Source organism: Lemur catta, chromosome 1 (genome assembly GCF_020740605.2).
Source record: "Lemur catta isolate mLemCat1 chromosome 1, mLemCat1.pri, whole genome shotgun sequence".
Taxonomy (NCBI): domain Eukaryota; kingdom Metazoa; phylum Chordata; class Mammalia; order Primates; family Lemuridae; genus Lemur; species Lemur catta.
Window position 1 is genome coordinate 169,892,031 of NC_059128.1, and position 144,179 is coordinate 170,036,209.

Here is a 144,179-nt window from a genome sequence, read left to right on the forward strand (position 1 = left end):
ACTATCCTGAGGTGCTTTGGACATTTTATTTTTATATCTAGCAGATTCTTTTTTTTGTTAAAATACACACTAAATTTGCCGTCTAATTTACTTATGGACACATATACATCAGATTGTGTCTATATTTTCTAGCCAATTTTTCATTGTTTGAGAGTTTATTATCTAGGGTGCCGGTTGTCCAGGGCTGGAACTTCTCCTTTCTCTGGCTGACAGTTTTGGGCCCTCACCTCTCCAGCACTGGTGACTACGAGCAGACAGGCTGAGCTTAGAAAATACAAATCAGGGAACTCCCTTCTCTGTTAGGTGGACATGTTGGCTAAAACCATTTGGCTTGCTTCTGAATTTCCATCGTCCACACTGGTCTCTCTCATTTCTCTGGAGGACTAATCACCATCTCCTTCTCTCTCTCTCTCTCTCTCTCTCTCTCTCTCTCTCTCCAGTAGGCCTAAAATAAGCATGGACCTATTTTGGAATATTGGAGGTGCTATTGCTGGATGAACCACTGGGATCCTGTCTCTGGCTGGCCAGGCTGCTGTGTGCCAAACTCTCCCAAGATCCCCAGAGCAAGGCCCAGGGCAGGAGGAGATCCTTCCCTCATCTCCCCGATCCTGGCAGCACCAGGCCTGGCAGGTTCTTACAGTGGGGTGAATAAAGAAGGAGGGTGGGAAATATGGGAGAGACACCATTCAAAAAGTGCTCTCTTTTTCTCCCTCCACTGCTGTTAGTGCTTTGAAAACCAGTCTTGAGAGGAATCCAAACCCCCTGAGATGAAAACTCACATCATTCTGCAGGCGCTGGTGGTGGTGATGGGGGTGGAGGGAGGCAGGGAGTTAATATTTTGGATGGGCCAGTGCCTGGCCTGCCCAGGTGTCTTTGGAAACCACCTCTTGTCAAAAGAAAGGAACAAATAAAAAAGGGAGAAAATAGGGGGTGGGGAAGGGAGAAACAGAAACAGAGAAAGGCCTTTTCTGAGCCCATGCCTTTGTGCACCGCATTCAAACTGATTTGTACCCTTTGTAGTCTTAATTATTTGTGAGAGCGGGATAACAGGAGTACCCAGCTCACCCATTATTTCCTGCATAAAAAAAGGCACACAGAAGCCGCTGATCATTTTTGAATTAGCAAACATGATACTAAAAAAAAAAGCATAAAAAAATTCATTAATACCATCAGGGATTAGGAGGCTGATTAAAGTGTAGCTGTTAGCGTATGCAAATGAGCGATAGGCATTTATCGGGCCCTGTGCAAGCTGTCTTGGAGCTGTAAAGCCCACGTATGTTTTCCAGCTGATTAAAATAGTTTTAAGTTCTGCAGAATTTTTTTTTGGTAGGGAATTAAAAAAAAGAGACCATCTCCACTTTCCCTTTTGGCAAAATATTTCTGAAGTACACTCCAACCATTCTACTTGACTGCACTCTCTCCTGCAGCCTCTTCTGAGAGTGAGGTTGCTGCATCGTAGTTACAGTGAGCTGAGCTCTTTTCCACAATTCTTTCTCTGGGAGTTTACCAGAACTCCTATGGCAAGCCAGACAGGTCCCTTAACCCCAAAGTCTCCCTGAAGATGAACCAACCCCTCCCCCACCTACCCCCACACCTCCCCGAGCTGAAGGCAAATGGAAAAGTATTTGCTGTCCAAGCACAGGATATCGAATGTTCCCTTACATGACAGGAGACTGTGCTGCTCCAAGAGCCTCGGCTCTGTGAAGCAAGGAAGGGTGGAGTGGTGAGAATGCGAGGCCTGGGAGACGAGGACAGATCCATACTGACACAGGCACAATGAATGTTGGGTGGTCATGGCTGCCCTTGGTCTTGAAGCAAAGATATTGTGGGAAAAAGGAAGGTGAGAAGGACTTTCTCACTTTGGGTCTAAATTCAAATCCCTTAAAAATACAAGTTTTTAAGACTTTGTATTAGCATAGGAAAGTGTTATTTTTACTTCCAGGGCTTCAGAGGGCCACTGACAAATGGTCTATGGATAATAAAGATAATAATTATTGTTGTTTATTAAGCAATTACTCTATGCTAGGCGCTGTTATAGACTCTTTACATGTTTAATTTTATTTGATCCCCATCACGAATATAGGAGGCAAGACTACTCTTATCCTCAATATGCAACAAAACAAATCCAGAATCTGACCCTTCCTAGCATCTGCACTGCTAACCTGCTGGTTCAAGCCACTATCTTCTTCCATGTGGATCCTGCAGTATTTTCCCTAACTGGCTTCCTGCTTCCATTCTTGCTTCTCCCCTCCGCCTGCTGTTCTGAACAGGTGCTTTTATAATAGAGTCATTTTGTGTCATCCCTCTGGTCAGACCCTCAGTAGCTCCCGTTTTCACTTGGAGTAAAGGCCAAAGCCCTTCCAGTGGCCCCCACGGCTACACAATCTGCCCTATTACTTCTCTCACTTCATCTCCACTCCCTCTCACCACACTCCAGTTGTGCTGGCTTACTTGGGTTTCTTCAAAAGCTCCAGATACATTCCTATCTTGCTTTACTTTTTTTTCCTTCCATAACACTAATTTCTACTAATATGGGTTGTATAGTACTTATTTGTTATGTTCATCATCTGTCACACCGAGCTACCCCTGAGGGCAGGGATCTTTGCCTATTTTGTTTACCAATGTATCTTAGCCATCTGGACTAGGCACTAATTATGAGCGCGACCATTATTTGTTGATAAGAAGCTCCAAAGTAATTTGTAAAAATTCTCATAAATGATTAAAAGTATATAGCAAAAGCCTCAAGAGGCTAGGAACCATGTCTGTCTTGATCATCACTCTATCCTTAGCACTTAGCCCACAGTGGGCAATAAATAAATATTCACTGAGTGAATAAATAAATGGACTAAACTTGGCAACCAATATTTCTGTGCAAAAATATCCATTTCCAGTTCTGGTCACACATTTTAAAATAAACCACCTTAGTCATTTATACTTAAAGGATGATTCTTTTTAGGCCCAATTATTTATTTTTTGTATTAAAACATCTTTTTTTCCAGTGTGACAAAGCCTGCCACTCTGAGAAGTGTTTTCTTTCTTTATACTGAGCTGAAGCCAGAACCACCTGAGCTCCCTTTGTGGTGAGTAATCTCTAAGAGTCAAGGTTACAGGAAAGGCAAAATCAGAAAAAGTTCCAGCCCCATAACTGCCTCACCACTCCCCGTAGGGCCCTGAGCCCCAGGTGCCTGTCTCTGAGTGGGGTGCCTCCCTGGTTTTGCCACCTCCCAAGCCCATCTTCCTGTCCGCTCCGGAGCCTCCATGTGAATGCAGGAGGAGGACTTCTCTGGCTCACTTGCTTGGGTCACTGCCCCTGCTCGCCATGCGAAAGGAGTGAGCTGGCGTCAGGTGGGAATAAACTGGAGTTGTCGAAACATCGAACAAGGGATTGATTTACTGGGCATTAACTCAGTTGCTTAGGAGTAGGTGCTGGGGTAAGGACTAGCAGAGAGAATGGAAGAAACAGAATGATTTTAAGATAGTAGTTGGTCTTAAAAAGTTTAACATGTAGTTAGTGCATTTGGGCAAATGTAGAGGCAATGTGGACCCAAGGACAGGGAGCCCGCCAAGGGTTCAGGAGGTGTCCTTTGAAAGAAGGAGTGGATTAAAGCTTTCTTTGTGGTGTAAACATTGCACAGAGACAGGAAGAAGGGGAGAAAAGGGACAGTGAGTATGACAGTTTGTTGGGGTGGAGCCTGAAGATCAAGTCAGAACGGTAAATGGCAGTCATTTTGTGGAGGCCGTGACTATCAGCGTGAAGTGCTTCAGGCTTGGCTCTGTAGGTCATCGAGACCTGGACAGGGTCGCAGTTAGGGTGCGGGAAGGGAGGCATCTGCCTCAGGTGCGAAATTTAAGGCAGGGGGCCTGATAAACTCAGTAATTAAGAGAAATAATACCTTAATGAGATATTATTATACAAGATAAAATCAACAAAGTACAGCCAGCCTTTCTGTAAATGAAATTTTACCTGAAGAGTTCAAGTTGGGGAATGATGTGCTAAAGGCCCATTTCTGGAGATTGATCTGGCAGTGGAGAGGCTCGTCTAGCTTGAAACCAGATCCTGCCTCTGCCTCAGCAGAAGGCAAGTGGGAGGGCCTGGAGCTGGGGCAGCGAGTGTCCAGGAAGCATCCCCTGCCTGGCCCACCTTGCGATTTTTTTCCCCATGATGATGCCACCTTTCTGGCTTCTGCTTTCTGCTGTCTGCTGTTCTCAGGGACACTGGGACTATCAGAACTGAGTGGAGATGTAAACGATTATCCAAGTCAGAACAAATAAGGGCTGTAAGAGAAGCACCAAGTGGTGTGAAAGGGTTGGCTGATTCCAGCTGGGGGATCTCGAAGGTGGTGGCATCAAAACTGGGCTTTGCAGTGCGATCTGACTTGACCAAACATAAATAGTGGGAATACTGACATGGGTTCAAATCTTAACTCGGCCATTTACTATAATAGCTATGTTCCTTGGGCAGGTTATTTGACTTTTCTGAGCCTCATTTCTCATATCTATAAAATAGGGATAAAAACGTTTTCCTCATAGGGTTGTCATCAGATTTATGTGAGATATTATATGTCAAACCCTAGGGTGATCTTGTTAAAGATTGTTATTGTTAATTACGTTTCACAGTGCAGAGTCACAGCATAGTTCATTCATCACATAAAAGATAGTTCTATGAATGAAGACAGCACTGGCAGCTTTAGTTTTTTGGAATGAAATGTAACCATTGTCTAGTTAGCAGAAGGGATTTGAGTAAATGTCAGAGTGATTTCTAATGTTAGATTTCCCAATTTGACTAAATTAATCAATTATCAGCCATCATATGTTTGTTGTGAATACCTGTTATTTGTAAAAAAGCATTGCGGGGGACCCAGAGAAATATGAGACATGGTCTCTGTCTCCATTGAGCCTAGGATCTGGACCTGATATAATGGGCATCCATTGTTGGCAGCTGGACATCCGTTTATCCTTCTCCTGGTAACAATACTTAGATTTTTCTGTAGAAAACCACCTGCCCCTCATGTTCAGTCCAAGATGGTTTGTATAGTGTTGGTGACAATCCCACTCTAGCTCCTGCGTGGACTTATGGTTCAGCCCCAGCCAATTAGAGCACTGATTTCTCCTGGACACAGACTGGTTCAGGGATGTGCACACGACCCGATCAGAGCAAATGAGACCCAGTGAATTTTGCTGAGCCTGCTGCTTTCCACTTGACTTGAATCCAAGAGGAGGGAAGGCTGAAGTTGTAGTTAACATATTGCCACCACAGAGAAATGTCATTCTGTTCTGAAAAGGGAATCTGATTACAGAAGAGAGAGAGAGAGAGAGAGAGAGGAAGAGAGAGAGAGAGAGAGAGAGAAATGTCCTAGTGACTATTTGAGCCACAGAATGAAAACATATTTGAACTCAGATTTTTAGTTACTGAGCCAACAAATCCCCTTCTTGATTACATTAATTTGGGTTGAGTTTTCTGTTCCTTGTGACACCAAAAGAATCTTAACTGATGCATTTAGTATTAATTCATTAAGAGGCAGATCGCCAAAAACCAAACCAAATCAAACAGCAGCAACAACAAAAACTACCACCACAAAAAACCCAAACTTCAAAACCCTGTTAAATAACAAACAGAAATATGTGGTGGCTGGCTAATGAGCAGTGTGAATACTACACAATAATCGTGAGCAGACAAAATAGAGGTCCCTATTCCAGGAATAGGTGCTTGTAAGGGGCAACTCCTCTCACTCTGTTGTCCTCTGCAGTGCCATGGACCCTTGTAGTAGGCGTGGAGGGCTGTCACGCAGTTTTGGGAGTCAGGTGGTTGGTCACATAAGCTCATGCCAGCTCTCAGATGCCCTTCCTTACTAATGGGAGGGACATTGGTGCAAACCAGCTGGAGTGATGGACAGTCCAAATACAATTTAATGTTAGCTTAAAACTCAGTCTTATAAGGTACTGAAATTTTATGGTAAATTTTGCCCAGCCAGCTTCCACCACATTCTGACTTATTTTCTCTGGATACATCCTCTTCTCAACTCCCAGCAGCATATGTTGTTTGACATCAGCCTTGTGTATAGTTCTCCTGGTGTTCTTTGGCAGACTACGCAGGAAGAGCAAAAGACCTTGCAGAACACATGCTCCACTTCTGTGACTTGTTCCTACCAAGATGACTGCTGGTTTCTATATAACTAATAACTACCTAAATTACTAGTTCATACTGGTGACAAAATATAGCCATTGGGCTGTAAAAAAACTTAAAAATTTATAAGGTATCAATACATCACTTTGAGAAGCCTTATGAAGAACCACCAGTATCTCATCTTCATTTTAAGATCCCTCACATGAGTTTGTGTTAGTTCTCTTCTCTTTTTCAAGTCAAAGATCACAACGATGAGTTTATTTTTAGTTTATTTTATTTTTTGAGACAGAGTGACAAGTGACATTCTGTTGAGCACGCTAGAGTGCTGTGGCATCAGCCTAGCTCACAGCAACCTCAAACTCCTGGGCTCAAGAGATCCTCTTGCCTAAGCCTCTCGAGTAGCTTGGACTATAGGCATGTGACCACACCTGGCTAATTTTTTTTCTATAATATTTTTTAGCAGAGACAGGTCTTGCTTTTGCTCAGGCTGGTCTCGAACTCCTGACCTCAAGCGAACCTCCTACTTGGGCCTGCCAGAGTGCTAGGATTACAGTCATAAGCCACTGTGCCTAGCCCAACAATGGGTTTAATTAATTAATCTCCCCTTCCTGCTTACATGCCTGGATCCCCTGACGGTGTCTATGAGGCACAATTTGGAAAATGAAACACCAGAAACACACATTGCTCTATTATTATTCCTATATACTCTGTCTTTGTTATTTCCACTGATTAGCTGTATTGGGTCAGAACTGCCAAATCTCTTATTCACATTCGTATTTGTCTTCTTTTATAGATTATCTGTGTTATACAAATTGCATGTCTTTTTAGAATAGTATAGGAGGTACAGGGATGAAAGTATTGGTTCAGGGAAGGAAATTGATGGTAAATATCTTTTCTGACAAATAGAGCTCATTGTGAACAGCCAACATGTTGGCTTAGCATCACACCAGAGGGGCACCCTTGAAAATTAAATACATTTTTGTTTATGGTAACCCATTGCTTTTTTTGTCAGTATTCACTCACTGATTGCAGGTGAATTTGAACCTGATTTTGATCCTAAATTTTTTAGAGAAACTATAGTGAATGTTTTTTCAAGATATTTGACATCAGTTCTCTTTCCTGCGCCAGTAATTTCATTTCTGTACCTACTATATGCTTGCTAAAAAGGCATGCAATTTGTATGATGAAGACAATCTCTAAAAGGAGACAAATAAGAATGTGAATAAGAGATTTGGCGGCCTGACCCGACAACCACTAATAAAGCCTGCTTTGCCTGAGGCGGAGGCTGAGGCCCTCACATTCACAGGCCATGACGAATCGGAATGAGAGAACCGACCCTTTGTGTCCAATTCTGTGGCATAGATTAAGACCTAGCCATAAAACCAGCACTGGTTTCTGCTCCTGATGACACCATTATCATTTTTGAACTTATCATTTATTCATTAAAGCAATCCCAGAGCTTATGGGGTTGTTGACAGAACATAAATACAAACATAAAAATAAATCGTACAAGCAAAGTCCTCCAGAGCTGCCTGGGACTTCAAGATCAACTGGTCCAGTCCCCTGTTGCAGTGATATAGTCATAGATTCTTTACCTCTGTCCACATGTCTTCATATCTGAAATCCCATTTAAAATGAAGACCTCCGTGAGAGTTTCAATAGAAGGTCTCATTCTTTCTTCTGACCCAAGAGATAATGTGTCCCACAGCTTGCTGTAACTTTGGAGCCCCTCAGCTGGGGCCTCTCTGTTTCAGAATGTGGGGCACATCTACCCACAGATCTCACACTGTCTGGTCTTCTCAGGCCCAGGCTGAATGTGGTGAGTTCTCCCCAGTTTTCTTCTTATGTTGGCTTTGCTGGCTCTCTGGCCACTGACATCACCTAGCTGGGTATCTTTTCAAAACGTCCATGCTTACCTTTAATTGATATGTAGTACCCAACACAATGATAGCAAATAACCATGTGGAAGAGCAAGATGAAAATCCTTTCATACATACACACATTGCTCCAAGTTATGTGATCTCACACAAGTAACAACTTCTCTGGGCTTCAATTATATTTTATAAAATTAGGGGATGGATTAGGTGATCTCTATGTTCCCTTGCATGGATCTGTCCTGATAGATGAAGACTGAATACTTCCACTTTCAGAACGAATAAAGGAAGCAATTGTTCTCAGATATTCCCTGACAAATTAAAACATTTGAGTAGGATAGAAGAAAATAAAAGGCTAGAAATCTCTTCCCTGACGAAATTTACCTGCGCAGTTTATGAGCCTGATTTTCTCTCTTTTAGGAAGCATTACTTGTAATCTTTGGACATACTTAATTGGTAAAATAAAAGCTCTTGATGAACTGAATAGCATGTTACAAAAAGGTCTAGTTTAAGTATTTTAGAACTGAAAGCTTGATTTTAGTTCCTGTTGCCAATATTATCTTTGATGCAATTCATTTCTCTTTGCCCCTGTTTTGCCACCAGTAAACAGAGATCCCAGGCTACTTTACAGAAAGTTTATAAACTAAATGAGGTACTGGATGTGGGTTCTACCACATCAATTGTATAAAAAGCTTTGTAGTTCACAGTTTTTTACCCTGTGAGGATGTTCTGAACTTGATTACATCCTCTTGACAGTAGCAGTCAAGTCTGGCATTCCCCTCTGACCTCCCCCTCTGTCCACAGTAGGGGTTACTAAGACTAAGAGTGACTGACAGTGTGCCAGGAACCCCTGGGCTAGGTCAAGGCATTCTCCCTTTTCTAATATCAGCCTTAAAACAAACAAACAAACAAAGTTTTCTGGTAGGGAACTTGAGTTTTACCTTGGTCTTTTTTTTTCTTTTTGCTATCAACAATCATAGTGAACAAATTTATCATTCTTCTTATGTTTGAAAGGAGAGAAAAAAGAAGAAACAAGGATGGACAACCTTCAGAGCACCACATATGAAATATAAAGTCCAGAGTACACTTGTTCTTTCATCGAACTGTAAGATGTAGTTTTCTAGCCATTTATATTTTGTGACTATAAAAAGTACAAGGTTTCAGATGAAAAATGAGTGATGAGGCTATGAAAGATGCTTACAACATTATTTTCATTGTTCAAAAAACCCAAAATCAGCCTAAGCTAAAATGTCTTGCTGATGTCCCTAAAATATTCCATCTTTGGACAGAACCATTAACTATTTTTAAAAAGCCAATAATCAATAACTCTTAATTTGTTGCACTGACATTTGTGCAGGTTTCATCTAGAGGAAATTAATTAGAAAGAAAATGGTTTCTCAGCGATTGGTGAGAGGAAGGGAGTCCGTGGCAAGATAAGTCTGACCCTGTGTCGTGGAAATATTTTAATGAGGTTAAGCCTCAGTGCATTTGGATCTGGCTGCTTGTTGAGTGTGCACTGACATTTCTAATAGGCTACTAGAGGCTTCCGAAACGGGCCAATGACTTTGAAGGCCTTTCATGGGTCACTGGTGATCTAGGTGGACAGAGACAGAAACAGGACTGAAGAAATGGCATATATATAGTATGTGAAGCAAACACCTGGGAGAGGGAATTGTGAATGACAATCTCCCCAAGAATGCAGCATCCCTCCTTCCACATTTCCTAGCTGAGATACCTTAGTTTCTGATGCTGTCAACTGAAGTGAGGTCAGATCCCAATTTGCTGGCACCCAGGGGCACTAAGCTTCTATGAGGGGCTCTCTGAACAGCCCTTGTTATGACATTCACAAGGGATAACCAGAAGACTGGGGAAGGGATATTCAATCCAGAGCCCTCGGGGAACCGCACTTGCTTTAATTGCTTCAGAAACCCTTCCTGTCAATGAGACTAATAGGGATAGACAGAGAAAATACTGGCAAGACTTGATCAAATGCATTGAATTTCCCTCTCAGCATATAATTAGGTTAAGAGGAGTGATTCAGAGTAAACCCAAGGTGCCAACTCATCATTAACCAAAGTCTCCAGGGAAGAGCTTAAGGGCCTGGACAACAAGGTTTTCAGCACTGGGGTTGCAGCATCACTTGGAAGGAGATGCTGAACCACCTGGAAGGTCAGTTTAGCTCAGGTTCAGGGCCTGCGGAGGGGCAGTAGAGACCGAACATGGGGGGACCCCTGATCACAACAGGATTGCTCTATTTTGAATCATCAATCAATCAGTTTGGGTCCCCTTTCTCCTCCCTGTTCTACCTCACTTTCCCCCTTGAACAGACTTAGAAGGACACTTTGTATTGAGCAAGGGCTCTCCCAGCAGATTAGAAGGTGACAGCAGCCAAGTAAACAGAAGGAGATAAGAAGACTTTAAAAAACCCCACAAGAGTTGTGGCCCAAAATGGAGAAGAATACATCTCAGATTTATGTAGAGGCTTACAACGTGAGGTCAGCAAAGAAATGGTTTTGGGAATCACCAGGGTGCCTGCTGCCTTTGTGTTCCCGCTTAGGGTGATAACAGCAATAAGAGCAAACACTTATTTTGCAGTCACTATGTGCCAGGTACTGTGCTAAGCATTTTACTTGCACTACTATATTTTAATGCTCATAGCAATCCCACAAAACACTTTATAGAAAAGAGAATGGAGGTACAGAGAGTTTAAGGAATGTACCAAAGGTCACACAGTTGGGAAGTGGATGAAGCCAGTCTGAGTGTGTTTTCCTCCCCAGTTACATCAGCTGGGAGCAGCCCAAGTTGGCCTCACTGCTAGAGAACGTCTCTCTATGGCAGAGTGTTAAAGGGATAAACGATGGCTTCCTAGAGGGGAGGGTATGTAAGATTCAATAAGAAAGTTAGCACACTAAAAGCCCTGACTTAAGCATTATACAATATTTTTATGTAACCCAAATATTCATACTTCCTTAATATTTTGATAAAGAAATTAGAGAAAAGAAAGTTATAAAGAAAAATAGTTCATAAGGATGCGGGGAAATCAATATCAACGACGGTGATACATGACACAGTGGAGAAAGAAGTTCTGCACCATTAGAGCTGCACAAGTGTGAGACTCTTAATAAGGAGGATGAATCTGGACCCTTTAATAACACCTCTCCAGAGGCACATGGAACACCAGGTGGGCATGAGGGTGACAGGAACCTAGATAGTACTCCAGGAAAATGGGGGTTTTGCAAGTTGGGGAAGATGTGAGGACAGTGACATGTGCAACGGGATGTGGTTCAGTTGGAGGTGGGCTGCCTTCTAGGGTCATACACCCTAAATGTGACAAAACAGCCTGCCAGAATCTGAAAATATACATCACCTCCCTATTCTGTTGATTTGCCTGCCTTCATTTCCAAATATTAATTTGTCCCCCACTGTGTGCCAGGAGCTGGGGAGACAAAAGTAAATAAAGTAGCAACTCTGCCTTCAAGAAGCTTAAGGTTGAAAAGATATATAAAACCAAAAATTGCACAAGAAGGAAACTTGTTCTTTTTTTGTTGTTATTGTTGAGACAGAGTTTTGCTCTGTCACCCTGGGTAAAGTGCACTGGTGTCATCATAGCTCACAGCAACCTCAAACTTGTGGGCTCAAGTGATCCTCCAGCCTCAGCCTCCCAAGTAGCTGGGACTACAGGCGCATGCCACTACGCCCGGCTAATTTTTCTATTTTTAGTAGAGATGGGGTCTTGGTCTTGCTCAGGCTGGTCTTGAACTCCTGAGCTCAAGCGATCCTCCGGCCTCGGCCTCCCAGAGTGCTAGGATTACAGGCATGAGCCACCGCGCCCAGCCAGGAAAACTGTTCCTGATGCTGTAAGGGAGGTATATACATGTCACAGTTCAGAGTCAGAGGGGGCAGAAGTCAGCATTATCTGGGGTGGTGTTTGAAGTTCCATGGAAGCAGAGAAGAGGGGAGAACATTTTGGGAAGAAAAAAGAAGAAATAGGGTCCTCAAAAGGATTTGCAGTTCTGAGTAGGAAGTTGAAAGTCTGGAGAGCAGAGAGAGAATTTTCTTTTTCCATGTTGGTCTGTTAAAAGAAAGGAGGCCATGGCCAGTGAAGAGTAGACTGTGGATGATGTTGAAGAGAAGACTTTGCTTTCCCAGCTCACTGAAGAGCTGATGAATAATGGCCAAGGACACATGCTAAGGCTGTGGTTGATTAGTGGCCACAAGCTTGCTATAAAGACTTTCAGCCCGAGTAGAAGAGAGAAACACCTTGACACGCTTAGAAAGCCGGACCAATGAAAAAGCAACATGGCTCAGTGGAAGGAGTGTAGGATGGGGAGTCAGACAGGTTTTTAACTCAGTTTTTTACTATTAATTGGTTATGCAACCTTGGACAATTGATTTCCCTTCTCTAGGCCTTGATTTCACTTCACTTTCTGTAAAATGAAGGAGTTGGACTAGATGATCACTAAGTTTCTTTGCTGTGGTATATCCTAATTTTCTTTTATTTGAATTCTCTATGGAATGGATTGAAAATAACACAGTTTTCATAGGGTCTGGGCAAGAGGACCAGCACACAGAGATTTAACACAGAAGAGTAAAGGCATTCCACCAGGCAGAGTGGAGACCTGTTGCTTGGTCCCACAGGGTTGACAGAACCAGATGGCATGGGAGAAAAGGAAGAGGAAAATCCTTGCAGTTCCTTAAGAAAGCCAAACTGAAGAGGAACTTCCAGGTGCAGTTCTCAGGAAAAAGGGGCAGAGTGCTGCTTTGGTAGCCAGCACTACAAGTTGGCCAGTCAAAGGGAATCTGCAGGGCAAGGCTTGAAATACAGGACCTGAGGCTGGTGAGTGCAGGGTGGGGAGCTTCACCCTTTCTAGAAACTGGATGTCTGTTATCTTCTTGGTTTGATCTGCTATTTAATCTCTGAGAGAGAGAGACACAGCTATGAGAGGACCTGCTCCTCTGAATTCAATTCTGGCCCCAAGGTCTAGGAAAAAATGCTCAAAACAATAGAAAAAAAATTTTTTCTTAAATTTTTTTTTTTTGGGGGGGGTAGAGTAAAAGTTTAAGAAATTATTAGTTCCAATACTGGGGAAAATCAGTACGATAGTCTAAAAAAGAACAACTTTTTCAAATAAGAGTTTACTCTGGTTTGTTTTCTCATTTTGAGCCTCAGTAAAACCCTGCAGATGGGTTGAGTTTATGCATGAGGAAACAAGGCCAAAGTGCGAAAGCCTGGGCCGAGAACCCAGGTCTACTCACCCTCTCTGGGGCATCACCTGCTACACTGCTCACAGTTGGAAGAAGTTGCATGAATAGACACATTTTTATTCAATATAAAACAAGGACATCCTCATTACAGAAATATTTGGAAAATATAGAAAAAGATAAAAAAGAAAATTAAAAACACCCACATTTGAGATAACTAGCATTATTTTTTAGATATTTTCCTTCTAACTTCTCATTTTGAAAAAATTCTAAGCTACAAAAAGTTGGAAGATAGTGAACCCCTGGTAACCCTTCACCCAGATTCGCCATATTAAAATGTTGCAGTGTTGGCCTTACCTGTCTTTGTTATAGTCTTTGAAAGTAATTGCAGACCTGACATTTCACCCCAGAGTATTTTAGCACGTATATCTTAAGAACAAGTTCATATCCCTACAAAGCGACAATAACATTATCACAAATATCAAAAATTTAATATTAATTTAATAATATTATCTATGAGTTAGTCTATATTCAAATTCTCCAGTAGTCCCCCAAACGTCCTTTATAACCTTTTTAATTTGATCCAAGATCTAACTGAGTTTCATGTACTGCATTTGTTGTCATGTCTCTAGTATCCTTTGAACTGAAACAGTTTTCCTACTTTTTTTTTTTTTTTGGTCTTTAATAATGTTGACATTTTTGGAGTGTTCAAGCCAATCCTCTCTCAATAATTTTCAGATTTTGTACTCACTATTAGATTCATGTTAGACATTTTTGGCAAGAATGCTTTGCACATTTTGGAGATTTAATTTTCTATACTAAACCTGTATTGTTTCTCTAATCAGAAAACAGAATAATACATGTTATTGTTTAAAACAGCTTTCAAAAATATTTTAACAATAGCATAGCCTTGGTGCCTGGCACTATGTCTAATATATTGTTCAATGAATTTATAAATGAATTTATGAACTTCCTTAATTGGTGATGAGCCTCTTGTCCTTGTAAGCATTCAAGCAGAGGCTGGATGACCCCTGAAGAAATGAGTCAAAGAGGAGATTTGGCATTGAGAGGAAGTCTTCCCTTTTGGTAGCTTTTCTGGAGAGGTTTTCTCTCATATTTTAAATTAGAACTTGCTATGAACATTATTTTTCTTCTGTGTCTTCCTCTTTTTCTCTCTCTCCCTCTGTCATTGAGTTCCTCCTTTCTCTCTTTCATCATCATTTTCTTAGTTGCAAACTTCTCAGGACTTTACAAGTCATGTTAGCCTGTGACACCAAGAATGCCCCTTCATGCTCTCTTGGAACCAATGGGGAGTTGAACTGTCCCAGGGAAAACTAGGCAATAGACCCAGCCTAATGAAGAGCTGTTTGTTCCAGAAAACTACTTCAGGATGCCCAGGTGGGCTCCTCTCAGCTCAGAGACACGAAGAGTCCCAGAAGTGGTGAGGTGGTATAAGGAAAATACCTATACCTGGTTTCTTCCTATGGTGCTTCTATTACATTTCCTAGTTTTATCAACAAATTCTGGACACTAGGTTGACTTTAATTTCAAAGGGTCATTTTGTAGTTTCTGCCTCTACACGGTGCACAGAAAGAATAGCTTGCATCTGCCTGTGTGGGGCTGTTACATTATTCCACTGGCTTTTTTTTTCCCTGGGCTTGCCTGGGTAATGTTCTTCCCTTACAAATTTCATCTCACTGCACTGTGCATCGAAACGACGCAGTTATGGAGCGCACAGGGAAAAAAATTATAATGCCATTAAAAGTTATCATAAATTTCAGATCAGCATCACTTCTAATCCGATACACAATTTTACTGCCTCTATAAAGTAGGTGATTTGCAGTGGTCTGAGGCGTCTCCTGGAGCATTTTACTTCTTTTTAAATTAAACACACCAACTTTGTGCTGAATTCAGAGTGTGGACATAAAAAAGGGGGTAAAAAGGAGAGGGAAGGGACATCAGATGGGAATTGCAATTGAATCTTTATATATGCCATCTTGGCACTGTGGTACTAAATATAGTGCCAGGTAAATAGATGTGCTGAAATATTCAGAATAAAAAACAAATGTTCCAATAGCAGAAGCAGTGAGCCCTGAGAATGTTTCCACAGTGGGTGTGCTTAAAATAATAAAATACTGTTGTTTAAAACTACTCAATCCTGGAAAACCCTATGTTGTAAAAAAATATAGTGCTGGTATATGTGTGAAGGGGCTATGTGTGTTGAACATATATGTGTATATAAAAACTCCTAGGAAATTAAACAGAATATAAGGGGCTTGATTTTACTGGTTGGAAGGTTACACTGATTATTTCTTTAAAGTACACTAACTCTTCCTGGAAGTTTAGGACATCAGAAGTTGTCATTTACTAAACGGCTACCTAATAATCTGAAATGTAATGTCCTCAGCAAGGGTTGGCCCATTAGCCCACGTGCAGATGTGTATACTCGTATACCTGGAGGTGGTATGAACCTAGCTAGTACAAAAGGGTACTCCATTCTCAAGTTTTCTGGTTGATGGGGTTTAATTGACTTCTGGCATTTCTTTTTCCCCACACTGTACATGCAGTTGATCATTCTTAGCTACCAAAAACATTTATTTAATGCCTACTTTATGCAATACTCTGTGCTAAATACTGAAGATACAAAGAAAATAAAAGTAACCATGGTCTACTTGAAAGGAGCTCACAGTCTAGAGGGGGGAGTTTATAGGACATAAACTCATGGTGACTGTCGAACATGTTCTATGCTATGATGGAGGTAGGCACTCACTTGGGGTGCACAGAATAGAGGAAGTCATATGTCTCTCATGATAAAGTGGCATACCTCATCTTAGATCTCTTTCAAATTGTATCTAAGTTCTCCAGTCCAAATATTATCAGCAAACTTAATTGATTAGTTAACAAACAACATACCAAACAAATATGTATTGCTGGGCACTGTGGTGTGCACCTGTAGTCCAAGCTACTTGGGAGGTTGAGGTAGGAGGGTCACTTGAGCCCTGGAGTTTGAGGCAGGCTGTAGTATGCTATAATCACACCTGTGAATAGCCACTGCACTCTAGCCTGGGCAACATAGTAAGACACCATCTCTAAAAAAAAAATTAGATAAAAAATATGTATTCAACTCTGGCCACTGTGTGTTATTCATTTCCATGCCTGCCCCCAGAGCTTGCACAGTGCCTGGAGCAGGGAAAATTGAGCTGAATATATTTTGAATGAATGAAGCCATTGATACAAAACAAATAATAATATCCAGCATGCAAAGCATTTTACATTGGAAAGGTACTCTTACTTTGATTATGTCATTTAATCCTTTACAATGAGGTAGGCATTATTTTAACTTTACAGATGAGGAACAAAGAAACTCTATGAGGGAAAGTGATTTTCCCCAAAGTGTCTATTGGATTGGACTCCAGGTCATCTCATTGCCCTTGTTCTGCACCAGCTGGAGTTTGTCTGATATGCATGAGTCATGTGTTGGGTCTTTGGGAGGGCTGTGAAAATGTGTTGTATTATTATGGCTGAATCCCAGCCTCTACAGTAGAACTAGTAGACACAGCAGAATTGGTGGTAGTAGAGCTGGTAGACATAGTTACCTGTGAACTGTGGTGAGTAATAATTGCTGCTGTGATGTTGTGATGCTAGCAATTTGGATATGCCAAAGAGAAGCCATAAGGGGCTTCCTTTAAGTGAAAAGGTGAAAGTTTTTGACTTAAAAAGGAAAGAAAAAAAATTGTATACTGAGGTTGCGAAGATCTACAGTAAGAACGAATCTCCTGTTAGTGAAATTGGGAAGAAGGAAAAAGAAATTTGTATTATTTTTGTTGTTGCACCTCAAACTGCAGAAGTTATGGCTACAATACGTGATAACTTTTATTACAGTATATTGTTGTAATTGTTCTATTATATTATTAGTTATTGTTAATCTCTTACTGTGCCTAATTTATAAATTAAACTTTATCATAGGCATGTATGTATAGAAAACGTAGGTACATATAGTGTTTGGTACTATTGTGGATTCAGGCATCCACTGGGGATCTTGGAACATATCCCCCAACCCCAGGGTTAAGGGGGGATGCCTGTACCTGTTAGCACATTATAATCTCTTTCAGTCCTCACTACAACCCTATAAAGTAGGTACCATTATAACAGTATCATCCCTGTGAATTCAAGGCACAGAGGGATTAAGAAATTTGCCTAAGGTTAGGAAGATGAACATGCTAGAGTTAGAATTCTGATCCAGACAGTCTGACTCCAGAGCTTGTTACCTGGAGATAACAAGACATCATTTATTCACCTAGCTTGTGTTGATGGGGCTGGGCGTTCTCAGTATTACTAGAGATAGGGTGCTGTGCCGAAAAATATTTGATGAGGGTGAGACATGACCTAACATAAGGAGTAGTTGCTCTGTTGTATATGAGGAATGAGTGAATGAGATTGTTTCCAGGTATATGATATTTTTAGAGAATGATATATTACTGATCTCAGGAAGGACAATTACACACTTGTATAATAGTTTGTACCTGGAAAACAGGTTATATTTGTTGGCAAAGTGTTGGCAAGTTTGGAGCTCCTGATGTAAAATATAATCTATTGTGAACTCTAAGTACCTATTTATTAACTAATTAATGCATTTAATAAATTAATTTATCAAATGTTAAGTGCCTCCTACTGTACTAGATACTCTGATAGGTGTCCATTTTTCATAGTACCATTGCCTTTAATGAAGTCATACTATCTTACCCAAAACACACAGATATTCAGCCTTTAAGTGAAAATGAATATCAAAGAATTTGGTGATGGCTCTTCCCTTCCATGAATATTGGGTGCTATTTAGTTTTGACATGTAGCTAAGATTCTGCTTAAACACACACTGGAACTTGTTATATTTGAAATAAATGTGAAGTCTTGCATCTTGCCTTCTTAAAGAAGATGAACCTCAAACCTGAGCTTTGAAGACTGAATTTAGCTGGGCTCGGGGAAAGAAGAGCGGCTTCAGCTGTGGGACTGCATCCTGTGTCTGGCACATTCTTAGAGCTCTGGACACATGCACATTTGCCATGTTACTGAGGACGGCTGGGATTCATGACAGCCTGAAGTCACAGGCTTAAATAAAAGTACAGTTGGCAGTGATGGGAGTAGGGACAGAAAAAAAGAAGGTAACATTAACTAGCCATTAACTAATGAACTCATTAATTAAACAATAATTCATTTCACTAGCTGTGTGATTTTGGGCTAACTTGCCAACTCAGCCTCTCTGAGCCTCTATTTTCTTATAGGTAGAATGAGTCTAATAATACCCTAATCACAAATTTGTTCCAGAATATAGATATAGCCTTTTGTTATTCTACATAATTATGAAAAATTTACCAAGTGATCTATTTCAGTTAACAACTTGGTTAAAAATGAGTACTATAGTTATGCAATTGGGATTCTATACCTAAAAAGTTACTGAATAAATGTTTTTTTTCTGCTCCACCTTTTAAAAAAGCAGGACTGTATAGAATAGTCGTTTCTTTGTCAGGGAACTTGCATGATGGCATGGTTACATCTTTAATGCCAGTTTTGATGATCTTGATGTCAGTTTTTTGTTAACTGGGAAAGACCAAGAATCCATTACTCAGTGGGAAATATCAGACCTCTCTCTTTCTACAACTAGCTTTATTGAGGTATAATTGGCATACAATAAACTGCATACATTTAAAGCTCACAATTTGATAAGTTTGATATATGTAGATACACATGAAACCCTCAACACTATAAAAATAAAGAATATGTCCATTACCCCCAACTATTTCTTTCTGCCTCTTTTTAATTTCTCCCTTTCACCCCTCCCCAACTCACCTGCCCCCATCTCCAGTCAGCCACTGACCTGCTTTCTCTCCCTATAGATTAATTTTATTGTCTAGAATTTTAGTTAAATATAATCATATAGTATTTACTCTTTTGTTGTCTTGCTTCTTTCACTTAGCATTATTACTTTGAGATTCATTCACATTGTTGCATGTACCACTAGTTCATGTCTTTTTATTGTGAAGTGGTATTTCATCATATAGGTATATCAGCATGTCTTTATTCATTCATCTGCCAGTGGACATCTACTTCTTAGCTATTACAAATAAAGCTACTATGAATATTTACACACAAGTCTTTGTGTGGATATATGCACTTTATTTATTTGTGTAGATTCATGTTTCCGTCTGGTTCATTTTCCTTCTGTGTAAACGATCTCTTTTTTTTTTGATAGTGCAGGTCTGTTGGTGATTAATTTTTTCAGCTTTTCTTTTTCTCAGAAACTTTTTCCTTCTTTTCCCCTTTCAAATCCACTTTGTTTTATCAAAGATATTTTTGCTGGGTATAGAGTTCTAGATTGATTTATTTTCTTTTAGTACTTTAAAGATTGATCCATTATCTTCTTGCTTTATGCTGTTTCTGAGAAGAAATCTGCTGTCATCCTTATTTTTATTCCTATGTATGTGATGTGCTTTTTTTTCCCTTCTGGCTGGTTTTAAGTCTTCTTCTTTGTCATTAATTTTCAGTAATTTGTTTTATGAGGTGCCTGGGTGTAGTTTTCTTTATGTGTCTTTTGCTTGGATTGAACTTTTTGTATCTGTGGGTTTATAGTTCTTATCAAATCTGAAAATTTTCAGACATTATATATATATCTTCAAACGTTTTTTTCTCCTCTCCCTCCCACCTTCAAGGATTCTAGCTTCACATGTGAATAGGCTCTTGAATTTGTTATTCAGCTTACTAATGCCCTGTCTTTTAAATTATTATCATTTTTTCTTCATATATGCCATTTGGTATAGTTTCTATTGTTATGTCTTTAAGCCTACAAATCTTTTCTTCTGCTGCTAATCCCCCCTCCTTGCTATGTGTATGATCTTAGACATTATAGTTTTGATCTTGTGAAGTCTGATTTGGGTCTTTTCAAAAATCCTCTATTTATTTATTTAAGTTTTTGATGTATGGAATAAAAATTGTTCTAATGTATTTGATTACTAACTCCAGTATGTGTGACTAATATGAGTTGGTATAGATAGATTGATTTTTCTTCTTATTTGGGTTGTATTTTCCTGCATGCATGGTAATTTTTCGTTTTCATGTTTGGTAATTTTTGATTTGATGATCGACATCATGTATTTTATCTTGTTTGGTCCTGGATATATTCTTGACTTTTGTTCTGGGATTCAAGTAAGTTACATGTAAACAGTTTGATTCTTTGGGGTCTTGCTTTTAAGATTTGTTAGGTGGGACTAGAACAATTGACTATGGCTATTTGGGTGTATTTCTAGACTTCTTATTCTGTTCCATTGACTTATATATTTATTCCTTTGCCAATACTGCATTGTTTTGATTTCTGTAGCTTTGTACCAAGTCTTAAAATTGGCTAGTATGAGTCCTCCAAATTCACTATTCTTTTAAAAATTTAATCTGATTTATTTGCCTTTTTATATACATTTTAGATGACCACTGGGATTTTGATCAGAATTGTGTTAAATCTATAGATAATTTTGGGGAAGAATTGACATCTTTATTATTTGAATCTTCCAAGCCATTAATATGGTATGCCTATCCATTTATTTTGGTTTTCTTAGATTCCTGCATTAGTACTGCACTCTTTCTCGTCTTCTCTGGGACGCAGATGACATGAATATTAGACCTTCTGCTATTGTCCCAAAGGTCCTGAAGTTATTTTTATTTTTTAAAATCTTTTTTGTATCTTGTTCTGATTGGATGATTTCTATTGAACTGTCTTCAAGTTTAATGACCCTTTTCTCTGTCATCTTCATTCTGGTATTGAGCCCATCCAGTGACTTTTTATTTTCAGTTATATTATTTTTAAATTCTAAAGCTTCCATTTGTTTTTTTAAAAATATCTTATGTTTCTTTGCTGAGACTTTTTATTTTTCCATTTGTTTCAAGAGTGTCCATGACTGTTTTTTGGAGAACTTTTAAAAAAGACATATAATAGCTGCTCTGAAAACTTTATCAGATGATTCCAACATTTGTGTCATGTTGGTATTGGTGTCTGTGATTGCCTTTTCCTATGTGAGCTAAGATTTTTCTTATTTATCATATGCTGTGTAATTTTGCATTGTATTCTAGATATTTTGAAAATGAGACTCTGAGTCTTATTAAATCCTATGGAGAATGTTGACATATTTGTTTTTGCAGGCAGTTGATCTGCACAGGTTGAGGCTGCTAGTTCCAATTTGCCTTCTGTGGGCTATGGTTCTAATATCTTAAATTTTCAAAGCCTTTAGCGATACTATTTAGATCGGGCCTATGTGTGTGCCACCCAGTGGCAAATCTGGAGTCTGAATGATGGTCTGTCTGTCCAGTTCTCAAATTATTTGGTATGCTGTTTAGGATTAGATTCCAAGCATGCTTAGGGGTGAGCCCAGGAGTTCATAACAACTATATGGGTTTACTTGCCCAAGCTCTTCCCTCTTTGCAATCTTTCTGGTAATTTTTTGTTCTTGGGGGCCCCGCTTTTCAGCCCCCCAACCCAGAAATCTGGAGCTTTAGTTACTCTACCTGCTGCCTACCTCTGCTACTGCTCCTATGTTCAGGACTAAGTGTGTGAAGTGGAGAGATGGAGTGGGGTTGGAGGGGAGGAGAGAGAGAAGGATGGCAAGTTTGCCCTGTCCTCTTAGGAACACAGCACCATTGGTAGGAGAAGAAGATTACCCTCTCAGTTTTGGCTCCTGAGGACTTGTATTGCTGTCTTTGCTGCTGCCAACATGAGCTTGCTTAGAGGCTGTAATGCTGAGCATTGGGAGTTCCTTTTCCTGTTTCTGGAGCCAGAACTACAGCTCATGGAGCTTTCTCTGTACCTGGGTACCCACTTCTCAGGTTTGGACTACACTGAAATCAGGTTGGGGTATGTTAGTAGGAAAAAAAGGTAAAATCACTGCTTCTTCAGTGATACTTTGAATTATGGTCTGCCTGCTACTATTTAGTTCTCAGAGTTTTCCAATAGCTGCTCCATGCATTTTTCCAGGTTTTAAACTGCATTCAGTGGCAGAGCAAGGCAGAGTGTGCTGGCTTCCTCTTACTGCAAACCAGAAACTTTAACTCTATTTTTATGTAAGTTTTTCCTATAATTCTTAAAACACCTATAATTCTACTGTTTATCCCATCTCTGGCTTCAGAGCAAGCGTATTTTCCTTTTTTCTTTTTGTCTCCTCTATATTCCAAGACAGCTGAAGTTCTTCTTCTACATGAATGATTTTAATATTTTTAAAGAAGTTCTTTTTATTGTGTCAAAGGATATTTTAATGCTGTTCATTAATTTTTGGTTTCTTTTTAATAATTTCTCACTTTTCATATCTTCCTTTTTATCTCTCTCTGATTCAATTATACCTCACAGATTTCTATTCCTGTTCTTTAGAGGTCCGATCTTCTAGTATCCAATTAAGAACATTGAATAATTTTCTAGGAATATATTCTAGGTCCTACAGGAAATCATTTTCATAGTCTTCTCTTGCTTTGGAAATTCAGGATGCTATTTTTGTTTCTTTCTTTTCATTTTCTTTCTTCTTGTTCTTTTTTTTTTTTTTTTATAGTTTCTGCCTTAAAGAAGAGCAAATTGTTTTAAATCTAGTGTCTGCCAATAGATCCAATACATAAGTTCCACATGGTCTCTGTCTCTACTCACTCTTCAGTTAAATTCCTTCTTAAATCTTCCTCAGTGGGCAAGTTGATGTAGGTAGCTCCTCAACAAATTCCAAGTGCCCAGGGGGCTTTTCTCCAAGGTAGGGTTGAGAGATTTAGCAAATAAAAATATAAAACACCAAGTTATATTTGAATTTCAGATGTATCAAACATACTTCTATTAAAAAGTTATTAGTTCTTTATGAGAAATTAAAATTTAATTAGATGACCTGTATTTTATTTGGCAACTATAATCCAGAGTGATTGTTGGGCCAGAATTAAATAGCCACCCATTAAATTAAATCATTTCCCATTTCATCTATTTACCTCCCTAACAAGGGAATCAGAGATAGTTCATGAAAAGCCACTGTCCCCAAGATGCATTGCTGCTCATATCTTCCTTTCCTTTTCTTCCCTATAAGAGAGAAAAATATCTGTGGTATTTTCTTCTGAGCAGCCACAGGTGATCCAATTTAGGCTAACATAGAGTGTTAGGCCTCCTTCACATTGATAGCTCTTACATTATTGTGGCCCTGATGCCATTCTTAGAAGATCCTACTTAAAAACTGTAGATTAGGCAAAAATCAGAGCCAAGTTCCTAGAGGAGCATTTGGAAATCATAGTCTCCAGTATGTAGGCTAGACAGTGAATATGTGAAAGACAAAAAAGAAAAAAAAAGACTTTGGTAAATAATAGAAATAGCAAGAAGATAGAGAAGATTTGGATTATTTATCACCTTCAATGAACTTTCCAAACAGTTTTGGGACAGTTGGGGTAGGATGGGGACAAGCTTAGCACAAACAAAACAATTAGCAAACTAAGATGCAGAGCTTGGATAGCTTGGCTATGTGCAGCTTGGATAGCTACAAGAAGAACAGGCTGTGTGGGCTTGGGAGCCAGGGCACAGAGTGTGGCTGGCTTATTTAGGTTTGGAGAAGTCAGAGTTGAACTCTAAAGAATGGAAAATATGATATGTTTGAACTAGTGTTTAAGGCTGTGTCAGCACCTCTGACAGACAAAGGGTTAATAGCCTTAATCTATAAGGAACGCCTACCAATCAATAAGAAAAAGATAAGCCCAGCAATTGAAAAATGGGCAAAGGACATGAATAAATGACAAAAGAAAAAATACAAGTAGATAATAAATGTATGAAAAATGCCTAACCTCATCAGCATTCAGTGATAAACAAATAAAAACAAGATACAATTTTCTGCCTATTCAACTGGGAAATACTTTAAAGTGGTTTAAATGGAAATATCCAGTATTGGTGAGAAGCGGAAGATGGGCACCCTTACACGCTGCTTGTGGGAGGCCAAATTGATTCTATATTTCTGAAGATACATTTGGAAATAGTATGTACCAAAAACTTTAAAATGGTTTTAAACTTCTTGATGGAAACTTATCTTTAGGAAATCATTATAGATGCACACAAGGCTCTATATACAAGGATATTCTTTGCAGTATAATTTACAATACAACAACAATGATAAGAAGGAAACTACCTAAATGTTCTATAGAGCAGAAATGGAATGGGGCACGCAGTGGATGGAATGCTACAGAGCCAGTAGAAGTTATGCCGTCAGAGAACGTTTAACCACACAGGAAAGTGCTAAAGAGTCATTGTGAAGTTATTACAGAAATGTGAGTAAAATCACCACAAAGCAGCATACATAGTATGAATCTAATACTGTGGAAAAAGTAGATAACTATATAGAAATATACTGGAAGGAAATATACTCTGAGACGTTAAGCATAGATAACTTTGGGTAATAGTATTATGAGTGATTTAAATTTTCACGTATATAGTAATATATATTAACCTGCACTAATTTTACATGCTTTCTTCAAAGAACAAGCATTACCTTTACAATCAGCTAGAAAGCAGTAAATGCTATTTAAAAATATGTGTACATATACAAGTTTGGTGAGAATTAACAAATAAAATAATTACTTAACAACTTGCATTGATAAACAGAACTGTTTAACTTAGTATTTGTTTTTTCAACTGGTTGCTAAGGTGTTGTGTACACATGGTTCAATAGGATTTTTGTCTTTGGGAGTTTTGAAGCTGCTGGTTAGAGCCAGGTAAGAAATTACTTATTATGACATGTATATCCTATGAATTCCTTTTCAACCTCCAAGTTCAGGTAGCACCCCGTCTTTGTGAAGGTATTCTTTTCTCCTTTGTGAAGGAGTTCTTTTCTCCACTTTGCTATTCTTTGGTCAGTCTGCTCCATGTAGCTCTGAGCATGTTGTGTCAGGGACCTTGACTAATTCATCTTAAATTCAGTGGCCTAGCTCTATTGATGACATATAGCAGGTGGCCAAACAATGCTGGTTAGATTATGAGTGAATGAATAAATGAATATAGGGAAATGGCTGTCATTAGATAGTGTTTCAGCAAATAAAATGTAGTACCCTTACAGGAATGACAGTGTGAGAATTTTAACTCAGTGTAATTTGTAGTTTAGTTTGACTCAGTGTAATTAAAGGGACACTAGATGTTGGAATGATCCATATTTGAGGTTAAATATAGGCTTTATTACTTCATTGTTGTGTGATGCTGCACAAGTCATTTAACTTATCTGAGCTAATTTTTCTGATCTGTAAGATGGGGCTGATGTTACCTATTTTCTTGGGAGGATTAAAAGTGCTAATGAGTGTACACAGAAGACTTCATACAGTTCCTGGTGCATAATTCCTACTCAATTAATAGTAGTTAATGATGATAATCATCAGAAATGATGTCATAACTGATAAAATAATTTCCTTGGAAAGTACTCAATCAACTGGCTTAATGAATTTCCTCCTTAAAGTGATTGTTTCCTTTTCTTTTTGAATTTACTGTAATGAGTTGGATATACATCCAACTCCAAAAGACATCAAAGACAAGAGAACCATCTCTCACTATCCCCTTCCTCTACTTCTTTCTGCCAGCAAATTCCCCATTTCTAAAATTTTGAGCCTCAAGATCTGACTTTATATATTGACATCACACCCTACTTTACACTAGTTTTGCTTTCAAAGTAGCTCTAAGAATGTGGATGAAGCCGACCCTTTGTCCTATGATTTTTCCTGTTTGGTTTTAGCACAGGAAGCTGCCGGTCAGTGTCTCTTTCCTTACTTGGCTTTACGTTTGGCATATTTAGGAAAGGGGGAAGACCCCCAAACCCCTGTTTGGGAGGTGAAAAATTGGGTCCCATCCTGCAGGAGACCCACCAGCTGTTTCTAAGCAGATACTTGGCTGAGATTTAGAGATCATAATGGTGCACTTTGGTCTCCTGCAGTCTCAGAGAAATGGCATTCTGAGGGTGAGTCCAGCGGGGCCCACTGTAGTTTTTCTCTGAGTCACTTCTTTCCTTTGTTTGAATTTCAAGGTTAAAAAAGTCAGGATTCAAGGATAACTATGAAAGATCAACTGGTAAATGTGTTCACCATAAAAAAGAAAGCCAAATGAATGTTAAAACCTTTTTTTGAAGCAGGACAGAAACCACGCTTTTGATCCTTTATCATGGAACAACAAAAACGTTCTCATGCTCTACATGTGTTCAGAGCATTCCTAGATTCCTCTGTGTGCACGTGGGTGTCCATATGTCTATGCACAGACACACATGGTCAGATTCACACACACTTCCTTTTCTCTAAAAGCTGTATTTTCCCCCCTACATATTTCTTTTTTATTTATTTCTTTTCTTTTTTCTTCTTCTGTTTTTTTGATATTTCAAAGCTGGCAGTTCAGGAAATGGCTGGAACTGCCACATCTCTGTTCTTGCTAAAGAAATCAATGCTAATCCTATTACTGGCAGTTATCACCTATCCCAGAACTCACAGCTAAAAGAAAAAAAACCACACTGAGATGTCAAAGTAAGGAAAAAAGGGCTGGGAAGGAGGGGGGCGCCCTTCATTCACTTTCAAATACTGATTGTTTTTTCTCCCTTTTCTTTTTTGATCATCTTTTTTTTTCTCATGTTAACAGAGAGACCAAACTACAAAACACCTGTGCTCATACATTACTGGTCTGATTTAAAACCACATAAGTCAGAGAATGGGCTAATTTAGATTTATCTTTCTCTAGCATGCTTTGACAAAGCACTGATAATATTTATCACAGCTCTCAGTTTTATTAATAACAATAATAATGACACATACCATTTAATGGTCACTGCAGGTACTGTGCTAGGTGCTTTCTGTAGATCATCTTATGTAATACAACATGGCTGTGAGCTAGGAAGGATCAGCCTTCCCATTTTAGAGCTTTAGAGACTAAAGCATGAGGTTTCTCGTTTGTGCAGAGTCGCATGAGGGGAAGAGGTGGAGTGTGTTTCTGCACCCAGACCGGTGAGTATAGTATGGTACAGTATGGTATGCAGGCTCTTCACATGGTCCTCCTCCACCTCTGGCCTTCCTTGTCAGGGCAGCTTGGGAAGTCACAGGGAAACATTTAAAATTGGGAATTTGCTGTTTCCAAGCTTTCAGGAAGTTTTTCAGAAACTGAAGCCAACTTGATTACCTTTGTGTTCCTCCCTTCTAACGATAAAGGCCATTTTCACATATGCATCTCTCATTCCCGCCTTTGGGATCCAGCGCATCATAAGATGTGCACAGCTATATGTGCCTGGGAATCTTTATAAAATAACATGAAGGACCTAATTTAACTGGATTAACAGACTAGAGTCCTTAAATTGACAACCTACACATGTTCCTAGTCGGAGGCTTAAACTTGAAGTAGCAAAGTTAGAGGCAATTAGAGCAGTGTGGATATCACCTGTGAGCTTATTAGCAATGTAGAATCAAACTCTGCATTTTCACAAGATTATTCAGGTGATTTTTTGCACATTTAAGTTTGAGAAGCACTGGTCTATAATATTCTCTGTGCTGCTGAAGAAAATATCCCTAATGTTAGGACCCTGTCCTTTCCCCTGCACCCTGCACCCAGCACTATATTTGGTATACAATGGGGGTCAAAGTTGTTCAAGGAATGAATGAACGAATGAACCGCTTACTTTGCCAGTTGATGGGGAAGAAGAACTCATGCGAGTTGCCTACATTCAGAAACTGTGATAAAGTTGGTGTAAGAGTACCTAAGGAGGAGGAGCACACACTTCATTCTGTCACCAGGAGTACTTGTAGCTTTTTGCTACCTTGTTCACATCTGGTGTCCTGAGATATTCATTGCTTCACCAGTCCATTAATCAATTCATTTATGTGTATTGAGTTGCCAGGAACTGTACTGAGCATGTGACCATAAGAGAAGGCAGGAATACTTTATGACGTATGGAGAAAGTGGCATTTGCTTCTCTAGGGGAAAGGATGGAGAAGTAACTTGTTTTCTGGATTGTTAAATGTCTCATGCCAATAGAAAGGATTATTCTGGGCTGAGTTCCTGCTCCCCATGGACTATTTTCCCCCAAGATAAGAATGAATAATTATAATAAAAGTTGCCAGGAACTATATTAAATGCTTTACATAAATTATCCAATTCAATCCTCATACACCATATTGCCATTTTACAAATGTGGATACCCAAATCTAGGAAAAGAGTAAATGGCAGAACCAGAATCTGAACACATATTTTTCTCATTCTGGAGCTTATGTTTCTAACCACTGTCTAATTCTGGCATACAAGTTAGTAATATATTTCATATTATTCTTGGTTTCTCCTAAAACAGGGATAAAAATATTAATGTATAACAGGGACAAAAATGATTACTAATCAGTTCTTGCAATCTCCCCTTCTGCCTTTTGCTTCTGAGAAGAAAGGATTTTCTTCTTTGTTGTACAGAATCCAGGTTAAAAAAAAAATAGAGCAAAAAGATCCTTTTAAATTAAAGAAATCAGAGAAGCTAGAGAGAAAGCATAATAAGGAGCTGAAAGAGAGCATAGTTTGAGAGAGAGAAAGAGGGACATAGATTGTAGATATTGGCCAAATGATATTAGTGAGCACATTTAAAGGAATAGGAAAGAAAGAAATATTTGAGGACCAAGGGTGTCCTATGTGGAGGACACTGAGAGAGGCAGTCTGAGAGAGAGAAAACTTTAAAATTATTTTACTTTAATTAAATCACACACTTTCCTTTGACTTTTTTTGAGACACCTAGCAAAAATTAAAATAGTTTATATGATACAAAGAATGAACCACATGGGGCCATGGAATTTATTCAGGTTATGTTCCTAATTATTTATTATGAATTTGCTATTGCTGATTTAGATAGTTTAATATTTAATAAGCATGGACTATAGGTGAGGCTTCTGTGAGCTTTGCTGGTGGTGCTAAAATATTTTATTCTTTTATGTTTTTTTTTTTTTGAGACAGAGTCTCGCTCTGTTGCCCGGCTAGAGTGAGTGCCATGGCGTCAGCCTAGCTCACAGCAACCTCAAACTCCTGGGCTTAAGCAATCCTTTTGCCTCAGCCTCCCGAGTAGCTGGGACTACAGGCATGTGCCACCATGCCTGGCTAATTTTTTCTATATACATATTTTAGTTGGCCAGATAATTTCTTTCTATTTCTAGTAGAGACGGGGTCTCGCTCTTGCTCAGGCTGGTCTCGAACTCCTGAGTTCAAACAATCCACCCGCCTCGGCCTCCCAGAGGGCTAGGATTACAGGCGTGAGCCACCGCGCCCGGCCTCTTTTATGTTTTATTTGTGATCTGTAATTGCTTTAGGGCAAATATTTTAATGTTTAATCTAATTCATTTTATATTACAAAATTTTCTTAAGAGTTTGAGTGTAGAAAACAACAAATGGCCCTGTAGGACATTTAACTTTAGCTTCTTCTGCCCAGCTATACTGATTTTAGATGTCCACCACCTCACCCACAACATGATAGAGTAGAGAGAACTTCGCACAGGGAGTCCAGGGCAGGAGAAAATGAGCTGGAGCCCACAAGGCCAATCATTATCACATTTCCTCACACAATCTGGAATTGCTGCCTTACTCGGTTCCCTTAATTTTTAAAAACCAAATAAGAAGGCATTTATCATACCAGTGTTAAATGCATATGATTGCCTTCATGGGGAAGATCTAATTCTCAGGACGGAGAGGTAGGAAATGCTGTTAAGTGTGACAAGCCCAAAGGCCATGCTGATCACTGTGATGCATTTGATTTAATCCTGGATGTTGGGGGACTTAGGAAGCTCAGCTCAGCTGATGGCCCATGCTCTCCTAACAGCTTATGAAATGCTAATATAGTTAGCAATGTTGGATGATCTCATCTCAGTCCAGAGCGCAGAGAAGACCCAGGCTGTAATATCTTCATCATCCCAACAATCATACCAGCTGAGATTTACATAGTTTCAAAATTACTAGTATGGACCATTCATTTAACTACCATTACCACCACCACCACTACCAAAACCAAAAGAGTAATATTTCTTAAACATTAGCTATTACTCAGTTCCTCATCATCTTTTACTTTCTTTCAATTTCAAAACAGCTTCTATTTTCTTGTCTCCAGTCTTCTGCTGCCTCACCTTTCCACCCTAAGTCTCCCTTTTATACTAGCATCAGAGTGAAAATAGCATGAAAATAAAAAAAATCATACCTGTTGGCTCCTTTGTTTTAAAGCTTCTATGGCTCCCTAATGCCTACACAATAAAAGCCACAATTCTTTGAAAGGAATTAATGGGCCTTTGTACCCTGCCCCCAGCTTCCCTTCCATTCAACAAAAACAACTAACTGTTGGCTGTGCTCTCCTGTAGGTGATGGTTAGTCTTACAAATTCTAAATTGGGGGAGTGACAAGAGTAGACCTGGGGTTTAGGTGGAGCACTCTGATGGCCAGAGTAGAAGGTAGATTGGAGGGGAGAAAGTAGAGATAAGGAGTAGTTGGGGAGAAACTGGTGAAATAGGCCAGTTGAGAGGGATCCAGGGCTCCCTTTTCTATAGCTGGAGTCCTTGGGGTGCTGGGAAACCTACAGATCAATCTGGCTTATGAAATCTGAGAGACTCATATAATTTTTCTTGGCTAGATACCACAGGCACTAAGGCATGGATGTCTCCAACCTGGCTTTGTAAACTTAAGTCTAAACCAGGCTTATACAAGAAAGCAAGACTCCTCCTGGGGTTAGCCCCTTCTCAACACTGTAACAACCCTTGAAATATGGTAGATGGAGTACTGTTATAAGAAATAACAGGGGAAGTTTGTTCTCTAAGGTGACATTCACCTTTCAACTTGGAAGAAGCCTCCTATCTTTTCCTTGTGAGGTATTGGCACCTTATGACACTTCACCCACACAAAGTACCAAATTTTATTAGACATCTTGATTCCAGTGGCAAAACTTGTTTCCTCTACCTTATCAATAGGGCAGGTGAATAACAGTACTATAGAATGCTCTCATTCAACCAGGCGAAGGGAGGAGACAAAATATTTTAAGGCAAAATGTATTAGAGGCTATCACAAGGTGGCTCTGTCTAATAGAGAATGAAGTTGATGAGGACTGAAGCATTTGAGAAAAGAGGAAGGAAGAAATACTAACCAGAGCAATTTGATCCTATACTCCCACTGCTTAGTAGCCTTAATTCCAGTTGGTTTCTAGTTTGGCCAACTGGATTATGCCAATATCATTGTATGAAATTCAGGAAGAAGAATGTCTTGGAAAAATAATGGTTGGTTTTTGGACAAGTTGAACTGAAGTGCCTCTAGGCCAGTGGTTTCAATGTGTGGTCCTCAGACCGACATCATTATCACCTAGGAATGTAATAAAACTTCAAATTCTCAGGCTCCACCCTAAATCTATTCAATCATAAACTGTGGAGGTGGGAACCAGCAATCAGGATTTTAATATGCCCTTCAGGTGATTTTGGTGAATGCTAAAAATTGAGAACCCTACTCTAGGACATTTAAGTGGAGCTGAACATCAGGTAGTGGGTGAAAAGCTTGGTAGTGAGTCCAAAGCTTAGGAGAAGACAGGACTGGGTGTACAGATTTGAGAGTCATCAGTGTGTTGCTGTTGAAGTGAGGTCTGGAGCTTCACTTGGAAGAACAGTGCAGGATGAAAATGGAGGGATTTTCATTCTGCACTGATGAATGATATCTGGTATAGGATGGAAGTTACTATGTCCATCTTTTTAGAGTTCTATACTCCTTTCCTTTTCTTCTTCTTCTTCTTTTTTTTTTTTTGCAATGAGCATATATGATTTTTAAATCAGAATGCCCTTTTCATGAAATGTTTTGAGGCAGCAAAGGAGAGAGAATGCCACAAGGTGAAATCTTGAGGCAGAGGCAGGGTCAAGACAAAAATTTTTTTGAATGGGGCGGATGAAAGCATGTTTAGGCAGAGGCCTTATATACATTATTTAAACTTTTCAACAATCTTATAAAATAGCTATTATTTTTCTCATGATGAAGCTGAGGATCTGAGCAGGTAAGTCGTTTGTCTACCACACATAGGTAGAGCCAGGATTTTGCCTCGGGGTGTCTGATACCAAGCCCTTGTGCCTTCCACAAAGCAAAGCAGTCTACTGCATTATGCTTCTGCTCCCTGAGATAGATAGTTAACCATAATGGTCCCCAGTGAATCACACCTGCTGGCATCTGGACTTTTGTGAAGTCCCCTTCACCTCCCACATTGACTGTGGTCTTGGCTGTGTGAATTGCTTTGGCCAGTGGACATTACCAAATGTGATGCAAGCAGAGGCTTGAAAAAGCCCTTACCCAGTGGAGCTTGCCCTTTTCTCCTGCTGTTTTTGGAACCCATCTCCACGTGAAAAATTCAGGTTAGTCTACTGGAGATACAGGCACAGCAGACAAGCAGCACTGTCTGCCAGACATGACAGTGAGGCCATCTCAGACCACCCTGAGTCAATTGCCTGATGACAGCAGCCACCTGAGTGACTCCAGGTGAGGCCAGCATAGCTGCTCAGCAGAGCCAAAACTGGGACCCACAGCAATGTGAGCAAATAAATAGTTGTTTTACCCACTAGATTTTTGGGGTGTTTTGTTACACAGCAATAGATACCTGATATAGGACAATTACTGTGGGGTGGGTGGGTGAAAGGAAAGTATACCTCAATAAGACTTGTGGTCTTTTGTTTCTTGGATACTCTTCCAGTAGGAAACCAATTTACCTGTGGCTCTCAAAATTACCAATCACACATTCCCAAGGGTTCCTCAAAATTTCTCAAGATTCTTACTCAGCCTCCTAAGCTTTTCTAAATACAGATGAACATGGGTAGTTCAGTCATGACTCTTCTGTATCTACTTTTTCTTACAAAGGAAAGACCTACACAATTACAAAATATGCCCAGTAGATTCTGGTTATGATTACCATATTTTATTAAATTAAGAAGAGTAAAATTAAGTATTGTCTGTGGGCAGACTTGAAATTCTGATAAATTCTTCCAATACAATACCTAAATTTTTTCCATTAAATATAATAAAAAGCCCTTCAAATGCACATTTGAGATTAAAATAAAGTAAAAGAAAATTCCATAGGCCAAAAATTAAAAAGAAAAAAATATGAAGAGATAGGCATTATATGGGAGCAACTCTTTGGGTCTATGCAGGGTGGAGAATCACAGCTGAGAAGTTGCAAAGGCGTAGGGCCCTCAAAATGCCACCTGGTTGGCCAAACTTTTCATATTAAAGTGAGACAACCAGGAAGCTTGTTAATTTTGACCTAAGCCCTAGGTAGGAAAAAGTCTCCCTTAAGCATTCGTAACTATCAGTGAACAAGTAATTGTTGTCTGAAGCCACTACATTTTTGGGATGGGTTTGGGGTTCAAATTTGTACTTCTTGCATGGTTCAGGAAATCTCAAATTGGTAAATTAGCTTGAAGTGTTTCTGGATTGGCACATTATTATTCTAAAATTTCAATGATACACAGAATTATAACTGTGAAAGCATCATGCAAATATATAAACACACATAATTTTCTTATCCCAGGAAATTTGGAATACAGAATTTAGATTTAATTTAATTTTTTTGAATCTGTTATTCAATTTGCTGCGTGATCCTTAGCAAGGCATTAGTCCTCTTCAGGCCTTTGCTTCTTCATCAGGTAAAGCAGGGGACATTTTTAGACTTAGCTTCCCATGGTTCTATGATTCTATGGAATTGTTAGTTCATGAATGTTTGAAATAGTACTGCAAGGTCTAGGGAATAGAAAATTAAGATCTTATCTAGGTCACTGTTTCTGATTAGCAAAGCCATTAGTGCTGGCTCATTTTCACTATCCTGAGGCTCTACCAAACTGAAACAGTTGGTAAGAAAGGGCTCTTCTCTTTCTTATCTGATGTCTCTTGGTATCTGGGCTACACAGGTCTGTGTACCACAAGGTCCCTGCAGACTGGCTATGCAGAAAGCTCTCCTAGCCTTTGATGACCAGGAACCCCTAAGGTGTCTTAGGAAGCTACATCTCCATGTACTTTTCTTCCGGGTAAGCTCCATATGACACCAGCTGGACACAGATTTGGGCAGGCAGGTTGTTTCCCTGGGTATTGAAGTGAGAGGGCAAGCGTGGTGTAGTGGAAAGGACTTTTTGTTCTTCTCCTTCTCCTTTTTGTTTTTAAATAAAGAATAGAAATTTATTTTCTCACAGTTCTGGAGGCTAGGAAGGACTTTTGTTCTTAATGAAGAGGCTGTCCAGGTACCATCAAGTTGTCTCTAACCTTTAAATGATGGACAGCATTGTGGGTAATATCTAATATCTCTGATTTTTGGTGGAATCCTTACTTCTCAGGTCTAAATGAGGGTCCATCCTTGTTTCCAGGGCAGAAAAAGTGATCCAGGTCCAAGATAATCAGCGCATAATGTTGCCCTGGACTCAGTGATTTCTAGAGGGGGCCAAGCATGTGATCTAGGTCTAAACCACTAAGTGCATTGATTTCCCTGACCAGAGCAGTTGGTTTAAGGATGGGCATATGACCCAATCAGAGGCTTAATCTCTGTATAGTATGTAGCATGTTATAATATTATGAGACTTCTGAGAATGCCAGGGCACAGATAAGTGTTCTACTTACAATGAATTGAGAGAGCATGGATAGAATAGCTGTGGCTACTTTGCATCACTGGGGAAGAACTGATTTGGGATCTGGGCCAACAGAGAGCTGAACTGGGAGGCAGAAATCAAGTCCTGATAATATCCTTTGAGCTCCTATCCAGCCACACATGTACTTTTAGTTAATGAGCTAATAAATTCCCCATTGTTAGTTTGTGTTTTCCAGTTGGTTTGGACTGTTGTGCTCCTTGCAAAGTAGACAGTCCTAAATGGTAGCAGAACCTTCCTCCTCCTGTGACTCCACTCCCCAATTCCTGCCTTTTCCTCATCCATGGTCCCATGGTTTCTCAATTGCTAAAAGTAGCTCTGGGGCCCAGGGGAGCTTTGTTAATTTATTTTCAACAGAGCAATTTCTGTGCCTGGTGCACAGTCACAGAAGTAAAGTAGCATGTCACACAACTCAAAATTAGGTACCACTCTAATTTACAACTCCTGGCCAAAGGTTCTTTTCATTACAGAACTTAATTTCATGACAATGCAAGTTGAGTGCAGACTAGGGGCAGAAGATAACCTAGTGTCCCTCAAACCAGCAAGGTAACTGTTTTAGAAAGAAAGAAAAGCTGAAAACCATTACTGAAGATGGACTAAGATCCACAAATGTGATTTCATTTAATCTCCCAGATCACTTTGCTTTTATCTGCATTTTGCAAATGAAGCCCTGAGGGGTTAACTACTTTGTGCAAAGTAATAGAGCCTACACTAATTCAGATATGCTAGAGTCTTAAACTACTTGCTTTCTTATAGTGCCACCATCTATAAGTGAGATAAAAGGGAACTAGATTAGGCTGATGATGGTTCTGAGAGGGGTGATGGGAGGAGAAACATAAAAACTATTTCAAAGAAATGAAAGCATTTTTCCAAATTTTGAAGTCAATTTTGTAATCTTCCATGGTTTGAGTGCCAGCACTCCAGGCTTTGGAATGTGAAATGCTGGCATTTCCATCTTGGCTACCTCTTATAACAGTGACACTCTGGGGGAAATTATCTAACCCTCTAAGTCTCAGTTTTCCTGTCTATCAATTGTCTACCTCTCTATCTCAGGATTTGAGATAATGCTTTTAAAGCCCCAAATACTATGGACATAATATAGTAGGTATTTACCATGTGAATATATCTACCTATCTATCTAGTTATATATTTTTAATATGTAACTCAGAAAATGATTAATGCTTAAATATGATCCTTTTGAATGTATTTCAAATGTTTCTCTGTATTGCTCTGAACTGCCTCAAGTTATCAGCCCTGTTGTGGTGGAGCTACTTATCTTTGCAGAATCAGAGAAAGTACCTTCAAAGTGCTAACATGGGAAGGGTCAGAGATAGCAAGTGAGGAATTTCAAAGATAATCCTATTCTTCCCTTTCCTATGCCAGACTGTTTTCAGCTGATTCAGAGTAATTTATACCTCGCTTCAGTTAAAGTATGTGGCATCATTTAGATACTGCAAACATAACACCAATTTTACTGCAACCTAATTATAAAATGACAAGGGATAAATCTAGAAGATACATATAGTATACAATGAGCAAGTGTGCTTCACTTATATAAGAACCACTCATAAAGAAACATTATGGTGAAAGAGAGGAATAGCTGAAGTTGTAACTCATGCAGATTTATGTATAAATTATACTGAGGACTCCTAGGATATCTGTGACTTAATCAGTTGCCATTAACATATTGTAGGGTAAATGTAGATCTATAATTATTGCGTGCTGCTAAAACCACCTTTATTTTCATTTAAAATTCTGGTTAAATGATCTGTGGTATATCTTGGGAGACCTCTTAAACCTTTTGAATTGAGGAGATATATATATATATACACACACACACACACACACACACACACACACACACAAGAAATACTGACTCAGGTAAATAAATAAAAGTGCAATATTCTGAAACTGTTAATGGAACTTGAACAAATCCACAAAATAGCCACAGCTTAAAATCAAGGGACCATAATTATATAAAACATTAAATAAAGAAGCAAAAGATCACAATGAAACAGAACTCCTATACTTTAAAAGGTTTATTTTGAAATAACCCCAAATTCCAAACCTGAAACACACAAAATCATGATTGTCAGCCAACGTTTATTGAGTACTACAGTAGGTATGTTGAACTTTGAATAATTGAATTGCACATTTAAAAAATAATCTGTCTTTTATGACAGAAATCAGGCAGTTTCCGGCATAATTTGACAGCAATGTACTGCCTTCTGCCTTTCCCTGTCAGCATGGTGTGAGACAATGCAATTAAAATCTAGTAGTGATTTGTTTTGACTGGTGAGATTTTCTCTTTTCTTTCTTATGTAGAATACACATTTATTCACACATTAAGTTTTGTTATTAATGAAATATAATGTGTATTTTAAGTAATTTTTTATTATTAGTGACAATGGAGATGCACTTTGAAGATAGGACACTGACTTTAGAAGTCCAGTAACACCTAACATTCTGCCTGCTCTTCCTTCTTGTTCTCTGAAGCTACTCTAATGTTTCTCTTCCCTGAAGATAGCAACCAAGCTGTCCCAGACTAACAATGCCCCCTCATGGCAGCAGCCTAGCCCTGTGGGCTTTGCTTCCCACCTCTTCCTGTTTCTTCTCTATGGCCAGCTGTGGTTAACTGTGGACAGTTTAGCCTCAGGCAATTTCTTTCCCGCACGTACTAACATACTTTCTATAATCATGAACCATACTCCTGCATCCCAGCTCCAGCCATGCATACACATTTCATCCATTTCTTTTCCAATTATTGCACAGTAATGTAAATATCAAGACTTTTCTCTCTTACCTAGTCTGTTTCTTTTCATAGTTGGTTCAGAATCATCCCAAAGAGAAACTTCTATCCAAGAAAAGAAAGTATTAATACACTTAGATACAAAAATATGAATATTTAAGCTTTCAAAATTAACCCACATTTACCTTTAGAATCTTCACATCTATCTTTATATCCTCCTTTTATAAAATGCACTTCTCTCTGTGTCAGAATTCGAGGTAAGTCCTTAATTATCTTTGAGCTATGTTTTTTACAACAAATACACAGCTCTGTACACTACTAGAATTGAAAAATATTGCTAAATATTATTGTATGTTTGCTCATAGGGTAAACAATGGGTAAATAATGGTAAAAAAAATCACAGATTATATATTTTTTCCATTAGAGAGAAACACATTTATCAATTACTGCAACTTAGTTACTGGTAAACACTGGGAACAAAACATCTTGAAGGTGAGAGCTATTCATTGTGATTCATGGGAAGGCTTTCTTTTAAATAATTCAGTATAAAGCAACCATATAGTTTTTTCATCTTCAGGCAAAATTTTCTCCCCTCTACCTCACTATTCAGTCCATTCTCTCAGAAGTATAATCTGAATGGATGATACATTTACAATGTACATACATATGTGTTTGTATATTTATATATGTGTGTATGCATGCACACACATATCTTGCTTTCATTGTTATCTCCCACATACCCACTTCCTTATCATTGCCCACCAGACATGTAACTATTCTTAGTTTCTTGTGTTTTATTCTGGAATTTTAATAATAAATAATCAAAGAATGATACACACTCTCACTTCTCTTATTAAAAATAAAAGGTAGCATATAATATACACTGTTCTACCCTTGATTTTTTCATTTAAAATATATAAACTAGAAACCTTTCATAATTACCTCAACATTTTATAGAATGCTTCCTCTTTCTTTTTGAGAATTACATAGCATTCCATTGAATGCCATATATATGTATATATTTTTTTCTTTTATTTCAGCGTATGACAGGGGCACAAATGTTTAGTTTACATATATTGCTTTTGTCTCACCTGAGTCAGAGCTTCAAGTGTGTCCATCCCCAGTCAGTGCGCACCACACCCATTAGGTGTGAATATACCCATTCCCTTCTCCCCACTCCCACCTGCCTGACACCCGATGAATGTTATTACTATATGTGCACTTAAGTGTTGATCAGTTACTACCAGTTTGATGGTGAGTACATGTGGTGCTTGTTTTTCCATTCTTGTGATACTTCACTTAGTAGAATGGGCCCCAGCTCCATCCAGGATAATACAAAAGATGTTAGATCACCATTGTTTTTTGTGGTTAAGCATAGACATGAGTGGATTAATAAAATGTGGAATATGTATACCATGAATGTCATATTTATTTAACCAGTTCCTTATTGATGAGTATGTATGCAGTATTGCAATCTTTTGCTATTACAAAAAAAGTTCCAGAGGACAACCTAGTACATTCATATTTGTGTACAAGTTAGAAATCTTGTACACAAATCTCCAGAAGTAGAATTGCTGGATCAAAGGGTCTATGCATTTGTAAGTTTCATAGATTTTGCCAAAATGCCTTTTATAAGTGTTATTCTGATTTATATTTTTGCCAGTCATGTGTAAGATTGTTTGATCCACAGCCTTCCCCATAGAATGTGTTATTACTTTTTGAATTTTGCCAATCTGATAAATGGAACATGATATCTCAGTGTAGTTTTCATTTGTACAATTCTTATGAGTAGAACTAAGCATCTTTTCACCTGGTTAGGATCACCTGAATTCCTTTTTTGGGATATGGCTATTCTTATTCTTTGCCCATTTCTGTATTAATGGTTTTTTTCTCATTGATTTCTAGGAGTACTTTATGCATTAGTAGCTTAGCTCTTTTATGTACTACAAATATTTTTGTAACATATTTTTCCCACTTCTCATTGTCTTTTTGTTTTATGATTTTTTCTATGGAGAAGTTTCTTTTATTTTAATGGAGTAGATTTTTATCCACCCCTGCCCCTTTTTAAATGGTTTCTGGATTTTAAGGCTTAATTAGGAAGTCATACTCACTCCAAAGGTAATGGAGAAATTCTCCTGTATTTTCTTCTAGAACCTTTTTGTTTCATTATTTACATTTAAATAATTGATACATTGAGCATTTATCCTGGTATACATTCTGAGGTACAGATAAAACTTAATTTTTCTCTAGACACCTACCCAGTTTGCCAAATATCATCTATTGAATAGTCCATCTTTTCCTCCACTGAGATGCCACCTTTATCACATACTAAATTTCCATGTATACTTGGGTCTGTAGTGTCTCTTCCGTTTCATTGGTTAGTCTGTTTATGCATGCACCATAGTATTAATTATTGAGGCTTTATTATACGTTTTAATGTCTGTTAAGGTTAATATACCTTCCATTGCTTGTTTTATTCAGAATTTTCCTGGCTAATCTTGATTTCTTTTCCATATGAATTTTAGGATCAACTGGCCTAGTTTAAAGAAATTGGCATATTTATTGAGATGACATTAAAATTGTAAACCAAATTAGAGAGAATTAATGTCTTTATGATGCTGAGCATTCCCATACATGAATATGTTATATCTTTCATTTGTTCAAGTCCTCTTTTGTATCCTTCATAATTCTTTCAAGTTTTCTTCATATAGCTCTTGCACATTTCTATTTGTTTATTGCTAGATATTTATAAAAAATTGTAGAATCTAAAATAGTAATATGTTTAACTTCTTTCCAAATTTTATAATTCTCTCCTATACAATTTCATTGACCTCCAATACAACATTAATTGTACAATTGTACCTCCAGTGTAATACTAAATAAAGGTGTTAGTACAGGGCATCCCTGGCATTTCTGAATGTAAAGGGATAACTTTAGTGCAGTGGTTCTCAACATTGATTACACATTAGTATCACCTCAGAGCTTTTAAAAGTCTCCATCTCTAGACTGACTAATCAGAATTGCTGGAGGCAGGACCCAAGTATCAGTATAGTTTAAAGCTTTCCAAGTGATTCCATGTGCAATCAAGATTATGAAGTAATTCTTTGATGTTTTTCTTCTTTAAGCATTGTGTTTACTTTTGAGCTGAAATAGATACATTTTATTAAGAAACTAGCATAATAATTATATTGTCCATATATTTAAATTTTATTGAGATTTTTTAAATAAAAGTAGTTCCTAATTAGGTCAAGTATGAGAATTATATGATTTTTCTCCATGGAGCTGTTAATATAATTAATTATATTATAATTATATTACTACTATATTAATATAATGAATTACACGAATGGACTTCCTAATATTGAACTATCCTTACATTTCTTAAATAAAACTCACTTGGTATCAAAGTACTATTATTTTAATTTCATAGGTGATGTTGACATGCTATTTATGTTGTGTGTGGGAAATCATTGACAGGTTTGGCATCAATGTTATACTCTCATTATAAAAAGAATTTGGAACTTATCCTATGATTTAAAATAGACAGAACTGGTGTTGGAATGGATTTCTTCTTTAAAGTTTGGCTGAATTCCCCTGTGCAGCCCCTGGGCCTGCTGCCCTCCTTTCTATGTGTGTTGGGGGTGAAGGTCGGGGTATGGGGGGGTAGCTCTTTGACAGCTTTTTCTTTTTCTTTTCTAGAGGTCAGTTGGTTTAGTTTTTCTCTCCCTCATTTAGCACATTTTGGTAAAGTACATTTTCCTAAAAGTTAGCTATTTAATCCAGCCAGATTTTCTAATTAATTTTCAAAGAGTTAAATATTCTTTAAGATTCTTTTAATTTCCCTTGTTTTGCTATCTGTTTCCATTTTATAAATTCTTATTCCTCCAACTATACTTTTTATCTTAATTAGGTCAGCTAGTAATTCAAAAAATAGTTTTCTTCTAAAATCAGCTTTTGTATTTATTAGTACTGCTTTCTTTTTATTGCTTTGAAACTCATTAATTTCTTCTTTTATCTTTACTTCTTTTTTCTTTTGGTTTATTTGTTATTCTTTTTTTCTAATAGTTTGAATGAGATTCTAAGTCCATTTATTTTTCATCCTTTTTATTAATGTATTAAAGGCTATCAGTTTTCCTCTGAGACTGTTACTGCTTTACCAAAGGTTCTGAAATACAATGTTTTCATTATCATCGTTTTCCAAAAATTCTCCAGTTTGTGTTTGTGTTTCTTTTTTAACCCAAGAGTTGAGTAACAAAGAGTTTAAAATTTTTCGGATAGAAATTACTTTCTGTTTTCAAATTTTATTTTTTAATTTCTAGTTTGTTGTATAGTGATCAGAAGATGTTTTCTATCCTTTTCCTACTTTTTGGAGACTATGAGATTTTCTTTGTGGCTTAATATATATTCACATATATGAGTATGCTCCATGGACATTTGAAAATAAGGTGTAGTCTACTTTCAAGGTGCAGAATTTACTATAGATTAATTATGTCTACCTTATTGATTATGTTAATTGGTCTTTGATATTTTTCCTTAATTTTTATCTTCCTAATATGTCATGAACTGAGAGAGCTGAATTGAAATCTTCAATTACTAGCATATTTCTGAATATTGCTGCCAAGGTATTAAATAAATGTTTTATCTTAATGGTGAATTGCATCCTTGGGCATTAGAAAGTGCTTTTCTTTTTGACAGTTTAATGTTTTGCAGCTTGAATTCTACCTAGTCTGACATTAAGCTCAAGTCCTATGTTCTTTTTTTGTTTGCATTTTCCTAGTAAACCTTTACCCATTCTTTTGTTTTCAACTGTCTTAAATCACTTGGTTTTAGGAGTACCTCCTTTACACAGCCTAGAGTTAAGTTTTTGTGATCCAATCCAAAGATGTTTTTAAAAATAAATGAGTACATTTCATTTATATTAATTGGTATGATAGATGTTTTTGGTGTTACTTCTGTCATTTTGTTATTTATATAGAAAAATAAAGTTGTTCACTAGGTAATTTCTTTGCTTTACTCTCTCTCTACCTGTGTGTGTTTAGTTTTTCTAGTATATAGAAAAGTTGCGGTTTTATTCTAATGGTTACCTTCATAATTATAACTTTATATAATATCCTTTATCCCTAATTCAGTGCTTCTCAAAGTAGTCCACATCATGCACACCTAGAGGATGGTGTTGTTTGTATGGCATGCTTGCGTTAATGGCTGAGACATCTGGAGATGACTGGCCTGGGGTGGGGCTTTTTCCACAGCCTCCAGCTCTCCAGCTGCGCTGGGGTCTAAGGATGTCACATTCTCAGCACACCTGGGCTTTTCATGCACCTGTTGACAAGCTCTACTGTTTCTTGATATTGAAAGGATAAAATTAACTTTTTCCTTTTCCTTCTTTTTCCCCTCTGTGTTTTCCTAATCTTCTTTGTATAGCTACATGTGCTTATTTTCTATTACTGATTTGTCAGCTCTAAATAATGCCCTTTGACTCCTAGTCATTACAGATCCAGCAATCAAGATGTTTACCTCCCACCTGCTCCGCCTGTTTCCTCCCATTGTGTTTTTGTATCTTTTCTACTTTATTAGGACGTAGGTGTTCTGTGACCCGAATTCCCGTATTTGTTATAATCTTTGTTTTGGTTTTGTTATTTGTATGTTGAATTTGTTTTTCTCATCTCCTGCTTCTATCATTTTATCTCTAATTTTTAAAACTCTTTATTTCCATGTAATTTGGTTTCTTATTCCTTTCTTCTATATCCCTTAGGGCTTTGCTACTTCAAAGTGTCATCCAACTATGAACACCAGCTGGGAGCTTGTTAGAAATGCAGAATCTCAGGCCCCACCCCAGACCTACAGGATTAGAATTTGTGTTTTAACAAGACCCCCAGCTGAGTCATGCGCATTTAAAGTGTGAGAAACATTGTCTTACAGTGTTTTCTGCAGAATCTAATCCATGGGGTCCGTGATCATTTTGTTTTCGACTTCTACTTGTTTAGGTGCGGGGCTCTGCCAGCTTACCTTTCACATCCTCCTGTTGTCTCACCATCTTCTCCCTATTTCTTACATGTCTTCCTGTAGTGTTCCTTCACAGTGGCTATTTATTTATTTATAAGTCATGGTGAAATTCTTGATGACAGTGGTGGATTAAAGATGGCTGCAAATTCTTTGACTATTCTTTCAATAAGAGGTGGTACCTGTGTCTTCTTGCCTTGAATCGGAGTGACCTCTGTGACTGCTTTGACAAATAGTATATATCAGAAGTGAAGCTGTGCTAGTTTCAGTACCCAGGCCTCTAGAAACTGGCAGCTTCTACTTCCTTTCTTTGAAGCCTTGAGCTACCATGTAGGAAGGCTGACTATCCTGAGAACACCATGCTGGAGAGGATACATGGAGAGGCTTTGAGACTATATAGAGTGGAAAAGTAGCTCAGCTGAGCCCAGGATTCTAGACATCACTGACAAGTTACCAGGCATGAGAGTGAAGACTTCTTGGACCTCCAGACCAACCAAACGACCACCTGAAAACTACTGAGTGACCTCTGTTGAAACCATGGGGAGGAGACGAATCACCCGGCTCAGTCCTGCCTGAATTCCTGACCCATAAAAATATGAGATATAATAAATGGTTGTTGTTTTAAGCCATTAAGTTTTAGGTACTTTGTTACAAAGCAATGAAAAACTGGGATATTCACAATTTTCCTTGTTCTAGGGAACATTTTTTCTTATAAGGATTCTTTGTGCATTGTTAAGTTTTGATTCCTTTTTCCACATTTCTTCTTCTGTTATCTTTCTCTTAATGCTATATCAATTCCCATTTTCATTGTTCACCAATGAAAGAGTTGGATTTTTCCAGACCAGCCAAGTTCCAGGAGTAGAGGATTAGCAGTAGAGGATGTGCAGGGTGGGGAGGGGCCAGAGTTGATTTCTAGGTTTCATAATCCATGAAAGGCTCTTCTCTACTGCCACAGAGAGAAGCTGCTTCCTGGGAATACGGCTGGTATGATTCCTTGTACATCACTGAAGCAAATTGGACTGAGGCTCACTGTGGCCTCTGCCGTACTCACTCTACTTTCTGCACTTGTTTTGTTTTGTTTTACCAAACAAACGATGTAGGTATTAATTTTTAGGGTAAGCTCCTCTTCTTTAGGAAATGTACCTTTGCTGAAAGTTTCTAAGCTCTACTTCCCCTAAGCCTTCTTGACACTCTCCTTGCTTCTTCTTTTCTCTTACTTTAAAGAGAACTTTGTTTTGGGCCACAATTAAACATATTTTTGAGGCTGCAGATTGTATCTATGTCTTTTACATGCCTGAATGTGGAGTTTTCAGGCTTTGTTGTGATTGTTATTATTTCCTTTTGGTTTTGTATGAGTTTCAGAAGAAATGGAAGAAATGCTTAGCTACATAGTCACATTCATGCCAGAAATGAAATATTTCTCTCTTGACTTCAAAAACATTGCTTTAATGTACTGCTTAAATTTCCTTATGTGGACACAACTTGGTCATTCTGATAATAAGCAACTTGTGCATGTGTATGTGTGTTTGAACTCACCTAGCTATAAAGGGAGTTGAAAGAAGGGTAGGAAGTTAAACTGAGTTTGTAAACCTCTCACAGGTCAATCAGGCTTTGGCCAGATGGTAGATTTCCAGACTTGTTTATCAGATATGGTAATACGCAGTAAACATGAAATGAAACAATAGTAAAAAAGCCCCCAGAGAATAATAACTAAGTGATTTTGTATTTGGAAGACTTCCAGCCACAAAGGAAGCAGTTCTAATAATTAAGAAGTGTGGCTTCTCTAATCTTACAGCATTTGCTTTTCTCCCTTTCCTACTTTGTATCTTTTCCTTTCTCACCTTGGCCTTCCTTTTACTGCCTTGATAAATCCTTAATTCTCCCTTGGAATGTTTTAGAGTTTTTTTTTTTCTCTTCTACATTTTCTATGCAGTATAAAACCTGGGCAGAGGAGGGTTTTTTTTTTTTTTTTTTTTAAAGATCATTCTTTTTTCATCTTTCTAAACATTTTTCTTACCTGATTCTCTCTCACTTTTCAATTTATGATTTTTTCTTCAGTATTTCTTATTTGTTCATTATATCCCCTTATATTCCCCATCTTTACTTCTCTCTCAAATCTCTTTTTCATTTATTCTTTTTCCGTTAAATTTCATTATGCTCTTTCCAGTTGCATTGTTATCCAATTTTTCTTGTCAGATTTCTCTTCCATGAACTGCATTTATTAGGAATCATATTAGTCTGCTCAGGCTATATAACAAAATACCACAGATCAGGTGGCTTAACAGAAATTTATGTCTCATAGTTCTGGATGCTGGGAAGTCCAAGATCAAGGTATTAGTTGATGTGGTATCTGGTGAGGGCTCTTTCTGGCTTGCAGATGGCTGTCTTCTTTCTGTGTCCTCACATGGCTTAGAGAAAGAGAGAGAGCTCTGGTGTCTCTTATTATTAGAGCACTGGTCCTATTGGCTTAGGGCCGCCACCCTTATCATCTCATCATAGGCCCTTTGGAGGTTAGGGCTTCAACATGTTAATTTATTGGCTAAGAGGATGGGGCGGTGGGGAACAATTAGTCCACAGCAGGCATGTATGTGTCTGTTGATATAAACTCATTTGGCAAGGGGGGAGGTGCTATTTTCCAGTATATCATTGTACAATTTTCCTCATCATTATACAATACTATGGTGCTTTATATAAATATAATACAAATTATTTTTTAATTGTGATAAAAAATATAACATAAAATGTACCATCTTAACCATTTCGAAATGTATTTGTTCAGTACTGTTAAGATAGATCCATTATTTTCTTTATTTAGCTTGCATTTAAAGTTTTATGTTGGTAACAATAATACTTGTTTACTTTTTGTCAGAGTATTGAGTAGTTTACGTGGATTATCTCATTTAATACAATAATTTTATAAGTTAGGAACTATTATTTTTCATCCCTTTTTAAGCAGTGGAGACAAGAATTTCAGCTAATTAACTATTCCAAGGTAACACAGCTAATAAATAGCAAGGCTGGCAATCAATGTATTTAAACTGAATACAAATTAACTGTGGAGTTCATTTCCTTAAACACTCTTTTGCACCATATTTTTATTCTGTTTGACGAAATCTTTTAAGCTCATATTATACATTTCCTGCCACAGACTTGGAATTGACCATTTCTTTAAGGATACTTAGTTCCTTTTAATGGAAAATGACTTTTAGAAATTATAATGTAGGTACTAATGGTGTTCACTGCTACTGAGTCAATCACTATTTTGAGGCATTTTTAATGCTATGAGTTAGAAAATATGTATTACTTTTAATTTTTTAAAGCATTTTATTTAAAATACACATATAGTCACACACATTTATACTCAAAACCAAGTCACTACTTAGCCTAGTGAAATGCTAATAGGTAAAATCTGCTTTTTTTAAACTTCTTTTTTTATTCCGGAATATTATGGGGCTACAAACATTTAGGTTACATATATTGCCTTTGCACTGCCAGAATCAGAGCTATAAGCATGCCCATCTCCCAGACAGTGTGCACCGCACCGACTAGGTGTGAATTTACCCATCCCCTCCTCCCGACTCCCACCTGCCTGACACCCAATGAATGTTCCTTCCATATGTGCACATAAGTGTTGATCAATTAGTACCAATTTGATAGTGAGTACATGTGGTGATGTTTTTCCATTCTTGTGATACTTCACTTAGAAGAATGGGCTCCAGCTCTTTCCAGGATAATACAAGAGGTGTTAGTTCACCATTGTTTTTTGTGGCTGAGTAGTACCACATTTTATTAACCCACTCATGTATTGATGGGCACTTGGGTTGATTCCACATCTTTGCAATTGTGAATTGTGCTGCTATAAACATTCTAGTGGAGATGTCTTTATTATAGAATAACTTTTTTTTCCCTTTGTGTAGATACCCAGTAGTGGGATTACTGGATCAAATGGTAGTTCTAGTTTTTGTTCTTTGAGGTATCTCCACACTACTTTCCATAGAGGTTGTACTAGTTTGCAGTCCCACCAGCAGTGTATGAGTGTTTCTATCTCTCTGCATCCACACCAGCATTTGTTGTTTTGGGACTTTTTAATAAAAGCTATTCTGACTGGAGTTAGGTGATATCTCATTGTAGTTTTGATTTGCATTTCCCTGATGATTGGAGAGGTAGAGCATTTTTTCACATTTTTTTGGCCAGTAGTCTATCTTCTTTTGAAAAGTTTCTGTTCATGTCCTTTGCCCACTTTTTAATGGGGTTGTTTGATTTTTTCTTGTTGATTTTCCTGAGTTCTATATAGATTTTAGTTTTTAGCCCTTTATTGGATGTGTAGCATGCAAATATTTTCTCCCATTCTGTAGTTGTCTGTTTGCTCTTGTGATAATTTCTTTGGCTGTGCAAGAAGCTTTTTAATTTGATGAGGTCCCATTTATTTATTTTTGTTGTTGCTGTGATTGCCTTTGGGGTCTTCATAACTTCTTTGCCTATGCCAATGTCTACAAGAGTTTTTTCAACATTTTCTTCTAGAATTCTTATAGTTTCATGCCTTAGGTTGAAGTCTGTTATCCATTATGAGTTGATTTTTGTAAGAGGTGAGAGGTGAGGATCCTGTTTCAGTCTTCTACATGTGGCTATCCAATTTTCCCAGCACCATTTATTGAATAAGAATTATTTTCCCCCGTGTATGCTCTTGTCAACATTGTCAAAATTAGATGGCTATATGAAGATGGTTTTATGTCTGGATTCTCAGTCCTGTTCTATGGGTCTATGTCTCTGTTCTTGTGCCAGAAACATGCTGTTTTGGTTACCATAGTCTTGTAGTATAGCTTGAAGTCTGGTAAATTGATGCTTCCCAATTTGTTCTTTTTGCTTAAGGTTGCTTTTGCTAGATGGGGTCTTCTCTGGTTCCATATGAAGCATAGAATTATTTAATTCTTTAAAATAAATGTGGTCTTGCTATGTTTCCCAGGCTGATCTTGAACTTCTGGTCTCAAGCAATCCTCACGCCTCAGTCTCCAGAGTAGCTAGGACTGCAGGTGTTCACCACCATGCCTGGCTGGTATCACTTATAAAGATAAAATACACTATGAGTTCATATTAATAGTTCCTATTCAAAGTCAGAACTTTCAGGCCTGCAGAATTTTACTTCAGTGATCTTACATTTGCATTTCCTTCAAATAATACTGAAAGCCCCACTTCTTAGCAATACTAGTATAATCACTCACTTGATTTTTTCTCATGCTATACAACTGTCTTTTATTGATAATATTAGCATTACTACCAACAGTATGTTTACCAAACAGTGTATATATTTTTTCCAGGTGTTTCTATTTTTCTGTTCTTAGGCTATATCCCTGTAGGGATTTACAAATTACTATGCATTAATGTTGTTTGGAATAACTCCTTTCTGAGTCATTATACTAAGAACCTTTGATTCTTGGGGATTGCTTTATTTATAAAATATGTATTTTTAATTTCAAAATATTAGAGGGGTACAAATGTTTTTGTTATATGGATACATTGTATAATGCTTAAGTCAGGACTTTTACTGTGCTCATTGTAACTGACAGGCAAATTTTCATTCCTCACCCCCTCCCAACCTTCCCCCTTATTGTTTTCCAATGTTCTTTACATCCCTTTGTGTCCATGTATGCCCATTGTATAGCTCCTAGTTATTAGAGAGTAAATGTAGTTTTTGTTTTTCCGTTCCTGATATACTTCATTTAGAATAATGGTCTTGAGTTCCACCCAAGTTGCTGTAAAAGACATTATTTCATTCCTTGTTATGGCTTAGTAGTTTCCATGGTATACATATACCACATTTTGTTAATCTACTCATGAATTAATGGGCACTTAGGTTGATTCCACATTTTTGGGACTGTGAATTATGCTGCAATAAACATTCAAGTCCAGGGTCTTTTGGATAAAATGACTACTTTTCCTTTGGGTAGGTTCCCAATAGAGGGATTGCTGGGTCAATTGGTAAGTCTACATTTATTACTTTGAGGAATCTCCATAATGTTTTCTGTAGAGGTTATACTAATTTGCAGTCCCACCAACAGTGTATAAGCATTCCTTTCTCTCTGCATCCACACCAGAATCTATTGTTTTTTAACTTTTTTTTAGTGACCATTCTGACAGGGGTAAGGTAGTAACTCCTTGTGGTTTTAATTTGCATTTCCCTAACGATTAGAGACGTTGAGAATTTTTTCATATGCTTGTTGGCGATTTGTCTATCTTCTTTTGAAAAAATTCTGCTCATGTTTTTTGCCCACTTTTTAATGTGGTTGTTTGGTTTTTTCTTGCTGAATTGTTTGACCTCTTTGTAGGTTCTGGATGTTAGTTCTTTGTCGGATGTATAGTTTGCAAATATTTTCTCCCATTCTGTAGGTTGTCTATTTATTCCGCTGATTATTTCCTTTGCTGTGCAGAAGCTTTTTAATTTAATTAAGTCACATTTATTTATTTTTGTTGTTTCTATATCTGCCTTTGAGGTCTTAGTCATAAATACTTTGCCTAGGCCTATGTCTAGAAGAATTTTTCCTGTTTTCTTCTAGAATTTTTATGGTTTATCCCAAAGATTTTGGATCTTTGTGTCATGTTTATCATTCAGTTTGAAACATCTTTTGATTTCCATCTTAATTTCATCATTGACTCAAGAATCATTCAGCAGCAGATTGTTTAATTTTCATAATTTTATGCAGATTTGAGAGTTCCACTTGGAGTTGATTTCTAGTTTTATTTTACTGTGATCTGAGAAGATACTTGGAATGATTTTGATTTTTCTGAATTTGATGAGACTTGTTTTGTGGGCTAACATATGATTCATCTTGGAAAATGTCCCAAGTGCTGATGAGAAGAATGTATATTCTGCAGTTTTTCAGTACAATGTTCTGTAGGTATCTGTTAGGTCCATTTGTTCTGGAGTCCTGTTTAAGTCCAGTGTTTCTTTCTTGATCTTCTGCCTCAATGATCTGTCTAATTCTGCCAGTAAAGTGTTGAAGTCCCTAGCAATTATGGTGCTTCTGTGTACTTCTTTGCTTAGATCTGATAGTATTGTATATATGAATCTGGGAGCTCTTGTGTTACATGCATATATATTTAGGAATATTATATCTTCTTGCTGAATTGCTCCCTTTATCATTATATAATGACCATATTTGTCTCTCTCTCTCTCTTTTTTTTTACCATTATTGATTTAAAGCCTATTTTATCTGATATGAAAATAGCTATTCCTGCTTGCTTTTGGTTCCCATTCATGTGGAATTTTTTTCCATCCCTTTACCTCGAGTTTATGAATATCCTTGTGAATTAGATGAGACAGCAGATACTTGGGGTGTGTGCATTTTTCATACATTCAGCCAGTCTATATCTTTTCAAAGCTGCATTATGACCCTTATGTTCAATGTTTATATTGATATGTGAGATATTGTTTTGTTCATCATGGTGAATGATACTTAGTTGCTTTATTTTATTCCTTGTGTTACTGTTTTATAGGAGTTGTAAACTTTAAATTTTGGGTATTTTTATATTGGTGGGTATTGCTTATTCTTTTATATGTATAGAACACTTTCAAGTATTTTCTGTAGAGCAGGTCTAGTGGTGACAAATTCCCTTAGTGTTTGTTTATCTGGGAAAGAATTTATTTCTCTATTTATGAAACTTAGTTTTGCAGGATACAAAATTCTTGGCTGGTAGGTTTTTTTTTTTTTTAGACTAAAAATGGGACCCCAATCTCTTCTAGCTTGAAAGGTATCTGCTGCAAGGTCTGCTGTTAGTCTGATGGGTTTTCCTTTGTAAGTAAGTTGTTGCTTTCATTTTGCAGTTTGTAGGATTTTCTCTTTCACTTTGTCTTTGCTCAGGGTGATAACTATATGTCTTGGTGATGTCCTATTTGCTATGAATCTTCCAGGTGTTTGATGACCATCTTGTATCTGGATATCTAAACCTCTAGCAATACCAGGGAAGTTTTACTCTATTATTCTCTCAAATATGTTTTCCATGCTTATTGCTTTTTCTTCTTCTTCCTCAGGGGTACCTATAATTTTTTTTTAATTTTATAAATGTTTTTATTTTCTTGCTTTTTAAAATTTCAGCATACTATGGGCGTACAAATGTTTAGGTTATGTATATTGCCTCTGCCCCTCCCTCCCCTGAGTCAGAGCTTCAAGCGTGTCCATCCCCCAGATGGTACGCATTGCACTCATTATGTATATATATATACCCATCCCCTCCTCCCCTCTCCCATCTGCCTGACACCTGATTAATGTTATTCCTATATGTGCACTTAGGTGTTGATCAGTGAAACCAATTTGATGGTGGGTATATGTGGTACTTATTTTTCCATTCTTGGGATACCTAACTTTGAAGGATGGGCTCAAGCTCTATCCAGGATAATAAAAGAGGTGCTATATCACCATTGTTTCTTATAACTGAGTAGTACTCCATGAAGTGCCTATAATTTTTATATTCACTTTGCATAGTCCCATATTTCTCACAGTATTTGTTCATTCTTCTTCATTCTTTTTTCTGCATATTTTACTGAGTAGGTTGTTATGAAATCCTTGTCTTCAAACTTTGAAATTCTTTTTTCTGCTTGGTGTAGTCTGTATTTTGAAATTCCCTATATGACTCTCATTTATTTAATTTCTGTTATCTCTTTTCTAATGTTATCTATTTCTTTAGTGAATTTTTCATTCATGTCCTGAATTATTTTTTTGGTTTTTTTGAGATGGTTTTCTACCATCTCCTCAATTCTGTTCATCTTACTTGCCATCCGTAATCTGAATTCCATATCTGTCATTTCAACAATTTCCTTTTGGTTGGAGTTCATTACTAGAGAGCTATTGTGATCCTTTGAGGGTATTGAGATAGCCTGTTTTATCATGCTGCTGGAGTTTTTATTCTGGTGCCTTCTCATCTGGGGCCACTTTTCTCAGCTCAAAACAGATAGCAGACATAAACATTCAAGTGCAGATGTCTTTATTACAGAATTCTTTTTTTTCCTTTGGGTAGATGCCTAGTAGTGGGATTGCTGGATCAAATGGTATTTCTATTTTTAGCTCTTTGAGATATCTCCAAATCATTTTCCACAAGGGTTGTACTAATTTGCAGTCCCTGCAAAGATGTGGAAAGAACCCAAGTGCCCATCAATACATGAGTGGATTAATAAAATGTGATATATGTGTACCATGGAATACTACTCAACTACAAAAAACAATGGTGATCTAGCACCTCTTTTATTATCCTGGATAGAGCTTGAGCCCATCCTTCAAAGTTAGGTATCACAAGAATGGAAAAATAAGCAGCACGTGTACTTGCCATTAAATTGGTACTAACTGATCAACACTAAGGTGCTCACATGATAGTAATATTCCTTGGATGCTGGTCAGGTGGGGGTGGTGGGAGTGGGTAAACTCACAACTAATGGAGATGGAGTGTACTGTATAGGGGAAGGGCATGCTGCTAGACTTGGCTTGGGTGAGGCAAAGGCATTACATGTAACCAAAATATTTATACCCCCAAAAGATTCTGAAATGAAAACAAAACAAAACAAAACAAAAAAACAGCAGTATGGCACACCTGGTTTCCTCTACTAGGACCTCTGTTGCTCGGTGAAGATAGGGATACTTTCCTTCATGGTGTGCTTGGGTCCTACTCCAGAAGCTTGACCAGGCAGGAGAGGAGCAGATGCACTGTGAGCCTTTAAAACCGCTGCTCTGCTATGTCTCCTCTGTTACCCTGTGGTTGTCATTGGGCCACTGTGGCCATCTCCTGGTCTAGGTGCACACAGGAGGTAGAGCTGGCCAGCAGGATGGAGTAAGCACATGGAATGGAGAGGTCTGCTGGGCATAGTGCACACACCTGCAAGCCTGAGTAGTTGAGGTGTCAGGTGCATGAGCAGGGTGAGGTCTGCACAGGGTATGGGGCAGGGCATAGCAAGCGTGTAGAGCATAGCAGCCCTTCAAGCCCATGGGGCATGGGGTGGAGTGGCTCCTGGTGTGGAGTGGGCCAGCAGGTCACAGCTGTCACACAGGGCAGAGTGAGACCCCAGAAGGAGTGGAACCACAGGGCAGGGTGCCTATGATGGAGCTGGTTTACAGCGTGGCTGTGGGGTGCGGCATGTGGGTGGGGCAGGGCATACCCAGGGCATGGTGCCCAGGGCATCTGTACAGAATCGTGTGGGTCTGTGGCATGCAGACCACTCAGATCCAAAGGCTGTGGCTGTGTTGGCTTTCATCCTGCTTGGGCTTTTTCAGGCAGTGGCCACAGTGGCAGTGTTCCAATTGCTCTAGCAGTGGGGAGTGGGCACTGAGGGCTGCAGGCACATGCTTTGCCTAGGTCCAGCAGAAATTGCAGTTGAGCAGATCACCCAGACCATAGCAGTGGGTGCAGTGTGTACTGGGCCCATGGTCTGTTGCTCTGCCTAGGACCCCTGGTGGCAGCAGTAGGGGTACATGTCACCTGCCCACAGGGCACGTGAAAGCACTGGGATTCCCTGCTACCTGCCGTCTGTCAGGGGCAAGAGGGAGGCTCCAGTCACAGATCTGACCCCTGGGCAAAAGTAACGTTCCAGGATTGGGATGTTACAGTGGCGCCAGCTGCAGTGCTCATGGCTCACAAGCCAGCCATCCCTTGTCTCTGCAGCAGCATAAATGCACAGTCTCCAGTTAGGTTTCTGAATCAGTCCAGAGGCCTGCTGCCAGGGAGGGACGCTTTCACCCCTCTGGTGGCAGTATCCTCAGGGGAAGTGTGGAGCCTGGGATTTTCTCCTCTGTTCCTTTCCCACATGCGGGCGCCTTCCCTAATTACCTCCAGTCCTGCCGAACATCTTGTCTTCTATCTTCCTCCCACCCGCTCTCCTACAGTGGGTAAGGAGCCCAAAAGTACATTCTGCAGAATTCATAAAGGTGTTCAACTATGCTTTGCCTTTCTGTTCCTCTCCAGAATCTTTTGTTTCTTTCTTTTATTAGCAGTTTTGATGTTACCGCATTAGGCTAGACCTCCTTTCTTGGTTTTTATTGTGGGTGAATACATTTGTTGTTGTTTGCTGGTCTTTACTATTTTTTAATTCATTTTGTTTGCCCTATTAATCTCAACTCTGGCCTTTTAACCTCATTAGTCTGTATTTTGACACACAGCTCCCTGGTGTTTTACGTGACCCTTTATAGTTCAATGCGAATCTGCTCCGGCCCGTCCAGCATTTGCTGCCGGTTCCCTCCCCTGCATCCAGGTGTCCTGTCACCACCCTCTCTTTCTGCACAGACCGAGCCCTCCCCTGCAGCCGTGGCCACTGTCTGTTCTGCTGCTCCCCATGACCAGCCCTCACAGGCGCTTTGCGCTCCAATGAAGGGGCCACTTGTGCAGTCGGGTAGGAAGAGATCGATTTTTCCATCGTGATTTATACTCTCCAATAATTGAGCTATCATCAGTGACACTGCTGAGCCCGCAAAAGAAAGCAGCACCTCTAGTTACAGGAGAGTTCAGTCCTTGGGAGCATCTGAAAATGGTGACAGGGACATTTGGATATCAAAATGAAATGCCACCATCATCAGGGGTCTCTGGGCAGTATAAGTCAATTTAAAAGAAAGAAATATTCTATATTCAGAGAAAATCCTGCTAATAAGAACTGAGTTTTTTAAGAGGTCATAGGTGAAGCCAAAGAGGTAACTTTGAACCTTGGTATTATACCCATATTCTTTGTGCTTCTTTCTATAGGCAGAGCTTGGTAGGCAGGAAAGATGATATTGTCTCCTCTCCTATGTCTTATTGCATCCAAAAGTACAGATAAATGTCACCAACGATTACAACATGATATAGCATGAATAGTTAGGAGGATTGGACTTAGCAATCAGAGAGACTTGGGTCTGAATCTTGGCATTGCTGTTTACTCAGCCTTTTTGAGCTTTAGTTTCTTCATAATAATATCTATCTTACAGAGTTGTGGTGAGGATTAAAGGTGAAAGTCAATGTACAGAAACACTTGATAGGTGGCCTATAGTATTAACCTCCATGGCTGGCTGGCTTCTCTTTAGACCATGCTGACAAAACTCACATTGGCATGAACTTGGATTTGTATTTATATACTCTTTGCTTTTTGTTTGATTTCATTAACCAGAGAGGAAGCCATGCAAGTTAAATTGTTGGAAAGGTGTGATGGCTGAACCTTATAAATATTGAAAATAGAAATTTAAACAAAAGTTGCAAGAATGCAGTCTTCTGTGTAAATAGTGAATCATGGGGGTAGAGCACCTTCATATTTTAAAAGGGTTTCTAGGTCATAGGCTCTCTATTTACTGTCTTACCTTAGGCTGACCCCATTTGATGACAGCAGTAAGAATCAATAATTTATTTCTTTTTTATTTCAGCATATCATGGGGCTACAAATGATTAGGTTACATATATTGCCTTTGCCCAATCCAAGTCAGAGCTTCAAGTGTGTCCATTCCCCAGACAGGCACACTGCACCCATTAGGTGTGAATATACCCATCCCTTCCTACCCCCTCCCACTTGCCTGACATCCAATGAATGTTACTAATACATATGCCCAGAAGTGTTGATCAGTTAATACCAATTTGATGGTGAGTACATGTGGTGCTCGTTTTTCCATTCTTGTGATACTTCACTTAGTAGAATGGGCTCCAGCTCTATCCAGGATGATACAAGAGGTGCTAAATCACCATTGTTTTCTGTGGTTGAGTAGAACTCCATGGCATACATATACCACATTTTATTAATCCACTCATGTATTGATGGGCACTTGGGTTGTTTCCACATCTTGGCAATTGTGAATTGTGCTGCTGTAAACATTCGAGTACAGATGTGTTTTATAGAGAAAGTCTTTATCCCCAGAATAGTAGAAAACAGAGGAGGAAGGAGTAAATTTCTGGATTAGAGTTTTTGAGATTGGGGACCTTCAGCCAAGAGACATCTTCCTGGGTAGAGGAATATGTAAAAGGCTAAATAGAAGGCACATGAAACTTTGAGTTCCCTTTTCCCTTGCTCATAAAACTCACCAGCTCAGAACCTTGGGAATCTCATCATCTTTTCCTTGCTTCCTGCAATCAGAGTCTGAATGTAGCTGAGAATGGAAATGTTGGAATTTAGATCATGCCTTAGAGTAAGACAGGCCTGGACTGGAGCCTGGTAAATGGTCAGTGCTCTGTAAATTGTGTGTATTATTACTTTTACTCTCAATTCAGCTTTTGTACTCCATCACATTGATCCCTAATCTTCCCTTGAATGTTCTGTGTCGAGGAGCCTTTAAGTGATTAGTTTTGGATTCTTAGCTTTTATATTCCACATTTTGAATTCTGTCCATGTAGCCAACTTACCCATGTTAATTGCAGTGTTCTCAATTCAGAAGACATTTCTCAGAGCCTATTCCAAAGCATTCAAAGAGGAATGATAGGTCATTCTGGAATGGGCTCCATTCTACTTCCCAAATTTATTTTTTCTTTTCAACCTGTTCCAGAATCCATCACTTTAAAGATCCTCATTTTACTAGCAGGGTTTTATGCAACAATTTTACTCCCTCCAACATATTCCCTAATTTGGCCAGGAAACCTTATAGGAAGGGTCAAGGGACCCTGAGACCTGGTTTGGAAAATATACAGATTTGTGCTATTTTCTTCTTTTCCTATCTGTTGATAAGAACTTTGCTACCTTACAGCTAGTGACTCTGTTAGGATTTTTGCCAGGTTTTGGGTTGTTTCATTTTGGCATGTTCCGTGGCCTCAGAAGTTTCCTTTTCCCCACCTCTACTGACCATGTTTTGCTCTTAGTAGGCACACTTCTTTCCTGGCCATATCTCAGGTCATCCTTACTTTGGGGTAAGATGTCATTATAAGCCCAAGAATAAGTTTAAAAATGATGATAATCGTAATAGGTAAGATTTACTGAGCACTCATCATGTACTAGACACTATTGGGACCACTTTGTATATAATGAATGCATCTAAGTCTCACAACTGCCCTATAAAATAGGTACAATTATTATCTCCATTTTATATAATAGATGGGGAAACTGCTGCAAGAGAGGTTCAGTTCCTTGTCCAGGGCAGCACAATGGTAGCGAGTAGACAGCAGGTAGCTTGGCTGCAGGTGTGCCTGAACGTTCGGGAGCTGACTGTGGAGAATTTTCGTCTGCAGGCATCCCTAGACTCTGAACACTGACATCTAAGATCCTGGCTTAGATGGTCCCGCATAAGGCACACTTGTCATCAGCAAGAGCACAACGTAAGAACATTTCCTACGATATTTACAAAATGCTGGAATAATGTGTCGTTTCTGCGAATCCCTATAGAAGCAAGTCTGCCAGACAACCTTTATGATATTCTTTTTGTACTCAGAAAAAAATAAAATTATGAAGTAATTAAAAAATGCTAAAGTAAGGTCACCTCCCTCCTCTTAGCAGAGTGCTGAGGAAGGCATTTTTAGAGCTTGTTTTCCAAACAAAGGGAGTTGAGCTGAAGAAGTCACTTTCATTTGAAAATCAGGTGAAAGTCAACATTGATGCTTACAAAATTTAAAAACAACAATTCTCGAGGAGGGTATCTTCCCAGGCAAACTAATTCATAGGGTCAAAACCAAATTAGGTAAAATTCAGTCCAACAACAGGTAATTATGAAAAGAGTAAATTTAGGAACTATCCAGTAAGTAGGAGTTAAGACGTCTACAATTATTTTTTGGTTTATTCTATAACTGACTTGTGTAGACACAGACTGTATGTGGAAAAGGGACCATAATTTGAAACATGCTGCTGCCAACCAAACAATGACATGAACAATAAACAAAGGAAACCTTTCCAAAGGCTTTCTTCATTTACATTCTGAGATTACTGGCCTCATCTCTGCTGAAATAGCCTTGCGCTACCCAGCCATCCAAAAGCATAATCAGGTGCTACCGGGAGCTTTTGCTCCAGCAAACTGCACGGAGAATATTTGAATGCTGCCAAGACTATAGGTGCCTGTTTCAAGTTGTCATAGAATATGCTATAACGTGTCATAAATAAGGGAGGTATATTTATAAATCTGACATTAAAAATGTGTTCCTAAAATATCTCGTGTGTTCCCTGGCCATGTCAGCACAGAAATAATGTTTAGTATTTGTTTATTTTACTGGACCACCCCATGAACCTAGGGGAAACATGTTAGAAAAAAAATTATAGCTACGCCAACTATTCTGGGAGATACACGAGCCCTCCATGTTTATCAGGTTGAGGGCACTGTATTTTGATGTCAATAAGCAATTTTTCCAGCCCGGTCTCCTGCCCGACCCTTTTAATCCATCAATATATTATTAGAGATAAAGTTGGTGGATGCCTGCTGCAGTTAGAAGATAAATGACATCTCTGAAGTCAGGCATTAAAGACTAGATTAAGGCCTTGTGACACCGTTTTCAGTGCTCATCTGTGCACTTCTGTTCAACCTATCACACTGAGTGACAAGAAAGAAAAATAATGAACTGGGCCAGGGGAAGAAGAAGGAAAAAAAAAGGCAGAAAAAGAGAGAGATTTTTTTCCCCTAACACACAAACTACATCAGTTCACACTCGGGATTAGACTGCATTTAAAGAAAGGAAAAAAGAAAAGAAAATGGGGAACTGGGAAGGACAGGGAAGGGGCTGTTTTATAAAGATGAAAATAGGCAGGCAAAAGGGACATTAAAGCCAAGAAGTCCATTTCTGCCTGGCCCATGTCGCTTTCAGTACCTCACTTGCCTCCCGCCTCTCCCACACAGATGTCTCCCCATTGGCTTCCAGTTGCTCTGGGACCTGCTCCATCCCTGACCTGGGAGTGCGACGTAAATCTTGGTAAGAGGCAGCACTCAGTTCTAAATCTTGGTAAATCATGTTCTTCCATGCTCACCAAAGGATTTCCTTCACACTGCTATCATTGGTCTGGTCGGGGCTATTAAAGATTTTTGTAACTCTGTCTACGAATAGTGATTTGAATATGGCTCCTGAGTTGACAAATACAGATGTTGGATTTTCTCTCACTGTGTGGAAAACAGCAGCCACAAATGAGCTGCATGGTGGAAGTGAAAGGAAAGAGAGATGCAGGCCAGGAGAGAGGGGATTAAGCAGTAGAGAGCACCCAGGTTTGTGGGCAGGGGGCTGGGGGTTCTGTAAGGCCAATGACATCCAAGTTCTCTTTCTCAATCATTTAAGTAGGAATCAAACCACTTTCCCTCCACATATGTTATGCCATGTTTGTGAGGACACCTTTTTTTTGTAGACCTCTTTTGCTCCCAGCACTTCAACAGCCCTCATTAGAATCCAAGTCCATGAGACATTTTTGTGTACCATAGGAGTTCCTCCATCAACATGGGTTACCTGATTGATGACTCCCAAACACCTACGTCTGGCCCAACCTCTTTCCCAAGTTCCTGTTGAATGTATCATATAAATTCTGTCATCATAAACATCCATCATCTCTGAGCCAACATCTGGCTTTATGGCAAGCATCTCCTGCTGTTCATGTTGTCATCGGTGGTCAATAGGTTCAGTCTGTTTCTAAGTCCTGGCCTTTTTTCCCTTTCCCTCTTGCATACCCCTTGTTCCTTCCTCACCCCTTTCTTCAGCCCCAGCTCCAGGCCTCATTGTCCCAGGCTTTATCTACCGATTCTTTCTCTGTCCCTCAAATCCACCATGCCAGCTGCCACAAGACTGATATTCCCCAAACTCTTCTTTGATTGTGACATTCCTTGTTCAGAGCCACCTACATCTATAAAACAAAGTTCAAGTTCTTTATTATATCATTAAGATCCTGCAGATTCTGATCCAACTGCTTTTCCAGTCTCATCTTTTTCTCTTCCTCAACTAAAACCTCGGCTTCAGCACAGTAGACCACATGCTTCAGACCCGGTTATCATTTACTCATCTCTGTTTGTTTGCTATTATTCTTCCTTATTTTGAAATTTGCTTCCTGGACACCCTCACCTGTCCAAACCCCATACTTTCTCTGGCTCACTCTTCTTCTCTTCCATGTGGCTGTCTTTGTCTTCCCTCAGCTACAGGATTTCTGCCTCCTCTGAGATATTGTGCCTCACGCTGGCAGAATGGTTTTGGTTTTAAGTGGCAGGATCTAGCTTGGCTCAGAAAGTCAACTGATTAGAAGACTTGGTGATCACAGAAAAGGCAGGGGCCACTGGATCTCAAGGAATCCAACCAGAGGATTGCCATATGCTTAGAACTCTCTTTGTTTTGCCTCTGCTTCTTTGTAAATGTTGAGTTCATTCTCTCTGGCTGCCTCAGTCTATTTGGGTTGCTATTACAAAATATCATAAATGAGGTAGCTTATAAAAATAGAAATTTATTACTCACAATTCTCAAGCTTTGTAAGTTTAAGATCAAGGTACCGGCAGCTTTGGTGTCTGGTGAGGGCCTGCTTCCTAATTCATAGGTGGCACCTTCTCACTGTGCCCTCACATGGTGAAAGGGGCAAGGCAGCTCTCTGGGGCCTCTTTTACAGGGGTGCGAATCCCAACTATAAGGCTTCCACCTTCATGACTTACCTCCCATAAGGCCCCACCTCCTTATACTATTGCCTTGGGGGTTAGGATTTTAACATACAAATTTTGGGGGAATACAGACATTCAGACCATAGCAGCAGCTGATGGCAGGATTCTTCCACATCAAAGGTTGGGTTGCGAGGTGGTTAAACAATGCTGATGGCTCTAGTCTCATATTTTCCCTACCAGAGACAAATTGATACTTGGGCCCTCTGACTCCAAATGGAAATGTCCTGAGTAAGATATCTGATCAATCCAGTGGTTATCAGATGTCTATCCCTGAGCCAAAAAAGTGAGGCTTGGCAGGGGCGGGGGCGGGGGGAGGAGGTACGAGGATTGGAAAGTCTGAGCACATGCCCTTTAATTTGGCCAGGGCGGTTGTGGTAGATTGCAAAAGTGGCCACGATGTTTCATTCCTGCCTGTGATTTTGTAGCTCCTTCCATCAGGAGGTGGAGTCTATTTTCCCACCCTTGGAATGTAGGGCGGACCTAGTCCTTGCTTTGGTGTCAAAAGAATGCAGCAGAAGTAACAGTTCCACGCCTAGCCCTTAAGAGATTGTGCATACTTCCACTCCTTCGGAGACCTGCCACCACCATATGAACACGTCTGGGCTAGCCTGTATGGTAATGAGAGACACGTGGCTCACTCATCCTTGTCATCCCAATTGACAACAAACCAATCATAAGAAGAGCTGCTTAGTGAGTCATCAGTGCCATCAGTATACCCAGCTGAGACTAGAAGAACCATCTAGATAAGCCCAGACAAAAATGTCAACCCACAACTATATAAATGGTTGTTGCTTTAAGCCACCAAGTTTTGGGCATTTTGTTATATAACAAAATTGATACAAAGATGGAATCTGTATGACAGCTGCTCCCCTTGGAACCACAGAGTTTAGGGTAGAATATTTCCCTGAAGCAGGAAGGCAGTGTTTTGGGCAGACAAAACCATGAATGGCAGATACAACCACTTCCAGGCCCTTAACATGAGACTACTGCATCCTTTTTTCTTTCCAACTAGACAGTGGACTCCTGAGGGCACTGCCTGATCTGGTTCATCTCCCCCAGTGATTAGCAGAGGCTCTCACATACATCAGATACTCAGTGAATCTCAGTTAAATGAGTAACTCGATGGGATGTTATTCTACCATAATTCTAGTTTATGAGTGCATTAGACTTAAGGGTTTTATCACTGATTTACTGCTAAACCTTGAAACCTTAAGGATATTCCTGAAAAAAAAAATCTTCCTTATGCTACATAAAAATGCAGATCTGGTGCCCTATCCCAGCAATAGTTCTGATAAAATTCAGAACTAAACCACTTCATAGAAAGGAAATACTTCTAGTAGTACTCACAGAGCAGCTTTTATCCATTCTTCCTGCAAAAACAGTCTGTTCTTTGTTCATCAAAGATGAAACATTCACAGCTGCCATTTGTTTTGTATCCAATATGAGTCAGGTACTGTGCTTGTTATTACATAAATATTATCTCATTTAATTTAATTGTCAAAATAGTCCCACAAAGTAATTATCATTTTTATTTTACAGAAGAGGAAATTGAGACTCAGGGAAGTTAAATATAATTGATCAAGTTCACACAGGTAGTAAATGTCTAAGCCATGATTTGAATACAGATCTTTTTGTATTTGAATAGTGCTGCTGAGGGTGGGGGGTACTTCCAAGTTGAGACCAAATCTCTCTCTATTGGTCTGGTTCTAACTCTTGGAACTATATCATCACTGATTTCTTCATCCTAGATGTTTCTCCTCTTTTTTTTTGCCTTTTCAGATACATCTCAGAGATAACTATTTAGCTTACCACAGCCTCTAAAGCACAGGGACAGTTGTTTGTCTGTTTAGGATCATGCCCAGCCATGGCTTGGCTATGAACTGTAAGAAATAGTTACCATTACTAAAATGCTTTGGGAGTAACCTATAAAAATATTTAAACATGTACATAGCTTCAACTAGCCACCTTTCATTATGTTGTGAACACAAGCTCTGCAAGTTCAGGAGGTGATCATAAGGTACAACCTCTGCCTTCCTGGACCATACAGTCTGGTGGAAAAGACAGTCTTGTACCTAATGACCTATCAATGGGGGGAGGGGTGTACATTAAATGCTAGGGGCAAAAGGACACACACAGGAGGGTCACAGTGGAGGGGGAGACAACTTCCATTGGCAGGAATCAGGGAGAGTTTACAGAAGAGATAGGCACTTGAGCTGAGTCTTGGAGGACAGATGGGAATTAGAAAGGCAGAGCAGGTGTGGCATTCTAGCTTAGTGCCCTTGTTCAAAAATGCTTCGTAGGTCCCCAAGAGAGAGAAAGAACATACCATTGTCTTCATCTTCATTACTGGCCAGCAATGTATGAGGAGGGTCACCATGATGGAATAAGGGAGTATTACAGGCTCAAGGTATGGAAAATGAGATCCTCTGAAATGTTGGGAATCTCTAGGTCTCCGTGGCAGTAGCTAGTTTAGATTGGCATTTTCTGTGAGGATGCATGTCCACTTAGACTATTTCAATGTATTACCTTGGTTATAAGGAAGATTTTTTCAATTCTGAAAGTATTGAAGTATGAGACCTACAGCGGGAAACATGGAGTTACATGAGGTGAAACCCACAAAGTAATAAAGGAAACAGATTTCAATAGACACAAGAAACTGATTTAAAATGTTCTTTAGAGAAAGTACTGGCGGAAAGTACACATATCTATCAGTATATGTGTAAACAAACCAACCAGATAACTAACATACTAACAAAAGACAAGCGAGTAGTGAGAAGCAGCGAAAAAAATGGATTCAGCATATGTGCAATCTCCAGTTGGGTAAGCAGGACAAGGAGTAGGGAAGAGAAATTAAATTAAAACCACTGTGAGTGCTACTGTTCCCAGCTCCCACCACAGGTGGTGTCATCAGTTAATCACAGCTCTGTTGCAGCTCTGAATGGCAAGGAAAGTGGAAGTGCATATGTGCTTCCAGAAATTGGTGAGGTATTGTCTATTTGCAGGCTATGTATCTGTGATTTAGGTAGGATCTGTAAAATACAGATGTTCCCTAAAATATCTGGCCACCAATTTTACAAAAATTAAAAATGGTCATGGATTTTCCAATCGATGAATGAAAAAAAAATGAGGAAAAGCAAGAGAATGTTTAATACATTTATAATTTAACATATATTATTCTATATTATTAGAGAGTCATAAATAATTTTAAGGCTGGACAATCTTGAGTTCCTTGTGTCTAATTTTCTAAATTATAGTCTTAGGTCCTCAGATAGACAATCTTGAAACCCAGAGACTGTGTGTTACTCATTTTCAACCTTAAGCAGGCATAGAATATAGATGCTTAGTCAGCGTTTGTAGAATGATTGAATAAATAGATTCTGTGGAATTTGTAAATGACACTGGGGGTATGGTCAAATATGCTGTTTCCAATTGTGAGTATGGCTAAAATAATTTTTATGAAGAAGTGGAATATAGGAAAAGATGCCAGAAATTGCACAAGATATAAAAATTTTATGTCCCTTTCCTACTAGGAGGAAAACTACAAAGAAGGTAATTGGAGCCTTGGTGGCAACATTTGAACTTTGCACCCCCAAATCAAGATTTGACCCTTTGGGGTTCCTCAAGGATTCTCTTTTCTTGTATCATCTCAAATAAAGTAGGAGAAATCCTTGGGTTTCTGGGATAAACTCTCAGGACTGAGGCTTTGTCAGACCTCACACGCCATGGGGCTGTGAGTTGGCTTCGGGGGGAGCTCATTCATCAGTGCTTCTTCTCTTTGCCTGGCCTGAAACAGTGGCTCCTTGACTTGTGGGGACACATCTGAACTGGGGATGCCCCTTGCTTTCTATATTCTGAGGAAGGGCCTCAATATTTCTGTGAAAAGAGAGGAGTAGAGGGATGAGAAGAGGGGCCTAGAATGAAGGTTTTAGTAACTCTTGAGCTGCAAGTACAGGCCTGTGGATGACCACTAATCTCTGATGTATTGAACCAAGAATAATTTACTGAAGAGCTCAAGGTAGCTAGGGTGGGTCTTGGTGTGGGAGCAAGAGAAGTCAAAGTTAAAATTTTGTACCAGCTGTGATCACATCAAACAAACCCAAATTCTGTAAATCACCCTCCACATAATACTATGTGCCATTGCCACCATGGACCTCTGAGAATGTGCTGATGTGTGTTTCATTGTCCCACCATAGAGGCATACTTTGGTTCAGTATGTCTAAACCAAAAGAGAACATTAACCTACTCCCTTCCACCAGCTGGAAATCTGGAGAAGCAGTTTTGCTCCCTAAAAGTCTCCAGATGGTGCTTGTCCAATAAATGGGAGCTGTAACCTATGTGGAACCCCAGCCTATAACCTAAATGGAACCCCAACCCATCCATTATGACATTCAAAGTTCTTCAGTGTTTCTTGCCAGATTTTTAACTATTTTGTCTCATATGTTCATGTCCCAGATATTTCCTGATTCTCTTATTCTGGAAGAAGTGAATCCTCAGCTGACCATGAAGTCTGCAGACTTTCCATAAACTGCACTTGTCACTGATCACTGCCCTTATCCTAGATAATCCAAGTCATCAGAATTTAAGCAATGGAGATGCTGGAATTAGGGCAGGACCATGCTTAGCAGGGCAGAAATACGGTCCCTCAACATAAGCCATTTCCTGGATAGAGATCACTTTAACAACTGGGACCAAGATTCCAGCAATAGAACAGCCTCTGCAAGTCAATAAAGGAGACACTCCTGCAGAAGGGGACTGGGAGCAAACCTAACCAATCCTTTCACAGGCAAAGACCTTTCTAGAAGTAGTGTGTTTGGTTTAGCCCCTTCCCTCTACCAGTTCCCAGATGCAGGTGAAATTGGAAACCTCTTCTGCACAATGGGCATAATGCCAACTGCTTTGCAAGTTTGTTGTGAGGATTAGAGAAAGTAATGTATTTTCATGCCTTGGAAAAATAGATTATGGACAAATACCACTTCCCTTTCCTTTGTCCGTTTTCCTTCCCCAAATGGAACCCAATTCAATCAACAATTATTTACTGAGTCTCCAATAGAATAAAAATTTCTGGAATTTAGGGTATGTAGAATAATTATCCCTACTGTGAAGTAAGAATAAAGGAACTTAGATGGTTTGTTCTTGGGAGCTCAGACTTTGTAAAATCAGAAACAGGATTAGGCTTCTGCAGGGAAGACAAAGCCAGAAGCAGCCACTCCATTTCCCTGGGCCAAGGAGAGGCAGCCAGGCCCACTGCACTGTCCGAGGCAGGGCACTCTCTTTTTCCTCTCTTCCTGCATCTCTTGGGGGCCCCTCGAACTAGTCATTCTGTGTTATGCATCTCAGGTTTTTTTTTTTTTTTCGACCTGCATGATTGAGAACTGAATCATGTTCACTTCATGGGCAGGAGTACAAAATAATTTTCACAAAGATCTATAAAAACAACTAAAGTGTGTCTAAAAGCCACACTATTTGTTTTCACAGCCCTACAGTGCAGCTGTGCCCGTGTGTGCCCTCCGCATGGTTTCCGATCATCTGTGAGCTTGACCTCTCTCGTCCGGCCATGGTGAGTTACATCAAACATGCCTGCAGATTCGCTGGCTGACATAGTCTCCTTCTCCTTCCAGCGCCTTCATCATCACTGTCTCCTTTTGAAGATTCTTTTTTTCAACTCTCTCTTTTTCAAAAGATTACTTTGTCACAATTATTCAGGAAAGGGTTTTGCGCCTGTAGGAAATATTAATAGACTATTATGAGGTCCTACAACTAATTTTTCCACACATATCATCTGTCTTTGCATGGTTATTAAACTTCAACAATATTTCATGCAATGCCTCCCTGCTAAATTAATTTGGTTCCTTCTTTTCTGGCTTCTTCTTTTCTGTCCACAAGCTTTAAAATTAAATTGAATCTTCATAATTATAGCTTTTTGTTGTTCTCCTTCATATCTTTTTCTTTTTTTTCAATTTCTCTATCAAAGGAGCAATAAAGACATAAAGAAGCAAAATTATAATTCTAAAAGACTCAAATGGTCTGGAGTTTGATGGGTTTGAGGCTGGGTATCTTTTAAGTAGGAGGAGAGAGGGTAGAGAGATTCAGACCTGGAATGTAGATAAATTGGCTCTGATTTATCCTGGGGCATTGAAAACAAATGAGAATTGTTCTCTCAATCCTGAAACTTTCATGGTTGCTGTTAGTGTTCTTATTTGTGTCAAGTGATACTCTCATTTTTAAAAAAGTAAATATTCTCTGTCTCTACACACACACACACACACACACACACACACACACACACACACACACACAAGCACACATGCACACACGTATTTTCTTTTGTGGTTAAATTTTCCCAGAGTCTTATGTAGTTATTAAACCTCTCTTAAAATCCTTCTCTCATGCACAAAGGAATCTTTACTCCTATTTTACATATTTTAAAACTGGAGAATGAAGGGCTGAATAACATTAATGCTTGAGGTTGGCCCAGCCAGGACACCAGCCAAGGGGCTAGTGGGAATTGGAGCCAGGAAGGGGGCTCTGATGGGAGGCCCTGGGAGTCAGAGGGAAGGGCCAGTTAAAGTCCCCTGGGGAAAGCAGAGGCTTAGACACAAACACTGGGGAGTATGGGTAGAAGGAACCCTTCCACCCCCTTCCACTCCTTCCACCTTGCTTCTGCCTCTTGGCTCACTGTTTCACTAGCTCCACTGTAAGAGAGAAGAAATTGCAACCCTGGCATTCAGACAGTTCTCTGCGATTGGACCCTGTTTCCTAGTTGGCAGGACAACTATGCTTCAAAGGCGGGTGCCCATGCCCAGCCTTTCCTCAGAGGGAAGCAGGGCACAGCCTCCTTGGGCAAGCCAGCCATCCTCATGAGTCTACTCCTCAGTCTAAACTGGTGGTTGGGTAGGGGGTCCAGAACCTGTCCTGGGGCTTGGTGTCCCTTCCCGTCCATTTCTCCAGGCAAAAATCTACTTTCTTCAACTGAGCTTCACAAGGGAGACCTGTATTTAGTAGTGCTGGTTCTGGGTTAGCTATTACTAAGGAGGTGGTTACTCCAAGCTCATCAAATTGTGTACATTAAACATACGCAAGTTTTTTTTTTGTATGTCAATTATACTTTAATACAACTGTTAAAAAAATAAGGAGGTGCTACGATTCCTATTCTGTCACTGTTCCCTTGGGAACCCTGAGCAAGGGTAGAAAGGCAGTGCAGGATGATTTCAATGTTCCTAGGACTCTGGCTGTCATGTCATCATATGGCCAACATCTTAGCTGTAATCCATAAGAGAGAGACCACATATAAACACGGAGTCAGACAATATTCAGAGTTGGACAGAGATAAGATTAATGGGAGGCCAGATTCAGGACAGGGATGAGGGTCCTGGACCATTGCTTTGAACATGAGTAGCTGTTTACATTTCATTGGAATAGATTGTGGGCTTTATGGTGTGTGTTGAGTCAGGCTGGGTTAAGGTACAGAAATACTTTTCCATAAAAAAAGGAATTATTAAGCAAATAATAGTGTAATCAAATATCAGGTAAATGTTTAACTTACTTAAGAAAATAAATTGAAATAAGGATTAACAAAATGCTTTCCAACATACTTGCAAACCAAGAATTACTATCCTGTTCAGAAAGGAAGGAGAACATGGGGATGACCTAGTCTGTTCCTCACACATGATGAAAAAACGGAAGCCCGGAGGAGCTGGCTGGAATTAAGACCCAGGTCTTGTCAAACCCAAGTCATATTCTACAATGGTTTCCTAGCAAATCACTCTTCTTCCTTAGCTTATTTAGTTCACATTTAAACAATAACATATTCCTTTCTAAACTTGAGGAATTCAGAATTTTTACTAATTCAGCTTTTGTGATTCTGGATTGGTAAAATACTAATTAATGCAAACTCTTAATACAATATTACACTCTAAGGGGTGTGGCCAAAAAGGTGAGAAACTAGGGTTTCAAAAAGTTCATTCTGAATAATAATTTCAACATCAGGTTTCTTTTGTAATACTTTACTTTTGAGAGAACCCAACAAAACTTGTAATTATCTAATTTACTTATTTGTTACACCTGTAAATTAGACACAGAAATAATTGCCCCCGTTTTTTTAAATGCAGAAGGAGTGGCCCAACCCTGGGGTCCATCTGGCCACACTCTGCACTGTGAGGCCAGGGCTCTAGGCACGTGTCTGATTGAGGAGTAACAGGTCCAGTGTAGTGCTGGGGTAGGAGGGGCCATCGGTTACTGACAGATTTGTTAACCTTCCCTGAACTCAAATCAGACAGGTTTGAAAACTCAATCAATTTAATTGGATGGACATGAATCAGATACCTCCTCTGAATTAAGCAGGGGGTTCATCTGGGAAGAGGACCCAGACCCTGTCCCCAAGGAGCTCCCTTTCTCCCCACACTCACACCAGGCCCTAAGCAAGGCAGACTGTGAGCAATGGTACGGTAGGATTAAGTCAAAATATACTAACCACTCTTTATTGAGCAATTGTTATGTATCAGGCTTTTTTCTAAGTCTTCTGAGTGGACCATTTTGCTTAACAAAGAGATGGAGCAGTGTGGGGGATGAGAACTGAGATAGCACACATTCATAAGTCCTTTGGTTCCTTCATTCATTCTGTGCACATTCCCAGACCAGCGACTCTTTTCTGAGCCCTGTACTAAGCACTGGAGACATACAAGTGAATAAGGCAAGGCCAACATTCCATAGAAAAATGTGCTGTGAATTGTAAAATGCAATACAAGGGTATATGCTTTGGGGTATGTGATTCTGTTGGGAGGCTTGGGGAGGAGGGTCTTTATTGAAGAACTGCTGTGGCAATACTAGTTCCCACTTTCACAGCGGTGAAGGGGATGGATGGGCGGCAGAGAGGTCGAGGGCTCTGAGCTGGTGAAGCACCACATGTGAGAGTCTCGGCCGGGCTACCTGCCTAGGGCTGCCCAGAGGTGCAGCGGGGAACCCGGAGACTGAGAGAACAGAAGGAGTGGTTGTGGGGAAGGAGAAAGTTCAAAATCCTCAAATGGCTGTGAGCAACACACATTCCCTCTGCCTCCCCCGTCTTCCACCAGTTCAGACTTTCATCATCTCTCTCCCCTTCCTCCCTTTGACAGCCACCCTCTTCTCTGCCACCAGCTTAAACTGTCTGAAACTCAACTTCAATCGTACTAATAATAGCTAATACTTACAAATCTCTTCCTCTGTGTACTTTTCTAAGCTCTGGGTAGATGTATAAACTAATTTAATCTGTATAACCCTGAGAGGTAGGTACCATTATTATCCGCATATTACAAATTCAATCACTAAGTCCCAGAGATGAGACCTGTCTCAGGTCACAGAGAAGCACAGGTGAGAGGACTGAAGCCCAGGCAGTCAGCTATGGAGCCTGCACTCTCAGTGGCCAGGCCAGGCCCCGGCTCCCTATCCATTCCCAGGTAAACCTAGACCTTTGCTTGTGATCTGGTTGCAACCCCAAGTCTTTCCTCCCATTTCCCACAATGTTCAGTCACCCGACTTGCCAGGCAAACAGAATTACTTAGCAACCTTTAATGTATCCCTTGGCTTCCTGCCTCTTTGCCTTTGCTTCTTTTTCCTCCACGTGGAATGTCCCTTCCTTTACAACTCCAAATCTACCCACATTCAATGGCCAGCTGAAATGCCACATACTCTATAAAGGCTTCCTTGATTCCCGAGTTGAAAAGATGCTCTTCCTCCTCTAAACTCTCATGTTAATGTTAAATTACAATGTTTCTTGACCTTCATATATTACAAAAACTTGTGGTACCTTATAACAGACCTCAGGTAGACATGCTTTATTTCCATTTGACTGGTAAGCTTCGTGCAGCCCTCTCCCCTGTACCGTACTCTCCCTCCTGTTGAAGCTGCCTTGGAGGGCCCCCATATAAGTTCTTCCCCTGACTAACACTCTGGCCAGTGCCTGTGACACACTGAACACTTGTGGCTAAAAAACAGAGTGGCCAGATGTCCTGGCTTGCCAAGGACTGTGCTGTTTTATATCTATGGCTTGGGTGCCATTATCAACAGTGTGGAAGATAAATCTTGATTACCCTGCTAGCACGTCACTCTCCAGGCAGGGCAGTGTGGCATTGTGATTAAGAGAGAGGGCTGTGGGGTCAGACTCCCTGGATCAGAAACCCAGCTCTGCCAACTGCTGGCTGTGTGACCCTAAGCAAGTACGCCTGGGAATGCTGATCTGTACAGTGGGTGTAACAGCTGCTCCTGATGCCGGCCCCCAACACACACACACACACACACACACACACACACACACACACGCACACGTAGGTGATTGGGGGATCAAATGAGTCAATCATACAAACACTTGCCTGGGGTGCAATGATGGTGCTCACCAAGAGGAGGCCCATGCGTTGGGGCATCCACTTGTTCACCTGTGCTCTTACCACGTGTTAATTGTCTTTGTTCATAAACCTGTTTTATGACAGTTGTGCTTAATAATGTAACCATGAAATTGAATTACGTAGTACATAAACTGATGATGGGACGAGAGGAATTGTTGCTTCTTTGATCATTAAACTGAATGCCTTGGATTTGATAAAGGTGAGTCACTAAAAAATAGCTGTTGAATTACATGTAGGTAAAATCACTATAAAAGATTGAGAAAAATCATTAACATCTAGAAAGTTTCTGCACTTACATTGCTTCAAAAGTGACATTAGTTCTTGCTGTACCTAATAGAAGCTGAAACTCGAAATTGGGTGATGCATGTCCGTGGATGTGGTTTGTACAAGAAAGGGAAGACAGGACTGTTAGTGCTTGCACATCAAAAGAAAAGATCTTGGCTGAACAACTAAATAATGGTGCATAAATGTACATTTGTGTGCTTTAGTCAAAATAAAACACAGAAGATATATTTATGTAACTTCTTTTTTCAAGCTTCACAGCTTTAGAGGACTTTTCAGTAACTACTGTCTCCTGTGTGGAAAGTGTGAGATAGGAGGATGTCTCTGAACACTTTCTGAATTAATGAGTGAACAAGTGCATGGGGTTGGAGGGTGGCTGTAGAAAATGTTGTTGGCTCTGCTCATTTTCTCTTGACCCTCACCTCTGCGTGTCAAGCCTGCTTACAGGAATGCCTCACACTCTCCATCCGAGAGCTTGTATTTCTAGCTGCAGGAATCACTCTGCTCACGCGCAGGCAGGTCAGGAGGGAACGTGGCAGAGTTAATTGCACAGAATCAGCTCCTCCAACGACAGCTGGGGACTTGGTAAATAAATAGCTCGGCTTCCTCACCACACTGTTGAGACAACTCTGAGGCATGGTTTACAGGTTCCCAGAGTTCCCCAGTTGCCCACGTGGTAACTTACAGCCTCTGCCGGCTGCCTCCCCTTCCATGCCTCACTTCCTCACTCCCATAGCGATGTTTCCTAGGATCAGTCCCAAATAAACTACCTGCTCTTGAATACTTGTCCCAGGGTCTTCTCCTAGGGGAACCCAAACTAAGACATAGACCCAAACCTCAGGGCTTAGGACAGTGCCTTTCACGTAGATATACAATAGAAGATGTAAAAATGTGATCAAACCAAAGAGCACAAATTTACTCAGAATAAGTTTTAAAAAATCACCTGATTTGATGATCAAGGTTGAAACAAAATATTCGGGTTTTGAAGTCAACAAAATGTTACCATTTTGGTGGTTACCAGACCAGTTACCAATCACCAGAATAGTTGCATTTTTTTTCAAAATTCTCATCCAGATGTTTTCCCATGTACCTGCAGTCTTTGAGAAATTTCAACCATGAGAATTAAGCAGTCAGTAAGGTCTGCTTAATTTCTGGTTCTCTTTTGTTCTGTCCAAAGTGGGGCTATTCTCTAGGGAGTTCTACATGGGTCTGCTTCAGCCTCAAGTTGGTTGAGAAGCAGTTCTGTGGCGAGGACCCTGCAATGGCTTCCAGGCTCCCAGTGACGGACCATGTGTCTATGGGCCAAACGGCCCTCTCTGAGCCTTAATAGCCTCCTCTGATAAAAGAGCCTAAGCCCTCAGTGTTTATAGAAATGTTTGAGAACCTCTCACTTGCTAATGCCCCGCTCACTCCCACCCTGCACTGAGCACAGGGCTTAGCCTGTGTATTGCAGGACCAACTTTTGGCCCCAGGCACCATGCCAGACCTGATGAGGTCTGCAGATTCATGTGAGCAGCAGCAGCTGCCTGGGACGTTATCCAACGCTTCATCAAATCTCAACAACTGTCCTGGGATGGCTGTGCTGGCTGGGATTGCCCACTGCAGCCGGCAGAAGCCCACACACACCTGTGGTTAATACCCCAAAGCAGCAGTTCCGGCTGATGAAGAGCGGGCAACATCCGGGCTGGGCATGGAAAGGTGAACAAACATTGCCAGTGCCCTGCCAATCGCCAGTCCCTTCGTTCTGTTTTTTTTTTTTTCTTGGGCAAATTTGGCTTCCTGAAATTAATTATTCAACAGGAGGTGACAGCCGGTGTATAGCAGCACTGTTGGAACAGAGAATAAAGAGGCACATTGGACACAGCAGCTGCACCTCCCAGACCCTGAAATTTAAGATCTTTATAAATGATCTGTTAAAACTATAGTGACGATAAGCTTATGAATCATGATCTATATTAATCAGGGCTGCTGATATGGAAAGATTAATTGAAACGTGCAGTTCTACACAAATGATAAAGTGGTAACAATTTAATATCAGACAAGAAGAGTGAAGAAATTACACTCCAAGCTTCATGCATCATTACTATGGATATTAATATTTTACCCAGCGCAACAGCATCAGGAATCATAATGAAAATCCATAAGTGGTGCACAGACATGATTAAATACAACAGTCTTTAGGAGCTGTTTGGTGGCGGCAGTTGGGCCATATTTCACTCGGCGGCTGGTGATTCCAGTGATAGAGTCTAGACGAGGGTGATTAAAAATTGTTCCTCCTAAAGCCTGTTAACCTTTTACTACTAAAATGAATTTCTTTGATTTTTAAATTGTTGTTCTCTTTGCTCTTTTCAAAACCAAACTTGATCCCAAATCTTGACAGGATGCTGGGTCCTCAGTGTAGTGACAGTCAAAGCAAAATTTCTCAGCTACAATCCCCTGTTCCAAGATGAGGCATTGGCCACGCCATGCAGAATTATCTGTCTTGAACCAGAGCTGGCTGGAAAGAATGAATGACAAACCTTCAGGGGCCCCTAGGAAGTTCCCAAAGATCAGAAATTGATAGGGCTGACTTCCTCACTCAACTTTATCAGAGTGGAGAAGAAAAATGACTTATTCTGAGATCCTAGTCTCACTGGTTTAATTCATTCATTTATTCAATTACCATTCAACCAACAAGCAAACAAGCATGTACCCACACCTGGGAAATGCAAAAATCTGCCCCAATGAACATGTGTTCCACACTGAGGAGATGAAAACCCAAATCAGTGTGACAGCTTCAAAACTGGAGCCAGGGACAGTCAAGAAAAGAAAGCTTCTTTGCCAGACGGTTTCTTCCACCATGTGAAATCTTAAATCCCATAAGTCAAGAGGCTCTCCTGACCCCTTTTTATCTTCAGCTAAAACAGGGAGATGAGTGTATATTTTCAGTAGTGAAATTCATCACCGTATCAGGCAGTAATAAGAAATGCAGCCTATTCCCTTGAGGACATTGTATCCATTTCTTCATGGTTCTGGTTTCTTAGGTCTTCAGAGTAGTGACTCTCAAATTTTCATGTATACAAATATCAACTAGAGGATGGAGGGGCTTGTTAAAATACAGTTTTTAAGAGGCCTCTATGTAGATTTCCGGACATATTTTTTCTGAAGAGCTCCCTCCTTTCTGAAACTCTGTCCTGCAACCTCTAGCCAATGCAACTTCCCTGAACTCCTGTTTGTCTTCTTAACTCAGTGAGATCACGTGCATGGCTGGGATCTCTTTGCTGCTTTGTGGTCTGCAATGTGGTTTCAGGCAGAAAGATGAGTGATTATAGAGCTCACCTTATTTGTTTTCCCTTTTACGTGAATCATGGTTTCATACTGATTGTTTTCCAATGTCTGAAAACATCTATTTTGTCCAGTTTTTTAGTGGCTTACAGTGGAAGGGTAAATATGGTCACTGTTAATTCCTTAAGGCTGGAAGTAGAAGTTGCTACCATCACTTTTTACCTGAAATACTGCAATGATGTCCCAATTTCCACCCCTTCCAACTTTTGTATCTTGTGTTCCACCACTCTCCTCTTCATTCACAAGGCCCAGCCACACCCAGTGTTCTTCTGTGCCTTAAATGTGCCAAGCGTCATTCAAATATGGGGCCTTCTGTGTGGGATACTTTTCTCATTCAGGTTGTAGCTCAGATGTCACCTCCTCTGAGATGTCTACCCTGACTGCATAGCTAAAGTCAATATCCAAAACACAATTTACTATAGCAGACTATTTTATTTCCTCATTGACTTCGTCACTCCCTGATGTATTTGCTTATACATTTACTATTTATTATTTCTCACTAGAATGAAAGTTCCATGAGACAGGAACTATTTATGCCTTGTTTACCATGTGTCGCTGGGCCTAGAACCATGTGATAGATGCTCAAAAAGAATACTTAATGAGTGATGAATGAATGAATTAGTAAATATGGGAAAGCATATAAAAAAAGAAAAATACAAGATAAATGTTGTGATGGAGTTTGATGGAGGACCTATCGCAAGGAAAGAGAAGTCTTGCTCTGGTGAGGAAAGAAATTAACCTTATAATTTCTGGACTCTGGTTTAGTCAGATATTGGAGATTTCCATAGCCCTGTAATGATATGGTTAAAAGCATGACTCTTGAAGCTTGGAATATTTAGGTTTGGTTCTTGGATCTATTATTTAGTAACTGTATAATCTTTATGGGCCTCACTTTCCTCTTCTGTAAAAAATAACCCATTGACTTGTGAGATGATGTGTATAGAACATATGGTTCAGGGGCTGGCTCTGTAGAATATGTGGTGTAGCACCAGACACAGGTTTTAAAATGATTATGTTTAGTAGATTAAAGGAGATAAAAAGCAACATTGAGTTTTTTTTTTTCCACAGAGAACTGGTAACCATAAAAAGCAGCACCAAATAAAAATTATAGAACTGAAAAAATGTAACAATCAAATTAAAGAACTCAATGAATAGGTTTACTATAAGATTACACATATCTAAAAGATAATCAGTACATAGGAGGATAGATCAGGAGAACAACAGCCCAAACAAAACACAGAGGGATAAAAATATAGGATACACAGGAGAGATAGACAATACAGGGAAAGGTTCTAACATATGGATAATTGAAGTCTAAGAAGGAGAGGATCAAGAGATTAGGTCAGAAGAAAGCAATGGAGGACAGCTTGCCAGAAACTGGTGAGAGACTTTGAGTCATAGACTTAAAATGGTTTGCAAACCCTGAACCAACAAAGACAAATCCATACCTAGGCACATAGTAAAATTGTTTAAAACCAAAATCAGATAAAAATACACAAACTATCAGGGGGAAAAAAAGAAATTATTTTCAAAGGAACAAAAATTAGATTGACAGCGAACTACTTCGAAAGCACAAGACAGTGAAATAGTATCAAAGTGTGAAAGAAAATAGATACCAACCTAGAATCCGACATCTAGCCAAAATATCTTTCAAGAATGAAAGGAATTTTATCAAAAAGACAGGCAATAATGAATGCTGGTGAGGATGTGGAGAAAGGAGAACACTTGTACACTGTTGGTGGGAATATAAATTAGTACAACCACTATGAAGAATAATATGGAAGTTCCTCAAAAAAAAAAAAAACCCTAAAAATAGAATACCATATGATCCAGCAATCCCACTGCTAGGTATATATCCAAAAGAAAGGAAATCAATATATCGAAAAGATATCTACACTCCCACATTTATTGCAGCACTATTCACAATAGTCAAGATTTGGAATCAACCTCAGGGTCCATCGATGGATGAATGGATAAAGAAATTGTGGTATATATACACAATGCAATATTATATAGCCATAAAAAGAAGGAAATCCTGCCATTTCCAACAACGTGGATGGAACTGGAGAACATCATATTAAGTGAAATAAGCCAAGCACAGAAAGACAAATTTTGCATGTTCTTACTCTTATGTGGGAGCTAAATATTAAAAACAATTGAGCTCATGGAGACAGAGATTAGAATGATGGTTACCAGAGGATGGGAAGGGTAGCAGGGGGCAGATAAAGGGGAGATGGTTAATGAGTATAAAAATGTAGTTAGATAGATAGAATGAACAATGTTTCATAGCATAAAAAAGTGATTTTATTCAACAGTAAGTTAGGATATACTTTAAAATATCTAAAAGAGTGGAATTGAAATGTTCCTAACACAAAGAAATGATACATACTGGAGGTAGTGGATACCCCAATTATCCTGATTTGATTAATTCACATTGTATGCCTGTATTGAAACATCCCATGTACTCTATAAATATAATTAATTATTAGGTACCCATAATAATTAAAAATAAAAAATGAAAAAAAAAAAGAAAGAAAGGAAGACATTTTCAAACAAACAAAATGTGAGAATTTGTACCAAGAGGGCCAGCAGTAAAGGTACTCCTCAGACAGAAAGAAAATTATCCTAGATGGATATAAAGGAATAACAAATTACAGTAAAAATGATTTAGTAAATAGAAATGAACACTGACTACATAAAACAATTATAATGTGTTATTAGGTTTAAAATATATAGAACATTAAAATGAGTGATAACAGTTGTATATATATCAGAGAGGGTATGTAAATGTAGCTAAAGAGTTCTGATGACCTTGTATTACTTGGGTAATTAAACACTTATAACTTAAGGATGCATGTGATAATTTCTAGTGGTACCATTATAATAGTAAAGCAGTGTATAATTTCCGAGATAATAGAGGAGAAAAATGGAATCATAAAAAACACTCAGAAGCTATTTTTTAAAGGCAGAAAAGGAGAGGAAAAGCAAATAGAAGAGATATGGTATTTAACCCAAACATATCAGTGATTACATTAAAGTCAAATAGACTAAATGCTTTAATTAAAAATTTTTCAGACTGAATAAAAAAATAAAACTCATCTATATTCCATTTATAAAAAATACATGTGAAACACAAGAGTAAAGAAAGTTGAAGGTAAAAGAAAAGAAAACACTAACCAGAAAAATACTGACATATTAATATTTGTATTAATATAAGGCAAAGTAGATAGACCTTAAGACAGAAATCATTACTTGAGATAAATAAGAGCATTTTATAATAAAATGTTTAACTCATAATGAATTAATAATTCTAAATTTTTATTCACTTAATAATATGGAAACCAAATGTAATGCAAAAATTTACAAAGCTATGAGAATTAGATAACTCCATGATCACAATCAGTAATTATGACATATCTATGAATAACTGATTTTTAAAAACAGACCAAAAAGTCAGTAAAGTTATAGGAAATGTCATCACACATGGACACTCTACCCACCATCCATGGGATAGATGTTCTTTAAAGCACCTATGGAATATTTATAAAAATTGACTATACCCTGAGCCTTAAAACAAACCTCAATAAATATCAAAGGATTGAAATCATATAGAATCTGTTTGCTGACCACAGTGAAAGGAAAATTAATAACAAAAATTTAACAAGATAATCCATGATTGTTTCAAAGAAATCCACTTTCTCTAGGTGGAAATGAGAAATATATTTGTAAATAATCCATGGGTAAAATGAAATCACAATGAAAATTATATGGTGACATTAAAAAATAAGAAAGTTCTCAAATCAACAACTTAAACTTTCACCCTACAACACTGGAAAAAGAAAAGCAGAGTAAACCCAAAGCAAGTAGAAAGAAGGAAATAATAAGGATTAGAGCCGAAATTAATGAAATAAATTTTTGTGACTTTGGGTTAGGCAATGCTTTCTTAGGTATGACAACAAAAGCACAAGTTATCAAGGAAAAATAGATGAATTGGACTTCATAAAAATTAAAAACATTTGTGCTTCAAAGGATACTGTTAATTTCTTTCTATTTTTAGTAGAGACAGGGTCTCGCTCTTGCTCAGGCTGGTCTTGAACTCCTGAGCTCAAACGATCCGCCCCTGCCTTGGCCTCCCAGAGTGCTAGGATTATAGGCCTGAGCCACCGCGCCCGGCCTTCAAAGGATACTGTTAAGTAAATGAAAAGATAATCCACAAAATTGCAGAAAATATTTGCAAATCATGTATCTGATGAGTCTAGTATTCAGAATATATAAAAAGTATTACATCTCAATAATCAAAAGGTGAATCACTCAATTATTAAAAATAGGAAAAGTATTTGAACTGTTTTCCAAACAAGATAGACAAATGGCTAATAAGTACGTGAAAAACTCTCCACATCATTAGCCATCAGGGAGGGAATTGCTAATTTCACTTCATACCCACCAGGATGGCTACAGTAGAAAAGATAGTTCATGACAAGTGTTAGAGAATTGGAAGCTTCATCCACTGCTGGTGGGAATATAAAATGGAGCAGCTACTTTGGGAAACAGTCTGGCAGTTCTTCAAATGATTAAACATGAAGTTACCATATGATCTGGCTATTTTACCACTAAGTATATACCCAAAAGAAATGAAAATGTATGTCCACACAAAAACTTATGATGAATGCTCATAGTGGCATTATTAATAATAGCCCCCAAGTAGAAAGAACCCAAATGTCAATCAACTGATGAATGGATGAGTAAAATGTGATATATCCATACTATGAAATATTATTTAGCAGTGAAAAGAAATTAAGTATTAGTGAGTCTTGAAAACATTAAGCTAAGTGAAAGAAGCAAGTCACAAAGGACCACATATTATATGATTCTATTTATATGAAATGTCCAGAATGGGCAAAGCTACAGATACAGAAAGTAAGCTGGTACTTTCCTAGGGCTAGGTAGGATTGGGAGATGAGGGTGGTGGTGATAGCTACAGTGAGTGGGGTTCCTTTCTGAAATAATAAATATTCTCTAAAACTGTGCCGATGGATGCACAACTCAACAAATATACTAAAAGTCATTAAATTAGACACTTTAAATGGGTGAATTGTATTGCATGTGAGTTATCTATGTTCCATTAGGTGAGTTGTGGTAGTTTGTACTTTTTGAAGCATTGGTCCATATCATCTACATCGTCAAATTCATGGGTGCAGAGCTATTTATAGTATTCTGTTTTTGCCCTTTGATGTCTGTGGAGTTTCCTATTTCATTGCTGATGTTAGTAGTTTGTGTCATCTCTCTTTTTTTGAATTTTGTCAGTCTTGCTAAGGTTTAAAAATTTAATTGATCTTTTCAAAGATCCAGCTTTTTGTTGCATTTATTTTTTATTGCTTTTCTGCTTTCAGTTTTATTGATTTCTACTCTTATATTTATTGTTTCCTCCCTTCTGCTTGCTTTATGTATATTTGCTCTTCTTTTTTAGTTCCTTGAGGTGGGAGCTTTGATTATTTATTTGAGACTTTTCCTGATTTCTAATGTATATATTTAGTGCTAAAAATTTTCCTTTAGCTGTATCCTACAACTATTGCTAATGTTGTATTTCATTTTCATTCAATTCAAAGTAATTTTTTGTATTTTTTGAGGCTTATGCTTTGATTTGTGAATTATATGTCTTATTTAAGTTTCCAAGTATTTGGAGATATTCCTGTTATCTTCCTGTTTTTGATTTTCAGTTTGATTCCATTGTGGTCAGGGAATATCCTCTTTATGATTCTAATTTTTAAAAATTTGTTGATGTTTGTATTATGGCCCAGGATATGGTCTATCTTAATTTGTATTTTTTAGGCACTTGAAAATAATGTATATTCTGCTCTTGTTGGGTCTCGTTGACATTTATTTTTTCTGTAAATTTAAATTAGATTCTGTTGGTCGATGGTGTTATTGAGGTCTTCTATATTCTTATTGATTTTCTGTGTAGATTTTTTATTCAATTGCTGAGAGTTTTTGACTTCTCCAAATATAATTGTGGATTTATCTATTTCTCTTTTCATTTTTATCAGATTTTGCTTCACATATTTTGGCTCTACTATTTAATGCATACAGATTTAGAATTGCTATGTCTTCTTGGTAGATGACTCTTTTATCCTTATACATTGTCCCTTTCTATGTCTGGTAATTTTATTTGCTCTGAAGTCTACTTTATCTGATATGACTTTAGCCTCTCTTGCTTTTCCTTAATGTTTTCATCATATATATTTTTATATATCATAATATTTGAAGTTAGTTTCTTTTAGACAGCATATTGCTGCATCATGTTTCTTACTCCACTCTGGCAAACTCTGTCTTTTCATTTTAATGCAATGGTATTTAAACCATTTACATTTAATGTAATTATTGATAAGTTAGGGCTTAAGTCTGCTGTTTTACTTTTTGTTTTGTGTCTGTTCTCTTCATTTTTTGTTTCTCTATTTTCTTTTTCCTGCTCTCCATGGGTTATTTGAACATTTAAAAAATTGTATGTTGATTAATTAGAAATATTCTTAAATGTATCTCTTTGTAGAGCTTTTTTTTGTGTGTTTTTTCTGTACTATATCTATCTTTCTATCTCTTATTACAGTCTCCTGATGTAGTCATTTTACCAGTTCAAGTAATATATAATAATGTGACCTCACTTTACATCCTATTACTCTTCCCTATTTATAATATAATTGTCTTAAATATTTCCTCTATATACATTTAGAACTACATCGATGTTACAATTTTTTTTCAACCCTTATACATAATTTAGAAAACTCAAGAGAAGAAGGAAAGCCTATCGTATTTACTCATAGTTTTGTTTACTGTGTTCTTTCCTCCTTTCTGATGTTCCTAGGTTTCCTACTTCATCATTTCCTTTCTGTTTAGAGAGCTTCGTTTATTCATTCTTTTGGTGAAACCTCAAAGAGAGCTTGTTGGTGACAAACTGTCTTAGTTTTCCTTCCCCTGAGAATATCTTTTTTTTTCCCCTTCTTTCCTGAAGGATATTTTCACTGCATATAGAATTCTGAGTTGATAGTTATTTTCTTTCAGCACTTGAAAAATATTTTACCACTTCCTTCTGGCTTCCATTTTTTTTCGTACTTACATAATCTTTTTTGTTTTCTAATTGTTACACTTGGTGATTCTTTTTATTTCAGAACATTACAGGGATACAAACATTTTGGTTACACGAATTGCTTTTGTACAGTTTGAGTCAAAGTTATAAGTGTGCCCATCACCCAGATAGTGTGCATTATATCTGTTAAGTGGGAATTTACCTATAACTTTCTCCCCCCTTTCACTTGCTTGATTTCCATTGAGTTTAACTACCATATGTGCACATGAGTGTCGATCAATTAGCTCCAATTTAATAGTGAGTGCATGTGTTGCTTGTTTTTCCAGTTGAGATACTTCACTTAGAAGAATGGTCTCCAGTTCCATCCAGGTTGTTACAAATGTTTACCATTTTTTATGGCTGAGTAGTACTCCATGGTATACATATACCATGTTTTATTAATCCACTCATGAATTGATGGGTGCTTGGGATGATTCCACATTTTTGCAATTGTGGATTGTGTTGCTGCATTGGAATGAAGAAGTCTCTTAGATAAAATGAATTTTTTTCCTTTGAGTAGATACTCAGCAGTGGGATTGCTGGATCAAATGGTAGGTCTACTTTTAGTTCTTTAAGGTATCTCCAAACTACTTTCCAGAGAGGTTGTGCTAGTTTGCAATCCCACCAACAGTGTGTACGGGTTCCTTCCTCTCTGCATCCATACCAGCATGTGTTGTTTTTGGACTTTTTAATAGAAGTCATTCTTACTGGAGTTAGGTAATATCTCATTGTGGTTTTGATTTGCATTTCCCTGATGATTAGAGATTTTGAGCATTTTTTCATATGTTTATTGGCCATTAGTCTATCTTCTTTTGAAAAGCTTCTATCCATGTCTTTTGCCCACTTTTTAATGGGATCATTTGAGTTTTTCTTGCTGATTTGCTTGAGTTCTTTGTAGATTCTGATTATTAGCCCTTTATCAGATGTATAGCAAGCAAATATTTTCTTCCATTCTGTAGGTTGTCTGTTTGCTCTATTGATTGTTTCTTTGGCTGTGCAGGAACATTTTAGTTTAATCAGGTCCCAATTATTTATTTTTCTTGGTGCTGTGATTGCCTTTGGGGTCTTCTTCATAAATTCTTTGCCTAAACAGATATATAAAAAGAGTTTTTCTAACATTTTCCTCTAGAATTCTTATATTTTGATGCCTTAGGTTTAAGTCTGTTATCCACTGTGAACTGATTTTTGTGAAAGGTGAGAGGTGTGGATCCTGTTTCAGTCTTCTACATGTGGCTATCCAATTTTCCCAGCACCACTTATTAATAGGGATTCTTTTCCCTGGTGTATATTTTTATCTGCTTTGTCAAAGGTCAGATGGCAATATGAGGATGGTTTTATATCTGGGTTCTCTGTTCTGATCAATTGGTTTATGTCTCTGTTCTTGTGGCAGTACCATGCTGTTTTGGTTACTAATGTGCTGTGTTGTGATTTGTTCTTTTTGCTTAAGGTTGCTTTGGCTATTCATGGTGTTTTCTGGTTCCGTATGAAGCATAGAATTATTTTTTCTAAATCTGTGAAAAATGACATTGGTATTTTAATGGGGATTGCATTGAATGTGTAACTTTGGGTAGTATATACATTTTAACAACATTGATTCTGCCGATCCATGAGCATAATATGTTTTTCTATTTGTTTACATTCTCTGTGATTTTCTTCCTTAGTGTTTCATAGTTCTCCCTGTAGAGGTCTTTCACATCCTTTGTTAGATATACTCCTAGATATTTTATTTTCTTTCTTGCTATTGTGACAGGTATTGAGTCTTTGATTTAATTCTCAGCTTGACTGCTGCTGGCATATAGAGAGCTCCCACTACAGCAATGCCTACTGGAATTGTAGGAATGAGGCCACTGCAGAGAGCCTCCACTAAGACAATGCTTAGTGGAGCCTCAGGACTGGGGCCACCCCACAAGACCCCAGAACTATAGGGCTATCAGCATGCAAGTCATTAATCAGGAAGATTAATCCCTGACCACACCCAGGAGAGGAGTGCTGGTCCTGAGTTGCCTATGGGGTGTTCTAGCAGGTTTGATGAACCTGTTAGATCACCTCTGACCTGCTGTCTTCACCTCTACCCAACAATGTGTAGTGAGTTAGATCCCTCAGCTTAATCTCTGAGATGGTGGGTGGTTCTTGTGAGTACGAATCAGCTGTTCCTTGTTTGCTTAGGTTGGAAGGTGCTATGCTTAGCTATGGGGTTGTTCCCCCTGTCATTGATTGAAGTTTACATGGAAGAACCAGCTGCTGAGATGTTCTTTTGTGCCCATGGTAAGCTCTGGTCTCCCAGGTGGGGCACTCAAATGCCCAATTTTAGTAGGGACCTTGTAGATCTCAGGGTGTTGCTTGATCTCTACTCCCCTAGAGGTGGGGGGAGCAGCAAGACAGATTGTGGTTGGATTGCAAGATGTTGAGAGGCTTTGTAAAGCCTTGGCAGGGCTCAGAGTTTGCATATCTGGCCTCTAGGGGAGCTGCTGGCATGAAGTTCAGGGTAATCTCTCCAACACCAGGAAGGCTGTTGCCAAGAGAGGGGCCTAATTATTTGAGTGCTAAGGCCCCAGGCCAGGCTCTTTCTGCCCTTGTCTGCTAGTGCAGTTTCTGACAGAGTTGGGTGTACACTCACCTTATTCACTCTGGAACTCCACAGCACTCTCCCATCAGATCAGTCTGTGTGAGTTCCCTCACCACCTGAGACCAGCTCTCAGACTACCCCTCAGTCCGTGATCTGACCCAGTAGTGTGTGTCTCCATGGGAAACTGGTGGGTAGAGGGATCCCCAGTTGTGCACCCCTGTTCCACCACAATACCCCAAAAGAGGAAACGTAGGCCTCCGTATCTGCAGGGGCCTCAACCACGGGCATGTTCCCACTTGGGGGAGGCGGCCACTTGCGAGTTTCTTGGCTCAAGCTGCACTCCCTATTGTAATGAGTAGGAGGAGGGTCCACTGCTTCTGTTCAGCCAGCATGCCTGAGGCACTTGATTGTTGCAGGAACCAGGGGCTAGGCTAATTCACTCTGCGTGCTGCACCCCTATCCAATATGGTGGTTCTCCAGCAGGGGTGGGGGATGGGCACACTCACAAATCCCAGTTCCTCAGCGCCCCTCCATACTCTCCTGCAGCTTCCTGGCCACCCACATCTGGGGTCAAGACCTCTCCCCTGCATCTCCCTGTGCTGCTCTCATGTCTGGGGGGCACCAGGTCCAGCCCGCCTGTCTGAGCCACCAGCGCATGATTCCATGAAACTCCGGCTGGTAGGAAGCTTAGAAATTGTGGGGGCCCCACTCTTAGTGGGGGGCTCAACAGGGAATGTGCATCCACCACAGAGAAGCAGCCATTTGTGAGCTTCTCAATTCAGAGTACTCTCATGGTTCCCATGGGGGTTGGGGCCACGGTTACCTGCCGGCCCAAGCTAAAATTACTTTCTCTGATGCCATGATTGGAGGAGGTGCAGAGGAAGAAGTGTCTAGGTATAAGAAGGCTGGCACTACAGTCTCTTGCACTCTCCTATGGGGTGTCCCTATTGAACACCCGAACTCCTGGGGCTCACTGGTTCACCCCGCTATTCCTATTTAGCCACCATGCCTGGACTCATGGAAGGTGGAAGCTCCACCAATTGCTTTGTGTCCCGCTGCTCACTGAAGGTACCTATGTCTGGGAGGGGAAACCCCCCTTACCCTTTCACTGGGCTCCAAGCCTCTCTGCGTTTGGTCGGTGCTGCTGCCTTCTCCTCTCTATCTTCTTCTTTGTTAGCTTTGCAGTTTTTCTTGGTGGGGTCCCCAGACGTCTCTGTTGTCTCTCCCTGTTACCCACACCTGAGCTGCACGTGCTCTCTACTCTCCTCAGTCCAATATTCTACCTTCCAGCCAGGATGATCCCACAAGTGATGTCTCTAGTCTGTCACCTTGGCTGACACCCTTCCATGGTTTCTGATGAGAAATATGTAGTCATTATAGTTGTTTCCCCCCATAGGTAAACTGTCTTTTTGGATTCTCTCAAAAGTTTGTCTCTCAGTTTTAGAATTTTGATTATGATGTGTCTTAATGTGGACTTTTTTAGTTTATCCTGTTTAGGATTCATTCACCTTCTTGAATCTCTAGGTGTATGTCTTTTTGCCATATTTGAGAAGTTTTCAGTCATTATTTCTTCAAGTACTTTTTTACCCTGGCCCTCTTTCTCCTTTCTTTATGGGACTCCAATGACAGAAATGTTGAAACTTTTGTTATGATTTTACAGGTTTCTGAGGCTATATTCTAAGTGAGATTTATGAGAATGCTGTTTCTATAAACTCCAAATAAAGCTGCTATGCAAAATGGTCAATTGTGAGCAAGTAAAGTTCATTCCAGGAATGTAAGTGTAGGTTTTATTTATGACATTATTAATGAAGATTATTACATTAATAAATTAAGGAAGAAAAACCATATAATCCTCCTAGTAAATACCAAAACAAACATTTGATAAAATTCACCACATCTTTCTTATTAAAAAGAAAATTGAAGACAAAAATCAGTGTAACCCTCATAAAAAGCTGGGAACAGTAATAGATAAAGACTTTGTAATTTGAAGATGTGTATTTAACAGAAATCTATTCCAAAGGTCAATGGCAAATCTTTAAAAGCATTATCTTTAAGAGAAAGACAAGAGAAGGCAAGACTATTACTGAAAGCTTTCCACATTATTCTGGAGGTATTAGATAATGCAACAGAAAAATGGGTACAATTATTGGAAAGGAAGAGATAAAATGTTATTATTTGGAAATAGAATGACTACCTAAAAGATCCAAGAGAAAACAATATAAAAATCATTAGAACTATTAAAATAATGCAGCAAGTCATCTGAATACAAAACCAACATATAGAATCTAGCAGCTTTATCATAGATTAACAAAAACCACATAGAAAATGCAGTGCCAAAGTGGCATTCATAACAGCAACAAAATGCTTAAAAACAGATCTAATGAGAAATGTATAAGATCCATACAAAAGAGAGTAAAACTTTATTGAAAAACCATAAAGGAAAAGCTAAATAAAGACATACTAAGATTTGAAAGACTCAAAATTGTAAGAATGACAACTCTCCAGAAAATTTATTTGTAAATGCAAATAAATGTCAATCAAAAGCCCAAAATATTCTTTCATAAAACTTGAAAGGATGATTGTGAAGTTTACCTAGCAGAGAAAGTGCACATGAAAATCCAATATAAGAGATTTAAGAGGGAGAACCAGATATTAACATGTTTTATAATGTCATAACAATTTAAACACTCTAGTTGGCATTAAAATAGATAAGTTGATAAAAGTTAATAAGAGAATCCAGCAACAAACCAAGGAATATTGTAGTTAATTGCCTTTTCTACCACTTCTAAGAGCCTTGGATTGAACTTGACCCGCCTTGTGAGCAGCAAGAAAGAGGGAGAGTAATTCAAGCAGAATGCAATTGCCACAATCCTTGGCCTGTGCACACAGCCTCTGGGAGAGAATGAGTTCTGTAGTCTTCCTTGAAGAAATTTTGGTAGAGAACAGATGACACAATATGTGAATTTGAAAATCCTGACCATGTCAGAGGGAAAATGACAGGTATGTGCAGTATCCCAAACTTTCAAATACCACCAAAGTCCATCTACTTGTAAATTCTTTGTTTACCATCCAATCCAAATGTCTTTAGTACATTCCCCAAGGTAAAGGTGACTAAATTACATGGAAATTTGTCCTTCATTAGTGTTTATTTGATTTTCCAGTGGCTCTCTTAGTATGTTTTGTGCTGCTATAACAGAATACCACAGATTGGGTGATTTATAATAAAGAGAAATTTATTGGCTTACCTTTCTGGAGGCTGGAAAGTCCAAGATCAAGGAGCCAGCATCTCGGTGAAAGGGCAAAGACAGGCAGAGAGAGGGAGAGGCAGAGAGAAAGAGAGGAAGAGGGAAAGAGGGAGGGAGTTAGGGAGAGAAAGACAGAGAGAGAGAAAGAGGCCAGACGCAACCTTTTATAATGAACCGACTCCTGCAATAATGAATATACTTCTGCACTAACAATCTTAATCCATTTATGAGGAGAGAGCCCTCTTGGTCTAATCACTTCTTAAAGGTCTCACCTCTTAATACTGTTGCATTGGGGATAAGTTTCCAACACATGCTTTTTTAGGGACACATTCAAACCATAGCATTCTGACCCTGGCCCCCCCAACTCACATCCTTCTCACAAACAAAATATTTTTATTCCATCCCAATAGCCCCAAAAGTCTTAACTTGATTTGTGTCAACTAAAAAATGTCTAAATTACAAAGTCTCATCTACATCCAATGTGAGTGAGATTCAGGCATGATTCATCTTAAGGCAAATTTTCTTCCAGCTATGGGCTGTGAAATCAAAATAAGTTATGTGCTTCCAAAATACAATGGTGGGACGGGTATTAAAGATTTCTGAAATGCCTTTGCAGTCATTCTCCCATTGTCTTGATGAATAGCACCTGCTTCCTTCTCTTCATACTATTCTCCTTAGCAAATGATTGCTCGGCCACACCCTTGGTTTGCTCTCCTGAACATTCCTTTTCATTCTTTACATGGCCAGGCTGCAAATTTTCCAAATCTTTCCACTCTGCTTCCCTTTTAATTATAAATTCTGTCTTTAAAGCAATTCTATCCTCTTGCATTTTACTATATGTGGTTAAAAGAAGGCATGTAGCACCCTGAATGCTTTGCTGCTTAGAGATTTCCTCCACCAGATATCCTGACCTAGTTTACTACTCTTAAGTTCTGCCTTTCATAAAGCCCTTGGGCATGGACACAATTCAGCCATGTTCTTTGCTATTTTATAACAAAGATAGCTTTTACTCCAGTTTCCAGTAAGATATTCCTCATTTCCATCTGAGACCTCATCAGAGTAGCCTTTACTGTCCATATTTATACCAACATTCTGATCAAGACCACTTAAGTAATCTCTAATAAGTTCCATAATTTTCCTATAGTTCTTCTCTTCTTCTGAGCTCTAACCAGAATCACCCTTAATGCTATGTTCATGGCAATCCTGGCTTTGTCTAGTCTGCTCCTCCAATTCCCCCAGCTTCTATCCATTACCCAGTTCCAAAGCTGCTTCCACATTTTCAGGTATTTGTTGTAAAAACAGCCACACTTCTTGGCACTAATATTTTGTCCAAGTCAGTTTTGTGATGCTATAACAGAAAACCTGAGACTGGGTAACTTACAAAGAACAGAAATTTATTGGCTCACATTTCTGGAGGCTGTGAAGTTCAAGATCAAGGGGCTGGCATCTTGCATGGGTCTTCTTGCTGTGTCATCCCTTGGTGGTGAGGAAAAGAGGGAGGAGAGATAGAGATGGAGAGAAAGGGAGAGAGAGAAGGTGAGAGTGAGGAAGAGTGGGGGAGAGAGGGAGAGAGCCAAAACTCAAGCCTTTTATAATAAACCCACTCCTGTGATAATGGCCTTAAGTCTTAAGCCATTCCCAAGGGCAGAGCTTTCATGGCTTAATCACCTCTTAAAGGTCTTACCTCTTAACACTGTTGCATTGGGGGTTAAATTTCCAACACATGCTTTTCGGGGGACATAGTTAAACCATAGCGGTGACCTTCTCATTATAATGTGAATAAGGGTAACTAAGAGTGACATTCTCCCTGGACATTGTCTGGTGTTGGCTTAGCCTTCTCCTGTGTTTAAAAGTATATTAACATCATGTGGTCTTCTCCCTCTTTATCTAATTTCTGTCAGTCAACTATATTTTGATACCAGGACAGCCACACAGAGTGATTGAAAATAGCTCTGTCCAGAAACAAAACAAAACAAAAACTGTGTGCCCTTTTTGAAAGGTCTTTAATTCAAATGCAAGCATACACATTTCACTACATGCTACTAATAAAATAATATTTTCTTCTTCAGTTTATCAGATCCCCTTCATAAGAGAAGTTAGCATATGATTAAATACATTATTTAAAAAGTAGTGTTTAATGAATGGTGCTGTGATAATTGATTATTAATTTTTAGTTAAATTACTTTCTTGCACCGTAATCAAAATTAATTCTAGATAGATTAAAGAAATACTTATCAAAAATAAGACTTTAAGGTTTCAAAAATATAGGAAAACATTTTTATAGTCTTTAAATGGCATAGCAAGGTTTCCATTGTAGAAAACAGAAACCACACTGGCTATTTTAATCAGAAGAGGATTTAATGTAGAGAGTTAGCTGCTTCCAAAATCTATAAAAAAAAGGGCTGGATAGTTGGGGCCTAAGTTGGTTCTCCTGGAAAAACAGCCAGAACTGGCTCTCCAGGAAAGCTTCTACCTCTGTCATATGCAGGAAAATGGGGATTCAACTTCAGGAATTCAACATCTCAGCTGTGACCTACAGTGAAGGAAGCTGCTTCTAATGCTACAGTGGGCAAACGGGGGCCTGTGCCTGACCACTTATACTCATAAATGTTATGACTAGACAGCCCAGCTTCCACATCTTCTATAAGGACCTCTAATTGACAGAACTTAAATTATTCCTAGATTCAAGTTGCAGGGGAGTTTAAGAAATGTAGTTTTCAGCTTCTCAGTCTCTGCAATAAAGGAAGGCACTTTAGAAAAAGGATGAAATTATTAACGCATAGATGGGGAAAGACTTCCTAAACAAATAACAAAGGAAAAGTAAAGCTGAATATTTTCATTGCCTATTCAAAAGCCATAACGCCTTTCTTCTTTGCTGCCTATGGCAGATACTGATAAATGCTTATCCAATATCCATTCTTCTCATTTTACTTTCTTATAGAATTCAAATATCAGTCTCAGCAGCCATGTGCCCAGTTAAAAGACTAATTTTCAATCTTTGGTGCAGCTAGAAGTGGACAATTAAATGTTGATATCATTGGGTGGAACTTTTGGAGAAATCTCATAGAAGGGACTGACTTACATAGAAGTGGCACCATTTTGTCCTTTTCCCCATCCTCTCTTCCTGAGTGGAACATGGACATGATGACTGGAGCTCCAGCAGCCTCTCTTGACCTTGGAGATAGAAGCCAGGACTAAGGTTGGTAGAGCGGAACCCACAAGGAGCCTGAACCCCTAATAATCATGGAGTCACTGATACCAGTGCTGGAGTGCTTGCCTTTGGCTATCTTTTATATGAGTGAGAACTAACATTCTATACATATTTAAAGCTTTTTATTTTATGCAGCTAATCCTAATCCTAACTGATAGAGTAGCTGACTGCATATTTTGTTTGCATGTCCATTCCCCCTCCATGTGTTTCAGAGATAAATTCTAATTCATCTGTCAATAATTTAATCTCATTTCCCCCATTAGTAGTTTTTATTTTAGAGACTTAGAGATGGGTCTTGCTATATTGCCCAGGCTCAAGTGCAATGATGTGATCATAGCTCACTGCAGCCTCAAAATCCCAGGCTCACACAATCCTCCAGCCTCAGCCTCCTAAGTAGCTGGGACTATAAGTGTGTGCTACCACACCCAGCTATTAGTAATTGTTTTGAGCATGTCTAAGTTCTGACCAATTAGACATGAGAAGTGGAGTTGGGAGGAGGTCTCAGAAAGGTTTCCTCACTCTTAGGAGGAAGAAATTGTCCCTCTTCCTTAACTTGATGTTGTATCTTGGTGTGATGTTTATCAATGTGACAGCTGACTTGTGCCCATAAAGGAAGCTTCCAACATAACATTCTGAGGATGGCAAAGGGATAAAAGAATCCAAACTTTTGCTGATATTGTTGAGCCGCTTAAATAGCCAATTCTAGAGCTGCACTACCTATGAACTTCTTGTTATTAATATTTGAGAAAATATATCTTGGTTATTTTGAGGCCATCTTTTAAATTTAGTTTTCTATTACTTGCAATCAAAGACATTTTAACTGATATTTAACTTGCACCTGATAGATGTAACTACATTGTAATGTGCTCACCAACATGACGTGGTAATCATAAAAATCATAATAGTTGCAATTAATTGAGCACTTTCATTGTGCCACACAATGTGCTGAGCACTTTTCATGGATAATCTCATTTAACGTTCACAATAATTCAGTGATCTGGGTACTAATATGATCCCTACTTTAAGAGTGGGTTACTAAGTCTTAGAAAGCTTAAGTGACTTTTCCAAGGTTATACAGCTAATAAGTTGTAGAAGTAGTCTTGAACCTAGGCTGTCTGATTTCAGAGCAAACAATCACTATGCTATGACCTTCCCACTATTATCAAAATAAGTGACATACTGGGAGGCAATATTTGTAAACCATAAAACAGATATAAGATTAATATCCATAATAGCAAAGAGCAACTATTAATCAGAAGAATAAAGGCAAATTACCAGATAGAAAAATGGTTACGTGTAAAAGCATTTCAAAGAACTGCAAATGCCCAGTAAAGACATGGAGAGAAACTCAACATCATTACTAATTTGATAAATGCAAACTAAGTAAGTAGATGTAATTTAAAGCAATAACAACAGGCCAACATTTTATCCTTCATATTACTAAATTAAAATTATATTTAATATCTAACATGCATGTGAATATAGAAAATATAACCATAGTGATACATTGTTGGTGAGAATAAAAGCTAAAAAAGGCTTTTTTATAAGGAAAATTGGCAATATAGGTCAACAGATGAAATTTTAAATGTTTATACTTTGTTCCAGCTATTCTGCTCCTGGGAATCTCTCCTACATAAATAATCCCATATAAGCATCATGGATTTAGCATTGTTTAAAACAGGCAAGTTGAAAACAATGTAAATGACTTATAACTGGGGAGTAATAAAAAAATGATGGCCTATCCTTAGTGTATTAGCATTCTCCAGAGAAACAGAATCAATAGGATGTACATATACATATACATATGTATATACACATACACACATATATATACATATATACACGTGTACATATATATATTTATCTTTCCATATATATGGCATGGCATATCCACAACATGTGTGTGTGTATATAAAGAGATTTATTATAAGGAATTGGCTCATGCCATTATGGAGGCTGAGAAGTCCCAAGATCCATAGTCAGCAAGCTGGATACCTATCAGAGCCCATGATGTAGCAATTTCCAATCCAAAGGTCTGAGTTCCTGATAGTATAGTTCCAGTCTGAAAGCCAGTCAGCTTGAGATCCAGGAAGAGCTGATGTTTCAGTTAGAGTCTGAAGGTCTAAAGGCAGGAACAAAACCAATGTACCAGCTCAAAGGCAGTCAGGCAGAAGGAATTCTGGTGACAAATGAGTTGCTTCCAAGTTTTTGCTACTGAGATCTGTGAACAGTGTTGCTACAAAATTCTTCTGCTGTACATCTGCAAAACTTCCTCTCATATGTTTAGAAATGGAATTAGTGGGTTATAGGGTAAATGAATATTCAACTTTAGGAGGTAATGCCAAAATGTTGATTGTGCCAAATTATACTCACACAGGCAATGTGTAAAGAGATCCTATGGATCCACATTCCCTCTTAGATTTTTGGTAATGTCAAACTTTTATATTTTTTTGCCAATTAAATAAGTGCATTTTTGACTTAAAAATATATTCCGATCAGTCTAGTGTTTAGAATGGAGAGTGAAGTATATGCCTATGCTAGTTCTTCCATCTTGACCTTGAAGTCACTCAGAGTTAAAACAATGCAGACTAAAAAGCATAGCAATGGAAGATGGACATGATAGAAGGAAATAAAGTGTAGTATAGGAAATGTCTTTTTTTTTTTTTTAACCACCCTCAGAAGCCCAATGTGCATTCCTCCATGAATTTAGTGGTAGCTAACATTTATCTTCTTTCTTCCTTCTCCTGAAATCACCCTTAGCATTCGCACTGAATAAGTAGACTTGGGCTTTACTCTCTCTCAGGTCCCAAAAGCTCTACAGACTTTCAATCTCAATTAATCTTGTCACCATTTAGTGTGGTGTATTAGTCAGCTTTAGCTGCTGTAACAAAATGCCACAGACTAGGTGGCTTAAATAATGAAATTTATCTCTTGCAGTTCTGTAGGCTGGGAAGTCTAAGACCAAGGTGCTGGAAAATTTGGTTTCTGGTTAAGGCCCTTTTGCTGGCTTGTAGATAACTGTCTTCTTGCCATGTTGTTACACGGCTTCCTCAGTGCATGTGCATAGAGAATGAGCTCTCTAGTGTCCTTTATGTAAGACCATTAATCCTATTGGATCAGGACCCTACCCTTATGACCTCATTAAACCTTAATCACTTTTATAAAGGCACAATCTTCAAGTACAGCCACCCTGGTGTTTAGGGTTTCAACATATGAATTTTGGAGGGACACAGACATTCAGTCCATAAAATTCCATTCCTGGTCCCCTAAAATTTATGCTTGTGTTTCATGAAAAATACATTAATTCTATCCCAACAGCCCCTACAGCCTTAACTTATTCCAGCATCAATTCTAAAGTCCAACATTTCATCTAAATATTAAAATAAGTTATGGTGAGACTTGAGGTATGATTCATCCTGAGACAAAATTGTTTTCCAGCTGTGAACCTGTGAAATAAGACAAGTTATGTGCTTCCAAAATACCGTGACGAGACAGGCATAGAACAGACATTCCTAGTACAAAAACCAAACATTTCCTAGGAGAAACAGGAAAGAAGGAAGGGGTAATGAGTCCCAAAGAAGTCCAAAACCTGCAAGTCAAATTCCATGAGATCTTAAGTTTTGAGAATAACCTTTGGTCCAGTGCTCCACCCTCCAGCCCCACTGGGGTGGCAGCATCATTCCCACAGCTCTGTGAGACAGCTCCATCTCTTCAGCTCTGTGAGGCTGCCTTGTCCATGAAGCACTGGGTAGGGGAAGCCTGACCTGCTGAAACTGAGGAGGAGGCCACCACCTCTGAAGCTTTTGAGATGGAGGAGGAAACAGTCTCCCATCTAGGCCTATGATGAGAGTGGCAGCCCTAATGATCTCTGGATTACCTTAGAGTCATTCTCTTTTCTTGAAGAATAAAACCTATTCTCAGCCAAATAGTTCTATGGTCCCATCCTGTTCGCTTTGGTCCAAACTGGCAGTGTTTCTGTTGGTATAATCAAATCTTTATCCCTGGTTTCTGCTGAGATGACTGGTTAAATCTGTGGTTCACACTCATACCAATCTCCTAATCAAATGGTTGTTTATCCACATCCTTAGTATTCTCTTCAGAACACATTTCTCATTTTTTGCAATATAGATAGGTTGAGAAATTTTGAAACTTTCAAGTTCTGGTTCCTTTTTGCTTAACAATTCTTTCTATTTATCTCTCTCCTCTCTCATTTTAGTGTAAGTGGTAAGGAGAAACCAAGCCGCTCCTTCAACACTCGAGAATCTCTCAGCTAAATACCCAATTTCATTACTTACAAGTTCTACTTTCCACAAAGCATTAGAATACAATTCAGCCAAGTTCTTTGCCACTTTATAACAAGATCACCTTTCCTCCAGTTTTCAATAACTTGTTCCTTATTTCCATCTGAGGCCTCACCAGAATGGCCTTTAATGTCTATATTTCTATGAATATTTTGTTCATAGTGAGAAATGTGTTCTCTAAGATGACAAAGCCTTTCTCTATAGCTCTTCTCTTTTTTTCCTGAGCCCTCAGAAGAGTTTCCCTTAACATTCATATTTCTATCAATAGTTAATTCAAGGTAATTTAGGCTTTTTCTAGCACGTATTTCAAAATTTTTCCAGCCTCTATCCATCACCCAGTGCCAAAGCCACTTCCACATTTTTGGGTATTTGTTACAGCAGCACCCTATTTCTTAGTATCAACAACAGAAATTTATTTTTTCACAATTTTGGAGGCTGGAAGTCCTAGATAAAGATTTGGAAGGGTTGGTTTCTGGTGAGGGCTCTCTTATTGGCTCACAGGCAGCTGCCTTCTTGCTATGTCCTCACATGGCCTTTCCTTGGTGTGTGCACACAAGGAGAGAGTGAACAAGCTCTTTGGTGTCTCTCATTATAAGGCCACTAATACTATTGGATCAGGGACCCACCCTTATGACCTCATTTATCCTTAATTGCTTCCTTATCCAAATATAGCCAACTGGAGTTTAGGGCTTCAACCTGTGAATTTCTACTTTTTTTTTTTTTTTCAAGAGATGGGATCTTATTATGTTGCCCAGGCTGGACTCAAACTCCTGGGCTCAAGCAATCCTCCTGTCTCAGCCTCCCAATTAGCTTGGATTACAGGGGTGTGCCATTGTGCCTGGAACACTCCTGTTTGTTTTTGTTTTTATTGTTATTTTTGACTTTTGGAGGGGCACAAAAATTTAGTCCACAATGTGTGGTCATACTTGACTTGGCCATCGGCTGGCCTGAAGCTTATACTTCACTCTTGAACCTTAACCTTCTAAACACTCTTGACATTTGCTGCTGCATGATTTGATATATACATCAAATCTGATTAGCTCATCATCAACTCCTAAGTATTCTGACTAAATTCCAATCATTGTGATGGGCAAAGGTTAGATTATGATTGCACAGACGAAAATGCCAGGCTTTCTACCAGTGTGGATGACCAAGTATCAGGACAGTAGCATGTAATTCAGGTAATTATGCATCATTTTCTATAAAAATACTCTTAAAAATGTAACATGTATTGTTTTTTCTTAAGCATAATGTATGCTTATTATAGAAAATTAATTAATCAAAAAGAAGAAAATTAATTTTCATCACCCAGAGTTTAGCTACTTTTAGCATTTCAAAGTAGATCATCCCCACACATTATACACATAGACACATATGCAGGCACCATTTTACAGTGCTTTTTAAAACTAAGAAACTATTTCTAAGTATATAGACATTCTTTCCTGTAGGATTTCATAGTTTACTTGATCATTACCCTGCTGTTTTATATATTTTTATTATAAAACTACCATAATTAGCATCTCTGTAGCAAAATCTTTGTGTATATCCATAATTATTTTTTATTTATTTTTAATTTTTTAATTTTAATTATTTTTTAGAGACCAAGTCCTTCTCTGTTGCCCAGGCTGAAGTGCAGTAGCATGATCATAGCTTATGATAATCTCAAATTCCTGGACTCAAGTGATCCTTGCACTTCAGCCTCCAGAGTAGCTAGGACTGTAGGTGTGCACTATCACACCTGTATAATTTTTAAATTTTTTGTAGAGACAGGGTCTTGCTATGTTGCCCAGGATGGTCTCAAATGACTGGCCTCAAGTGATCTTCCTGCCTTGGCCTCCCAAAGTGCTGGGATTATAGGTGTGAGCTCTCACACCTGGCCCATAATTTATTTTTTAGAACAAATTCCTAGGAGTAGAATTGTTAGGTTAAAGGGGTAGGTTTTTAAAGCTCTGGATACTTATTTCCAGAAAACCCTCTAAGAAGTTGTGTTAACTCTCCTGCCAACATTATACAAAAATGACTTGTTTTCATCAGCAACCTCTATGGGTATTGTCATTAGAAAACAGCTTTGCCAAATGTATGAAAATGGGTGTCCAGTTGTTTCTATTGGCATATATTTTCCTCTCTCTTTTCCTTCCTTGCTTTTTTTTATTCCTCCCTTTTTCTACCTGTCTCTTTCTTCCTCTATTCCTTCTCTCTTCTTCTTCCATTCCTTCTCTCTTCTTCCTCCATTCATTCATTTCTTTCTTTCTTTCTTTCTTTCTTTCTTTCTTTCTTTCTTTCTTTCTTTCTTTCTTTCTTTCTTTCTTTCTTTCTTTCTCTTGTCTTTCTGTCTTTCTTCTCTCTCTTTCTCTCTCTCTCCTCTCTCTCTCTCTCTCTCTCTCTCTCTCTCTCTCTGTCTGCCTGCCTGCCTTCCTGCCTGCCTTCCAAGTTGAAAATTTTTATTTGTACAACCAACTTATTGAGCATGGGCCTCTTCATGACCCCAATAAGGTATAAACAATTTTATTGATTTCTCCACTGTTTATTCAAACCACTTTGAATAAGACTCATTGTTTCATGAACCTTGAAAGACTTCTCCGGCAGGTTCAATAACTTTTTCAAATAGTCCTTTTGTCAATTCCTGTTCCCCAAACACATATCACAAATTAAAATATCCAGTTCAGTGTCATATTTTATAACTCTGCACTCCTTTCCATTCTGAAATGTCATCTACTCTATTTTAGAATTGCTCTAGACTGGGAAGCCTGAAATGGAGGGAAGATGTGGCTGGTTTCCCACCTTGTACAAATTAGTAAATTAGTTAAAAATTGTAGTAAAAAGTAATACACACACACACACACACACACACACACACACACACACACACATATATTTACTTTATGACTTAGTAAAAGGTAGTTTCCCCCAAACTCAGTTTCCCCACAACTCCAGATGCGACTGACATGACCAGAGTGCTGAGTCTTTCCTGGCTTCTCACCCTGCTGGGCTCCCTTGAGGTGGATAGTGCCTCTTCACCTGCTGGCTTCTGACACACCCCACCCCTCTCTGCACACAGAACCCCTCTCTGCTGAGGTTGCCCAGCTCCTGGTAAGAAGCTTTTTGGGCTGAGATCTTTTACAAAACTCCTCTTTGTTCTTTCCCTTGGATTTATTTTTATTATTTTTATTTTTTATTTATTTATGTTTTTTGAGACAGAGTCTCACTTTGTTGCCCTGGCTAGAGTGAGTGCCGTGGCGTCAGCCCAGCTCACAGCAACCTCAAACTCCTGGGCTTAAGCGATCCTACTGCCTCAGCCTCCCGAGTAGCTGGGACTACAGGCATGCGCCACCATGCCCGGCTAATTTTTTCTATATATATTTTTAGTTGTCCAGATAATTTTTTTATTTCTATTTTTAGTATAGACGGGGTCTCGCTCAGGCTGGTCTCGAACTCCTGACCTCGAGCCATCCACCCGCCTCGGCCTCCCAGAGGGCTAGGATTACAGGCGTGAGCCACCGCGCTCGGCCTCCCTTGGATTTAACCCACAGGCAAACCCTACCATTACTGGAAGGGACTAGCTCCTGCAATAACTTTTTTCACTCTGTGAGTTCCAGACATATCCCTTTGCTTTTAGTCTCCTGGGACAACATAAATTTTAGTCCCTCTTCTACTGCAGACTCAGGGGACCCACAGGTCATGCTCTCTGAAATATTCTCTCCCAGATGGCTGAAGGTGAGGAGGAAGCATGGAAGAAAGGATGAGGGGAAGCACAGTATACTGACAATTTTTTTTCAAGTCATCTCTTCAGCTTCCACTCTTTTCTAGGCTGGTGGTGGCAGAATAGGTTTTACAGTGACTCAGTATGTCTGGCATTGCTTTGGAATCTAAGGATCCTTGGCATCTACTTTTTTTCTCATTCCATTTAAGTATCCTGTTGCATATATATCTTTTTGGCCATTTGGATTTTTCTTTTGTTGATTGCTTATTTTTGTAAATTCTTAGGTCATTTTTTCTACAGTTTTTTCTTTCTGATTTTTAAGAATTCTTATAGAAGAGCTATTATTTATATATTACAAATAGATAATATACTGTCATATATGTTATAAATAAAAAAAATTTGCTAACTATTTTGCTATTTTTGATTATTGGTTTTGCACAACAAATTTAAGGTAGAGGCCATTTAGAGCAAAATTTAAACAAATATAAGCAACAGATTTTTCTCATTATCAACTGAAAGTATAACCATTTATTCATCCAACCATAGATTTTTCTTTTTCTTCTTCAACAAGTATCTCTTTATTCCTCTCCTGTACATGTTAGGTATCAAAAACTTGTCCAAAGGCATCTTAGGTTGACAACTTTCTTCACTGTCAGCATTAATTTCCATGTACCGGCTTCTAATTGCTGCTATAAAGGAGCTTTATCTTTAGTCCTCTTAAACTAATCTTAAGGATTTACATTTCCTGTACCTTTTTTTGCACGTAAGGGAGCTACTTTCGTCACAAGAAGCTTTTCTATGCTCCAAGTGGTTACTCTCAATCAGAAAAAGGGATTTCTCTATTTGGGACATTCATGCATGTGTGCATAGTAGCAGAAAGGCCTTTTATTTTTTCCAATCTCAGGATGACTTTTACTTTACCTACTCATCTCTTTTCAAGCTGGAACCTATCTCTTTAATTAATTAAATCTGTATGCAATACACTCTGTATCAGATATCCAACAGTTCTTTTGAGGCTACTTCTGAAAGACTTTTAAAATTATGTATATTTTCCCCTCAAAAAAAATATTTAAATAGACTGTATTAAAAATTACCATAACATATTTTCTTACCTCTTGTCAAATCTGTACATGACACCCATGGAAGCTTCTTTTTATCTCATCAGGACTTCCAGTAATTTTCCTCCTACTTGCTTCGAGCCCTCAACATATGTGAATTGTATATACAGATACTCATTTATCCTGTGATATCAGGAGTGGTCAGTTAACTGCCAAAGTTAATTAAAACAAGGAATTATAAAAATGATGCATACATGTTAAATATTTTGTATAACTCAAAATACATACATGTACATTCTTTTACTAAATTTTTGGTGTAGGACCAATGCCTTTTCTCTGAGCATATGTCACTGACAGGAGGTCTGGATAGTCATTCTTGCATATACCACTCCCATAATGCATAATTTACAATTTGCAGTTTCAGTTTCATTAAACAAAGGTGCAACTTGAAGGCACTTAGGAAATAATGTGAGTGTAGAATTAATTATTCTATACTGATATACAGTTTTCCATCATTTTATGCTTTTGTTGCTTACCCCTAATTTGACACCAAATTTTTAAAAGTAACTTTTTCCTAGAGAGTCCAACTTCATTTTCATGACACCCTCATACTCTTGACCTTTCATCAATGCCTTGGTTTTGTTGATAAACGTGCTTCAATTTCATCATCCATTTTCCCTAGCACATAGCATAGCCCTTAGAATATGAGAAGTGCTTCATATATATTCAACAAATTAAAAATTAAAGAAAAACAAAGGGAGGAAGAGGAATTTGACAGCACAGAGAGTTTTCTGTTATATGCCAGGTCTTGTGTTAGATATGAGAGAAATGATAACAGCAGTTCATGATGGATGGTCTTGAGCTAAGTGGTCTGGCGTGAATTGGGGGTAGAGTGACCTAACTGGGGCTTGACTTTAGAACCTGGAGAGAGTTTCACTAGAAATTCAGAGATATGGAAAGAACTTTCTCAGAATGCGCAATGCAGACCTCCTCTAGCTATTCATTGTGCATTCCTGGGAGGAATAAAGAAGAGAGAAGGGATGTAAATAAGGTCTGACCTAAACCTTGGAAACTAGCCTAGTTTCTAGGTTTCCTCATTTTGGCTTTATATCCATGATCTGGAGTATTTTTTAGAACTGCACTGCACTTGGACTTTTTTTCCTCAACACTCACCTTTACTTTCTGTGCTACCTAGCACAGAGCTAAGCACATGGCAGTCCTTACTGACTGACCAGGGGGATAAGGACTGACCTTTGCCTGACTTTGGCTCACACATGGCAGGGAAGAAAAAAGAATGCTGGCAGATTAGCAAGGAAAGTGAACAACAAAGACCCTGAAAGGTCCAGAGAGTAAAAAATTGAAGCCAAATCACTGAGAGAAGGCTCTGAGGATAGCATTCACAGTTTTCCTCTCAAAATTTATGCAACCAGGAAGAAGCTATTAAATTTTGAAAGGTTTACCTAATATTTCTGTAAATCAACTCAGTGGAGATAGTATGGGATAGTAATTAAGAAAAAGAATATTGAAACAGGAGAGATAGCATCCCAATTCTGGCTCTGAGAAGTCTTAGTTTTATAACCTTGGGCAAGAAAACTCCAATCACAATTTCTTTATTTGTAAATTGGCTATAATAATAGTATCTACCGCATAGCATTGTTGCAAGGACCAAATAAGTGATAAGTAGAATTTACAGAGCACAGTAATTTAATCATAAACACACACACACACACACACACACACACACACACACATCCATACCCTATACTACTGGTTATGCTCAGTCAAATTTATATGACCAGGAAATTTCCTAAGAAAAGAAATTGCCAACCAGCTCCCAGAAGAAGCTGGGTAGACCTGAACAAATCTGGGGTTTCATTTTAAAATAGTCTTTTACTCCAGTGATAACTCACTGGAAACGTGTTGTTAACTGGCATTTGCACACTCTCTAAGCAAGTGATACTTGATCTTCACAGTGACCTGCCTCCTGAATCATCAACAATTTAATCCTGTCCATTTAGCTTTAGTGTTAAGTGAATTATATTGTATTCTAAAATTTCTTTTCTAAACCGATAACCCAAATAAAGCATTTTGAGTAATTTTCTGTAAGACTGAATATCTTAATTAAATGGAACAATCCATTCCATGACCAGGTGAAGACATACACACACACACACACACACACACACACACACACACCCCAACTGCCTGGGAATCTTGCTATGACAACTATTGGAAAAAAGTATTAATAACTGTTATTGACAAATTGAATTATTTTCAACATTGATGACTCATACTTTCCATTAACTGAAAACAGTTCCATTTGATTGAATTTGACAGACATTTATAGACTACCCACCATGAGCCATCCCAATTCTCGAGGATCTCAGAGTGACGTGGGAGAGATAGACTGGCATACGAAAATTTCCATATAGTGTTATCAGTGCTATGATGAAGACAACACAGGTATTAGAAATGTATGAAATGTATGAAAATAATCTGGCAAGCCTTAAATTTTTAAAGCGCTTTTAGAAAGAATACCCATATTTATGTTTAACCTGTCCCTGTACAGTTTGTTTGTGATTATTTTAGGGCCACTAGATTACATAAGCAATGGGCGGGTTAACCACAACAGACTTACGTATGCATTCACCAAAGTGACTCCTGTAAACTTCTCTGCAAAAAAGTCCCAAAGGGCTCTGGGATGACACAATGGCATCTGTCTCCCAAACAAGGATGGTGGTGGACACTTGAGAAGGCCAGTGGTGTATGAAGGAAACGCTTCCATGGCAGTACCCCCAGCCTGGGCTGGAGCCTCCTTACCTCTGCAGGATGATCCCAGGCCCCCAGCCGTCCACCTCTTCTACCAGAACACCCACCACACTGAATTGTAATTGCCTGTCTCTGGTCTGTCTCCTCTGCCAGTTTGTGGCATTCAGAGAGCAGTGACCTTGTCCTGTTTATCTGTCGATCCCCAGTGCCTGGCATAGCACCTGGTGTATGGTGAGCACTCAATAAATGTTTGTTGAAAGAAGAATGAATAAATGTTATAGACAAAGGGTATAATCCTGGGATTGTAATCAATTCCAAGCTAATTCCTAGTCAATTCCTAGCAGTGGTTATGGCCATATTAAACCTTGCATTAGAATGACTTATGATGCCTGGTTTAACACAAAAACAATAACATACTCAATGAAGTAATAAATGAATTGTGTTTTAGGCATGGTCAATTGTCAACTAGGAGTTTAATTCAGAGTTTCTGTTTCAATCATTAATACTATCACATGCAAATATTTGAAGAGCCCAGTTTCATGCTATAGAACTCAAACACTCTTAAAACTCAAGCAGCATTTATTTGCTCAAAGCCTGTAATTAGGACCAGCCTATTCTTCAATTAAACAGTTATCTTCAGTAAATGTGGTTCATGAATTTACTCCCCGTTTTTAATTGCTGTAGACATTTACTCAACATCTGGTTTTATAGCCATTTAAATAAAGAGGTTTTGCTATAATAAAATGTGTATATTTGTCTTGAGTCAGTATCATCATTTTTACTGGAGTGTATCTTGTACAGTGCAATTAAAGTCTTTCATAACAATTTGCTTTCAAAATGTATAGAAAATTATTGTCTCAAAAGACATTTGCTGTAGAAAGATATGAATAAGTAGAAGTATCTGAATTGAAAGAAATCAAAATTATTTTCTGGAACTCTGATAGCACTTCTATTATATCATTTGCAAATTGTCAAATGCTTTGACCAAAAAAAAAAGTAATTTATGGAGTAGAATCCTTAAACCGCATTCTCCTTCCTCACCTCACCTCACCTCCTCTCTTATCCTTGACTTGATCCTTTGTCATCCCTCTACCCACATAAAGTCCTTGCAGTCACAGACACACTTGAGGATTAGCTACTAGAAAAATGGTAAATTTTATTATTTTCCATTTTTGGTAACTTAGGTGGCGATGGACTGGTAAAACTTAAAAATTATTGTGAGTGGTATTATTTCAGATCATTTTTAGATATGGAAATGTATGTGTATATGTACATATATGCATAAATAATTGTCTAATTTCATGGGCACATTGAAAATCATTTCTAGAAATCCTCCATTCCATAACCATTTACTGGGCTCACCATCTCCTCCTGCATTTACTATTCTTTCCACAGCGTCCTGTCATTTTACTAAAGAGAGCACACATGTCAGCTAGCAATAAACTCATTTGGTCAAATTCCTATGAAACACAACTAAAGCTTGGCCAGTAGTACTCTAAACTTTTAGTTGTTTGAAAACAAATTCATAGAACTGACCAAAGTGCAGGTTTTTCACCGAAGAGAAGTACTGAGTTAGAAAAGAGAGTGGTGACAGAAACAGAAAATCAAATTCCACATATTCTCACTTACAAGTGGCAGCTAAGCTATGGGTATGCATAGACATGCAGAGTGGAATAATAGACACTGGAGACTCCAAAAGGGAGGAGAGGGGTGGGAGTGAGGGATGAAAAATTACCTATTGCGTACAACGTACACTATTCGGGTAATGGGTACACTAAAAGCTCAGACTTCACCACTATGCAATATATCCATGTAACAAAACTGTGTTTGTACCCCCTAAATGTAGAAAAACAAAATTGAAAAAAAGAAAGTGGTGATAGGTGGAAAAGAGTAATGTTCCAAACAGAAGACAATGCATAAATTGACTGTGGTAATTTCACAATGTACATGTATATCAAATCATTACGTTGTTCATCTTAATATATATAATTTTTATTTGTCAAGAATCTTTTCCCCAGAACAATGGAAGAAAAATTTTGTGTGACACAATCTGCATGTATTTGAGGAAAGGTGGTGATGGCACGATTAATTGAGAAAAGAGGAAAACAAGTTTGGCTATATGGTGGTGCTTTTTTCTTCCTTTCTTTCTTTTTTCACAGTTTTCTCAATTCCCTAAAACCCAAACAATATTTTAATTGGAGCCTCTCCAAAGCTCCTTTTATTGTTTTCTTTAGCTTGTGCTGCCTTCAGCCTTGTTCCTGAAATTTATGCTATTGTCAGAAATCCTAGATTAAAAATTTAGTAGTGTGGCTAAATATGCTCAACTCTCTTTCTCTCTAGGTATTCAACAGCCTTATCAAGAGTTCATCTCTTCATTTGGCAATCTGTGTTTATGTAGATGTGTGCAAGTTACACACACACACACACACATGCACACACACATGCACACACATGCACGGCGGGAGCCGACTTTGGAGCCACTTTGCATCATCACTCCTATTAGGATTATCAGAGTATTGGAATTGTGGGTAAAAGATCTATTTCTTTTCCAAAGGGTGAGAAAAATGGGAGGGTGTCAGGGAAAGGGAAGAGAGAGGAAAATAAAGTGTGTGTGTGTTTTGGGTGGGGGGGAGGGAGGAAAAGAGAGGGGGAATATGAGTGTGGAGGGAGGAGGGGAAATGAAAGGATATTATATATTTTTTTGTATCTGTCATTTCCCTGCTATCTCCCATATGACTTCTTAATCCATCAGAATGCTGGGAAGATAATGTTTTGGGCGAAATAACATGAGAGAGAGGATAGACTCCCAAGGACCAATATCTTTATTGCTCGGAGGATAAACGGATTATGTCAGCCATTTTCTGTTGCTGACAGCTTTTCTTATTAACCGATTTTATTTTTTAATCTTCCAGGGAAGAAATATGGTTTTATGTCACAATAAAACGCCGGTCACATCTAATTCTGCCCTCAAACAAACAGATTTCTGAAAGCCTTGCAGAGAAATTTGAAATAACTTTAAAGAGGGGGTTTTTGGATAAAGTCTTTATCCAGGGGCTTGTTCAACTGCAGTGTAAAAGGTTTAGAGAGAGAGAGGAGAGGAGAGAGAGAGGAATAGAGGGAGGGAGGGAGAAGGGAAGAGGGAGAGAAGAAAAGAAGGAGAAAGGAAGACCTACAAAGCTGTTTTGCTTGGTGATCTCTCTTCAAAAACACTCGGGCATAGTCAGGAAAATGCAGTTTGGATGAGAGAGGGCTGGGCAGATGAGCAGAGGGACATGAGCATCTTCTGGGGCTCTGGGTGTGGGGAGCTGCTTACTCACACCTCTCTAAAACCGACACTTGTCCCCCAGTTTTTCTGGAACCATTAGGAGTTGATGGTGTGTCTTTCAAGAATCATAAACAAATCAATGTGAGTTCTGTGAGTTATTTGGAGCCCAGCGGCAATTCTAGCCCTTTTCCTTTGCCAGGAAATTTCAATCTGCTTGAGAATTTAGTTCTTCAGTTACCCCCAAGAAAATCTTCTGTCAAATACCCCAGACAACTCGGGCCTTTGCTCACGTCTATAGGCCTGTAGCAAGCATATAGCCGTCACTAATATAAAAAAGCACTCGTTTCTTCTCTTCTGTGTGGCACAAAGCAATTTAGCCAGACAGGGCCCCTGCCCACTGGGGGTTTAGCCCAGGAAACGTCCTTAATTTGTGCCTCTTGCTTTGTTCAGTGCCCGGCTCACTGCAGACCAGGTACCTTGATTGATAATGATGGTAGAGTCTTACATCGTGCCCTGCCAGGAAGTATTGGTGATTTAGAAGACTTTAAAAATCTCTTAAAAATAAATCGCTTGGATTTTCTAAGGTGTTGTTTTTTATAAGAGAAATGGGCGTTTCAAAAAAGCATTTTGAAGCCTCAGACAGTTTGGGAACTTAAAGCTTGTCCTAAGGCAAGTCAGACAAGCTAAGTACCTCCAGCCAACTGTGAGAAGAGGGAAGATTCAAAGGAATAAATAGAGCCAAACCTCTACTCAGCTATAACAAACCTCTTCTTAGCTGGAGACAAGGAGATGGGTTTTCCTGCCTCATTTCTTTGTGTGGAGAGACAGAGAACTGGTAGAAATGGAGAGAGAAAGGTCATCTGAAGTCTTTCCACCCTGTCATGGCATGACTCTATGTCAGCACTGGGTCAGAGGGTCACGAGGACCAGCCACTCAGAGTGAGCCATCTAGATGTTGCTTTCATATGAAACAAGCCTGAGCTTTCAGGGGGTGCTTTTGACTCTAAGCTGTGACATAAAAAAAAAAAATTAAATACAAAGTCTTACATGAACAGTTTTATTAGCTTTGACATATATATGTATATATACTTGTATGACCAACTCTCCAACCAACACTTAGAAAACATTTCTATTACCCCTGACCCAAATGGATGCTGCCTTTGGAACTTCACACTGTGCCGTCTGTGTAGACATCTGTGGTGGCCCAGAATGCAGCCCTGGTGAGGATCTAATGGTGTGCAAAACAATTAGCAGATTATTTGGCATAAAAATAATACTGATAATTATAATATTCTGGTTTTTGGTTTACCAAGCAGTTTCACATTCATTGTCTTAGCATATCCTTCCAGGTGATGAAGATAGTGATGATAATAACATTATCATCATGAGTAACAACAATGATCACAAACACTGATAGATGCTTATTGTGTCAAGCACATATATTACTACATTTAATCTTTTAGCAACCTTTCATCTGTTTTATAGATGTTGAAACTGAAACAAAGAGAGGTCGAGGAACTGGTCCAAGATCACATACAAATAGGTGTTAGAGCCTGAGACTCTGCCTCCAGAACCTGTGCTTTTAGCTAGACATAGAAGTCTGGAGGAAGTAGCTGACATACAAAGATCACACAGCCAATTCAGTGGTGGATCTGGATCCTATCCTAGGCTTTCTAAGCCTGCCTCAACTTATCCCTCAACCTCACTCCCATAGTCCTATATACCTACCAGTCTGTTCCTTAACCCCACAGAGCTAATTCTTGGTCCCTGAGCTTGCTGTCATCTTTGAATGCTTTCTTTCTTCATCTCCTGTTGGGAAAGTCTCACTCATCCTTCAAGGCTCAACTTCATTACCGATTCCTCAGTGGATCCCCTTGGAGCCTCCAGATGGAGGTCTATTCCTTCCTTTGTATCCTCTGCTACTCCATTTTTCCTATTGGTCATATCATGGTCTTTCCCAGTGGACTGTGAGTTCCTCAAGGGCAGGAACTGTGTTTTTGCCTTCTTATATTTCTGGTGCCTAGTCCTATGCTTGACAAAGTGCCTAGTTGAGCGGTTATCACTAAACTATATTAATTAAGATGTATCTTTAATACTACAGGAAAGAAGTGCTTCTGTTTATCTCAAACAAGCCTCTGGTTTATGCCTTATGGCTTGAAACTCATGGTTGTGAGACACTTGCCCCAGGTGGTGGCGGTGTACATAGTTAAGGAGTTTCTTTTCTTAGAGGTAGATGAATTGTAGCAACTCTAAAAATTTTTGAAAAAATACCAAGACCAGAAGTTACCAGAAATGTCACAATGTGAGATGATTTTTATTTACAATTCTGTAACAAAAAGAATATGGTCACACCTGTTTGACATATTAATGACCCAACCTCTTGTCAATGAACCTTTACCAAGACTTTGCAAAGTGTGGTCAGATCATTCTTCTTACAATGCTCCATGCTGTTATCTTCCTCTTTATTTTCACGTGAGCATCTCTGGAGCGCTTTTATAATGTACTTTAACTCAGAACTTCATAACTAATGTCCTACAAACACTGTCTTAAAGGGCATTAATAGGTAATTCAGACAATTCAGAGAGAGAAACATCCAGGGGCAAATAAGCATGGGAAACGCTGAATTAAGTTATGTTAAACTGGCTTCTTCAGATCAGTACTTTAAAAAGCCTCTATTATGCAGTGTCTCCCAAATTTATCAAAACAGAGAACCCATTTTGGGGGGACTCCAGTTAACATTTGCTGTAACATTGTGCCTGTATCACAGTTTGATAAGCATTCTTCAACTCTTGAGCATAAACGTCTTGACTCATTTTTCCCTTCAAAGTATATTTTTAATTGTTACTTTTATGTACATGATAATATTTACCATAATCTACACTGGGTTATGCAGTATCTGAGGACTGGAAGGATTTAGGCTCTATTATTATATTAATGTCCATATAAACCGTGAGACCCTCATAAACTCCAATGGACTGGTGAGTGGCAGAGGAATGGTCCCCATGCTGACCTGCAGAAGGAATTTGCTGTGGAGTCTGCCGTCAGAATGGCTCACTGTAGACACAGACTATGATTCCATGGTGTGGATCCTGCTGAAACCCAAAGTCTTGGGCCATACTCACAGTAGCCAGTGAAGTTTGATGGGGATATTTGGTGCATTTACATGGATCAAATGGATCAATTTTATGAATCATGATGCATGGAGACCTATTTGGGTGTTTTCCAAAAACTGAGGTATAGATGGCTGTCACTAGATTCTCTTGCATGTGCAGCTCTAACTCAACAATCCATGAATCATTGACTGAGAGCTTCTGTTTCTTCTTTGTTAGAAATGTGGGCTATCAGGGTAACAGTACAGTTTTACAGGGTTATTGAGATAACTGAATGAGATAATGTCTTGAAAAGACCAAGCATAGGGCTGGGCATGTAATAAGTATTCAATAGAGGGTAACAATTGTTAAGAACCACAATAATAGTAATGATCATAACAAAGTTTGCACACTGCATTATTTGTGTCACATTGCCTTTTGCCACTTTGAGGTTCCTAGCACATAATATACATTTAACACTTTTAAAAAAATGAATAAATATGGGCTTATATGTCCTATTCTTTTATTGACCAGTTTGTCTCTGCATACTTTTTATAACAGGTTTTCTTTTCTGTTTCTTGTGGATTTTCTGGGATCTTAATGCATTACTTGGTTAATATTAGTTTCATAGGTGCCATAACAAAGTATCACAAAGCGGGTGGCTTAAAACAACATACATTTATTATCTCACAGTTCTGGGAGTTAGAAGTCCAAGATTAAGGTGTTAACAAGCATTGCTGTCTCTGAAACGGACAATCTGTAGGGAAAAAATACTTCCTTACCTCTCCGTGGCTTCTGGTGGTTGTTTTTGATCGTTGGTGTTCCTAGGTTTGCAGCTGAATCAGTTCAATGCCTGCCTCTGTTGCCACACAATATTCTTCCCGTGTTTCTCTGTCTGCCCATGGCATTTTCCTCATCTTATGAGGGTAGCAGATATACTAGATTAGGGCCCACCTAATGACCTCATGTTAACTTGATTACAGCTGCAAAGATCCTATTTCCAAATAAGGTCACATTCACAGGTACTGGGAGTAAAGACTTGAACATATGTTTTGGGGACAAATTCAACCTATGAAAATCATTATCTTTAGACTTCTTATTAAGTAATGATACATGCCATTAAGGATAAAGCTATTGTTTGTTAGGTTTTCTGTTACTAATAGCAAATACATCCCAAGTGAGATAACCTGGAAAGGACTGGAGTCACAGGAGTACTCTTGGGACTAGGTCCAAAGTACCGCAGGAATCTTGATTACCGGGCTGGAGACATCACTTGGGCTGGAGGCAAAGTGCTGAGGTTGGTACCAACAGACCATATGTGAGGGAAAGAAAAAATAATTTTCCAAAGAGAAGGTGGGGTAAGAGGGTATTATTATCTGAAGAAGAAGAAAAGGATGCCTAGGATACCAAAAAAAAAAAAAAATACATATCAACTATATAAACTAAATGTCTAACTCTAGGGGAATGGTGCCACCTCTTAATGGAATATTACCCAGCCATTGAAAGTGTGTTTATGCGCATCCCTGTAATAACAAGTAAAAATGTTTATAATAATGTTAACAGAAAATTGTATACAAAATTGTTTTCCAAATTTTCTTTAATAAAGATGATACTTTAAAGTTTTACAACATTAGATTTATGTAGATGAGACAACCTTGTGCTACCTATTGTAGAAACCAAATACAATGTTTATGTTGATATAACAGTGAATGACTTATTCGGAACAAAAAATAGATATCAAAATTTATGCAAACTGAACTTGCAAGTGAGACATTTGGCATGTGAAAAGAAACTTAAGGAGATGAAGAAATGTCAGGAGTTTTGACTGGCACAAAAGGTTTAATGATAATAGGAGACTTTTTGGAAAATGGTGGAGTAAAAACAAGCTCAAATTCTTGCTCCTGGCTACTGTAACAGAAAAACAATAGTGTTGTCTGATAAAAAGAAGATCAATAGCCCTTACTGTAAGCTTAGGAAACAATGAACAAATCTAAGCAAATGCAGTGACCCTGACTCATTTAAGCAATTCTGCAACACCAGCTGAAGAAGCTAACAGAGAGGCAGGACCAATTGCTGAAGGAGGCTTGACTCAGTTGAAAATTTTAAAAGAAATAAACAATGATTGCTAAAACAAAACAAGTTACAAAACTGAAGAACTGCAAAAAAAAATGTGGAAATACTGTAAAGAGTATAAAAGGGTCACAGGTGGCTGTTAAGAGCAAAAATTAAGTACAGAAATACAGAAACTCAAGGATGTCTAAATATCCCATGAAGATAAGTGGAAAACCATGTAAATAGAGAAAATTTATAAATAAAAGTGGCACTAGAGGAAATGGGAAAGACCAGCAGTATGAATGCTAGAATTAGGGATGCAAAGAAACAACAAATTCATTACATGAAAAGAAACTTCATTATACAATTTATAAAGATCCAGAGAGTTTCATTTGAAGAATGGTCCTCAAAGAAAGAGACTTCTTTTTCCATTTTGTTGCAATATTTTGAAATGTTAGAACCAAAGACAAATTACCAAAAAAGAAAACCAAAGAAATGGGAAGGAAACGTGTATGTTTATTCTGAGAACTATCATTTAAATGTGCAAAAATAAGCATGAATTTATTACTTCAATCCTCAGAGTTTAAAGAAGAAAAGGACTTCAAAATGGTGCATGTTTGTGTGTGCTCATGCAAGTGCCTGCATCTGGTCTGAAAAATCTATATAAAGCTAAATGTGGAATTACTGAAATGTAGTTATCTCCCTAGTGCTTATCCCCTTAACATTTCTTTTTGAGGGTTGAAGAATAACATTTCACATGTAAGCCCCAAATAAAAATGGAGTTGTGTACTTTTCTTGCATTTAGAAAGGAAAGTTATTCATGTAGACATGTTCGTGGCGGTGGGGGTGTTGGGGCAGTGGTTCAGGAAGGAACGGGAGGCTTCCTGTTTTTATTAGCTTCCTAAAAAATTACCATAAAGTAGCAGGCTTAAAACAGCAGAAATGTATTCTGTCATAGTTCTGGAGGCTAGAAGTTTAAAATCAGGGTGTCAGCAAAGCACACTCTTTCCCAAGGCTCTAGGGTACAATCGCTCGCTCCTTTTCTCTTCTAACTTCTGGTGGTAGCCAGCAATCCCTGGTGTTCCTGGTATTCCTTGGTTTGCAGCAGTGTAATTCCAATCTTTGCCTTTATCTTCACATGGTCATCTATCGTCTATTTGTGTCTGTCTAAATTCCTCTTCTTATAAGAACACCAGTCACTGACTGGATTAGGGTTCACTCTAATTCAGTATGATCTCATCTTGACTTGATTACATACATACACAAAAAGCCTATTTCCAAATAATGTCGCATTCACAGGTTCCAGGTGCACATTAATTTTGTGGAGACATTATTCAACCTAGTACACTGCTGTAGAGCCATTTTGAAAAGACTCTGAATGGATTCTACCAATATGGGAGCAGCACCAGGAGTAGTCCATGCCCGGTGGTGGAGGGAGCCATGAGCAACAGGCAAGGTGAGTGATGAGAAAACTCCAGTAGGAGAAGCCAGGATGTGCAAAGGCATCCTGGCCTCAAACCTGCTCCCAGACAGGAATAGTTAGGGTGGGACAGTAGGGGTTTACAATTACCCTGTGTTCTGTATCTCTCTGCTCACACAAGAACCTCAATATGGGCCCTATGCTCTCTACCTCCTAAATGTTTAACCACTTCCTCTCCCCAGGCTCCTTTGCATCAAGATGAAGACATAATATAAGAAAAACTATATATGTGTGTGTGTGTGTGTGTGTGTGTGTTTAAAAGGACAATACACAGATTTCACCTCTCACAAAAATCAAATCACGGTGGATAACAGATTTAAACCTTAAATGGGAAACGATTAGAATTCTAGAAGAAAATGTAGGAAAGACTCTCACAGACGTTGGTCTAGGCAAAGAATTTATGAAGAAAACCCCTAAGGCAATTGCAGCAACAACAAAAATAAACGAATGGGACCTGATTAAATTAAAAAGCTTCTGCACAGCCAAAGAAACAGTCACGAAAATAAACAGACAGCCTACAGAATGGGAAAAAATTTTCGCATACTACACATCAGATAAAAGACTGATAACAAGAATCTATTTAGAACTCAGGAAAATCAGCAAGAAAAAATCAAACAATCCTATCAAAAAATGGGCAAAGGACATGAATAGAAATTTTTCAAAAGAAGACATAAGAATGGCCAAAAAACATATCAAAAAATGCTCAACATCCCTAGTCATCAGGGAAATGCAAATCAAAACCACAATGAGATACCACTTAACTCCGGTGAGAATGGCCTTTATCAAAAAATCCCAAAACAACACGTGTTGGCGTGGATGCGGAGAGACAGGAACACTCATACACTGCTGGTGGGAATGCAAACTAGTGCAACCCCTATGGAAAGCAATATGGAGATACCTTAAACAGATTCAAGTAGACCTACCATTTGATCCAGCAATTCCATTATTGGGCATATACCCAGAAGAACAAAAGTCATTCTTTAACAAAGACACCTGTACCCGAATGTTTATAGCAGCACAATTCACAATCGCAAAGATGTGGAAACAACCCAAGTGCCCATCAATCCACGAATGGATTAGTAAACTGTGGTATATGTATACCATGGAGTACTACTCAGCTATAAGAAATAACGATGATACGACATCTCTTTGGTTCTCCTGGAGAGAGCTGGAACCCATTATACTAAGTGAAGTATCCAAAGAATGGAAAAACAAGCATCACATGTACTCACCAGAAAACTGGTTTCCCTGATCATCACCTAAATGTACATCAGGGAAGGATACCAATTGGATATCAGACTGGGATGGGGGGGTGGGGGGAGGGGATGGGTGTATGCCTACATGACGAGTGCGTTGCGCACCCTCTGGGGAATGGTCATGCTTGAGAGTGCAGACCCGGGGAGGTGGGGGGGGAGGGGATCGAGGTATGAATACATGGTGAGTGCCAGGCGCACTGTCTGGAGAGTGGGAGCGGACGCGCTTGGAACTCTGACTCGGGGGGATGGACGGGACAGGGACAATGTATATGACCTGAACTTATGTACCCCCATGATGAGCTGAAATAAAAAAAAAAAAAAAAAAAAAAAAAAGGACAATACAATGTTACGCTTAACAAGGCAAGGCTTCACTCAGAAAGACCTGGATTGGAATCATGGTTTTGCCATTTTCTCGTTGTGTGATCTTGAAGAATCATTACACTTCTCCGGACCTTAGTATCCCCACTTTAAAAATGGAGGTAACAATAGCAGCTTCCTCAAAGAGTTTTTAAAAGATTTTTAAAAATTATATAGTCATCTTTAAAAATGCTACATAAGGGCAGTGAATTAATAACAAAGGGGCAGTTAATAATATTCAACATAATCTTTGCATTAAAAATAAGAAAAATTAGAAAGTTTTTTTTTAAATATGGTAAAGAGTATGTACAGTAATGTGCTGCATTAGTATGTTTCAGTCCACAATAGACTGCATATACGATGTTAGTCCCATAAGGTTATAATGGAGCTGAAAAATTTCCATTGCCTAGTGACATCTTAGTGACTCTAACCCTGTGCAGGCCTAGGCTAATGTGTGTATTTGTGTCTTAGGTTTTAATAAAGAAGTTTAAAAAGTGAAAACAAAAAAAAATTTTTTTAATAGAAAAATCTTATAGAATAAGAATATAAAGAAAAAATATTTTTGTACAGCTATACAATGTAGTTGTGTTTTGAGCTAAGTATTATTACAAAAGAGTCAGAAAATTTAAAAATTGTAAAGTAAAAAAGCTATAGTAAGCTACGGTTAATTTATTATGGAAGAAAGAAAAATTTTTAAGTTAATTTAGTGTAGCCTAAATTATTATAAAGTCTATGGTGATGTACAGTAATGTCCTGGGCCTTTATATTCACTCATCATTCACTGTTTCACCCAGAGCAGCTTTCAGTCCTCCAAGCTCCATTCATGGTAAGTGCCCTATACGGGTGTACTATTTTTTTTATCTTTTATACCATATTTTTACTGTACCTTTTCTATGTTTAGATATATTTAGGTACACAAATACTTACCATTGTGTTATAATTGCCTACAGTATTCAGTACAGTACATGCTGTACAGGTTTGTAGCCTAGGAGCAATAGGGTATACCACATAGCCTAGAAGTGTAGCAGGCTATACCAGCTAGGTTTGTGTAAGTACACACTGATATCCTCCCAACTTTGAAATCACACAACTCTTAATACATGTTTCTCAGTATATATCCCCATCATAAAGCAACATATGATTCTATTTCAAATAAGGTATTGAGGCCACTCACAATGTCTCAGTCTTACAAAACAAACTCCCTAGTAAACTAAGGAAAAAGGAAAATATGCACATCATTAATGAGAAATAAAACAACAGATACAAATAAAGTTGAAATCCTCAATGAATTAGATATTTTTATAATATAACATTGAGTGATTACAATTCATCTGATTAGAGGTAGAAAACTTTAATAGAACAACAAGTCTGAAAGAGGAGGCAAAATTTTTATTATTTGCAGATAATATTGTCTCTTTGGAAAGCCCAAAAGGATCAAATAAAAAATTCTTAGAACTATTATCAATTCAAAAAAGTGGATTTTTTACTTTAATTCTCTACATAGCTCATATATATAAACTATACAAAACATCAATGACTCTCCTATAATTCAGCCAGTGAAAAATGACCAGTGTGAAGGCAGATTTTAAAAGGCCTTGGAGAGGATATTAGCAAAGAAGATGTTGATAAGTAATTGGATTCAGAATATATAGTATTTTGATGGAAATGTGATATAACTTAGATTGCATAGGGGAAGTAGGGGGTAGAGTATACCTCTCCTTCTTCCCAATGCTTCCTTGAAATAACAGAAAAAAATTCATAATATTCTTGAAATTCTACAAAGCCATAAGAGGTAATATCAGGAGACTAGAAAACTAAGAAATTATGATAAAACATAAAATAAAAAATTCAGATTGATAGTAATACTCCTCAGAGCTGAGGAATTTACAAGAGAAAAAGATTTCCAAACTAGTGAATTTTCCCAGCAGAGGTCCCAGATCAGAGATAGAGGAGCCAGTAATGGAAAGCAGGTTATTTAATTACAGAGTTATGAACGGCTGCTGTTTTTCCCCCCAGAATGTCTGGTTGCAACATCTGTCACTCGGTTAAATACTTGAGTGGAGTCCTTTAAACAACATGGAGTCCGTCCACTGTAGATGCTGAGAGTGGGTACCAAAGTGACACACAGAGAGGACAGTAGTCACCACAAAGGAAATAACATTAATTTGAATAAATAAAAAAACAAAATTAAAAATTATGAATGGCAAAATACAACATATAGGAGGTTAAAAGGCAAGGGATAGATTTTTCAAATATACGACACCTACGAAAGGTTAATGTTGCTAATTATGTCAAGATTCTACACACTGATGAGAGAAAAACAAGCAAACTTTATGATTCCCTCCGCTTGCAAGGTGCTTCCTCTGGTCATATGTCACATAGCTGACTGCCCACCTGTCACATTGTAACCCAAATGCCGCCTTTCCTGACCAATGTATCTAAAGCAGCCACCCAGTTACCTATATTACACCACCCTATTTCAATTTTCTGTATACCTCTTACCATTGGCTGGTATCCTTCTTATTTCCTTTTCTTATGTGTTGTCTGCTGTCCACCTCTGTTAGAAGGTAAGCTTTATGAGGGCAGAAACATTGTCTTGTTTACCACTGTTGCTTTCTGTACATAGTATTTTTTATCTAGCCAAAATATCCTTTAAAAATGATGGTAAGATGACTTTTGCAGATGTACAAAAGCTCAAAGAATATATCAACAGCAGATTTGCATTATAAGAATTGTTGAATTTTTTCAGGCGGAAAGAAAATTATGTCAGATGAAAGCCTGGAGCTACACAAAGGAATGAAGAAATGGTAATGTATGGGTAAATATAGTACATTTTTCTTATTATTTAGTGCTCTTTAAAAATATTTGACTATTTAAATAAAAAAAATGAAGCATAGAGTATATAATATATGAAAAAATGAGATGTATGAAAATAATACAACAAAATTTGGGAGGGAGAAAAGGAAGTATACTTTGATGAAGTTCTTATACTAAAAATGAAAAAGTATAACATCAATGTAAGCATAGACTGTGATAATTAAAGATGTACACTGAAACCATCCTAGTGGTTCTCAACTGGGGTGATTTTGACTTCTTTCTTCTCCGGAGAACATTTGGCAATGTCTGGAGATGTGTTTGATTGTCGTGAATGAGAGACTGCTACTGGCATCTAGTGGGTAAGGCCAGGGATGCTGTTAAACATCTTGCAATGCATGGGACAGTCCCACACAATAAGGAATTTTCTAATCCTATAGGTCAATAGTGCTGAGGTTGAGAAACCTTGCCCTAAAACAACCTCTAAAATATAAGCTAACAAAGAGAAAAACATGGAATAAAAAAATCATCAATTAATTTAAAAAGGAAGAAAAATAGAAGGGAAAAAGGATAGAAAAACAGGTGGGACAAATGGAAAACAATTAGCAAGACAACCATATTGATCATAACATTAAATCTATTAATCAGATGCTGTCTAAGAAAAATGCACTTTAAATATAGATACAAATAAGGTAAAGACAAAAGTATGGAAAATATATACCATGCTAATACTAGTCAAAAGGAAGGTGAGGTAGCTGTATTAATATAAAACAAGGTAGTTTTCAGAAAAAAAGAACATCACCAGGCATAAAGAAAGTCATTTCATAATGATAAAATAGTCAATTCATCAAGAGGATATAACAGTTTTAAATCTTTATGTATCTAATAACAGAGCTTCTAAATACGTGAAGTAAAACACTCTTAGAATTACAAGGAGAAATAAAAAATCAACAATTATAGTTCAACATTTTAATATAGAAGATTTAAACAACACTATCAGCCAACAGAACTGACATTTATAGAACACTCATTCCAACATCAGTAAAATGCATATTTTTTTGAAGTGCACATGGAACATACCTAACACACTCATAAATAATCCATAGGTCCAAGATGAAATAAAAAGAGAAATAAGAAAATATTTTGAACTAAATGAAAATGAAAGCACAACATATCAAAACTTGTGGAATGCTGCTAAAGTGGCACTTGGAGAATATTTATAGCACTAAATGCCTATAGAAGAAAAGAAAAAAGGTATTAAAACAATAACTTTATCTTTCACCTTAAGAAACTAGTAAATGCAAGAGGTGTTAGTTCACCTTTTTATAGCTGAGTAGTACTTCATGGTATACATATACCACATTTTATCAATCCACTCATGTATTGCTGATCACTGGGGTTGTTTCCACATCTTTGCAATTGTGAATTGTGCTGCTATAAACATTTGAGTGCAGGTGTCTTTTTTATAAAATGTCTTTTTTTCCTTTGGGTAAATACCCAGTAGTGGGATTCCTGGATCAAATGATAGTTCTACTTTTAGTTCTTTGAGATATCTCCAAATTACTTTTCATAGAGGTTGTACTAGTTTGCAATCCCACCAGCAGTGTATGAATGTTCCTATCTCTCCACATCCATGCCAACATTTGTTGTTTTGGGACTTTTTGATAAAAGCCTTTCTGCCTGGAGTTAGGAGATATCTCATTGTGGTTTTGATTTGCGTTTTCTGATGATAAGATATGCTGAGCATTTTTTCATATGTTTCTTAGCTATTAGTCTATCTTCTTTTGAAAAGTTTCTGTTCATGTCTTTTGCCAACTTTTTAATGGGGCTGTTTGATTCTTTGCTTGTTGATTTGCTTGAGTTCTTTATAGATTCTAGTTATTAGCCGTTTATCAGATGTATATTATGCCTGGATGGAGCTGGAGACCATTCTTCTAAGTGAAGTATCACAAGAATGGAAAAGCAAACACCATATTTTTCACCATTAAATTGAAACTAATTGAGCAACACTTATGTGCACATATGGAAATAACATTCATTGGAAATCAAGCAGATGGGAGGGGGAAGAAGAGGATGGGTAAATTCACACCTAGAGGGTACAATGCACACCATCTGAGGGGTGAGCATACTTTGAATCAAATGGTACAAAAGCAATTTATGTAACCAAAATGTTTGTACCCCCATTATATTCTGATATATAAATAAATAAAAAAGAAACTAGTAAATGAAGAGCAAATTAAACCCAAAGTAAGCAGAAGAAAAGTCTCAAATCAATGACTCTGCTTCCCCTCTCAAACACTAGAAAAAGAAGAGCAGATTAAACCCAAAGTAAGTAAAAGAAATAAAATAATCAAGATCAGAACAGAAATCAGAGGAAATAGAAAACAGAAAAATCATAGAAAATCAATGAAATCAAAAGCTAGTTCTTTCAGAAGATCAATAAAATTGATAAATGTCTAGCCAAACTTATCAGGAGGAAAAGACAAAAGAAACAAATTAAAAATATCAGGAATGAGAGAGATTATATTATTACAGATTCTACAGATATCAAAAGAGATAATAAAGGAATATTGTGAACAACTTTGCCAATAATTTCAACAAGTTAGGTGAAGTGTACAAATTCCTTGAAAGATATAAACTGCTAAAGTTCAATCAAGAAAAAATAGATAACATAAATGGCTCTGTATCTATTAACTAAATTGAATTTGTAGTTTAAAACCTTCCTACAAAGAAAAAAATCAGACTTTGGTGATTATACCATATACCAAACATGTAATAACTATTCTACATAAACTCTTCAGAAAATTGAATAGGAAGAAATACTTTCCAACTCATTCTATAAGGCTAACATTACTCTCCCCAGAATGTGAAAAAGACAAAAGAAAACTATAGAGAAACATACCTCCTGAACAGGAGGCAAAAATTCCAAACAAAATTTTAGCAATTTGAATCCAACAATATATTAATGCTAAAAACATTATACATTATGACCAATTGTAGTATACCCCAGGAATTTAAGGTTGGCTTAACTTTTGAAAATGAATCAAAGTAATTTATCAAATCAAAAGGCTAAAAGAGAAAAGCCATAAGATTACCCCAATGGACACATGAAAAGCACTTTATAGTTTCTAAAATAATTCATGATAGGTTACTTAATGGGTACAATGTGCATTGCTTCAGTGATACATGTGCTGAAGGCCTGGACTTCCTTACAATGCAATATATCAATGTAGCAAAATTGTACTTGTACCCAATGAATATATAAAATAAAAAATAAATGGGAATAATAATTCATAGTAACAGTTTCCAGCAAAGTAGGAATACAAGGGCACTTGTTTAAACAGATAAAGGGCTTCACCAAAAACCTGTAGCTAACATTATTCTTTACAGTTAAATATTGAAAGATTCTTCACTCCCCACCCCATCTAAGGGTAGGAAAAAGATAAGGATGTCTACTCTCACCACTTGTATTAAATACTATACTGGAGGATCACAATAAGGTAAGAAAAAGAAATAAAAGTTATCTAAATGATTAAGAAAGCAAGCAAGCAGTTTTTAATTCACAGATGACATTATCATCTAGTAGAAAATCTGATTGAATCTACGGAAAAAACTACAAAAACTAGTAAGTGAGTCAAGCAAGATTACATGATACAAGATCAATATACAAAAACCAATTTCATTTTTATATATTAGCAATAAACAATGAGAAATTGAAATTTAAAATGCCTTTTACAACAGCATGGACAAATAGGAATTACTTAAGAATGAATCTGATAAAAGATGTTCAAAGCCTATACACTGGAAACCATTATAAAAAATCACTCCTGAAAGAAATTAATAAAAACCTCCACAAATAAATGGAGAGATATACCATACTTATGGGTTGGAAGACTTGATATTGTTAAGATGTCACTTTCCCCCAAGTTGATCTATAGATTCAATGCAATCCCAATCAAAATTCCAGCAGGTATTTTCTGGTAGAAATAGACAAATCAAATCTAAAATTCTTGTGGAAAAGCAAAGAACTTAGAAGACAAAAACAACTTTTAGAAATAAGAACATAGAGAAGGAACAACACCTCATTTCAAGGCTTAATATAAAAAAACTACATTAATTAAGACAGTGTGATATTGATATCAAGATAGGCAAATAGATAAATGGAACAGAATAGAGTCTAGAAATAGAATCACATAAACAGACACATAGTATTTAAAAATTATTTAATTATTTAATTTTTTAACTTTAAAAGTTATTGCTAATCATACATGGATTTTTGACAAAGGTGCAAAGACAATACAATGGGGAAAAGATCATCTCTTCAACAAATCGTGTTAGAACAATTGTATATCCATATGCAAATAAATAAATTTAAAGCCATCAAAATATATTCAAAATTAATTTAAAATGAACCATATTCTTAAATTTAAAGCCCAAGACTAGAAGATTTCTAGGAAAAAATATGGGGGGAAAGACCTTTTTGACCTTGGATTAAACAAGGACAAATACTCTTTAGCCTCTGCACCAAAAGCATGATCCAATAAAGAACAAATTGATAAACTGAATGTCATTAAAATAAAACTTCTCATTTTTGGAAGATACTGTTAAGAGAATAACAATATAAGCCACAGAATGGAAGGAAATATTTTCAATATATATGTCTGATAAAGGACTTTATCATAATATAAAAAGCTCTCAAAACAATTAAAAGCAATAAGAAATGGGCTAAAGATTTGAATAGGCACTTCACCACAGATATTATATAGGTAGCAAATAAGCACATGAAAAAATGCACATCGTTGGTCTTTAGGGAAAGCCAAACTAAAACCACAAGGAGATACCATTTCAAATGTATTAGAAGGGCTAAAATTTAAGATTGACCATACCAAATGTTGGTAAGGATGTGAACAATTGGCACTCTCATATACTGCTGATCAAAATGTAAAATGGCACAACCAATTTGGAAAACAGATTGTCACTTTCTTCAAAGTTAAACATTCCTCTACGGTATGATATAGTCATGCTACTCCTAGGTATTTACTGAAAAAAAATGAAACCTTATATTCAAAATGTCATACACATTGTATACAAAAGTATACAAGACTTTGCAGTTCTATTTGTAATAGTCTCAAACTGGAAACAACCTAAATATCCATCAATGGTTGAATAGATAAACAAGTTATGGTATATCCAAATAATGGAATATTACTGAACTATAAAAACAAATTGACTATTGAAATATTCTATGACATAGATAAACATCAAAATAATAATTATACTGAATGAAAAAACTAGAAAGTGATATGTACATATGATCCTATTTACTGAAAATTCTAGAAAATGCATCCTATAGTGACAAAAGAAAATCAGTGATCGGGGATAGGGTAGATTAGGGCCAGGGAGGGTAAGAGAGTAACAAAGAGCAAGGAAACTTTTTTTTCATATTCATTTTTTACATGTCTAAATTGATACATAATATTTCACATATTTATGGGGTTCTTGTGATATTTTGTTACATGCACCGAATGTGTAACGATCAAGTCAGGGTTTTAGAACATTTGAGGTATCAATCATTGAGTATCTTTTCTTTGTGTTGAGAGCATTTCAAGTTTTCTCTTTTAGCTACTTTGAAATATACAATACATTAACCGTAGTCACCCTACTCTGCTATCAAACATTAGAACTTAAACCTTTTACCTAACTGTATGTTTGTACCCACTGACCAAACTCTTTCCTTGCTCCTTCCACCCACGCTTCCTTCTCAGCCTCTCGTATCTATCATTCTACTCTCTGCCTCCATGAGATGAATATTTCAACATAACAGTCAGGCAGAAGATCAGAAATCAATTGATTCAAATTAGAATATGAAGTCATAAGGCTCCACTAAGGTTGTCTTCATTATGGAAGTGAATTCTTTTCAACAAACACTATGATTAGGAAGCTAGAAGTTTCTCATGATATACAGAAGTTATATCTCTTTTCTCAAAAACAGAAACAAAAAGAGTTAAAAAGCTCTAACGAAATATTATTTATTGGTTGCCAAATTTTAGAATCTATAAGAGACAAATTCAAATTACGATTGTGTTATTCTTATAATTGAAAAGCAGTGGTAAAGCTGAAAGAATTTAGGATATAGAGGAGAATAGAGGTGGAGAGTAGTATAGGAGCGTTAATTTCATCATCCAACATCAGGGTATCAAGAGATACTGTCTAAAGTACAAAACACCCCAAGGGCTTCCCATATTACTCAGAGTAAAAGCCAAAGTCCTCATGATGTCCTATAAGACCTGACGTGTTCTGTCTACTCCCATAACTCTCTGATTTCATCTTCTATTGTTATTTTCTTTACATGTCCTCTTTAGCCACTGGTGTCTTTGCTATCCCTCAAAGACTCCAGGCGTGCTCCAGCCAAATATTCCCCTCTAGATTCCAAAAGCTTACTCTCTGATTACTTTTAGGTTCTATTGTGCTCAAATGTCACCTTTTCAGTGTGGACTATTCATGACCATTTCATTGAAAATTATGACTTCTTCCTCAGAGTGTTCCATTCTCCTTCCTTGCTTTTTCTCCATATCATTCATTGCTATCTAATGTACTATTTATCTTACTTATTTATTTACTATGTCTCCTTCTGCTAAAATATAAGCTCTGTGAGTAGGGATTTTTTTTCTGTCTCATTCACTGTTATATATTCAGGGCTTAGAACAGCGCTTGACACCTAATAGGTACTCAATAAATATATTTTGAAAGAATAAATGGTGATTAATTTATCATGAAACAGCTAAGAACTGGTGTGCTACAGTTTTTCTTCAAACTACCTTTGGATTTCAGAAAGTTGTCTCCATATAAGTTGGTCTATTTCTTGCCAGAGGAATATACTATCCATATGATTGCCTAGTGCTGACATTCGCATCATCACACATGCTGTTGAGTTTCATCAGTTCAACAAGTCTCAGGAAGAACAGAAACAAGATCAAGAATCAACAAAATGTTTATGTATGGGCAACTTCTTCCTCTTTCACTTATTTGGACTCTCATTTCTGCCTATTATTTTATTGAAATGTATTCGATTTCCAAATCATGTTCCCAGGATTTGATTCTTTTTATGTTTCTATATCTGCAATTCTACTAATTGTCATAGGTGGAAAATGAAATTGTTTGGGACAGTGGTTCTCAAGCCAAAGTGCATATTAGAATCATTTGTGGAATCATCTAGACCTGTTGAATCTGAATTTCTCAAGGTAGAGCTTGACAACCTCCATGTTTGACAAGTTCCCCCAAATAATTCTTAGGCAGCCAGCCTAGCACCTAGACATAGACTGGCTTTGAAAAACACCAGACTATGCTAGCAGTTCTCCACTGTTGGAACTGCTGCAGAATGAAATAACTGAGAGTAGTTAGGGATGCTCTCAAGATCCACTCATATTTTATTTTCTAGATAAATACAAGTGATTTTTAAGAAATCAAAAATTGTTTATGAATCACCATGCCACATTTCTGAAAGACTACTTCTTGGAGGAAGATACAATGAAATAGAATGCATGATTACTGGGGAAGTACTATAGCAGTCACAGTCCTAGTGACTTACATATGTTGTCTTTGTGATCTGAATTTCTGAAGTTTACCATCCTGTGAATACAAATATGGCGGAATGGTCATGGGGGTGGGTATCAGGAAGAGATGAGTCCTCCTGCCTCCACTTTAGGCTTCACTTGGTCATTCAAGCCCAGAAGATTGATCAGTCTTGCACAGATTTCCTACATGCAGTTCCTTCGGTCTTCTTTTCTAACCACCTTGTTAGCAGAGGAAAAGACAACATCTCAACCTCCACCCAGGCCGAACTCCCCATTGTCTTTACCCTCTGGGCCCTCTGCATTGAGAAACTACTTCTTTATCCTTCTTTTTCTGCCAACCAAATGTGGATGTCCTTCAGCTGCAAATAGATTCTATAGGAGGGTTCATAGATGAGATGTCACCATCAATCTAAAGGTATGTGAGTGTCAATGGTGGCCAGCAAGAACACTCTGTTTCATTCAATTTTATCCTATGAGGAATATATAATTACATTTATTTTATAGAGAATGAAACTGAGGGTCAGAGAGGTTGGGAAACTTGGTCAAGTTCACCAACAGAGCAGGATTCTAACCTAGGGAGAGCAAACTCTGAAATCCAGCATTATACAATATGGCTCCCCTCTTCTAAAAAGAGGTAGAAACATGTTGAGGTTAAAAGCGATTAATAGGGTCTTTCCTATCAACTCTCATAGTACCTGTTCACCACCTGTGATTATTTTCTCATCATTGATTACTGTAACTCAAACTTCAACTTGCCTGCCTCAGCTTCTGCTTTGTGACAGAGCTTGAATTTTTGTAACTCTTTTCCTTAACAGAATCCCTTCAGAGTGTTTCAACTCTGTTGGATGAACTGCCTCACCTCGTCTGTTTACAGGGCTGCTTTTACCTGGAATGCCTAGCCCGCTCATCTTGGTTTCTTTAACTGGCTTGAATTCAATCTTCACACTGCTGCCTCTTCCTGGTTCAGAAAGAAAGAAAAAAACAAAAGACTTCTGCCCGCTACCTGCCTGCATTCTGCCACATTCTTCATTTCCATTTGGGCCTGGCTATTGGGGCCATGACTGCAGTAGAGTTACAGGGCTTGCTTTGACTTCTTAGCCACTCCATTTGCTTGTTTTCTTCCCTTACATGCAGTTAATCATGAATTGGGTCCTTACTGCTTTGAGTCTTGTAGTATGCAGTCTGCTACAGTCCAGTGCTTAAAGAGGCCAAGTTTGTTTTTCTTCCTGGGCCTTTTTAACAGCACAGCACAGCAGAATTATCCCAAGCTTTGGAATACTCTGATGTCTACAAAATGGAAGGCCAGATCACCACCCCACCAGGGAGTAATTTCATAAATTTGGACTCTATTTGTACTTCTATGATAAGGCAATGAATACAGTCATGTGTTGCTTAATTACAGGAATATGTTCTGAGAAATGTGTCATTAGGCAATTTTTTCAATGTGCCAACATCATAGAGTGTAGTTACACACACCTGGATGGTATAGCCTACTACATACCTAGACCATATGGTATATAGCCTATTGCTCCTAGGCTACAAACCTGTACAGCATGTTACTGTAGTGAATAGTGTAGAAAATTGTAACACAATGGTAAGTATTTTTGTATTTAAACACTGAAAAGGTAATGCATTGTGCTACCATGTCACAATGGCTACAACTTCACTGAAGACAGGAATTTTTCAGTTCCATTATATTCTTATGGGACCACCGTCACATATACAGTCTGTCATTGACTGAAACATCATTATGTGGCACATAACTGTAATCTGTTTGCCTTAAGGGGACTCTTTTCTTTTAAGCCAAGAGTTCCATCAAATAAATGATTATATACACTTAAATCTCTGGGTATCATATTTTTCAGGGAGGGATGTATTAGCATAGGCTAGATTAGACAGCAGTAGCAAAAGCAGAAAAATCTTAGTTATTATTAATAATAAATGTCTTTTTCATGCCCATGCTACAGGTGCATCACAGGCTGGCTGAGGACTCTGCACCATGCGTCCTTATTCCAAGATCCAGGCTGATGAAGTGTCCACCATCTTGAATGTTGCTGGTAGTCACAGAGGAAAAGAGGGCTCTGGAAAATGTGCTTTTTTCTTAAAATTTCCTCCTAACAGTGTGACATGTCACTTCCATCTACATTTTATTACCCAAAGGAAGTCACGGGGCAACAACTGACATCAAGGGGTCAGTAAAGTACAATTCTATCATGTGCCTGGAAGTGCAGAGAGCCAGAAATAGTTGGTGGGAAGCACGAGTAACTACCACTAGGGCTTGGGTAAGAACTAATGCCCACAGACAGTGCAAAGGGCCTTACATTGTGAACAAGTGAACATGATGATCTTTTTCAAGTTAGAAATGAATTGCAAACCCTGGTTCAGTGAGTGTCTACTTGCTTCTCAACTGTAAGCTCCTCGAGAGTAGGGATTTTATCTAAATATTCTCTTTGATGTGACATGTTCTACTGGCTTTGGGGACAGATTTGATCCCATGATTTATTTGTTGTATAAACCCATAGTTTTTTTCTTGGGGGACAAAATAGATCATTCCAGCCGCTAACATCCCTCCAAAGCCTGCAGTTGTATCCAGAGAATAATAGCTACTTTTTGCTGATTCCCCTTGGAGCTTAAGACTAGAATGTCTATGTTTTGGTAGAGACCAGCTACTTGTTCAACATACTGTTTTTTCTTTTACTTGGGCATACAACTAGACTATACAGTTAGATGTGGCCATATATACAGCTAGACTGAGTTCTAGAATTGAAATGAGAGTGAAAGTGTTGTTTACCATATCCTGGCTGGACTATTGCATCCTCCTGGGTATGATTTTCAGCGCTCTTTCTCCTTCCACTAATTTATCGCAGGCAAGCATGGTGACCTCAGAAGATGTGTTGAAGACAGCAAACCATAAAATAGAAGGAGATTGGTTCCCTAAATCGTTGCTTGGAGGAAAGCCATCTGTCAATCAGGGACAGTCATTTTAGACTCTACTCAAACAAGAAAGAAACTTCTAACATATTTGAGCCATTATTCTTTTTGGTTTGATTGTTACAGGAGCTAGCATTTCCTTAACTAATACAGGTGTCTTTAACAAAGTCTTAGTAAACTTTGAATGAGGCTCTCTGAGGAGAAAATTTGCGTGCAGTGTTTGGCAGAAGGCTCTATGAGAAAAGATTGGTAGGAGAGGAGAGGCAGAAGAACAGAAGGTCTTTCTTGGAGATGGATACTCAGCCCCCAGCCAACTCCAACCCTTTGGAGAGATCTGATGCAGTGAGGTGAGGAGTAGGACTCTCCTCCCTTCTGTGTGAACAGAGTCTTAGGCTCTCTGGAGAGCCTCAGTGTCTTAGCGATGGTGGGTTGAGGGCAGTGTGCAGGTAGATAATAGCCACATCAAATGTGAGAAATTTGTGCCCTCAAATTTTTTTCTGCCACATGTTGGAAATCTCCACTATTAGAGTAGTTCCTCTGAGCTTTGGCATTGATTCCAGAAGATTTTGTTAAATTGTATGTAAATTATCAAGCAGCATATCTAATAAGACTCTAAGCATGATTTAACTAACAGGCAATGTCTGCAGTGCAAGGAAGCTAGGGATGAGCTGGGAGGAGGCTGAACACAGCAAGTACATTTGGGAACCTCAGTGCCCATCCTGGCCTGGCCATCTTGGTGTGTTAGTTTGAGCAAGCCCTTGTTGGCTCTGTTTTGTAACTTCCTCTTTTTGTTCCTTTGTATCCTTCTAGCTTCAGCTCAGATGTCACCTCCTCCTAGATGTCTTCCCTGACCCCAGCCTGGGTGAGGTATCCTCGCAAAATGTGCCCTTCCTCTATTCTCCCACAGAGGATCATTGCACTGCAGCACCACGATTGTGCGTCTTCCCAGCTGGACTGGATGTTCCCAAAAGCAGGAAGTACATCTTATTCATCGTTGAATCTCCAGCATGTGGCCAGGGTCTGGCATAACAAAGATGTGTTAAATACACTAACAACTTATTTTTATGGGGCATTTGTGTCCCACATAAAGGAGGGGTCAGGACAGCCTTTATCCCAAAAGATGGGATCTGAGCTGGGGCCTAAAGGAAGGGAAGAGAAGAGCGAAGCAGAATTTCAAGCAGAGGGCATCACATGGGCAGGGCCCTCTTGGGACTGGTTACGAAGTAGCCTTCAAAGGACAGTGGAGTGACCTAGAAGTTCTTGAATCTTGGGTGACACAGGCCTCTCTCAAGCCCTCTCCATGCAGACAATGGGGAGAGGATGGTGGGAACGGAATCCTGCATATCGCCCCCAGGGATACCTTGTCACCTCAGCTGCTGTCTGGCCATTGTCCTCAGACTTGAGCTGTCATCAGTAATGCCAATGTCCAGGGCATAAAATAAATAAATAAAACTCTATTAATATCAGCTCCATTAGAAACACAGGAAATAAATTAATGTTTGCCAAATGGGAAAAGAAAAAATCAATAGGGAAAGAAATATTATTTTTAATCTTCTCAGAACGTTTTTATAAACAACAGAAAGGGAAAAAAATAAAAACCGTGAAAAAGGATCTGCCATCATCCTTTTAACCTTTATTTATTATCACTCATTCTACATCATCCTGAACTGCATGATAATTTAAAATTTCATTTTAATTTCAATGTATCATATAATTCAACCTAGCCTTTTACAGCATATTTTTTTTTTACTTAAAACTTTTAAAATGTCTCGGAAGGAAATACAACCATGGGGAGGGAGGGTAAGAAGTCTTATAACCTTCTAGAGTAGTCATTTAATTTCTGAGATTAAAAGGTCTGTGCAAAAATATGATAACACTAAAAGTAACAAACATGAACAATGTGAATGTTCCTAAATGCCATGCCGGACCGTGTAGAGTGGCTATAGCTAGGCTTTCTTTCTGTGTCCTTCTGTGCTTTCACTTGAATGCAAATTATTTTAGCCATTTCAGTTGTTTTAGGAGAATATTCCTTCATTTGTTTCTACCATGTTTTGTACATTCTGAGACACGGCTTCTCCTTTCTGGGCCTTGTCCTGCACATAAATGCCAGCATTTATTATTATTTTTTTATCTTTTAACTGATAACCAGAGAGACAGATTCAGCTAGCATGTATTGAGCACAGACTTTGTTAAGTGCCATAAGTGCTGTTTGTTATTTAATTATCACTGCCTTGTGACATGAGGGCTATTATCGTCCACATTTTATAGAAGAAAACTGAAGCTCAGGTTGGTTGAGGAAACTGTCCAAGGTCACATAGTTGGGAAGTAGAAGAGATGTGAGCCCTACCCTAGCAGATGCTAGGTAGAGACCTAGGCTGTGCTTTTAGTCTCATTAAAAGGGGGCTGATTTGTGGGAGGACCCAGGGAGGTGCTTGCTTCCTTTCTCACATTGCCCCAGGCTCTTGCACTAGATACCCGTCTCATCTACCCTGGCTCTCTCCAGAGATCTATTTTCTGAGAAAATAACTTCCGGAGAGGAAGCATGCTCTATGTGACCCTCCAGCTTCACAGTGAGGCTGACCCTGTAACATGGTCAATGAGACCTTCATTTTGCTCTGCAGCCTCCATCCTGGCCTTTGCCCTGGTCTTACTGTACTACTGGCCGTGGGCAAATCTGAGTTAGCCTGTGGCTGCTTTTGTCAGAGAGGTGTACTACCAGGCTGACTACTGTGCTCATTCATTCATTTATGCATTCAGTCATTATGTTAGGATAGGTTAGGTTATACTGAAGTAACAAACAACCCCCTCCCTACCCCCAGAACTCAAGGGTTTAAAACAGCAAAAATTTATTTTTCTCTGATAATATGTCCAGTGCGAGCTGCCAGAAGGCTTTTGTTCAGGTTCCATGTTGACATGTGCTTCCCTGACATGCAAGGAAGGGAGCATGCAGCAGGGTGGGGGGGGGGCAGGGAACATGATGAATCATGTACTGTCTCTTAGAGGTTCCATTTGGAAGTGATATGTGTCACTGCTACTTACATCTCATTGGCTAAAGCAAACCACATGACCAAATGCATCTAGAAGGACATGAACTGAAGTATTTGTGAACAGCCTTGATGACAGCCATGACTCTGTTCTAGGTAATGTATTGTGGAAGGTCTTCAAACTAGTGGGGCAGGCAGTTAATGAACCTGTTAATAAATAAGTATGGAGTAGTTTTAAGTAGAATTGAGTGCTGTGAAAAATTAAAGCAAGGAAGAGTAAAGAGTAATGGAGGCAATGGGCAGAGGAAGCATTTTAGATAAGGTGGTCAGGACAGACCTCTCTGAGAACATGGCATTTGAGGTAATAATGAAGTGAAGAAATGAGCCGCAAAAAGATCGAGAAGAACATTTTAGGAAGCACGAACAGCACATACAAAGGTCTGGGGTGGGAATGGGCTTCACCTGTTAGAAGAATAGTCCCAAACACCAGAAGGCTGTTAGTGAAAAAGACCAGGAGTGTAGTGAGAGAGGGGAGAGTGGTTGGCAACAAGGAGAGGGAGAAGCTAGGTCACAAGAGCCTTGTAGATCATGATAGGTATTTTGAACATGATTCTAGTGTGACGGCAAGCCATGGAAGGGTATTTTTTTGTTGTTGTTTGTTTGTTTTTTTGGTTTTTTGTTTTTGAGACAGAGTCTCACTCTGTTGCCCGGGCTAGAGTGCCGTGGCATCAGCCTAGCTCACAGCAACCTCAAACTCCTGGGCCTGAGCAATCCTCCTGCCTCAGCCTCCCGAGTAGCTGGGACTACAGGCATGTACCACCATGCCTGGCTAAGTTTTTCTATATATACATATATATGTATATATTTTTTTTTTAGCTGTCCATATAATTTCTTTTCTATTTTTAGTAGAGACGGAGTCTCGCTCTTGCTCAGGCTGGTCTCAAACTCCTGAGCTCAAACAATCTGCCCGCCTCGGCCTCCCAGAGTGCTAGCATTACAGGCGTGAGCCACCGCGCTCAGCCCATTGAAGGGTTTTTAAACAAAGGAGTGGTGTGATTTGATTTATAGTTTTTAAAAAATCATTTAGATGTTCCTAGGAGAAGAAACTGCAGAGGGCAAGGGCATAGGCAGCAGGACCACTCAGGAGGCTACTGTGTTAATCTAGCACCCTCTTCTCTTCCCTGGGAAACCAGAGACAAGCAGAGATGATGTGAACCTTTCTGCCCCTCAGAGCTGCTCTCCCCAACTTTCACTGGGCCATCTCCAGAGGGGAGGCCTGGCTCAGGGGATTCTTCCTGAGGGACGCACGTCTTCCACAAGCACAAATTTTCGAGGGAAGATTGGCACTCAGACTTCAGAGGTCTTCCCCTAATTCAAGAATTTAGAAGACATGGCTTCAAGGAGTGAACTGAGCCCCATGAGATCTGTTTACGGTGGCTGAGAGCCATCCCCACATTTCATTGCCACAATTTTTCTCTACAATTATGACTGGAAAATAAATTCCTTGCTTTTAAAAAAATTACTATTTTTAAAACTCCTGAACAATTAATTTGCTTAATGCCGCCCTGTCACAGATGATGTGTTTTGCCTGATGCTTTGGCACAAGAATTGGGCAGAAGGCGCCTCATACATTTGTGTCAGGCTTCATCAGTGGTGGCGTTTGTCAGGGGCTGCTTAAGTGACAGCCACAAAACTCCTGCTTGTATACCTAGAATTACTTAGTATGGCAGAGGCGCTCACGTCTCTATCTGCCATCAGTGATTTGTATGTTTTAGCTGAAATGGGCACGAAACAAATCTGGAAAGAAATAGATATCCAAATTAGTTCTTTGACCAACTTTTCACAAAGAAAACAGGCATTTTCTCTGAAAGTTTTTGTGTGGCACGTTTACTTGGGGCATTTGTTTGCTGTCTCTATTCTTTTCTCTGCCCAAGTGTCAGCACTCAGGCTTAGTTAAGCCCAGGGGAAGGGGCCTAATTCAGGAATTGCAAATGATTTTCAATTAGAGTGGATTCATTTCTATTATTTCTCAATCTAGCCCAAATTGGCATTCAATCCTCAAGAGCAGAAAAGAGAAATAGATAAACTTCCTTAACATTTGTCCAAAACTCAATCTGACATTTTCTTGGATTAAATCTGAATCATTATGGAAACAAAAATAGTGCATTAAAATAATGGAAAATAAGAAAGACAGAAAATTTATGCCCTTGCCACTTCCAGAGGCATATTGTGATGAATGCAGTGCCTATTTTATTTTTAAATTTTATTTTTTGAATAGGTAATATTTTTCATGCTTTGAAAATCAAAATAATATATGTATGTATCTGAGACAATAACAATTTTGGATACTTTTTTCTTTTTATTTTGAAATAATTTTGGATTGATAGAACAGTTGCAAAGATAATACAGAATTCCCAATATACCATTCACCCAGCTTCCCCTTATGTTAACAACTTACATAGTTACAGTAAATTTGTGAAAACTAAGAAATTATCATTGGTACATACTATTGACTAAAGACTTTATTCAGATTTCACCAGTTTTTCCACTCATTTTTTTTTTTTGTCTTTTTAAAGATCCAATTCAGGATACCACATGCATTTAGTCGTCATGTCTCCTGATCTGTGACAGTTTCTCAATATTTTGTTGTTTGCCATGACCTTGACAGTTTTGAAGAATACTGGTCAGATATTTTACAGCTTATCCCTCAGTTGGGATCTTTCTGATATTTTCTTATGATTTGACATGTGGGTTTTGGGAAAGAATACTACAGAGTAAGGTCCCCTTCTCATTGCATCATACCAGGGTACATGATAGGTCAGCATTGACCAATTTGTTAAGCTAGTGTCTGTTGTCTTCTGGGTTTCTCTGCTGTAAAGTTATTTTTCCCTTTCCATACTCTGTGCTGTGAGCACATCATTAAGTCCAGCTTCACACTCTAAAAGAAGAATTAAATTCTACCTCCTAGAGAAGGGTCTATCTACATATATTACTTGGAATTCGTTTGTGAGAAAAATTTGTCCATTATCCCCACATTTATTTATTCAACTATTTGTTTATATCAATATGAACTCATGAATATGTATTTTATGTTGTAAGTTATAAACCAATACTATTGTAATCAATTTTGTTACTCAGATTGTTGCAACTTTGAACAATTTGAAAGCTCTTTTTAGTTGTCTTCCCCGTCCTTTTGACATGACCTTATCCTTTGCTTTTTTTTTTCCTTCTGATTATTTTCTTGGTTTCTGACTTGATAAGATGCTCCAGGCTCATCTTGGAGTTTTCCTCTCTCAGCCATAGAATCAGTCATTTTTCTAAGGAGACTTTATTCTTTTACTGGACAGTGGTATTTAGAAATCAAAATTTGGGCAGTAGGTGTGCTTGTTGCTACCGAGGTATCACTGCTTTTAGCCCTATTCAGTGAACAGAGCTAGAAAATACATGTACAGACAGACCTCATTTTATTGTGATTCACTTTATTGGGCTTCCCAGGTTTTGAGTTCTTTTTACAAATTGAAGGTTTGTGGCAATCTTGCATCAAACAAGTCTATTAGAACAATTTTTCTAACAGCATGTGCTCACTTTGTATCCCTGAGTCACATTTTGGTAGTTATCACAATATTTCAAACTTTTTCATTATTACTATGCAGTTTTTGATGATCTGTGATCAGTGGTATTTGCTGTTGAGATCATAATTATTTGGGGGCACCATGAACCCTGCAAACTTGACCCAAAATTGTGTGTGTTCTGACTGCTCCACCAACCAGCTGTTCCCCCATCTCTCTCCCTCTCCCTGGGCCTCCCTATTCTTTGAGACACAGTAATATGGAAATTAGGCCAGTTGATAACCCTACAATGGCCTCTTAAGTGTTCAAGCGAAAGGAAGAGCTATACATCTTTCACTTTAAACCAAAAGCTAGAAATGCTTAAGCTTAGTGAGGAAGGCATGTCAAAAGCTGAGATAGGCCAAAAACTAGGCCTCTTGTACCAAAAATTTACCAAGTTATGAATGCAAAGGAAAAGTTCTTAGAGTAATTTAAAAGTGCTACTCCAGTGAACACAAGAATGATAAGAAAGTGAAACAGCCCTATTGCTGTTATGGAGAATGTTTTAGTGGTCTGAACATAAGACCAAACCAGCCACAACATTCCCTAAAGCCAAAGCCTCATCTAGAAGAAGGCCCTAACTGTCTTCAAGACTATGAAGGCTGAAAGAGGTGAGGAAGCTGAAGGAGAAAAGTCTGAAGCTAACAGAAATTGGTTCATGAGGTTTAGAGGAAGAAGCAGTCTCCATAACATAAAAGTGCCAGGTGAAACAACAAGTGCTGATGTAGAAGCTGCAGCAAGTTATTCAAAAAATCTGGCTAAGATAATTGATGAAAGTGGCCATTAAACAACATATTTTCAATGTAGATGAACGAGCCTTCTATCAGACTAAGATGCCATCTAGAACTTTTATAGCTAGAGAGGAGAAGTCAATGTCTGGCTTCAAAGTTTCAAAGGACAGGCTGACTGTCATGTTAGGAGCTAATGCAGCTGGTGAATTTAAGTTGAAGCCAATGCTCATTTGCTTTCTGAAAATCCTGGGGCCCTTAACAATTATGCTAAATCTGCTCTGCCTGTGCTCTATAAATGGAAAAACAAAGCATGGATGACAGCACATCTGTTTATAGCATGGTTTACTAAACATTTTAAGCCCACTGTTGAGACCTACTGTTCAGGAAAAAAAAAAGGATTTCTTTCAAAATATTACTGTTCATTGACAGTGCACCTGGCCACCCCAGAACTCCGATGGAGATGTGCAAGGAGATTAATGTTATTTTTGTGCCTGCCAACACAACATCCATTATGCAACCCATGGAGCAAGGAGTAATTTCAACTTTCAAGTCTTATTATTTAAGAAATACATTTTGTAAGGCTATCACTGACGTAGATAGTGATTCCTCTGATGGATCTGAGCAAAGTAAATTGAAAACATTCTGGAAAGGATTCATCATTCTGGATGCTTTTAAGAATATCTGTGATTCATGACAGGTCAAAATGTCAACATTAGCAGGAGTTTGGAAGAAGTGGATTCCAACCCTCGTGGATAACTTTTGGAATTTAAGACTTCAGTGAAAGCAGTCACTGCAGATGTGGTGGAAACAGCAAGGGAACTAGAATTAGAAGTGGAGTCTGAAGATGTGACTAAGTTGCTGCAATCTCATGATAAAACTTTAGTGGATGAGGAGTTACCTCTTATGGATGAGCAAAGAAAGTGGTTCCTTTATATGGAATCTATTCTTTGTGAAGGTGCTTTGAACATTGTTGAAATAATAGCCATGGATATAGAACATTATATAAACTTAGTTGATAAAGCTGCAGCAGGGTTTGAGAGCATTAACTCCAATTTTGAAAGAAGTTCTATGGTGCGTAAAAATGCTATCAAACAGCATAACATACGACAGAGAAAACTTTTGTGAAAAGAAGAGTCAATTGATGTATCAAACTTCATTGTTGCTTCCTTTTAAGAAATTGCCACAGCCATCCCAACCTTCAGCAACCGCCACCCTGATCAGTCAGCAGCCATCAGCATCAAGGCAAGACCAGCAAAAAGATCAGGATTTGCTGAAGGCTCAGATGGTCATTAGCCTTTATTAACAATAGCATATTTTAAATGAAAGTATGTAATTTTTTTAGACATAATGCTATTGCACACTTAATGGATTACAGTGTATTATAAACATAATTTTTATATGCACTGGAAGACTAAAATATTTGTGTGACTCATGTTATTGCCATGTTTGCTTTATCGTGCTGATCTGGAACTGAACAGGCAATATCTTTAAGGTATGCCAATGTGTGTACTGACCCAGGTATATATACAAATCTCTCTATATATCTTCCTCTTAAAAACAATCAGGAGATCACACTTACCATTCTGACTCTAATCCAGCACTACAGGATTATTGTAGCCTTCTCTGGCTTATTTGTAACGTCTTTCTATGACAGTGAGGAAACTGGCTCCTATTATCTATACTGTATTTACTTTGTTCAATTCTAGCATACATGTAGATTCAGGATTGCTCACCCATACACCTATGAGAAATAAATTTATCAGCTAGAATATAGTGTTCACATACAATTCTTTTTGTCTCTAGCCTTTGTATCCAGACCACACACCATTTTCCAGAGCTACTTAGGTCAGCTCCTTTTTACTCCAACCCCTTCAGTGAAGGTATGTCATATATTGCTATACAGTTAGATTCATTTGTCTCAGCCTGCATTCCACACTGGGATCCCTCAACATCCTGGTTTGTTGTCTTTTAAATTAGCATATAGTAACATTCATGGTTTATGGCGTACAGGTCTATGAGTTTTGACAAATGCATCCACCACCCTAGGGCCATACAGAGCTGACGTGCCCTTGTGTGGCCCTTTGTAGTCAGCCCTTCTTCCTCCCCCATATAACCACTGATTTGTTTTCCATCCCTGTAGTTTTATAGATACTTAATTTTTTTTCCTTATATTATTTTAAAATTTAAGTAGCTCTTTGTTACATGAACTTAAATATATCATAGTCCACATCCTCTCAATATTGAATGTGTTAAGAGACACCTACCTGCAGTGGGAAAATAGCACAATGTGGGCTGCAGAGTCAGACTGCTTGGGCACACACCAGCTTGGACAGTTACTAACTGTAGGACTGTGATCAAGTTGCTTAACGTTTCAGTGTCTCAGCTTCTTTTTTCTAAAATGGGGATAATAACAATAATGATAATTGTTTCCTAAGATTGCTGTGAGAAAAAAAAATGAACTGATATATACAAAGTTCTTAGAATGGGGCTTGGAACATAGCAAGTACTCCAAAACTGTTAGTTGCCATTATTATCATTATTATTATTACTAATCTATAAGCTGAGTGTCCTCATTAAAAAGGAACAAAATTCCTCTTCATTAAGTATTTCATCTACTAAATTACAAGTAGAAAATCTGGGGGATTAGGGATTGGAAACTTTATTCTTTTTCCTGCTGACTGCTCCTTCTCTTTTCTTTACAGTTTAACTCTTGCTCACTACACAGATAAAATACACATATAAGAATTTATTCATGACTTAGTACCGTAATGGGGACCGGGCCTTTCTTTATTTGTTACTGCTGGCACATGGTAGATACTCAACACCTAATGGCAGAGTGGATGAATGAGACCTTCTTGTGTGCTGGCGGTACTTGGAAATACAAAGATGAATGGTCCCTCAGTTGGGTAAGGGAGACAGGCAGGCAAATGCTATGACCAGCACCTCCCAGAGGCAGGTCCAGGTGGCTTTTCCTGGGTGGGATGCAAAGTTGGCACTTAGAGACAGGTCTCAAAGGAAGATTAGAAAGCCACTATGTGGACAAGATGGCTTGTCGCATTCTAGGTGAGGACCTAACACGTGTTAAGTGACTGAAAGTTTGAGTGATCCCAATATGTTCTGGGATCAGTGAGTAGTCTGTTGTGGCTGAGGGTGGAACGTTTATTAATGGGAGGCCGGAGCTGAGCCCAGCGTGGAGGCCAGGGCCAGACCTTGATGGTTCTTGTGTTCCATGCTGAGGAGCTTAGACTCCTTTCTGGGGGCAGTGGAATCCAAGGAAGGCTGTTTTGATTAAGGGAATAGAAAGGCCAGATTTGCGTTCAGTGGATCAATGAGGCCACAATAGTGACAGTGGATAAGAGGCAGAGAGCATTTCAGAAGCAGGGAGGCCAACTGGAAGCTGTTGGAGATATCTAGGAGAGAGGTGGCTGTGGTCTGAACTGGAACGGGGGGGTAGGTGGGGAGAAGTGATGGGAGGAGGGTGGTTGAACGATATTTTGATGGTAAATTTGACAGGATTTTCAGATCAATTGTATACAGAAGACTAAGGACTGGATGGTGTAGAGAAAGTGACAGCTAATATGTCTACTTGGGAAAACTACTGGAGTAGAAGTAGGAGTGAGAGAACGAGTTCAGGTACACACAGATGTTCATATTACTTACACCTGTGCACCTGTGCATATATGCCATTCAGCCACTAATAATTCCTGATATTAATAAAACAGGAAACACAGAATCAAAAGTGACACAGGGGCTTGTATCAATGCTTGAAATGAATGTAAAGGAAGGATGTGTCTTCCCAAGAAGGTTTAGATTGTGGTAGGGGCCAGGAAAGTAATTAGGTGCATAGTCACTGGCTTGTGAGATGACCTAGCCCTGCTTTGTCTTCAGTCATCTCTGCTTGGCATGACTTTTGCCCTCTAATGGTGAACTTCAATAGGTAAAGTAGTAACATCCTTTGTCTATGGGTATGAAGCCCCTGTCCACTGCCCACAAGAGAGGCTCCCTGAGTCCCTGTTACCCCTCGGATGGGGACATTTTCACAGCAGCAGCTGGTCCAGACTACACATGCAGCCAGAGGCTGTGGAGCAGAAGGAAACTGCTGAATGGCTTCCATATGAATGGAGGCCCTGTGACCTTCCCCTTGATAATGGGGCGCTAATCAGTGGAGCAAACCAGCTACACCAGGCAGAGGATGCTTTATACTTTAGTCACTGCCTGCTTCCCTGGAATAATGTGCCCTGTGATACAATGTTGAAATGAAATGCTAAATTCAGAAGAAAGGCCATATGTTATGGAAAGTCAACACAGAGCACAGAGGAGAAGAGAATGAGGCCTTCGTCCTGACACCTTGAGGGAAGCAGGGGGGCCTAGGTCTTTAACCAGGCCAGACATCCCCTTGCCTATCACGTGTGCTTTGCAGGGCAGGTGGGAGTCAGTCTGCACTCAGTGCTGCCAGGAATGTAATAGGATGGCTTTGTGTCAAGCAAGGAGGCACGTTTATTACATAGAGTCTCTTGCTCCAAGCTGCAGATGAGAAAAATCCTCTAATCTCACTCAGTTTTAATCCTGGATTAAGGCAGATTTATTAATAAAACACTAGTAAAATCAAGAATAGTTTGCAATTATCTTTAACTTACGTTGCAGTATATGGTTTTAAAAGTACATACAGATGAAGTATGTTTTAAATCCCCCATACCCTTGAGGAAAGAGTTCAGGAAAATTAAGAGTTCCAACAATAAAGTGACTGCTAGAAAACTCAAGGAAGAGAAGGAAAGAGAGCAGAAGAGAATGGCTTAATAAGAATAATAGTTTCAATTTTTACATAAACAGGCTAATCCAAATCAGAAAGATGACTCCAAACAGTGCTGACATGGAGTGGAACGCTGAGTTTTTTTTAAGAATAATGTAGTGTATGTTGAGCTCAGACACAGGTGTGCCGACCCAAACCTTCCCTCCCACGTAAAGGAAGAGCTGCATTATCTTTGCAGACAAGTATTTCTGGAGCAAGGCAAGGAGAATTAGCTGTCATCTTGCATCAGCTTTGCAAACAGAACTCAGCCAGAGAGAGCATCACATACCTGGTGAATCCGTGAAACCTTGAAGGGGACAGCCATGGTTAGACCGTGCTGAGCCTCATTGTCTGAACATTTTGCAGCTCCAGGAAATGCCTCGAGTGGCTATTTCTTTCCTTATTTCTAGAAGATGGGCCGTTACTGGTGCAAAACAGCCCAGCTGGAGGCCAAGGTAGCCATGCTCCTCTGAGTCCCTGTAAGGATGCTTGAGTAGCAACCGTCTGTGAGAATTCATCACTTTCCAAAACACACTTTTTGTGCAAACTTATCCAAATTCATTTTTGCCTTGCTTTAGATTAGTTGTTCCCAGTTCCTCTTTCACTGGGAAGCACCCAGGCAGAGCCTCTCTTCCCTGGGGACTGATGGGGATGGTGGAGAGGATGCAGAGAAACAGCTATTCACAGCCATCCATAAGCAGGACCCAGTTTTACCCATATGTTTTGTTTGTTGGCACAGACTTGGCTCAGACAATGTTGTGGGAGAAATAATACACTTCACATAACAATCCAGATTTCTCGCTCCTGGAAAATTTGAGAGCTATGGTTATTCTGGGCTGCATTCCCACTGGATGATAATCTGTAGGAGATCAGAAGCAGCTGCACCATTAGGTCAGGTGGTGTTCCCAAACTGTGCCTCACAGGCCACAGCACTCCCTGATCACCGCTCATCATTGAGGCCGAGTGTCCATGGCATTGATTGCTCTCCAGCACTGTTGTTCACTTTATGGAAAGGAGGAATTGACTCTTTCTTATTCCCAGGTTTCTCTCAGAGAAACAATATGCTATAGGGGCTATATGACTCGTCACCATGCTTCACTCATTTATGGGACTTGTTTGGCCCCTGGAGGCATCTGTTTTTGTAATCCCTACAAGTCTAGACATGTATACACCTGAGAGAGCTGTATATTAGCAATTTGGGAAATTAGCAATAGCATTACAGCATATACCATGATAACACACATTTCTCTGCCCAAACTACCAAGTTTCAGTTAGAAGCCCTCGCTTTTTCCCATCTCTTCATTTCCATCACCAGCTCTGGCAATTGATTCTCTTTTCAGAGCCATTTTCACAAGGAATAAAGAGTCCAATAACTTCTTGATGTCCTTGACTCGGAGTACATATGTGGGTGTGTACAGCAGCCGGGCTCACTCACGGGGTTGGTAACTTGCTGGACTTTCTGCAGCCACTTTCCTGCAGAACAGCATTCACTGTTACAGAACTAGTACCTCAGATTTGACTAGATGCCATGGAACCTTGGGAACACCAACTTGTGTAAAACATGAATGTCAAATCTACAAACCCCCTTGATAAAATTGGGGAGAATAATTTCCTAGAATTCAGTATGGCTATAGGAGATTCAAAACACCTTGAAATTGCATACAAAATTTTAATTCGTACATATTTATGGGATACATGTGATATTTTCTTACATGCATAAAATGTATAATGATCAAGTGAGGATATTTAGGATATCCACCAACTCAAGCATTCATTACTTCTATATGCTGGGAACATTTCATGTCCTCTCTTCTAGCTATTTTGAAATATAAAGCACATCATTGTTAACTATAGTCACCCTACTCTGCTATTAAACACTATAATTTATTCCTTCTATTTAACTGTATGTTTGAACCCAGTAACCAACCTTTTTTCATTCCCCCACTCTACCAGCACACTCTTCCCAGCCTCTGGTATCTATCATTCTACTCTCTACCTTCACGAGAGCCACTGTTTCAGCTCCCACATGTAAGTGAGAACTTTCAATATTTATCTTTCTGTGCCTGGATTATTTCACTTAATAACCTCCCAGTTCCATCCATATTGCTGCAAATGACATAATTTCATTCTTTTTATGGCTAAATAGAATTCCATTGTGTATATATACATTTTCTTTATCCATTCGTTCAGTGATGGACACTTAGGTTGATTTTATATCTCTGTTATTGTGAATAGTGCTACAATAAACATGGGAGTACAGGTATCCATTTGATATAGTGACTTCTTTTCCTTTAGATAAATGCCCATTAGTGGGATTTCTGGATCATATGGTAGTTCTATTTTTAGTTTTTTGAAAAAGCTCCATACTGTCTTCCATAGTGGCTATATTAATTCACATTCCCACCAAGAGCATATAAGAGTTTCCCTTTTCTTTGTATCCTCATCAGCATCTGTTATTTTTTGTCTCTTTATTAATAGCTGTTCTAACTGGGGTAAGATGATACCTCATTGTGGTTTTGATTTGTTTTTCCCTGATGATTAATGATAATGAACATTTTTTCACATACCTGTTGGCCATTTGTATGTCTTCTTTTGAGAAATGTCTTTTTGTGTCCTTTGCCCAATTTTTAGTGGGAGTATTTGTTTTTTTGGTATTAAGACATTTGAGTTCCTTGTGTCTTCTGCATATCAGATGAATCGTTTGCAAATATTTTCTCCCAGTCAACAGTTTGTCTCTTTAATTCATCGTTTCCTTTGCTGTACAGAAGCTTTTTGGGTCGATGCAATCCTACTTGCCTATTTTTGGTTTTGTTGCTTGTGCTTCTGAGGTCTTATTCAAAAAATCCTTGACCGGACCAATGTTATGGAGTGTTTCTCTTAAGTTTTATTCTAGTAGTTTCAAAGTTTTGGGTCTTATCTGGATTTAAGTCTTTAATCAATTTTGAGTTGATTTTTGTAAATGGTGAAAGATAGGGAATTAGTTTCCTTCTTCTGCATGTGGATATTTCAATTTTCCAGCACCATTTATTGAAAAGGGTGTCTTTTCTCCAACATATGTTCTCAGTACCTTTGTTGAAAATCAGTTAGCTATAAGTATATGGATTTATTTCTGAGTTTTCTATTCTGTTCCATTGTTCCATGTGTCTGTTTTTATACCAGTGCCATGCTATTTTGGTTACTATAGCCTTATATTTTGAGGTCAGGTAGTGTGGTGCCTCCAGCTTTGTTCTTTTTGGTCAGGATTTCTTTTTTGTTTGTTTGTTTTGGTTCCTTACAAATTTTAGGATTATTTTTCTATTTCTGTGAAAAAAATAACATTAGTATTTTGATAGAGAATATATTGAATCTGTAGATTGTTTTGGGCAATATGGTCATTTTAACAATACTGGTTCTTCTGATCCATGAATATGAGATGTCTTTCTATTTGTTTGCATCCTCTTCAATTTCTTTCACCAGTGCTTTGTAATTTTCCTTGTAGAGGTCTTTTACCTCCTTGGTTAAATTTATTCCTAGGTATTTCATTTTTTTTGTAGCTATTATAAATAGGATTGGCTTCTTGATTTTTTTTCTTAGCTAGAACATTATTAGAGTACAGAACTACTACTAATTTTTCTATGTTCATTTTATATCCTGCAACTTCACTGAAATTATTTGTCACATCTAAAAGTTTTTTGGTGGAGTCTTTATGTTTTTCTAGAAAAAAGATCATGCTGTCTGCAAATTTGACTTCTTCTTTCCCAATGTGGATGCCTTTTATTTCTTTTTTAAGCCTGATTGCTCTGGCTAGACAGTACTACCTTGAATAGGAGTGGACAAGGACACGGAAATGGACATCCTTGTCTTGCTTCACTTCTTAGAGGAAAGGCTTTCAGCTTTTCTCCATTCAGGGCAATGTTAGCTGTGAGTTTATCATAAATGCCTTTATTATGTTGAGGTATGTTCCTTATATGCCTAGTTTGTTGAGATTTTTTTTTAAATCATGAATGGGTGTTGAATTTTACCAAATGCTTTTTCTGCATGTATTCAGAGGATCATATGGTTTTTGTTCTTCATTTTGTTGATAGGATGTATCAAGGTATCATTGATATGTGAGGGCTTATTCTGGTCATTTTGTTAATTGATTTCTGGTTGTTTCATACATTCTTTGTTCCTTTCTCTCTCTTCTCTTATTGTTTGTTATTGTGGTTT